The 129840-nt window shown below is 45.4% G+C and overlaps 1 protein-coding gene and 1 long non-coding RNA gene across 2 annotated transcripts in view; one reads left to right on the top strand and one right to left on the bottom strand.

Moving 5' to 3' along the window:
- Positions 1 to 25630: 25630 nt before the first annotated feature.
- On the bottom strand, positions 25631 to 70437 carry DAGLA (diacylglycerol lipase alpha). Its single transcript, XM_077819866.1, has 19 exons — positions 70343 to 70437; positions 69466 to 69677; positions 66428 to 66529; positions 65652 to 65790; positions 57703 to 57790; positions 52108 to 52242; positions 50049 to 50126; positions 48156 to 48280; positions 46413 to 46569; positions 45995 to 46078; positions 45748 to 45825; positions 40175 to 40255; positions 37061 to 37203; positions 35482 to 35550; positions 34242 to 34314; positions 31678 to 31874; positions 31132 to 31261; positions 29779 to 29960; positions 25631 to 26558 (listed from the first exon to the last, which is right to left on the bottom strand). The coding sequence occupies exons 1-19, from the start codon at positions 70435 to 70437 to the stop codon at positions 25631 to 25633; spliced, it is 3096 nt and encodes a 1031-aa protein (XP_077675992.1).
- A 51745-nt stretch (positions 70438 to 122182) lies between these two features.
- The window catches only part of LOC144266806 (uncharacterized), a 13111-nt gene continuing 5453 nt past the window's right edge, over positions 122183 to 129840 (top strand). The window contains exon 1 of the long non-coding RNA XR_013346499.1: positions 122183 to 122330. This is a non-coding gene — a long non-coding RNA (uncharacterized LOC144266806). The remainder of the gene's footprint in view (positions 122331 to 129840) is intronic.

Raw genomic sequence — 129840 nt, 5'->3', positions numbered from 1 at the left:
GCAATTCAGTTTCCCTCGTCACTGCGAATGCTAGGAAAGGAGCGACATAGATTGCCATGTAGGACCAGGAGACTAACAGGCAGGAAAGAGGGGAGAACATTTGGGAGAAAAAATGTTAGGTGATGGTTCTAGCTGGCTGCAATTCCAGTGTGGGGGTCAGCCAGGGCTTGGGAAATTACAGGAGCTCCCAGGAGCCCACTGACTCTCCTGTGAAGAACTGGGAGGCAGGAGACAATTTGCAGGAGGGTCTGTAGTCTTGGCTTCAGTTAACCAAGTGTGACAAAGCTACATCAGGAGATCAAGGTTATTGTGGGTCACTTTGCTAGTGACCGTCAAGCAGTGAAGAGACCCTGTAAACAGCCCCAGCCGGAAGGAGAACGAGCTCCTGTCGGTTGTGACAATCTGTCAGGGAGCAGTTTAAAACTGTCGGAAGATACTGAAGAGATTTTAGGGCAGGTTGGCAATAGTATTGATCTACCTTGGGTTTTATACCCTTCTGTTTGCAGACTGTGTAATTCTTTCAATGGGATTCGCCCCCACACTTTCCCAAATGCAAATGCCTCAGCGTAATTTGTTTTAAATGGAAAATAAAGAGCCTCCATCCTAGCCACGATGAGAAACCCTACAGCCCTGCATTGTGCACTGATCAGCCCGCACAAGAAACGCTACATCCTGGCGTTGTGCACTGCTCAGCCTCCACAAGAAACGCTACAGCCCGGCAGCGTGCACCGCTCAGCCCCATGAGAAATGTTACAATCAGAGGGTATACACTGCATAGCCCCCACAAGAAACGCTACAGCCCGGCAGCGTGCACCGCTCAGCCCCATGAGAAATGTTACAATCAGAGGGTATACACTGCATAGCCCCCACGAGAAATGCTACAGCCCGGCAGCGTGCACCGCTCAGCCCCATGAGAAATGTTACAATCAGAGGGTATACACTGCATAGCCCCCACGAGAAACGCTACAGCCCAGCAGCGTGCATCGCTCAGCCCCATGAGAAATGTTACAATCAGAGGGTATACACTGCATAGCCCCCACGAGAAACGCTACAGCCCAGCAGCGTGCATCGCTCAGCCCCATGAGAAATGTTACAATCAGAGGGTATACACTGCATAGCCCCCACGAGAAATGTTACAGCCCGGCAGCATGCATCGCTCAACCCCATGAGAAATGTTACAATCAGAGGGTATACACTGCATAGCCCCCACGAGAAACGCTACAGCCCAGCAGCGTGCATCGCTCAGCCCCATGAGAAATGTTACAATCAGAGGGTATACACTGCATAGCCCCCACGAGAAATGTTACAGCCCGGCAGCATGCATCGCTCAACCCCATGAGAAATGTTACAATCAGAGGGTATACACTGCGTAGCCCCCACGAGAAACGCTACAGCCCAGCAGCGTGCACCGCTCAACCCCATGAGAAATGTTACAATCAGAGGGTATACACTGCATAGCCCCCACGAGAAACGCTACAGCCCAGCAGTGCGCACTGCTCAGCCCCCACGAGAAACGCTACAGCCCGAGGGTGTGCACTGTACAGACCCCATGACAAACGCTACAGCCCGAGGGTGTGCACTGTGCAGCCCCCACGAGAAACGCTACAGCCCAGCAGTGTGCACTGCTCAGCCCCCCACGAGAAATGCTACAGCCCGAGGGTGTGCACTGCTCAGCCCCCCATGAGAAACGCTACAGTCCAAGGGTGTGCACTCTCAGCCCTCACGAGAAACATTACAGCCCAGCTCTGTGCACTGCTCAGCCCCCACAAGAACCTCTACATCCTGGCAGTATGCACGGCTCAGTCCCCACGAGAAATGCTACAGCCCGAGGGTGTGCACTGCTCAGCGCTCACGAGAAACATTACAGCCCAGCTCTGTGCACGGCTCAGTCCCTACGAGAAACGCTACAGCCCGACAGTGTGCACTGCTCAGCCCCCATGCACACATTTCCAATAACAGTGTGCAGAGCCCTGTACCCCTAACACAGTACACAGGCATGTGCCCCAGAGCAGTCGTGCGCTACCCTGCTGACTAGAAACAGAGAGGAGAGGAGATTTTAAGAATGAAGAAAGGCCCTTTGAGAGTATCCTGTTAACTACTTAAACTGTAACAGAGAGTAACTATTAACCATTGGCTAAGTGTCCTCCTACATAGTAACTTCTGAGCATACATTCAGCCTGTACCCTGGAGATGCAGGATAAACACATGCTGGTTTCTGGTGTCTGCTCTACAGAGTTGTTATAAGAACTACCAGGCCAGTGACTTAGAAATAATTTATGGAATAATTTGGTGACTTTGGGCAATAGTATCAACCTTGCCAGGTATTTGTACAGAGCTTATCGCCATGGTATCTGAGCACCTGCTAGGTTCTGTTTATCAGTGTATTATATGATCCTCATCACCACAGCATCAGGGGCACCTCACAGTCACTAATGGAGTTTGTCCTTAAGATAGGGAAGTATTATCCCCCAATTTACAGTTGGGGTACTGAGGCAAAGGATAGATGCAGTGACTTCCCAACTTCACCCAGAAAGTGGACCTAGTTTTAATTCCTCAGACTTAGTCCCAGTCGAGTGCCAACTTCAGTCTCACTCAGTTTTTTACCCACATTCACTCTTCTCTCCCCATTTCCTGAAACAGGCAAAACCCTCATTCCCTTGCTCACCTTCTTCTACTTGAGTGAATTCCAGCATTGCCCAGAGGCCTTCATCATGATCCCTGGCCTGAAGAGGAACTGCTGCTGCTCACTCTCTCTGGATCTGATTAAGGGTAAGAGATGTGTTGTGCACAGGATCCTGAAGAGGGTGAGGAATGAGCCCAGTTTTAGCCGCTGTGGAAAGGAGGGAGAAGAGTCACTTCCAGAACAAGCCAGGACTTGCCATTACATAGGGGTTATTGTGTAATTAACAAATGAGCTCTAGGAGAGATTTTTAACCTTGTGAAATTAAGCGGTGCTGCTTTAACCCACCACTGTAACCTAAAAAGTAAACCCTGTGAGGGTCTAAGACCTTAGGGTCACCCCAGCCGGTGCCTCTCTTTGCTTTTCTCCAGAGTCCCCTTCATGGTATGTTGTTTGCTCTTTTTTCTCCCTTCTGCTGCTTTCCTCCATCATTTTCTCTCTTGCAAGCTGTGTCTTCCTCCATCATCCTTCTCCCTCCCTCACACACACACTCCCTTCCTCATTTCCTCTAGGTCCTGCTGTCCGTAAACACTGCTCCCTCTATGTCAGGTACATTGATTCTGAGTGCAAGCCAGGAGGAGGGAGGGGGATTACTCACCCAAGGTGTGGGTGCTGCTCCCTTCAGCACTAAATCTCAAAGTCCAGAATTACAGCAAAAAAATAATTAAACACCCCCTCCAAATCCCAGGGAACGGCCAGGCCTTTCCGACAGAGCCAGAGCCTCAGAGCCCTCGGACCTGTTTCCTCTTGCTGTCTCATCACCAAACCAGGGCAGGGTCCTCATTCCCTGTAGAGTGGCTAAAGGGGATTCCTTCAGGTACAAGGCTGTTGATGTCACCTTCACCAAGGTGGGGCACACCAGCCTATAACAGCAGCCTATGGGTATGCCCATGTCTATTTCCAGCTGAAAGGGGTCAACGGGGCCAGAGGAGCTGGAGTCACTAAGCCAAGCTGTGGGGATGTAAATAGATACTATAGATCCCTGGAATCTCCTTTTACCTGCTGGTGAAGAAGGAGTGAGGGTCATTGTAACCCTGTCTGGGAACTGGGAGTGAGGGGCATTGCTACTGTGTCAGTACTGGTTATTGTGACCCCATGGCCACAGCTCATTACTTGTTATGGGATGGGTCCGTTGCGTTGCTGACACAGAACTGGAGAAAGAAAAGTGTTGTGCTTATAAATTAGCATGCCGAGTGTAGAGCAGAGTTCCCCCTTTTAATATCGCTACTTGGGTGTTTGGGGAATAGAGCTGTTGGGTTGACAGAAGCAAGACCAGGGGGGAAGGTGGGCCGGTACGGGCCGGTACGGTATGGGCCGCAGCAGCATTTTAACCTCATTGCCCCTTTTGCCCCCCCAGGGCTGCCGACGCGGGAAGAGGGGGGAGGGCAAAAGGGGCAGCTGCCCCGGGGCCAGTGATTTGGAGGTGGCCAGGAGCCCCGGCCCCTTTTAAATCGCCGCCGGAGCCCCGGGCGGTGCAGGCCAGGTAGCGCGGATGGGTTGGTTGGGGGAGGCTGACTCCCAGCCCTGCCCCTTCCGCCCGAGGCCGGGCCTCCGTACCGGCAAGAATTTAATCTTACTTTCACCCCTGAGCAAGACCATATGTCACTGGGCGTGGCTCCTTCCACCGTCTCCCCACAGAAAGGGCACATACTCCCAGCGGCTGTGCCTTCACCGTGTCTTGTTATTTCAAGGCCCCTCCACCATTTCTACAACAATCTCTGTGCAACAGTCTATTTACAACAGCACTTTTGGCCCTCTCCCCAGGACCCGAGGGGAACAGAGGTCCCTCCCGAGGTCCCTCCCGCACTTCCTTCCTTCCTATCAGCCTTGGGCTGATGGGGTAATGAGCTCCTTAGACTTGCCAGCCAGCCAGCCTGATTGTCTAATTACCACCCCATCAGCTTTCTCCAGGGGAACTAATTAACACTGGAGTGATCAGAGTGCAGACGCGCCTGTTTGCGTGCTGTACTCTGTCACACCACAGCTTGACATCGTTTGTGTGGCGCTTCCCGGCGGCACAATTAAGGTTGCTGCAGTTGATGAAATTGTTTGGATGGGTCCTGTGGATGTCCCTTGAGTTAATGTTACCATGGGATGTAGCGAGTGTGTGTGCCTATTTGTTTAACATTTTAGGCACATATGGATTTAGAGTCTGATCCAATGCCCATTGAAGTCACAGGAAAGACTCCCATTAACTTAAATGGGCTTTGGCTTAGACTGTAACTGTTTATTTCCTGGACTCTGAAGGTTTGCGTCAATGGCAAATGCACGGGATCCACCTTAGCTCTTTACTAATGATGGTCTTGTGGGAATTCTCTAGGGATGAAGTGGCTGAAAAAGCTGATACAAAACACAACAGCCTGACTGCTGAGCAGCACAGTCCCCATGAACAGAACACCCAGGTAATCTGCTCTTTGCACTGACTCCAGGAATATCTTTGCCCTGATATTCAAAACCTCTCACTAAGTGCTAGCTATCTAAGAGATTGCCTTGGCTTCTGCAGCCATGAGCCTCCCATGACCACTATAGTCCACTGGATCAATCAAACTGTTGATCAATAAAGGGGGCGGGACCAGGAGTGCAAAAGACAGAACTTTCCCAGGAGCTGGGCTGGAGTAGGGAACTCACTCCTGCAAGAGCGAAGAATGAGGAGTGAGAATGACCACTTCCAGAAGCAAATGCAAAAGGCCCTTCTTTGGGTACATCTGGATTAGGCTAAATGGTGTGTGTTTTTAAGAACATGGTGGTTAGCATGTTATAAAACTCTAGAGCAGATGAGGCCAGTTGTACTTCGGCACACACTAGCTGGTCAACTTGAAGACTTAGGCAAGTACAACTTGCCTCAGAATGTGTTAGTCAGAGCATCATAGGTATCATGTTCTAAAAACACCTTTTATCCCAATCAAGACAAATCCTTTGACTTATCCCTCAGTAGGGTCTTCACATATGAACAGGCATTTAGCACGCTTGTAAAAACTTAGACAACCTAGAGCAGTGATACTGAGAACTCAGTGGTGCAGGAGCCAAATTAGCAATCAACATTACCCAAAAGAGCCACATTAGTGTGAATTCATCATTTGATTTACTCTCTCTCTATATATGAAGCCAGGCCAATGACTGTTTACCAATAAGAAGAACTAGATGATCAGCAACAAGTGAAGGAATGGGATCTCCCCTGCAATAGCGGCTGCCATTTTGGAAGTCTTGCAAATTCATTCCTAACCGGCAGTGGCTAGATGTATTGGGGCCCATGGAGAATTACTCTAGTCTCAGAGCCTTATTGGGCAGTGGCTGCTTCTCTGTGCCCTTTCACTGGAAATGCCACTTCCTGGGTGGGGTCAGTTCTGTAGTAGATAGTAACAGCGCCAATGAATAATACTTGGCAATTGGCACTTTCCATCTTTCAACATTAATCTGCTCCAGCATCCTACCCTGAGCCCATGTTCAAAGACCCACACTCAATAAGTTATCTTACAGCCGCATGTGATCCGCAAATTGCTGCTCGTGCACCTCCATCCTGTAACCTCCACACACAAACAAGCCCCCCTTAGTGGGACACTTCTACACAGCCCCAGCACAGATGGACACACTCCCTTGTGCGACCTCCTTTTATTTCTTTTAAATCAATGGTGTAATTTTTGCCATCTCAGGGACAGGCATTCGTGGTTAATGAATAACCAACGGGAGATTTATCAGTGCAGTTCCCTTGCTGAGAAGAGATAACAGAATAAGCCCAGCTCTGCTTCCGTCTCAGCCAGCGAGTGGGCACGGGGGTCTCAGGGCGGGGAGCTCAGATTTAGCCAGTGATGTGTCCCTACACAGATGGACTTTCATTCCCAGCACTTGGGAGGTCCACATCAACCAGACCACCCCTATGGAAGGACCCTCTGCTTGGACAGACCTGACTGTGCCCGCCTGTCCTGTCCATACTAGCGTACATTCGCCAGTGTGCGGATTCAGGGGTGGATTACTGACAGGCTTGCTCGTGTGTGTGTGTTTTCAGCTGGCACGTGGACATGTGCCCTTCCATCATGGGCTGTGAATAAAGATGCTGATGACTTTATGGCTATAAACCAGGGGTCGGCAACCTTTCAGAAGTGGTGTGCCGAGTCTTCATTTATTCACTCTAATTTAAGGGTTTGTGTGCCAGCGATACATTTTAACGTTTTTAGAAGGTCTCTTTCTATAAGTCTTTAATATGTAACTAAACTATTGTTGTATGTAGAGTAAATAAAGGTTTTTAAAATGTTTAAAAAGCTTCCTTTAAAATTAAATTAAAATGCAGAGCCCCCAAACCGGTGACCAGGACCCGGGCAGTGTGAGTGCCACTGAAAATCAGCTCACATGCCGCCTTTGGCACATGTGCCATAGGTTGCCCACCCCTGCTATAAACCATGCAAAGTGCTGAGGGACACCGTCCCTGGCTTTGATTACCACTGGCGCTATAGGGGAACGTCGGTGGGGTCCACTGCAGTGGTTGCTAACGGAGTATGGGGACTGTCTGTGAATGGAGTACGGCTGTTCTCCTTTTGCACCCACACTCTGAATCTCCGACTTGAAGGAGCCCACTCCGAGAGGGATTAGGTGCCTCTGCCTGACTGCTCCAAAACCGTCTGCCCAAAGGGATGCGACTTGCACTGTGTTCTGAAGACAAATGCTGCTCATAGGAAGTGAGGATCCTGAGTTTTCTTTGCCCCCCTGGGGCGGGGGCGAAGGCTACTGAAGAGACGCTGTGGAGTTCCAGTTTGCCTGAAGCACTAGTCAGAGGCAGCCCAAGCAAGCAGGGTTTTGTTTAGGTGGCTGCACAACCTACATTATGAAATGGAAGGATTCTGCACAGCTGGCCGGGAACTCCCATAATAACCATGCTCGCTGACAAGGGGAAGAATTGCAGCAGTGTTTGAGGCCAAGGGATGCTATAACACAGAGATAAAAGCTATCAGGCAGCGCAGAGAGAGACCCACACACACACAGAAAGAAAGAAAGATGGGGGTGGGGAGGAAAAGAACTAAATCCAACTTTAATTTTATAAGGCTGCTTGCCCATCACCATGGAATCTGAGTGCCTGAGAGGGAGAGATCCATATAGCAGAAGGCATGCTGAGGGAGGCCGAGCAGAGACAGAGTCCTGAAGGGCAGAAATGATATGAAGACAAAGACAATGAGAGAGACCACGAAATCTGGCAAGATATCAGCATGCCCTAGTGTGAGAACTTATACAGTGACAGCAGACTGTACCATTAGGGCAGCTGTGAGCTCCTGTTTTCCAGTGATACTAACTTGGTGCTTAATTCATTATCCCACAAAAGGGAGAGGTTCCTCACGGGCATGAGACTGTGGAGATTTACAGACTGTTGCTCTCCGGTCTGGATCCTCTTGTCCAGCCCTTAGCACAAGTTCGTGCTGTGGACCGTCAGGGAGAGCTCTCAGCAGCTGAGGTGCTGTGACAGTGCCATGGGAGGGGAGCATCAGACTCCGAGGGAAAAGAATGGAAGTGCCTCGCTGGCACCAGCAGGGAATGCTCTCACGAGGCAGAGCTATGGATGGTTTATTTCCTCTCTCAGCCTCTTTCTCCATTGTGTGGAGATGGGCTGTTCCCATGGTGCAGGATGAAGGTATTCTCGGATGTACTTTACGTCACCTGTGTTGTAATCATTGCTAACTAGAATGTGCGAAAGCCAAGGAGGCCAACGACCTGGGAGTGAATGACACTGTCCCCTCTACTGCTCCAGCACTTCCTCCTGTCGGTTCCCACACTGTCATATACTCAAGACACCACATAGAAGGGTGGCTCTGACAACGCTGTAAGTTCAACAGAAGGAACCTCCTTAGAACAGCGCAGTTACAAAAAGCAGGCAACGTTCATAAGCTAAGGTTCCATAAGCTTCTACTCTGCCCTGGCCCCTGAATCCCTAACCCAACACCTCTGTCTCTGAGATGTCTTTACACCCACCTTCCCTTTCTTTCCAATAGGAGCCATGGATGCCTCCCCACATATGCCCTCCAGTACCAACAGAGTGAGACAATGTAGCTCTCATCTACCACCGCACCTATCAGTGTGATAGCAGAAACCCTCAATGCACTCACGTAAAAGCCAGTCCACTACCTCAGCCACCTAACCAACCAGATGCCCTCCACCAATTCACTCTCCCTCTACGAGCCAGCTGAAACATCTCCCTTCCAGCCCACCATACACAGACCAAAGTCCAGGCCCTCCCCTCCCCTCCTACCCTCTGTAGTCAAGAGACCATAAAATATGAATTATATCCCATACATGCAGTCCACAATGTCCTCCTCTTCAACCCTTCCGCTACAAGACACAAAGCCCAATCTGTCCCATGCAACCCCTATCTACTTACCTTATTCCACAGCCCAGTGACTTCCCCTCCACATAAAAACAATTAGCTACCTTAATAACTTTCAGTCCTCAGATACTGGCTGCAGTATCCACAGCACCCCATTCTACCCTGAAGACCTGATGAGCGACGGAGTTGGCTGCTCTACACTGAAGGATGCCATGCATAAAAGGGCTGCCCTGGCCATCATTGAAGTCAATGGGAGTCACTGACTTCAGTGGGAGCTGGGTCAGGCCAAAAATGCGTCGTTCATTGTTCCTTTCAAAAGTTAGAAAAGTGAGTGATGTTTCAGAATCATCCTAACCCCCGTTACATGGGTGGGGCAGCCCTGCAGGGTTTGTGCAACTTAACTCTGAATTTTAATTTTTTTAAAACTACAATATTCGAATGTGGTTCTGCTATTCCATACTGGAGTGATTCCCAAAGGCACACAGGGGGTTCAGCACCTAACTCCCATTGGAAGGTGAGGGGATTTGGGCACCAAACTCCCACTTATGCCTTTTGAAAGCCTCCCCTTAAGTGTGTAGGTAGAGAGAGGAAATGTGGGATGGTGTGATAGAAAGGGTTTACCCACACAAGTCTGGGATGGCTGCAGTATTCACAAGTAGCAAAGCCACACAAGAGAGAGGCAAATCATTCCAACCAGCCTCTTCTAAAACTTCCATTCCACAGTGGCAGATACCGTCTCTTTATGTACATATGGAACCAAAACCACACTGGAGGTATTCTGTGTATCTCCCCTATAAAGCAAGGTGCTGTAGTTGCCATCAGCCCAGCTGTGTATGGTTCAAAGGGAGCCATAAAAATAACTTAAAATAGTTTTAATACATCTAATCTCTTAATATACCTAAATGTAAGGTCTGACATGTTGGAGGCGTTCAGAGGAAGAAGCACGTGCTGCTCCTGTTTCTACTGCCCCAACCGAGATCAGGGCCCCGCTGGGCTATGTACGTATTAGCCCTTGCTCCTAAGAGCTCACAATCTAACTAGACAAGACAGTGGGGATACAGAGGCACAGAAGGTATGTCTACATTGCAAGTGGGAGTGTGAGTGCAGCATACGTGCACACTGAGCATGCTAAATCAAAATTAGCAGCAAAGACTTGAGCAGCGTGAACACAGACCAGGGTCCTGGTCAGGCAAGGCTGGCCCATGCCACCGTGGCTACACTGGTAGCTATATCAGGTATGTCACAGCTCCTGATTGTACTGTAGGCACTAGAAAGGAATGGGGTCAACCAAGGTCACCCAGTAGACAGAGGATTAGAACCCAGGCCTCCTGAGTCCCAGTCTCGCACTCGATGCGCTGGGGCCGCGCTGGGTACAGTTATGCAGCCCGCAGAAGCTAATCTTCCAGACCAGAGCGAGAGATTTGGGCTCGCAGGGCTCACACTAGCACTCCAGAAATAACCACGTAAACAGTGCTTTGAAGTCACAGCCTTGAAGTTACTGCACAGGCCACTCCCTAGGCATCAGAGACCAAGCTCCAGCCTGTGCGGTAACTTTCAGAGAGTTTTGAATATTTCTATTACTACTACTCTTTCATAAGCCTCCTGCTGTGCAGCTAGGCTGACTTAGCACCACAAGCCCAACTGAACAGATCTCTGAGGGAGGGGAGCATCATAACTAGTACAGTTTAGAAACCTCTGAAAACTTTGGATCTCTCTTCTATATAAAAAAGTCCTGTAACTGTATCTATATGAATACAGAATACAAGTGCCTGATACAGGAGCACTGGTCAGGGGCCTAATCAGGGAACCACCTCAGCAAGCCCCCAGAGAACTTTCCCACAGACTGAGTGAACAGTACTCTGCTCACTTGGCTGTTGGCTCAGAGCAGCGGGGAGCCGGAAACCTGGAGGGAGAGGTGATTCTGCAATAAGGAAGAGCAGTGGGTTGAGTGCAAGGGAGACAGCACCACCTGCTGCAGGAGAGAATGTTTACCCAACAGATATTACTCCACTGGTGTGGCACTGGGCATCTCTTCCAGTCTAAAAGCCACAGTGATCAAGGTAACGCTACATAACTCAGTTGGAGGCGTCATAAATCATTAATCTACCCTTCTCAAATAGATACTACACAAAATAGGGCCTAACCAATGGTTCTTTGAGCATCCCATTAGCACTTTTCTCCCCACCTGACATACTACCATTTATAATGGCTCTCGTCTACTTACAGGCCTGACAGCCAAGACCATCTGAATGACATTTTTAAGTAAGAGTTTGTAAAATACTGTCTCAAATGATTTAGTAAAAACTCCTAAGTACAATACAACTACACAGGTTATTACTAGGGTTGTTGATTAATTGCAGTTAACTCACGCGATTCACTCAAATTAATTGTGATTAAAAAAATGAATCACGATTAATCGCAGTTTTAATCGCAGTGTTAAACAATAGGATACCAATTGAAATTTATTAAATATTTTGGATGTTTTTCTAAATTTTCAAATATATTGATTTCAATTACAACACAGAATACAAAGTGTACAGTGCTCACTTTATATAATTATTTTTATTACAAATATTTGCACTGTAAAAATGACAAATAAAAGAAATAGTATTTTTCTGATCACCTCATACAAGTACTGTAGTGCAATCTCTTTATTGTGAATGTGTAATTTACAAATGTAGGGTTTTTATTGTTACATAACTGCACTCAGAAACAAAACAATGTAAAACTTTAGAGCTTACAAGTCCACTCAGTCCTACTTCTTGTTCAGCCAATCGCTAAGACAAACAAGTTTGTTTACATTTACTGGAGATAATGCTGCCCACTTCTTATTTACAATGTCACCAGAAAGTGAGAACAGGCATTCGCATGGGACATTTATACCCGACATTGCAAGGTATCTACATGCCAGATATGCTAAACATTCATATGCCCCTTCATGCTTCAGCCAACATTCCAGAGGACATGCTTCCATACTGATGACACTCGTTAAAAAAATAATGCGTTAATTAAATTTGTGACTGAACTCCTTGGGAAATAATTGTATATCTCCTGTTCTGTTTTACCCGCATTCTGCCATATGTTTTATGTTATAGTAGTCTCTGATGATGACTCAGCACATTGTTCATTTTTAAGAACATTTTTGCTGCAGATTTGACAAAATGCAGAGAAGGTACCAATGTGAGATTTCTAAAGCTAGCTACAGTACTCGACCCAAGGTTTAAGAATCTGAAGTGCCTTCCAAAATCTGAGAGGAATGAGGTGTGGAGCATGCTTTCAGAAGTCTTAAAAGAGCAACACTCTGATGCAGAAACTACAGAACCCGAACCACCAAAAAAAAAAAAAAATCAACCTTCCGCTGGTGGCATCTGACTCAGATGATAAAATAAACATGCGTCGGTCTGCACTGCTTTGGATCATTATCGAGCAGAACCCATCATCAGCATGGACGCATGTCCTCTGGAATGGTGGATGAAGCATGAAGGGACATATACATCTTTAGCAAATCTGGCATGTAAATATCTTGTGATGCCGGCTGCAACAGTGCCATACGAACACTTGGTCTCACTTTCAGGTGACATTGTGATCAAGAAGCGGGCAGCATTATCTCCTGCAAATGTAAACAAACTTGTTTGTCTCAGCAATTGGTTGAACAAGAAATAGGACTGAGTGGACTTATAAGCGCTAAAGTTTTACATTGTTCTATTTTTGAACGCAGTTATTTTTGTGCATAATTCTACATTTGTAAGTTCAACTTTCTTGATAAAGAGCTTGCACTACAGTACTTGTATTAGATTAACTGAAAAATACTATTTCTTTTGTTTTTACAGTGCAAATATTTGTAATAAAAATAAATATAAAGTGAGCACTGTACGCTTTGTATTCTGTGTTGTAAATGAAATCAATATATTTGAAAATGTAGAAAACATCCAAAAATATTTAGATAAATGGTATTCTGTTATTGTTTAACAGTACAATTAATCACAATTAATTTTTTTAATCGCTTGACAGCCTTAGTTATTACTTTGTCTGCCAGTTTTGGAATCTGATTAACAATTATCAAGTTCGTTTGGTGCAATTTGCCCTGTATTCACTTCACACCATCATCTCTTAGATAACCCCTACAGCTTTGCTCTCACTACCTCTTGTTTAGGAACAGAAATTCCTTTCCAGATGGTAACTGCCAGGATCATCCTTTAATTTTACTTTTTGAAGATCTGTCATCGCATTTGCTTCTCTAGTACCTGCACAGTACTCCATTTTTCAAAAATAATTCTCAGTGCTTCATTAGCTAGTTCCCTTAACGCTGTAAGATGTTTAACATCCAGAGTGCCTGCTTTGTATATATTCACATTTTTCCTCACCAGTAGCTATATTTACATGGTTATTTGTTCCTGTTTATGGATTAATATTAACTCCTTTTTTCTGTTAGACATTTTTATAAGTAGTTCAATAGCTTAGTCATTTTAGGAGTTATTAATTCCCCCAACAGCCCTGGGTCTCACCTGGGAATGACCATAATAAATATTCAGAGAACTATTCCACTTGATTTATTAATCATAGAATCATAGTGTTAAAAGGGACCACAAAGGTCATCTAGTCTAACCCTCACACAGGGAGTTAATGGGGCTATTTTCTTTCTAGCGCTCTTTCCCTCTGCCCATATATTTCTAACAGCTGATCATGCCCCTTTGTGCAGCATGATTTCATCCAGATTGCTCCCCATATTCTCCTTACCTGTGTATTCTTGTCTGGTTCCCTTGCTCCTTTTCCATTTCCAGGACAGGTTTACTATTATTATTCCTAAAAATAATGTGAGCAGCACTTTACATTCACAAACAGCTTTACAAGCATCGATTAAGATAAATCCTTTGTCTTGAAGAGCTTTTACTCTCAGATCTCTGTGAAGCCACACTGGTCACCACTTCTACCCTGCATGTTTCTTTTGCAGAAGGATTACGGCCTCTTTCTGATGCCATCTTTCCAGCATTCTTCCACACTGGTGGGTTTTCATACTTTTTTCCACTGCACACCTTTTCCCCAAAAGAGTTGTTTCTTTGAATCTACTGCCTTTGCTCATGTTAACCCCATTTTTCAGCATGTTGATTTCAGATAGCTGATAGTCACTAGCAGCAAACTGCCTTGTAACCCTCGTGTTCTTAGTCAACTCCTCCTTACTAGGAAGAAGACAATTAGGTTGCATTTTCGACTTTCTAGCTCATGAAGTTTCCTGTCGCTATCAGGATTCTCCTTTATGATCCATGTTGAGCTGCCCAGTGACACAGAGAGGCTGGTACGTTCAGGGAGAGATACAAGGCTTAGAGGTCACAGTGGGTGCAGGGGATTGGGAAGAGGAAAGGAAATACAGGACCACAAGTATCTCCACGGAGAAGAGGAGATACCAGCTCTAGAGCTGTATGGGGGAGAGATACAGAACCCAGGGATCTATAGAGGGGAGATACATGGCCCTGGAGATGACCTCAGCATCATCTGAATGCCTCTCCACAGAAAGCCCCAGGCAGCTTTAATGACAAAGTAGTATCTGGTTGTTCCCTGGGCCTTGGCAATAGAGATAGGGTTATTTTCTCCCAACTCTCTCATCCTTGCTCAGTCCTTTAAGACATCACATCAGTCAGACTACATGGCTCTACCATTCTCCAGGCCAAGCCTGGGGAGGCACATACACCAGCCATACTTCTACATCCATTTTATACACAACTCTATACAATATACAGAAACCTTTATATACATATATCTTTATATAATATGCTATATTAATTTGTATCTTTCTTTACAGCAATATTAGTTTAGATCTTTCATACATAGGTACAAAAAAGTCACGTGAGAATGGCACATGAAGAGAGCTTGAGTTTCCTTATAGCCTTCATGCTGGGGCAGTGTGGAGCAGGGATCCAGCAGGCAGCATTCCTGGGAAGGGCAGTGACCTCTTGAGTGAGTGTGAGAACATGGGCTCCTTTACTGCTTCCCCAGTGATTGCATATGAAGGCTCTCTAAGGCCCAGGAGAGGGAGTCGGAGCAGCTCAGGGCTGGATAGAAGGGGGTTGCCTTCTCCCCAGTGATACAAAGACTCTAAACAGGCGGGTGGGGTGAATGAGTTTGCTAGAAATTGCCCTGGTCCAATTTGCCCCAGCACAAGATGTGAAAAAGGGTGAAAGAAGCAGGCAGTGGGGCTTTCCTACACAGAGTGGCCTCGACTTCTGTTGAAGGGGGGGAATGGGGAATGGAAAAGGAGTGTGATTTCCTGTACACAAACCTTTCTCCATAGCAACCATCATTTGGTAAAGCCCCTCCCAAGTGCGAGGGCCCAAAGGCCCCATTAGAACAAAGCTGGGTGTTCTGTAACACTGAGTCCATGTAACTCGGCTCCATCCCAAGGGACATGCAACAGGGAAAGTGAGCAGACTAGGGCATAAAGAAATCTTCATCTGGGCTCCTCTATTCTTGCCATTTGCACATGAGCAGCAGCATACTTGGGAGGCCAGGCAGGCAGGCAGTTCTCCTTACAGGACTCTCCTGCAAAAGGCCAGACTAACTGAAAGAGTCTTAAAGGGCAGCAGCATCCCTTCTCCTTAAGGCCACCATTCTGACCACAGGGATGGGGATGTGACTCACCACCTATAAACCATTCACTGGATTTATCAACAGAGTCTGTCATTGGAGTGGAAGCTCGAGGCTCTTGCTTTGAAGTGACCTCTACACCTCTGACTGCAGCAGCTCGGCGAGGGAGCTTGGAGCAGAGGCCTCTGCATCGCAGATGAAGTCACTTCTCCACAAGACAGTGGCCGCCAGCGGGCGCCTCAGACATGCTGATATGGGCATTGAGACGTGATAGGGTACAAGGGAGTGATCCATCAATCACACCTCTGATGCAAGTGCTTTGTATGCACCATGCCCCCAAAGTGTGTATTAAGACAAGACAGACCACGTGGGCGACTGTCAATAAATCAGTCTGAATGTTGAGTAACATACATGCTATGTGGGAGTGGAAAACGCCCCTCCAGTACTGCCCATGTACCATGGAACATCAGAACTTCACTAGGACTATGACAAACAGCAGAGAAGTGGAGCTCCAATCAAAACTGATGGAGGTTTTTGCCTACATTGCATTGTATTTATTTTTGCAAAATCATTTAAACTAGTGTCAAAATAACCATTTCCCTCTCTCATGGACATAATGGCTGGACGGACCCCTCCTATGTAAGAGAAAAGCAAAACAAGGCATGGCCATGTTAGCAGGGGATTCAAACACAGGGATGAGAGGAGCAGAAATCCCACCCCACTAATGTCAGAGTCTGGCATTGGAAAATCACTGTTCTAGAGCCACAGTCTAAGTGCAGTCAGTTACACCATAAATACAATGCACAGTTTAAATATAGTAAGTTCCTTTCATCATGAAATCTTGCAGAACAGAGCCAGAGTTAAAAACGGGGGCAGTTTTTGCTTATTATGACTAAATCTTCTGACCACCAGCCAGGGGACAAATACAGAATTGCATGACTGGCTAGACATAGTGCATGTCATGGGTCACTTTCCCATAGTACAGCAGGAAACTGTCCTTGCCCAAGACGAGATACGAGACTAGATCGATCCAGAAGGGTGACTTATATACTTGTGTGGGTATGAGAAGGAGACCTGCTTCAGATCAGTCAGGCTTTGCCATTGGCACTTTAAGACAACCTGAGGGAGCAGGGGACAGTGAGGAAACATGGCATGGCCTAACCAAGATGGGAAAACAGAGACTGGCAGCCAGAGTGATGCTGGTCCAGTCCCCACCTGTCATCTCCCTTCCTTCCCCATTCCCAAGTAGGAGCACTGTCTCTGCAGGTGGGAAAAGGAAGCTAGTAGGCCAGGTGTCCTGTCCCAAACAGGATCCTTACATTGCAATAGAAAACAAAGGCACAACAAAGACATGAATCTAAGCACAGAAGCAATGAAAACATAAATGGAGACAACAAAGTGCTTGAAGGCAAGTTCGTACATTTCCTGATGTCTCCTGGGACCATTTCCTATGACAAAAGCCATATACATCTGGAAACTGGATTTGCTCTCTCCCTGGTTTTGTTTTGACTTTCCAGTGCATATGCCTTTAAAGAGCCAAAGTTTATGCCAACAGCATCCTCATCCCCTCTCCTTCTGCTCAGGGTACAGAGTGAGATGGCTCTGAGAGAAGCACAGGGCATGAATTTGGCAGGGAGATGCTGAAGCAGAAACCTACTATAGTGAAATGTGGGAACAGAAGCAGCAAGGCAGCATGCTGCCTCTGGTACACCCACCTCCTTGAGGGAGCTGAGAGCCCCACAACTAGCCTCTTGATGTGGGGACACCAGCACCCCACACTTCTGGGACTAGAGTTCTAGTCTAGGGGCTTCCTTTCTAGAGAACTCATCAAAATTCCAGTTACACAGAGATTTATACTCACAGAGATTTGGGTTTGAGTCTTTGCCCACCACATTAATATGGTTTCCTACCATCTTACTTGGCAGTGAAGCCCCTGACTCTTAGGAGTGGGGTGTAAAACACTGATCAAAGCAAACAGGAACTGCAGTCCCCATGGGATGATCCCTGCTGTATCACAACTTCCTGTCATGGGGGCAGAGGTGGTGCCAGGAGTGGCCTCTATCATAAGGGATTCTAGTAGTTAGGAAGGGAATATTACTAGCACATAGGAGATACACCCCAACAGGGGCTTGAGGCTGAAGGGAAAAGAATGCTGATCAATCCATTTCACAGATTCTTTATAAACTTTTCTGCAAGAGGAGGATGATCTAGTGACTTGAGCACAGGCTTCAGAGCCAGGAACTCCCACATTCTAATCCTATATCTGAGACCTGGTCTACACTATCGCAGTAAGTTGATCTAACTTACGCAACTTAGTTACGTCAACAACGTAACTGAAGTAAACATAGTTAGATCCACTTACCACGGTGGCTACCCTGCACTGTGTCGACGGAAGAGCATCTCCCATCAACTTCCCTTACGCTTCTCGGTTAGGTAGAGTACAAAAATTGACGGGAGAGCACTCTCCCATCAATTTAGCGTGTCTTTACCAGACCTGCTAAATTGACACTTGCTACATCGATTGCAGTGTATCTACTGGTAAGTGTAGACATACCCTAAGAGAGACTCACTATGTGACCGTGGGCAAGTAACCACCTCCCTTTCTCGCTTTTCCTGCCTGTAAAATGGGGATAATAGTTGCCTAACTCACAGCAGGACAGTGAGGCTTGCTCAGTCATAGCATGTGCAATGGAATGTAACCTTGTACAATTCAGGGACAACAGTGGAGATAACCCAGGGACAAGAGATGTGGCTCTGACATCCGTTAGTTTAGTTTCTCAGTTGACTGCAAATCTGGACATTAACAAGAGGCCATGAGATGCTCCAGCTCGGAAGAGAGTGGTGGTGGGAATATACAGAGACCTTAAATTCCACAGTAGTTACTGAAAAGGAAGAGCGGAGTTCCTGGTTGTGCCAGTCCTGCTGGAGGCTAGAGAGGGGAACAATCTCTCATATAGAAGACCAGAGGAGAGAACATTGGTGAAAAATGAGCAGTGGATTTCTAGATCATTCCTTCAGACAGCGTAAGAGGGGTTGTGTGCACTGCTTGTGAGGAATGAGTGTGTGTGTGTGTGTGTGTCTCATCTCTCAGTGACAATAAGGACTATTTGCTACTTGTACCAATGCTCTATCAGGCCTTCTCTGCTCCTGGCTGGAAGCGTCAGCACCCTGACACCACCCTGCCTGAAACAAACCCACTCAAGCTTGGGTACCACATGACTTAGTCCTCCATGAGCCTAGAAGATCTAGAAAGAGACACTAACCAATCAGGAAAGCACAGGCAAATTAAGAAAGTTTGCCTGCTTCATCCCAGGAGGGGTGGTGGGTGGAGCTGGGCCAGTAGAGGACTTCCTCAGTCCTAACCTAGAACCTGGGCTGGGTCAGGACCTTCATTTGCATGTTATGACCAAGCGGTTACTTTTTGTGTTCGTTTACAAGTTTAAAGGTGCGGAGAGCCAATTTTGACTTTAACTTTAATTAACTATGAAAGGACCAACACCGCGCTCACTGCACATAATGCCTTGCTCTAGGCAGGCTGCTACACTGTTAAATCTATTTATCCTGTTTCCTTGTTTAATAGTTCATGTAATGTATCATTTTGTACAGCGTCTACCACACTAGTCAGACGCATAATAATAGTATCCCTGTTCGTTCTATGTTGGGTTTTTCTTTTACACTGAGTCCTCAGACTTAATACATTACCCATTTAATCCATTACTCTTTTACTTCCCTCTGCTCTTATGATTACTAACTTTTGTTGCTAAGGAACAATAGAGAAGGAGCACGCACTTAGCTAACAGTCATTTACTCCCCAAATCACCCTAACCTGAAAGAAGAGGGATCAGAGGGATTGTCCCTTCACTCTGAAAAAATGCAGAGAAACTGAACACATGAGGGTTGGGGCAACATAACGAAACAATAACCCTCTTAGCAAAAACCCAGCTTCGGGTAGATTCAGATAGGCGATGTCAATGACAAACTGGGGGCAGTGCGGAGGGATATTCAGAAGAAGGAATCTGAGACTTAAACCGTACTACAGACCGAAAAAAAAGAAAACAATTAACTCTGCAAATTGGAGGAAGGCTGGAGGGACTTTGATAAAAGGCAGAACTAGCAGAGGTTTGCAATAGGTTAACTTAGGATGTCTTGCCAGCAAGTATTATAGGCATTTTATTTACTTAATCACCTTATCAAGAAAGTATTAAAATCTATGTGCTATCTACAGAACATACAAATCACACAGAGCTACTGTAACCAGAAAGAGTAGATTAAAAGCCACTGTCCTTGCCACAGAGTAAGAAAGTCTCTGCAGCCAGACTGTCTGTATGTTGTGTATATGGGGAAAAGGGATAAACTGGGGTTAGCCTTTTGGTTAAATGGAAGTGTGCTTGCTTTACTTAGCATAATGAAGACCAGGCTCTAGCAAAACACGAGCAGGGGGGGAGTTCCCAAGGCATCTATTGCAGAGAAAGCGCTGCTCATCACGATGGGAAATTAAACATTATACTAGGCTGCCCTCCTGCACAATGTGAAGTGAGACTTAGCTGGAGCAGGCGGCATTTAAAAGTACACAAGGTACTTGCCAGTGTGTGCATGTGCGTGTGCACAAGCAGAGGAATGGCAGATAGCCTAGCACTGAGCAGTCCAGGATATTCCAAGCAGCCACACTGAATTTATAATAGACCTGCTTGTTCTGCAAGTAAAACATGCAAAGGAAAATATGCACATTTTGCATAGGCTGGGTGATATTTGTTCTGCCTTGTTAGCGGGGTGCTCCCCAGATTCCATACGAGAACCAGTGCTATGTAATGTATGGAACAATGATCTGGAAAACGGGCAAGCAGTAAGGTTAGAACACTGGTAGATGACCAAAAAAATATGTAAATTAGCCAAGATTGGAGAAGACTAAAACCTTAAGGGATTTCAGAAGGGCCTAGCCAAGAAAGGCAAATGGGAAACACACCAGCAGCTGAAATTCAGTGTTGATTAATGAAGCTAATGGGCATTGTAAGGAATCATTTGAACGGCTCATATGCCTTACTGGTTCCAAAGTAACTGTCACAACTCAGGGAAAAAGACCTGGGCATCGGTGCGGACAGGTCAATGAAGACCTCTGCTCAATGCCCAGCTGTGGGCAGCAAAGCAGACAAAACGTTGGAATGCACGAAAAATGGGAGAGAGAAAGATACTGAAAATATTATATAATGCCATTCTATAAGTCAATGAGATACCCTCCCCAGGAATACTTTGTGCAGTTCTGGTCACCCTATCTAAAAAGAGAATAGGGCAAGAAATAGAGGAGGGTTCACAGATGGGAGACAGAAATGATCAGAGGCATGGAAAAATGTCCATATGAAGAGATGGGTAAGATTGGGACGGCATAGGTATAGAGATGAGACAAATCAGAAGGGGACATCAAAGATATATAAAATACTGAATGATATCAAGATGGTAGATAAGGTGTTCCAGTACGAAGGAACATTCAAAAAAATTGAAAGGGACCGGACCTTTGACTGGGTAACAAGCCTTGTGGATGGGGGGAAGCGGTACATGTGGTATACCTTGACTTTAATAAGTCTTTCGATACTGTCTTGCACGACCTCCTCATAAACAAACTAGGGAAATACAACCTAGATGTAGCTACTATAAGGTGGGTGCATACTGGTTGGAAAACCATTTCCAGAGAGTAGTTATCAGTAATTCAAGGGGGGTCCCACAGGGATCAGTTCTGGGTCCAGTTCTGTTTGAAAAAGCACAAGAGCAATATCCATCACCCAAGCACATACGCCCTTCATGGATCCTCACTACTTTCAGAGACAGGATTAGAGCCCATCTCTCTTTGACCTAGGAGGTATGGGAGTTAAACCAGTGCTGTTACAATGGTTTAAAGCCTCCCATGTTGTCCCTGAATGTTCCAAGGTTTCAGGGTTACAGTCCATCACAGTCTGCTATGGGCTTTGAAGATAAAACTTGCGATGCAAGCGCTGTCTCATTATTATTCAGCTAACCACGAAGTGCATAATTGGGGAGGTTTCTTTGTAGGACTCTTTGGCAAAGCTGCATTGGTGTATTAGGTTTCACTTTATACATTTTAATTTTTAAGGTGCAGAAAACCCAGTCTCTCAGCTCCAGCAATTTGGGTGCCTTCTGCTCTGACTGTTCACTGGAACGGCACTCCAGTACTAATCACTCACTGATTGGGATGAAAGGCAAGAGTGTGCCCCAAGAACTGACACAAACGATTAACAGCTTAGCTGCTCTCTAACGTGTCAGGTACATCCAGTACTGACCCAGTCACATTATGATGTCCCACTGACCTTTCAATGGACCATCCAAACATTAAAGGCACAAGGTGGCTGCACAGGAGCTGCAGGATAAGATCCGGCAGTCAAGCAGTGAAGGAACCTTAAGTGCTAGGTACAGTTGTCTCAGAAAACGTATCAGAATAGAGGAAAGACAGAGAAGGTGGAGTGCAGCATGGGATATGTATGGCGGATTAGTGACGGGCTCAGCGTTAAACACAAACACATCAGATGTGTTCTTTTGGGTGCAATGGGAGGCTGCGTTTTGCAAATGCTCTCTATAATGCATAAGACAATGGGGTGGAGTTATGCATCAGTCACTTCAAGGGGGAAATTTAACATGTGTTTGGGCAGTGCTGGTGCAGAGAGCATGGGTTTACTCTGTGATTTCCCAGGAGGGGACAATGAAAAATGACTACAAGAGGGGAGGCCATGAGATACTGTCGTTGGAAACTTTGCTAATTGGACCCTCTCACACCTCAACTCCCCTCTTCTTTGGTCAGTGGCAGCCCTGGGACACCAGAAGCTGCATATTTCCAACTTCTTGGCAGAAGCCCCATAGCCACAGAGCATGTAAACTGGGGAGCAAGAACACACCCTGCTGGCCGGATTCCTCTACCGCTGGTCAGGGAGAGAGCTTCTGAATTCCCTGTAATCCAATGGCTTTGAAAACGTAGACAGTGTTAAAACATACAACCGCAACAAAGGGGTGCCCAGGTCAGACGTGACATCTTAGTGCAGTAGTGTGACCCATTAGTTATAATCTGGTCACTTGTGAAATCACTTACATGCTAACAAAACCTTCACTAACAGGGAAGCTATCTGATCCCATAATTTCTGTGACTCTGACCCCCTAATCTCCCAAAATTGGGAACTGGCTTCACCCAGCCTCAGCAGATTCTCCGAGGCATCTCCTAATACAGTAGGTACGTACCTAACTACTAGGGGTTGGGATGATTCCTTCATTAATGTTTGTAAAGTGCTTTGAAAATATAAAGCGCTAGATAAGTGCGAAGTGTTATTATTACTACCCGACCTCAGCCTACTGGGCAAGGCAGGAACATGCGCCCTTTCCCCAAGGCTAGCAGATGGCTTGAGGCAGGGTGTCACCCTGTCCACACTGCAGCACCCTCAGCAGACTGCTGCAGGTGGTGAGCCTAGCCTGCTAGTCCTACTCCCTAAATTCTGCAAATTCCCCTTGTTATTCTAAACTGTACTGCTCATTGTAATGCCTTCCTGAAAATCACCTTTTAATTCCCTTACCATGCGTTCTTGCCCTGCACTTCCAATGGAGGATGGTATTCATAGATTCATAGATATTAAGGTCAGAAGGGACCATTATGATCATCTAGTCCAACCTCCTGCACAATGCAGGCCACAGAATCTCACCCACCCTCTCCTGCGAAAAACCTCTCACCTATGTCTGAGCTATTGAAGTCCTCAAATCGTGGTTTAAAGACTTCAAGGAGCAGAGAATCCTCCAGCAAGTATTAATACAGTTGTTCTTGTACAGGTGCCAGAACCATTCATGTTGTCAGCACAATGCTGGTCAACTGTTGCTGCAAAGCCAGCAAGGGGAACACACCACACACCTGCTCTTTTTGGTAGGGCCTATTTAAAAAAAAAAAAGAACGAACTTTGTTGCTCAGCAACTAATAGATTAAAAAAAAAGATATTTAGAATCTGAAGGACATTATTCCCTCTGATTGCCGGAGTTTTAAGAAAGGTCACATCTGGAATCTAAACTACTGGGACAGTTAAAAAGATATTGTTTTAGTATTTATAAATGGAAATGTCTGCACTCCCAGTGACTAAGCATTTCATGGTAGGGACTGGGGAATCTACCCTACATGATATTGTCATACTGGACACATAGGAGCCAATTCAACATTGCCATGCTGAGTGGGTGTAAAAATGTTCCTGTTCTTATTTGGTGCCATTTTACACTATTTTTTGTTTGGTGTTTGTACAGCACCTAGCACAAACAACCAACAACAAACATGTACCATGATGGTGAACTGGACCCATCAATTCCTGTTGTGTAATGGGGCTAACCTATCAGAAGCATGGAATTCTCACTGTCCTGGGAATTGCACAGCCAAGGGCTCCGGTATGATGGGGGCATTTTACAGCTGACTCAAACAGGAGATTCTTTTCCGGTGAAGGAGGGCAGAGCTGCAGAGACACGGATTGATTCTGCAGAGTTCTGATATGAAGTCTTTTTCCAGTTAGAGGACTCTTGTAGGTCACAGTATGTTTAACTGCCTAGGCAGTTAGTCTCCCTCCTGCTTCCATCATCGGAAAATCCCTTCCATTCATTCAGTAGAGCCAGCAGGCTACCCTGGGCACTGGCATTGAGAGCAACAGGACTGGTTGCTCAGTCACTATTTTTGTTGACAATATATTGGGGCTTTTTAACGAGTTGTCGTGCAGCAGGGTGAAGGGGATGAACCCCTGTGGGGAGGGAGGCATGCAGCTTCCCCTTGGGCTTGGATCAAAGGGCCTCCACTTTGAAACAAGGATTTGCAATAACAGCACCTCCTGCCCCCTCCACTCTTCCCTCAGCCCCCACACTGAGGGAACAGCAAGGAAGGGGAAACAGAACATTCTTCTTGCTCCAGGAAGGCTTTCCAATTTGTGTAATGAATACCTTCTGAAAAGCTTAGCAGCTCTGTAAACATACATGAGATTTCAACACTTGGTAAAGGTTCATCTTTTCCCTGAACTCCAAGGGCAGAGACCAGTGTTGGTCTGTGAGGAAGGTGGACTGACGACCAGGAACAGGCCCAAGGAGGCTCCCTGGCACCACAGGGACCTGGCAGATAATGCTTGGCACTGGCAAGCCTTTTAAATACCAAAAGCTAGTTTAAACCAATCCATCCATGCGGTATTGAGATGAAAATCCTGTCAGTCTGTGGTGGGAACATCACCAGTTCCGAGTGTTCCAGGGAGCTGTGAAGTGATGAAGGCGAGACCCAAGAGACCTTCCCCACCCCTCTGGTGGAGGACGGATGCAGCAGTGGCCTTCGGCTCTCTAGTATATGGATTTCCTTTCTTCTCAGAAGAAGCCTGGTAGTCAGTGAACTCAGAGGTAATCAGGGAAGCGAAAACACACAGTGCCAGCCTGATTCTCGCTGCGCCTGGTCAGGGAGAGGGTGGCTGCATTCCCTGGGAATACAGATCCAATGGCTTTAAAACGGGAGAGAGTGTCTTATAAAAACAAACACCATGAAAGGGTGATGAATTGGTGCTTGGGTCAGACGTGACGTGTTAGTGCAATTGGGCCCAAAGTCGCAATCTGCTCACTATTGACACCACTTAAATGACAACGGGAGGTGATACACCCTTACTTCTGATAATCCAGTCCTCTCACCTCAGGGAATTCACCCCCTGTCTCCAGCAGACTCCCTCGAGCAGGAAATCTGAGCCCTGTGCCTCAGCAGATGCCCTGAGGCAGGGAATCTGCCCTCTGATTTAATCCAGTAGGCTGAGGTAGGGAAACCAAACATTTAACTCCATTGATGAGACCCTCTTAGTGTAGCAGGCTTTGAGAGGCAGAACATCTTCTCCCAAACTTAAGCATATGACCCAGCATACGGAATCCATCCCCCTGACGTCACGATGCCACCAGCAAGGCACCCCAGAAGGAACATTCTCAGGCGTCTCCCCCACTTCCGAACTGCCCAATGACCAGCTCCTCCAAGTGTTATCCCAGTATTCAGCTCATGGGATTGGCTCTTGGAGCCTCACCCCTCCACTCCTGCACTAGAGGGCTGAGATCATGAGGTCCTCCTGCTTGGCAGGGCTGGTCACATGACCAGCTGGAGTGGAAGTCCGGATTTTGTCAGTGACCAGGCATTCCTGGCTGCTCATGCCCGTGGGAGTGATGTCCATAAGCTCTCCAGAGGAACTCAGAGGGAATGAGGGGGAGACTGAGATGCCAGAAGAGGGATCTGCTGAGCCAGCAAACAACCTAGGGGGCTTGGGGACTAGGTTGGGCTCATACTGTGCTCTCAGCAGGATCTCCTGATCACTGACTGACTTGGGCATCTCAGCAAAGTCACTGGAGCTGTCAGATACCATCATGCAGTAGAGGTCCTGGAAGGAGCTGGTTTTGCTGTCCAGGTTAAAGAGGCTGTCTATAAATTCAGCAAACTCCAGCACTTGTGGACTGGGCACATCAGTAAGCCGTCCATTCTGGAGGGTCAGTTCCTCCTCGGGGACGAAGGAAACGTGGTCCCCTTCACTACCAGCCCCTTCCTCACTGCCGCGCCGCTGGGGGGTAATGCCACCACTGTTGTGCAGGGCCTCCGGGGGCTGGGTCTCCTGGGAGTGTTTGGAGAGGCTGTCGGCAGCAAGCAGCTCTGTCCGTGAGCTGAGGGAGGGGTTCTCCTCGGGGATAATGGGGTCTATATAAAAGCAGTGTGTCTCATCCTTCTCCATGACGACGTGGAGGCTGGGTGAACCGCGGATGCTCCGGAATCCAGAGGAGCGCCTCGACTCAAAGCTGTAGATGGATTCATTGTCAGACAGACTCTCCATGGTAGCGAGAGGAGCACGACGGTCCTGCAGCTCCACAGACAAACGCTCTTTGGTATCCAGAAGCAGTAGCTCCACAGGGTCCTTCTGCACAGGAGAAAGGAGCTTGGTCTCGTAAAACCCCTCCAAACTGATTTCAGAATGGGACTTGCTCCTGCAAAGAGACAACAGAAACATGAGGCAGCTGCATGACTCTGAAACCTGACTGATACCAGCTCATTCCTGTGTAAATGAGGGAGTCCCAGACACCATCTCTCAGCACCAACATAGCTCTGCTTACTGAGTGCATGTCAGACATCACCTCTGGGCCCAGCACCGTCACATATACCTTGGCAATCAGCATCTCACTCTCCACCTCCTCCCAACACTGTCAGTTAAAGTTCTCGCCTGCCACAAATTTAACCCATCACCCTGTACCTAGTTCCCTGAGTAGCCTCTCACCTGGAAGGAAATGATGGAAAGTGAAGCAGCAGCAGGCTCCAATCCTGGACCGCCCTATCTCTGACCCTCCCTTTCACAGCACAAGGCTTGAGAAAGTAACCTCCTCTCCCCTTCACCCACCTCCAAAACAAGAATGGCCTCATATTATTCCACTCTAGAGTCTGCTCTGGCTAGAACATGGAAGTCTTGCTCCTCTGGGTAGTCAACAGCCTCTTCCTCCTCTCTGCTTGCTCCTATCTCCCTCTTTTTGGCTTCATTGTAGCCTTCACTAATCACAGAATCAAGGACTGGAAAGGACATTGAGAGGTCGTATCTAGTCCAGTCCCCTGCTCTCATGGCAGGACTGCTCCCTCCTCTGGCTGCTCTACTGTCATGGTTCTGCCCCTGCCTAGCCTCTCATTCTGTCTCTGGTGATGGCTCCTGCTCAGGGCCTAGAATCCCTCTGTTTCCAGTCTTCTCCTCCCTTCTCATCTCCTCTTTTTCTTTAACTTCAGATACTACTCAGTTTTATCCCGGGGTGCAGATTTCAAAACCCTTAATGACTCCATCATGTTCGGCCTCCCTATCTGTCTTAGCCAGATAAGTGCACGGCTTCCTCTCAGCTTCCTTTATCTGAAATCTCAGAAACAGAAGTCCTTTTCTGGGGTAGAAGTGGCCCCTTCAAGCACAGCTCCGTCTCTTCACCCCCATTTGCTCCAACTGTCTATAGTCTTCCTACTCCATCTATCATGTCTGCATACTGGCCTATCTCCAACGCAACCATGTCCATAAGTCACTCCCTCAACTTCATATTTTCTGCAGTCTTCATCCAAGTCCTCTCCTCCTCTCACCTTGACTACTTGCAACTCTCGTTCTGTGAACTCCCCAGTCCCAGCTCTGCCAACCCCAGCACGTGCATATGCCCCAACCCTCACACATGTAAAAAGGAGTGCAACCACACTTCTTCCCTTTCCCCTACACAACTCCACTGGCTCCCCATTCACTTCTGGTTCTGACTGAAAATTACCTTCCTTGTTTGTATAACTCTCCATGGTCTGGCTCCAGGCAGCCTCACAGTCACTGCCTACTCCCTTCCCAACTCTCTCTGCCCTGGCCTGCTCCCTGTCCCTCACTAATCTGGCCTCCCTCACTAGGACAGCCTTCTCTGCAGCTCCTGCCAGCCTTTCTGGGTTCATCTGCCTTACAGTCTCTCCATTTCACATCTCAGCTGGGAACATACCTTCCCCCCTTGCCCATGCTTCTGTACTTCTCTCTTCCTCTGCAATTTTCTGTAATAACGTTATTTACTCTGTAAAACATTTTGGGATACACTTTACATGAAGACCTATACAAAATGTAGCATTCTGCTCACCATGACCATCTCAGATCGTATCTATTACCATTGATACCATCTATTACTACCAACACCATCATATTTACAGGGTACTGGAAAATAGAAATCTACTCTGCAGGGATGCAAGCTTTGCCCCACCACCGAATCCCAGTCTTGTCCCAAGGGAAACCCCCCCTTTGTCCTGGAGTAAGAGGGAAAGTTTCAATGTCCTTTCACCATTGGGTTTCATTTTGCTGTATCAATAGACTTTTAGCATGATATGTTCTTCTTTTTCCTAGAGCACTTGAGCAACCACTGAATCTACACTTCAAGCATGGGCCAGTCACAATTTTCAAAGGGTGCTTGTGATGCTGGCAGTACAGGTGGCAGCTCATGCCAAGACCTTAGGTCTCAACTGAACACTGACAAATACAGAACTGGAAACCAATCTGGCTCATGTGTGTTGGTATCATTAACGTAGGTATTAGAGTATATAAGTGTGCTTAGTGTTTAGACTTTATGAAATGTTTGTAAACTGATGCATGCATTAATCTCACTGATAATACAGACTAACACGGCTGCTACTCTGAAAACTGATATAATCTGTATCCCATGTTATAAGTTAATATTTAAGTGCTTGCTCTATAACTGTAAAAGTATTTGCTCTGTAACTGCAAATTACCAGACAGGAGAGAGGAATTAATGAAAGTGAAATACTACTTTGCCATAGGAGATGTTAGCTCCTGCCCAACAAAAGAAGGTCCACCAACACCAGACAAACCATTGTGGAACATCAGAGGATGAAAGATTTTGTTCGTTGCTTCCGCCCATCCACCCCTGGCCCTGCTCAGGAAGAGAAGACAATTCCTCCCAACAGTTGAACATGCAACTCGAAGCAGAAGTGGGGAAGGAATAAAAGGCCCAAACAAGGAGAAACAGTATCTTTTATGCTGCTTGGACTCTGAGCGGCAAGGAAGACTAAGCATAAGCAAAAGATCCACAGTGCCTGGTCTGTGTTAGCCCTAAAGGACATAGAGAGCTTGCTTATTATAGAAGCTTTTATTACCTTTTGAAATTTAGCACTGTAACTCATTTGTGTGTGTATGTGTTTAGCTCCTTTAACCTTTGTAAATAACTCTCTTATTTCCTTTTCTTAGTTAATACATCTTTAGATAGTTTATTATAGGACTGGCTACAAGTGTTGTCTTTGGCATGAGATCTAAGATGCAACTGACCTGGGGTAAGTGACTGGTCCTTTGGGATTGGGAATAACCTGAATATTACTGGGATCTTTGGTGGGAGGAACCATCTATTGAAGGTAAGCTTACCTTGGTGCCAAAATAGATCTGAGTTCGCAAGGGGACTGTCTGTGACTCCATGTTAAGGCTGATGTAGTGCTTGGGGAGTTCACACTTGATAATAGCTTGCTGAAATTTAAGTACAGAACTCACAACCAATTTGGGGTTTGTGCCCTGCTCCTTAACAATCTATACAGGGGTTGGTCTCATGCTCTTGAGCCACTGCAGGACAGCTTCACAGTGATCAGGGATCCTGTGGGAGGCAACAACCCCTCCATAGGCCTTGGGTAAAGCTTTCAAGGAAATTAAAGGCACATCCTTACTTGACGCTGCTGTTCCTTCTGTCCACTGTTATGGCTCCAATCCCGATCTGTAATGAGGGTCCGCTGGGCAGGGGCTGATTCTGGAAGATCAATTCCGGGTTGAGATCCACTTCTGTTGGACTCACCATCACTTTGGCCGCAGAAAGCAAGGCAGTTTTGCCCTTGTTGTAATTCTCCAGGACCTAGTCAAAATAAGATCAGCTTTGCTCAGTGACCATTTCTGTTCTGACCTCTGAACTTCACCCAGACAAGCATACTTATCCCCTGATTTGCTTCTTATCAGCAGCCTTTGCAAGCCTAGAGGGATCTCAAAGGCAAGGATCATACCTAGGATCACACACACTGATATTATACAAATATTGACACTAAAGCCACACTGTCAGTATGTACCGCTGGAACCCAGCAAGGGGAAAGCAACTAGGGACCCTGCCTGTAGTAGCCCCACAATTAGCAGGGCCTAGGAGACCTGGGTAAAGCTACGTGCCACTGCCTCATGACTAGGACCTGTATTTGTACCATTCTACAGACCTTACCCATGTGTGCTAGTAGGCACTCAGATGAGCAGTCCCATTGACTTAAATAAGGGTTGTAAAATCAAGCCCAACGACTTGAGACACATCCTGCTGTGTGACATGCACATACCTAATATTGGAAAGATTCTGCAGAGGCTCCAGCATGTTGGCAGGTGCTGGACAACTCAGGGACCTCCAGGTTATTCGCTGCTGCCCCACTGGGGAAGTTGTGGCTTATTAGATTAACTTTGAATACAGAAGCAGTCCTTTGCCAGAGAGAAGCAGGGTGTGGGATGGGCAGGTTCTGAAGGAACCAAGGAGCAGACAAGACTAAGGAGACAGCTGTGGCTGGGGTTCACACTGTGCTGTTTTAGAAATGCAGCATGGTCAAGTGGACAGGGCACTTAATTGGGACTCAGAAGACCCAAGTTCTATTTCCAGCTCTGCAATGAATGAGCTATGTGATGCTGGGCCAGACTTGCCCACTCTGTGCCTCAGTTTCCCCTCCCGCTCTTTGACCATCTTGTCCATTTAGACTGTAAGTTCTCTAGAGCAGGGACTGGCTCTTACTATGTGTATGTACAATGCCTAGTACAATGGGCACCAATCTTGGCTGGAGCCTCTAAGCATTACTGGAATACACTACTATGTATAAGAATTAATAAAACCAGGTGCCAGCACATGACTTTTCGACTCTCCAACAAGTGCGTAGCTTTGGTTTGCAGCAGCCGAGTGGGGACTCCACCAGCTTACACCCTCGTTGAACCTCCCCATCTCCTGCCACTCCCAGGGTCTGGGACTCAGAAGCTATATTGCCGTGCTGAGTCTCCCCCTGCATTACCTTGTTGAGCCCCTCCATGACCACATAAGGGAGGTGTTCATGCAGCATTGCTGGGGAGATGATGACTTCATTAAACGCTTTATTGTCGCCCCAAATTGCAAAGTAAGTGGGATCCTCCTGTTCACAGCAACTGGAATAGAAGTCAGGGATCAAAAGAGAGGGAGAGGTGGAGACATGGGAGAGCATGTGAGTCAGAGAGGAGGAAGAAGGAAGAATGTGAGAAGGAGACAGTGGGGGTCAGAGACAGAGAACAGGAGAATGGGAGGGGGGAAGTAAAAGAGAAGAGACGCCGAGTTACATATACTGCTGCCACTGCTCCCAGGACCAACACTAACCAATCGTGATGCAAGATCTCCCCTCCTTCTATCTCCTCCCCAGGACAGACACAACCATCACAGGATGGTGCTAAATAACTCTCACTTACAGACAAAGCAAGCTGCCGTGGCTTTCCTGAAGGCTATCCTGTTGGGTCCCTTTCCAAAACTGAAGCGTGCCCCTGCACCCTGGGCTGGCTTGCAGCATGGCTGCAGCTCCAGCTGTACTTACCAGCACTGCTCGGCAGGGTGATTGTGCACCACATGGATGATGCGGCCAGGTGGATAGAGTGGCGTACTGGCAGACAGGGCAATGGTTAGGTCACTGGGGTGAGTCCAGAGACGGCTACTGGTCACTGAATTCCCTTCAGTCTCTTCCGGGAGCTCTGACTTGGGTATACACTTTGTGGCCCCCACAATAATTCGCCACTGTCCAAGAAGAGAAAAAGGAGGAGGAGGTGATGCAACGGATCGTGATGCCAAAATACAGAAAGGAACAGCGTGGCGATGAGAATAGGATAAAAAGCCAGGGGAGAAGGGGGCACACAGTGTCATATTCCTAGGGTCACTTCACATTAGACGGTTGCTGGGTTTGGTTAAACAGGATACATAACACCTTAAAAAGAAAAGGAGTACTTGTGGCACCTTAGAGACTAGCAAACTTATTTGAGCATAAGCTTTCGTGAGCTACAGCTCACTTCATCGGATGCATGCAGTGGAAAATAAAGTGGGGAGATTTTATATACACAGAGAACATGAAACAATGGGTGTTACCATACACACTGTAACAAGAGTGATCAGGTAAGGTGAGCTATTACCAGCAAGAGAGCGGGGGGGGGGGGGGAGGGTGGCAGGAGGGGGAAACTTTTGTAGTGATAATCAAGGTGGGCCATTTCCAGCAGTTGACAAGAAAGTGTGAGGAACAGTGGGGGGGGGGGGAAATAAACAAGGGGAAATAGTTTTACTTTGTGTAATGACACATCCACTCCCAGTCTTTATTCAAGCCTAAATTAATTGTATCCAGTTTGCAAATTAATTCCAATTCAGCAGTCTCTTGTTGGAGTCTGGTTTTGAAGTTTTTTTGTTGAAGAATTGCCACTTTTAGGTCTGTAATCTAGTGATCAAAGAGATTGAAGTGTTCTCCGACTGGTTTTTGAATGTTATAATTCTTGACGTCTGATTTGTGTCCATTTATTCTTTTATGTAGAGACTGTCCAGTTTGGCCAATGTACATGGCAGAGGGGCATTGCTGGCACATGATGGCATATATCACATCGGTAGATGCACAGGTGAATGAGCCTCTGATAGTGTGGCCGACGTGATTAGGCCCTCTGATGATGTCCCCTTTATTTTATTAAATCTCCCCACTGTATTTTCCACTGCATGCATCCGATGAAGTGAGCTGTAGCTCACGAAAGCTTATGCTCAAATAAATTTGTTAGTCTCTAAGGTGCCACAAGTCCTCCTTTTCTTTTTCCGGATACAGACTAACACGGCTGCTACTCTGAAACATAACACTTTAAAAGTGTCCCAAAACAACAAAATCGAGCTTGTGCCCTTATTTGCTTAATCAGAAAACAAAGGAAAGTTAAAAGGTCTCCCCACTCCCCAAGTTTTTTTTCCTGCTTGTTTTTACCTTAGAAATAGCTAAGTCTTGTCTTCCCTGTTTTTGCTGAAGGTTTCCTTAGAGGAGCCAGAGACATGGCGTGGAAGTGTTATCAGCCCTGCATTGGAGGGCCAGGTATGGTGAATCTTTTACAAAGAGATATTTTCTCATACCTATTTATTAGGCATTTGAGTTAAGTAGACATTAGCAACAAAAGAAAGAAAACAAAGTTCTAAAGAATCTGCATGAAAACCACTTCCCCTCTCAGTTAACCAGGTTTCAGTTTCCTGGTCCTTGTGAGATTATAATCCCAACAGTTTCACATACCCACAGAATACTGCAAGACAAGCAGCATAGACAAGAGCTGAATTTTCAATGTGAAAAACAAGCAGAGAACAAACACCACAAACCGACAAAAAAAAACCCTTTTCAAGCATGTCACGCTACACAACCACACAAAAAGACACAGAGTCCTTTGCCCCCATTTGCAGGTCACCTTTAAAATCCTTGATATTAAAACTGCTACCAGTGTTAATAAGGCTTCTGTTATCCCTTAGATCAGGGGTGCCCAACCTACAGCCCACCAGAGCATTTCCGACGGCCCACAGCCTGCTTCAACATAATATATATTAACAGCCAATTCATTATTGTTGTTTACCTCATTTTAGTTTACACAAGTGTGTAAATAGACAATACTGTACATAGAAACAACCTATCTAAATACATATGAAACAAGCTGAACTTAAAATATAACTCAGTACGGGTGACTTTAAATCTTATTAAAACAGGTTGAATCTGTTTGGCCCACATAAGGTTGTGCTTAGGTTTATGTGATAATAAGGTTGGACACCACTGCTTTAGAATGCTGGCATTTCTCAGTCTGCTGGAAATGAATCTTTACGACATAATATACATATAAATCCTCCATCTCCAAAGTGTTAACATAATCCACTTAACCCAAAACTGCACAACCAGACAGAGACCATGGAGTCATGGGTAGAAAACTCCACACCTGCTCCATTACTTAGTCCATTACTGGCTATTGCTCACTAAAGGCCAGGAAGAGCTAGAATTGGAGTGTGAGATCTTAAACAGGCTCAGCTCAGGACACCACCTATTTGTTCGGTCTGGTGTTTCCATGAGAACAATTGTCACGGCTTTTCATTCCAGGTGGATTTGAATCTTCTTACCTTTGGTTTGTTACTTCTCTGGAGAACATCAAGAAGCTGCCGGCGAAATCCCTCTAGCTGTGAGAGACCAATCCTGGAAGAGAGAGAGAGAAAGGGTGTTAGCTACAACTGCACAGGTGACTACCGAGAAGTAAGCATCACAACACAGGTACCAAGGAGAGGTGGGAATGACAGAACAGAAAAGTGAGATACCACAATACAAGAGATGCTACAAAGATTTGGGAGATGCCACGATACAGATGACCCAAGAAACATCACAGAGGTGTGAGATTACACAATATAGATAATGAGGTGTAAGAAGCCACAGATAAATTGATAAGATAGTGTATAGGTATGAGACATGACAATACAGATAACCAAGGAGATGGATACTGAGGTGTGAGATGGCATGAGACAGGTAGATAGTACCTGGTGTGACATCACAATATGAGGAACCAGGAAAATGGTTCAGAGATATAAGAGACTGCAAAACAGGTAAGCCAAGGAGATGGTACAGCAGTGTAAGACACCACTATACAGATCATCAGGGAGACAATGGACAGATGAGAGATGTCATCATACAGATTACCAATAATAATACTCAGTACTTCAGGGTGCTTTTCCTCCAGAGATCTTAAAGCACTTTACAGAAGTGGGTCAGTATCATAATCCCCATTTCAAAGATGGGGAGACACAGAGTGAAATGACATGACTTGTCCAATGTCACACCATGAATTGATGGTGGAGCTGGAAATAGAACCCGGGTCTCCTGGTCCAAAGCCCCAGCCATTAGGCCACACGTCTCCAAGGTGATGATAAAAAGGTGTGAGATGTCCAACTCTAGGTAACCAGGGAGAGGGTACACAGGTGTGAGATGACAGAGCACATGGACCCAGGGAGACAGTACACAGGTGTGGGATGACAATACAGATACCATCACGATGGCACAGATATATCAGATGTAACAATGAACATAATTGTGAAGTCAGGATATTCACCTTTTTACTCATACAGGCAACTGAGAGAGAGGGGAGGGATATGCCAATACACAGGTGTGTGATACACCAATAAAAGTGTCCAGGTAAAAGATACAGCAATACAGGTAACTAGGAAAAGAGGGACAAGTAAGAAGCACATGAGGACAGGTAAATGAGGAAACTGGAGATAGATATGATGTGGGGGGGTTCAGACAGGAAACGGGTGCCTTTGGTATAGAACAAGTGGACACTAAAGTGAGGAATTCAGAGATTTTTCAACTTGCCTGGGAACTAGATCTTTGCCAAGCACGACAGCAGTCACAAACTCTTTTGAGTACTCCATGGCATCCTCACTGGAAGAGAAATAGGATCCAAGAAGAACAAGTAGGATTTCACTAGCAAAGACCAGGACTCCGTGGCCAAATTGCTCTTGGCCTCTGAAGGGTCTGATTTCCAAGAGGCTGGATTTGGGGAATTGTGGTGTTGTGCAGGCCACAATTTCTGTTCCTCACGGCATCTGGGGTTTCCACCTTGCTCCACAGATGCAAGGCTTGAAATCCATTCCTTATGCCCCAGGTACTAATAGCCCTAGCATACATTTGGGAAAGGAAGTACTCAAATATTGTGCCTCAAATTGAATGTCCCAAAGTCTTCAGATGGCCAGGACACTTGAGAGAGGTAGGAAGGACAGAACATCCCATGCCCTTCTGAGACTGACATTACATGGTGCTCGTGGGATTAGGAACATCACTTTCTGCACCACACCACTCCCGCTGGCCCAAGGTAAGTGAGCCAAGGCTCCCAGATCGCTGTTCATTATTGAGATTTACATCTTCGTTGGCCTCTCTCTGAATCGTGGATAGATTCACAATAGCTAGAGGCCAACACTACTGACAGAAGTAAAATGACAGAGTCTACAGACAACACTGCAAACTGTGTTAGAGTGCAATGAAGATCAGAAATATGATAAGTGAGGGCACCCTCTAGAGCTATTGGATAGTCTGAGGTTTAACAGCACACTCTAGCCATGGTTGTGTCCACCACAGCCTAATGGATTTCTGCCAGGGGAAATCCAAATAGATAAGCTACAGAGTTCCCTCAGTGACCGTCCTGGGGAATAATTCCTTTGACAGTCACTGCAGAGGACTCTCTGTCCAACAGATACTGTGGCAACTCCTATCATGGTAACGGACCTGAAGGATAATGCCCAGAGTGATTACCCTAATGGGAACCCCCCCGGGTGCTACAGAGACCCAGGACTAACGTGATGGACGAGTCTCTGCAGCTGCCGTAAATACCTCCTGCAGTGACAGTCGTGACTGCTCAAGGGACCACACCCCTTTCTATGTTGGTCAAGACGGGTGATTTTTTTTTAAATTACTATATGAGTCACCTGCTGTAAATCTATCTGCAATGGACAGAGGAGCACAGCGCCCTGAATCACATAATATACAGTGAAGGATGTGGGAAGGGAAACATTGTCTGGGCTGCCAGCCTCTTGACTGTGACTTGTGCTTGCTACTGTAAACAGGGTGAAGCTACAGTATTATCCAGGGGACTCCTGTGCCATGTGACTTCACAGATTTAGTGAGTGTCTGGGGCAGCTGTCCACCTGGCATCATAATCAAGATCCAAAACCAAGACAGATAGAACCAGGCCTGTTGGACACAACCAACAGCAACATCAGCTTCTATAGTAGATCGCCCCCCATGGCTGTAAGTTCTTTAGGGCAGGGACTGTCTCTTGCTATTTTTCAGTACAGCACCAAGCATAATGGGGCCTTGGTGTGCTATCATAGTACAAATAATACACAATAATGATCAGCTGCAACCCCCCAGTCAGGTCTCATCTTCCAACACATACCTCAGCAGCCCTCCTGGGGGAGAATAGGCATAGCACTTCAGCGATGGGTACTGCGGACGCAGCAGGAAGGACAGAATGGCAGCTGTTCCTGCCCCTAGGGAATGGCCCACCACAATCAGCCCATAGTGTTTTGTTCCTCTGCCCTGCAAAACAAAGACCAGCTGAGATACTGGAAGAATTTGGGCACCTTCCTACAATGCTCCCATGGCTTAGCAAAAGCTGACTCTCCCATGCACTAGTGCTCCAGATCTTCTCTCCTTCCACCAATGGAAATTAATTATGGCCTGGTAGGATGACACCTTCTGGAGTGGTAGTGGAATTCAGATTCCATGCTGCCTTAGTCTAGGCTACACAATGGACAGTTCTAGCAAGCAAATCCCATCCCTGCCCCAGAAGGACCCTTCTTCTGAAGTGAAAGTGGAATTCCCTCAATCCTAGGAGTCACATCCATAACTTTGCAGGGCCCCAACTATGCCCCATCTGATGGATGGGAGTAGGACAGTTTTGTTACTACCTATGAATTTGTCTCCTCATAGCAGGGAATCCATCAGCCTGGAGATAGAATGTGGGTAACCACATCCACTACCATTCACAGAGGCAACTTGAATAATTTTCAAGACAAGGGGGACAAGTGCCAGAAACCTTTTCAGAGGGAAACCTTAGAGATATGTGTGGCAAGAATAACCACAGATGCATATCTAACAGACTGGGCTGCTCCCAATGGGTGGCACACTTGTCAGGGAAAATGGTCTACTCTGGAAAGGAGGATGAATATAAATTTGCTGGAATTGAGGGTGATCAGGAAGGCCATGAAATGTCTAGTTCCCCTCTTGACCTTGTCTAGGTTCAGAGTGACAATTATGTAAAAGTAGCTTACATAAATGGCCAGGAGGAATTTCAATCTCTCCTCCAAGAAGAGAGACACTACGCATTTTATACTGGTGAAAAAGTGGAAGCTGCTGGTTTTGGCCACCTAAATACAAAGCAAACACAACATTCAGGCCAACAGACTCTGTGCCCATGGAGAATGGAAAATGAATAGACAACCTCCATCAGTTCATCTTCAGAATGGAGAACTCCACAGATCAATTTGTTTGCCTTGTTGGACTTTTCTTGTTGCAGTCACTGGTAGAGGAAGGCATGGAAAAATTGATGTATTCTCAGTTCAGCAGTCTGATCCCCTAATGTGGGCATTTTTTCCTTTCCCACTCCTTGCTCATGTAGCCAGAGTACTCCTGAAAACACCAAGATCTGGCCCCACAGTCCTTAATTTTCCTAGCTCCTAGAAATGTCAGTTTGTTCCCTTGAATTTTATCTCCCACTAAAGGTCCAATCAGATGCCAAAAACTGAGAAATTCAAACTAGTGCTTGGAACTTGGATGGCTGCATCTTCTGGAGTTCAGATATTCTCAATACCTGGCAGACTTACTCTTGTAATAAAAAAAAATCCACTTCTGACCTTTACTATTGCATTGGGTGTATATTCAGAAGTTGAAGCTCTAGGCATGGCCTGAATCATAAAGCTTACCAATAAAAAGCTATGTTGGCTTTATTAAAGCTCTGAGTCTCAGTTCTCTGCATGACCAACAGCAGCACTAGGGGCTCCTAGGCTTTCTAGAGGAAAGGAAGGTCTACCATCACATCCTCAGTACTCCAAGTTTACCAAGTCAGGGATCAAACCTTTCCCTCCAGTTAAGATGGGAAATCAAATCTGGTACTAGGACACAAAATGGAACCATTAGAAACAATCTCTACAATACTGTTTTTGTTTTTCTTATCAGTTTAAAGTAGCATTCTTAAATGGCCAGCGCGTCTATTAGGAGAATAAGTGAAACAAATGCTTTGTCCATCAAGGAACCATTTCTTCAGCTTCTTTCTGGTAAAGTTGTCCTTCAGACAGCACTTGACTATTTCACAAAGTTGCTTCCCTGTAGCACGTTAATGGAGACATCTCCTTAACTTTTCCTGGGCCAGATCCTACCGAGCGACACCAAATTACACCTGCTGAAGATTGGACCCATCATATTTAAAACAATCTTACCAAAAGGAAATCAAATTAAATTGTCTTGATGTGAGATGGATGAGCAAGTATTATTTAGACAGGAACAAAAACAAGATTTGTGTGTACAATGTGCAGGAGAGAATTAAGGTATCAGAGCTTCTAACACCACTATATTCTTGCAAGTCTGGGCAGCAATTATTGAGATCTATGGGACAGCAGGAAAATTTCCCTCTCATGAGTAAGAACTCACTTAATAAGGCCAATTTCCACTTTCTACGGCGAAAGGAATAGAGCATCATATTAAGAAATCATCAGAGTAGTGACCCATGCATCCCTCCATAAGTTTACCACACATTACAAGGTGGAAATCTCATTGGGGTATTTGGCTATCGAGTCCTGCAGTCTGCCATCCTTCCTTGATCCCTCTTTTCCTTCTTCCTCTCCTTTTTCGTTTCTAGATTCCTTGCTACATCCCAATAGTCCGTCTTCAGACCAAGGCCTTCTTTGGGCACGAGAACAGGGAAATCTTCTCATGGCAAGGAACCTGACAGTCCAGAGAAGCCCTCCCTTAGCTAAGAGTTAATCAGTCTGTCAGTGTGGTATAATTTACATTCACTTTGGAGGGCAGCATTCTGGAGTTGTGGTCTGGTTTTCTTCATGGTACAGGAAGATCAGCTCATGCAAAAAAATATATCTGAGCTGTCCAGATGAATGCTAGTGGGCACTGCTCCCCAGTCGTCTTTCTCTAAACTAATGGATTCCATGGGCATGAAATTTTAGTCTTATTGATATGTTTCTCTGCTCAGTGTCACTATGGGATGACTTCCTGTTTTTAGCCTTGCCTTGAAAACTAGCTCTGGAGCTATGCAGTACTGGTGTGGAGAACCCTTCAAAACAGGGAGCATGGAGGAACAAGGACATTGGAGTAATGGGTAACAAGTTGGTGCTCTGATGGCTAGGATCAGCAGGAATCAGAAGAAAGCTTTGAGTGCCTGGGACCAATTCTACTACAGATGGTTCAGGGAAGTGTGGATGGAGGGACAATATCAGTGGCACAGGAGAATCCTATCTCTTAAACACTCTGCATGGGGCACAAGAGAGCAAGGACTCACCAAGTCACGTCCAAAGGCTTGAGAAAGCACCATCTCCTGCTCCAATTTCTTCTTGATGTACTCAGCAGACAACACCATTCCCTGAGGGCAGACACCAAGGAGCATAGACCAAAATGTGATCATTAGCATATCAGCACAGTCTCAACACACAGAGGCTAGCAAATTACTGCAAGGACCTAGTGAGCTTTCCAGCTAAGGCTCTGGACTGCACCCAAGGCGTGATGGGGGAAAGTACTGCCTCAGCCTTTCACTTCATTTGGAGAGGAATTAATTGGGGTATCAGCAAGTATGTGTCTAGTTAGCATGGTTGTGAACTGCTATACAGTAGCAGAAGTAATAAATATTTATATTATGGTAGCACCCAGAGGCTCCAGTCAGGACTAGGGCCCACTGTCATTCCAAAGTATGAAACCAACATGTCTTTGAAAGCTTTCTGACACTTGGAACATTAGGCCATCTATCTTTGGTATTTACGGTCACACAGGAAGTCTCTGGCAGAGCAGCGAATTGAACCCGGATCTCCTGAGTGCTAGCACCTTAACCATGTTCCTCTTAATTTCAATCTGTAAATAAAAAATGTTAACTATTCTAACAAGTTAACAGGAAAATAATGAGAACATCAAGGTTCTTGTTATGCTTACTAGCAACAGAGAGTGAGAAAACGGTCTAGAAGCCCAGATGGGAAGAGGAATGGGTCCACTGGTGAACGGATACTGAACACATCAGAGTGGATTTGTAGTTGTAAACTATTTGGGGGACTTTAGTTAGGTAGAATCTAGAAACTTCTGGAAGGTGGCTGGGGAACTGATAACACAGTTCTATAGAAAGCTGGCCAGCTCATCTTATTTGTCTGCCTTCAGTCTACACAGTGTTGAATTCAGCACATGGCTGTTTCTCATTCTATCCATAGTAAATATGGAGGCTGCTGATCCACACTGCAAGAGATGATTAGTGTTTAGTGATCAGCTAACACCAACGTATGAATGTGATGGGGTATACAAACCCCACACTGGGACGGAAGGGGTTAAAGGAGTTCCTGGGCCCAGCTATCCCTGCCACTCCAACCCAAGAGTATGGAGACACAGGTTAAAAAGGGAGCAACCCAGCTCAGAAGGGAGAGGCTGGGAAGGAGTGCAGACCTACCCAGAAAGTCAAAAGGAGCTGGAGAAGCCTCCTAGAGGAGACAAGACCATATGCAGAGCCCAGCCAGGGCCAGCAGGTTTTGGTTTCCTTCTTTTTTCTTATCTGAGACCAGAAGCAGTGGTAGGAAGTGACCCAGGGAAGGTAGCTCAGAGGGCCCCCTGCTGGATGCCAAACACTGCTAACCTTCCTAGGACCCTGGGAGCCCAGTGGATTGGGCAGGCCCAGACTCCCCTATCACTGCCCCCGCAACGAGCCGATACTTACCGCTAGGCCCCTCTGCCCCCAGAGGACCCTATTACAATGAATCACCTGACTCAATCTGCCTAAAGGTGAACAATATGATAGGAAACAAGGGCCTGGATGGCCTGAAATAACTAAAACAGCTCTAAAGTAAAAAGTGAACATTGTCAAGTGTTGTCCATTAAGATATAAGGGATCCATGCACATTGCAAAAATGTGCAGCAACTTGGGTTTCTTCAAATTCTTCAAGATCAAATGTACCACTGAACTGAATGAAATTGGTAATGAAAGGGAAGAGCAGAACACTTATGAGTTTGTAAACCTACAAATGAGACATCTGTGATGCTAATATCACCAAAAAGTTGCTATCAGGATCATTTAAGTCTCTGTTCCAGGCCTTCTGACAGTTCTTCAACTTCAACCTCATTCAAGAACAGTCCCTGTTCATCTTTAACTTCAATGGGAACGTCTGAAAATCAGGTCACTTATTTAGATAACTAACATGGATTTTAGGCTCCTATTTTTGAAAATCCTGACCTGAATCCATGATGATATGTTACTACTGGGTTGAATTAGTCAGCCTTATAGATATATTCTTGATACTGATAGTCTAATACACACAGTCATTTTACTATTATGGAACCATAGTCATAGCTTCATCATTATCGTTAGAGCTGCATTTAGTTTTCTTGTTAAACTGGGATATCATTCTGTAAATTATGAAGGAATAAAAAACGGGGCCTAATTTAAAAACTGGCACATCACTGGTAGGGGGCAGAAAGGAGAATTTGGGGAGTTACAAGAAAATACTTTGTACTGTTCTGTAGTTCTAAGGAGTTAAAAATGACTCCTTTTTGAAATCTGGGGAGTCTAATATTACTTTGGATCCCTCTAGCTCAAAACCCCTTCACATTTTCCACAGAGGTAAATCTTTCTGAAAATCCATATATAGGCTCTACTGGAAGAAGAGAAGTTGTTATTAATTGTTATTAGGAACTGTTGTATCTAGCTGTTATAGTTAAAAGAGCATGATATTTGTCATAGCCATAACTTTTAAGGCTTTTTGTTACAAGTCATGGTCCCTGTCTGTCACCCTGGCTAGCTTGCTACCAGGAAAGATTCCTCTGTTACCTTATTATTTTGTTTCTTCTTTAGCTATTTGGCTCTAGATATGTTCATTGCACTGGACCATGAAAGAATAACCTAAGTTTTAAGAAGACAAGATGGGTGACGTAATATCTTTTATTGGACCAACTTCTGTTGGTGAGAGAGACAAGCTTTCGAGCCACACAGAGCTCTTCTATGGTTCGAAAGCTTGTCTCTATCACCAGCAGAAGTTGGTCCAATAAAAGGTATACCTCACCATCTTGTCTAATATCCTGGGATCAATATGACTACAACTAGATTGAGTTTTAAGGGCATTTTGCTCAATATAATGTAACCCTATGACTTTTTTTAAAATTATTTTCCCCACAGACTTGTGATTTTACACTACTTTTGCAATGATAACCGGCCAACCTTGAATATAGATATAGTCAAGGCCCCAGCAATAGCACAGGTCATTCTTAACTAATGAAACTATGACAACAGATGTGACTCAACCACTCCCTTCCTATTGTAGTTGTAATGAATCGGTGGTGAGGTCAGTACAAACCTGTCAAGAGTTTCCAATTGTAGATCACATGATAAACTGTACATGAAACAGAACAATGAACTGGCTCAGCAAACGGAGGTGGGTTATTCCTGTTACTTGTGTATGTGTGAAAAAGTAATCAACACAAGAAAACAAAACAACTTATGGTAAGTCCCAATACTGCCATATACTTTTGTCAAAGATACATGTGAGTATGAGTGAAGCACTTCATTTATTTTCACATTAACTTCTGATTTTTATACAATATATTAAAAATGTATCAAGAGACATACAAAATATTATCTTATTTAGTCTTTCTTGGGAGCCAATAGCTTTTAATTATCTAGTAATTCATATTAATAACAGTCAGGACCGCCAACAGAAATTCTGGGCCCCAGGCCCAGGGCCTTCCCTGAGGGGGTGGGGCCCAGGGCGGAAGTGACAAATCCGTCACTTCCAGGACTGCCCTGCTGGCCAATCACACTGGCCTGCAGGACCCGGAGCGGTCTTGTGTGCCTAGGAGCCCTGCGGCCCATTCCCAGATGCCACCACTGCTACTGTGGCACGAGCTGGGAGCCCCTGGGCCCTTTTAAATCGCCCCCTCCACCTCCCATCAGCAGGCCTGATAACAGTATTTTAAAATACAGTTGTATATGTCTTTGCTATTTATTACTGGGGGTTATCTAAGATCTGAAAAATATAGTCAAAACTATTTTATAATTATAATTTGTTTTTATAAAATAAAAAACAAACTAAACTTCTTTTAGTTATATCTGAAGTTGTGAAGCCATTAATCAAAGAATAGCAAAGAAAATTTTAATACAAAGGCCAAACAAAAATACAAAAAGAAAAAAGCAAATGCTCTGATAAAATATGTAATAAAATCAGACATACTTATGCAAATATTCGAAAAAGATCAGTCAAGAGAAAATCTTTATCTCTAACATGGATTTTAGATTTGCACAATAGATAATAAGATACTTGTAACTTAGATTTTCAGTTTATTAATGTCATTTTCATTTGGATTTACATTTTATCTTTTTTATTTCATAAAAATTGTTTACAATTATTATTATACTACGTAATTTTGAACAAAATGCATTAGTTGAACAGCATGAGATGTTAGCGCTAGCTCCTTTTGATAAGCATAATATTTAGTAAATGAAACGAGCAGCACAGACTTTAAATTTCTGAATGCCAATTATATGATAAAAACATTACTTCATTTATTTCTGAATATTATTTTGTTATGCTGATTAATTTTTGTTACTTCGGAAGCTTAAAACACAGCATTCACATTTACAAGAGCAAGAATGCAACCTTGGTTTCAACAATATGGCCCCATTCTGAAAGCCTATCCATAGATATAATCCTTAATCAAACACAAGAGTCCCAGTGACACCATCTACAGTATGCATGTGAATAAGAACTACCTGCATGAGCAAGTCTTCACATTATCACAGAATATCAGGGTTAGAAGGGACCTCAGGAGATCATCTAGTCCAACCCCCTGCTCAAAGCAGGACCAATCCCCAATTTTTGCCCCAGATCATAGAATCATAGAATCATAGAATATCAGGGTTGGAAGGGACCCCTGAAGGTCATCTAGTCCAACCCCCTGCTCGAAGCAGGACCAATTCCCAGTTAAATCATCCCAGCCAGGGCTTTGTCAAGCCTGACCTTAAAAACTTCCAAGGAAGGAGATTCCACCACCTCCCTAGGCAACGCATTCCAGTGTTTCACCACCCTCTTAGTGAAAAAGTTTTTCCTAATATCCAATCTAAACCTCCCCCACTGCAACTTGAAGCCATTACTCCTCGTTCTGTCATCTGCTACCATTGAGAACAGATCCCAAATGGCCCCCTCAAGGATTGAACTCACAACTCTAGGTTTAGCAGGCCAATGCTCAAACCACTGAGCCTCCCTTCCGGATCAGGATATTAGACCTCTATCCAGCCAAGGACTTGAGCATGTGCTTAACGTTAAGCATGGAATTAGTCCCTTTGACTAAGATACTCATGTATTTAAAATTAAGCACATGCTTTAAATTTAGCGCTTTGCTGTACTGGGGTCAAAGGTGTTGTCTAGACTAACTAGATCGATTTAGTTACACCAGGCCAGATCTCTAATATAGACAAGCTGCATCAATTTTGTTACACCAGTGTAAGTTTTCTCAATAGAGATGAGGCTCTGGTGTGGGTCGGTGACCATCTGCCTTGCAACACTGAGACTGTTACACTCTGTCAGGGCTAAATTTATTTTTCTTTCGACTGAACTTATCAGAATTTGCTGTCAGTGATTTTGTTTTCCACCTTAACAGATTCCTTTTATTAAAGTCGTATTTTTATTAATTGTGTGTCTTTCTTTTCTTTGATTAATGGCACAGTGACCTTAGAAGGTTTTGGGGGTTTTAATAATGCCACTTGGCCATGATACAGCCAGTTTTTTAATCCAAGGCTCTCAAATAATTAATGAATCTTACAACATTTTGGGGGACAGGGGTTGGGATTACACTGTAAAATTAAGAAGGCCAAAATAAGCAGCATTTTCTGAGTACCTTGTGTCCCAGCCAGGTTCCATGGTGACCTTCAACTGGGAGGCGCTCTGCATCCCCTGTCAGGTCAGTCAGGGCATCCTGGAGGGAGAGAAACCAATACAGTTCAGAGACTGAGAGAAAGAAAGACAGCAAGAGTGTGAAATGAACTCTCTGCTTGTACCGAAGGAGATTCCCAAGGACCAAGCATAAGCTGGTGCATGCTGGTGAGGGTGAACGCCAGGGGACTCCCATCACAGAGCATCCATACCTTTGGAGACAGAGTTCCTCGGATGCTGATGACCACCTTCTTCTTCTCATGGTCCACAGCCACATAGAAAGGAGTTTCATAGACCTGGGTAAAATATATTACCCTGTTAAAACCTTCAGCCCCACCTAGCTGTGATTTCCCCCCCCTCACCCCCACCCCCGCCACACACACACACACTTTCCCTCCCAGCTAGAGGGAAGCAGACCATCTGCATGACAGATCTCCCCTCTGGACTGTTCAAGGTCAGCAGGAACGTAAAGACTTGTATACACATGGTGCGGTCAGTCCGGAGGGGGATCTCCAGTGTCGGGGGAATGGCTTAAGAGCCTTCCAACCATGCTAGAGAGCACATAGCTCTCATGGGGAAGTGGCTGGGGAACATGTCCGGAGTACAGCAGGTAACATAGAGTCTCCTTACCGCATCATGACAGGAGGTGTAGACAATGTCCACGGAAGTCATATTCTCATCTAGGAAGTGGCGACGGATAGCGATGGCGTTGCAGCCACAGCAGTTATCCTCCTCAATGGTGACACTAGGGGCATAGCGGGGCCGCGAGGGGCAGAGACAGCAACATCTGCAGAGAAAAAGAACTACTCTGAGGAAAAAGGAAAGGTGGGGAGAAGTGGGGCTTTGGGAAGAGGGGAGGGCAAGCAGGAGAGGCACTGAGCCGAGAAGGGAAAACAGAGGGAGATACTATGTGGGCTTGAGAGACTCTGCATGCGAGTCTCTGGCCATTGTTTTTTATGCACTGGTGTCATGAAGCTGTATCACAGCCAAGAAGGAACAGACATTTTTACCACCTAACTGTGACCTGAGTAGGTTTAGATGCCATGGCGGTAAAAATGCCCGTGCTCCCGGTGGAACTGCACCCATGCCAAAAAATGCTCAGTTTTTCCCAGAGTAGACACACCCTCTTTTTCAGTGTCACCATGTAAAATCATGAGGGGGTGCAATGTTGCTTGTGGACACCAGGAGGAGCAACAGTGCAACTAATGATCGAAGAATCAATGGTTTCAGAGTAACAGCCCTGTTAGTCTGTATCCGCAAAAAGAACAGGAGGACTTGTGGTACTTTAGAGACCAACCAATTTATTAGAGCATAAGCTTTCGTGGGCTTTCGTGCATCCAATGAAGTGGGCTGTAGCCCACGAAAGCTTATGCTCTAATAAATTGGTTAGTCTCTAAGGTGCCACAAGTACTCCTGTTCTTTTTGAAGAATCAATGTGACTGTGGGATCTTTGAACCCTGCACAACTTTGCATGCCTGGAGGGATGCTATACCTTTGTTACTGCAATCCCAAATGTCTTGTAACAGAAAAAGAGGCCATCCCTCATTCAGTTCTATGTCGGTAAAAAACAAAGCAGTTCTGGAGGCTAACCACCAAACCTAACCACCAAAAGGACTTGAAAAATGTGTTTCCCTACACCTCATGCACAAATGACTGAAAAGTGGACAGACTCTTATTAAAAAAGTTCCTAAAAATCAAAACAACTTCTGGATTGAGACCATGCCTGAAAAGCGTAGCTCCCCTCACCCCCCCAAAAAAAGAAAATAATGAGAAAGTTCCAAGCAACTGAAAATATAGAATGTTTAAAATGAAAGTGCTACCTCACTTTAACTGCAGTGCTGCTACCTGGAGGTGACCATGCTACTCCTGGAGTCAGAAATAAATGCCAGACAGCAAGGAGCACAGATCCTGGCCAAATCTCATTCACGCCAAATGTCAGCTCCTTGCATTTCTGTGCTTCCCAGAGCTGTGAGATGGCAATTCTGATTCAGTGAATATAGTCTTAATCAATTCCCCATTCTGGCTGTATGAAGCACATAGGTCTGGCAAGGTCTTTAGCATGTCAGAGAGGGCATACTGAGACACAGCCTGGATTATTTAATAGGGAGGACAGATGAGCAGTTGGGAGTAAGGGACTGAAAAGAAAGGACGGGAAGGGATAGGGAAAGTAACTGAGCAGACGAGAGGGAATGGAGCCTGAGAGGAGAAAGAAAAGAAAGAAGGAGAGGTGAGGAGAAGAGAAATGGATGGAAAGGGGAGATAGATAAAGAAAAGGAGAAAGAAGGGAAAAATGAGAAAAGGGAGAGAGGAGGCAAAATGGGGAGAGAGAGAGAGAAAGTGAAGGCAGATGGAGAGGCAGGGAAGGCCACTCACGAGCAGGATCTAGCCAGGCGACAGAGTCCACAGGTGGGCTTCCTCATCAGGTACATGGGCCAGCCATAGGCTGCCAGGGCAAACAGCATATAATAACAGACCTCTTTGTACCGCAGCATCTCTTGCTGAAAGAGATGAGAGATTAAGTGCCCTTCATATTCTCTTTGGTGGCGCTTGCCTCACCTAGCCTCCCTTATCCAGAGCTTTCCCCACCAAGAACTCCCTAACACGTGTTAGAGAAGTGCATCATTGTTTCCTCTTGGTGTCTGCACATTACATCAGGCCTCCCTATCCCCACCACCAGAGCAGCTACAGACCTTGGAGTATATCATCAGTTGCCTTGTGGAGAGCACATTGGTTATCCTGGGCCAGATCCTCCACTGGAGTAAATCAACCAAGCTACAGCAATTAACACCAGCTGAGGCTCTCACCCATAAATGTTTAATAACATTAAGAATTGTATCTAAAGATATTCCTGCAGTACATCAGCAAACTATCAGACTTTTGCAAGGGAAGCCATCCCACAGTGGTCTTAGCTCAATTACACTGAGGAGGTCCCAGTGCCAGTCCCAATCCGCACAAAACCCAGAGTGCCCTGCACTGCCCTAATTGAGGAGAGGAGATACTAGGTTACTACTTGTCAGTAACAGGATCTCTCTAACACAGGGGTTCTCAAACTTTATTGCACCGCAACCCCCTTCTGACAATAAAAATTATTACATGACCCCAGGAGCAGAACCGAAGCCTGAGCCTGCCCAAGCCCTACTGCCCCGGGTGGGGGGCCAAAACCACAGCCTCGCCACCTGGGTGGAGGGGCCTGTAACCTGAGCCCCACTATCCATGACCGAAGCCCTCAGGTTTTGGCTTCAGCCACGGGAGGTGGGGTTTGGGCTTTGACTTCAGCACCAGGCCCCAGCAAGTCTAAACCAGCCCTGTTGACGCCATTAAAACAGGGTCCCAACCCATTTTGGGGTCCCAACCCACAGTTTGAGTACTGTTGCTCCAACATATTGTTCCCATATAGCCACAGATGGTCATGGAGATGCACAGAGATGGAATTGTAAAGCCATTTTTCAAGTCTAGGGCCATGTGCCTCAAAGCACGTGTGGAACCGTGCTGACCTTGTCTATGAAAGGAGACACATAGGCAATTATCCACCTGTCTATAATGAGAGGCAGTCTGAAGACAAAGTGGAACACAGTGGAGCAGAATGGAATCACAGGTAGATTAATCACGGAATCACTTGGTCAGAAAAGAAGCGGATTGGGTCATCCACCTCAACTCTTTTGCAACAATCCAGGAAGATGGTCAAAGTGTGCCCTCTCAAGGGCTGCAATGGCAACATGCCAGGAAACCAAAAGCTAAACAGAATTTGCACAAAATGGGACAGATTTCAGCTGTCTTCACCTTCATTAAAGAAATACAACCTTCAGACACTATTGGTTCCAGCATGCAATGTTCCATCTTGGTGTAGGTGGCCTTCTGCTCTGATCGAGATAGAACCCTGATCTTTGCTGACAGCACTTCTGTATGAAAGTCGTCTATTAACACCCAGCCTGTGTCACGGACTCCTCATTTGTGGCCTTGGACAAGTCAATTAATTGCTCTTTCTCCTCCGTGTGGGATAATACCACCTACTTCATAGGGACATGGTGAGGATAATGTTTTAGAAAGCTTTGAAAGACCCAGGCAAGAGCTAAGCTTTATTGTTATCATCATCTAATAGGTCTTTTTCATCTTTAATTTCCTTGATTACGTGAGACAGACAGAAATAAATGAAAGAGCAAACACCATCTAAGAGACAAAGGGAAACAAGCTATGAGAAGACAGTCAGTTTGCTGTTTATTTTATGGCTCTGCACAGAGCAGGTGAGCTCATGGGCTGGTGACTTACCGAGTTTTTCAGATCCAGGTACTTGGTGTTCCTGGTCACTGGCATCCCAGACAGAAAGGCCAAGATGTCATTGTTTGCCTGTAAATCACACACACATATGGGTGAGTTCCCTCCATCCACAAAGAAACAATGGCTGTGCACAAGGGAAGGCAAGGTCCCATTGTTCTGTGCCAACACAACTCGCAGATAATGAGATCTTTTTTCCCTACCATCTGGTCAGTTTTCTGAGCTTATTTTTGTTCCAATTCCCACCCAGTCTGATCTCTAGTCCCCTGATTTTGAATCTCTCTTATCACTAGCATGACAGCCTTGGAAAATTGGGGTCCTGGACCACTTTGCTCCCATGGCATTTTTCTGCAGGGGTATCAATTAGCCAAGTTCACTTTCATTAACTCCCTGGGTACAGTAACTATCCCTAATATTCCTCCTGCCATTTTGGCTGGATACAGGAATCTTCTTTACACAGAAGTATAGAAGGGGGCATAATCTTGATGTACATGGTTAAATAATTATAATGTACTACCCGGGGGTGGGAAACTAAATCTGCATATATCACCCACCTACAAAAAGAAAGGGGTTATGAGGTTTAATTCTTTAATGGAATCATAGAAATGTAGGACTGGAAGAGACCTCAACAGGTCATCTAATCCAGCCCCTTGCACTGAGGCAGGACTAAGTATTATCTAGAGTAGACCATCCCTGACAGGTGTTTGTCCAACCTGTTCTTTAAAACGATGGAGATTCCACAAGATCCCTAGGTAATTAGTTCCAGGGCTTAACTATCCTGACAGTTAGGAAGTGTTTCCTAATGTCTAACCTAAATCTTCCTTGATGCAATTTAAGCCTGTCCATTACGTCTTGTCCTATCCTCAGTGGTTAAGGAGAACAATTTTATCACCCTCCTTTTTATAACAACCTTTTACATACTTGAAGATTGTTATTATCTCCCCCTCAGTCTTCTCATCTCCATACGAAACAAATCCAACGTTTTCAATCTTTCCTTGTAGGCCATGTTTTCTAGATCTTAAATCATTTTTGTTGCTCTCCTCTGGACTTTCTTCAATTTGTCCACAACTTTCTCAAAGTGTGTAACCCAGAACTGCGTAGCCCAGTACTCCAGTCGAGCCTTATCAGTGCTGAGTAGAGTGGAAAAATTACTTCTTGTGTCTTGCTTACAACACTCCTGCTAATACGTCCCAGAACAATGTTCACTTTTTTTTGCAACAGTATTACATTGTTGGCTCACATTTAATTTGTGATCCACTATAAACCCCAGATCCTTTTCTGCAGTACTTCTTCTTAGGCAGTCATTTTCCACTTTGTATTTGTGCAGTTGATTATTCCTTCTGAAGTGCAGTACTTTGCATTTGTCCTTATTGAATTTCATCCTATTTATTTCAGATCACTTCTCCAGTTCGTCAAGATCATTTTGAATTCTAATCCTATCCTCCAAAGTGCTTGCAACCCCTCCCAGCTTGGTATTGTCCACAAATTTTATTAGGGCATGTCTACACTACAGCCAAAGTCAATATAACTTACATCGCTCAGGGGTGTGAAAAATCCCCCTACAAGCAACGCAAGTTTCCCACAGACATAGCTTCCGCTTCTCACCGAGGTGGGGTAATTATGCTGACAGGAAAGCACCTCTCCCGTCGACATAGTAGTGCATCTTCACCAGATGTGCTACAGCGGTGCAGCTGCATCAGCAGAGCTGCGCTGATGTAGTGCTGTAGTGTAGATTTGCCCCAGGTTTACTTGCTATGCAATTATCCAAACAATTTATGAAGATATTGAATAGAACCAGAATCAGGACGGATCGCTGTATGGAAAGCACTTTGGGAGTCTCAGATCAAGGTGTTGCAGAAGAAGTAAGTATTTTATATTTAATTCACAACCCAATGACTGGTAACAGCCCATCATACAACTGAAATGAAGTGGGCAGAGCCTGAGGCAGGTAAAAGCAAAGGTAAAACAGGGGCCAAGTGGAAATGAGTGAGATACACGCAGTCACAGAACCCGCATTGGGACCGTGCAATCCAGACGCACTCCATGCACTCACCTCATCTAGCACTGCATTGCGCTTTGCCCTCTGCCTCTGACGCAGGAGGACCAGGCCCGCGATGATGTCAGATGGGACTATGTCAAGATCTCGGAAAAACTCAGCAAAAAGGTAGGCAATTTCAGAGTATGCATCCTGTGGAATCCAGGGAGAGGGGAGGGTTAAGGAAGAGGAGTTTGGGGGAAGGAGCAAGAGGGAAAGAGTGAGTGGGAATCAGTATGGCAGCGATGGCCTCATTCCCAGAGTGCCCTTTGAAAACATTCCCAAAAAGACCTCATGGGGAAAAGTCTCTGGTCTGATAATTATTAATATATATTATTTATATTTCGGTACCATCTAAAGGCCTCAGTTGAGATTAGAGCTACACTGTGCTGGTTGTATGTAGGGACTGTCTCTTAACATTAAATCAAAATAGACAAGACAGACAAAAGGGGAGAGAAAGGAAGTATTCTTAGCCCCATTTTACAGATGAGGAACTGCGGCACAAAGAGAGTATGCTGGGAACTGAACTTTGGTCCCAGTCCAGTGCCTTAACCTCAAGGTCAGCCTTCCTTTTTAATGCTGATTTAATTTGAACAATTCATGTTAGTAAGAAAATCCCCCATATTTCCTCTACTTGTTGACCCCATCATTCTCTAGCTCAGAGTCATAGGTTGATCACCTCTAGTAAACTGAAGCCAGACAGTCTCCCAAACCCTGCTGTCCCAGCCATACTGTGAAGAATGGGGGGAGATAGCGTATTATTTTTATAACAATTATCTGATTGCCATCATGTTTGTTACATGGTTTCAATGAGTTAAGTCAATCATGGGTGGTTTTGTACATCTGCAGGAAGATAAACCATGGCTATGGATAACCCCAGTCACCCCGACTTAAGGGGACAATACAGATGACAAACCCTTTAAGTCTAGCTCAGACTATGTTGAGGCTCACCACCTGCAGTGACACAGGGGAAAAATGGAACAAAGGACTCTGAAACTGTTAAAAGCTGAGCCCCTGACAGACAAAGGGGGAAGAGCACTGAAAGAAAGAGAAGACTGAGTAGGAGGAGCAACATGCAGGAGGATCCTCGAGTCGCTGAAGGACACTGCTCAAGACTCAAGTGACTCTGTGCAGGACTGAGGATCTTGCAAACAGGTGCTATTTTTGCTTAGATTGGTAACTCCCGTGTAACTGTATGAGAGAAAAGGGGGTATGGTTTAGAAGTTCCTTTGCAAAGTCTGTGCGTTCTATGCTTTAGTGGTCACATAGTCCCCAAAGAGTTAAACTGTTAACTCAGATACCTAGGAGGGTGGAGCTCTGGGGAGAGCATGCCTATGCTCTTGGGGAGACATGGGGGGCCAGCACTGGCCAAGGGCAGTTGGGCCGCAGGGCCCCATATCCCAAGGAGGAGTCTAAACAGGAGAGGCCAGATTAAGAGAAAGTATCTGGATGCTGCTCAGATCCAGCAGGCTTAAAAGCAATGGGATCCAGAGGTTTGGTCCAATATAGCAACCTGGTATCTAACCACAAAGGGGAGCTCAGCTAGCGCTGTAGCACATACCTAGCCATTACTTTGGCTCTTCCCCATCACTTAATCTTTCCTGGAGGTTTGTCACAGTCTTTACCCTGAACTGTCGGCCCACAACTTTCAAAGGGACCTTCACCCAGCATCTAAATTTACAACTGTGATTTTGTGTGCAATTGATCTGCATGTGTGAATGTGGTCATTAGACATGTAACTCCCTGACTGGAGAATGTGCTTGAAACCAGAGTCTGGTTTGGAGAACATGGTCTCCCTTCTCCTGTCCTACCCACTGCTTGGAAGCTCTTCTTTTCCAGAGGTAAATGCCTCCACCTCTGGCAAACTACGAAGGGCAGGCTTCTGGGGTGTGAGATTATTTCCCTCCATCTCTGGCACAGTCTGCGCTAGAGATCTCTATCATCAGTGACTGAACCAATGGGATTTCAAATACTAATGATGCACAATCTCTACACTAGCTATATTGATTTAAATGCAGTTTTAACCTGTACCAATCCTTGCATTGCACTGCAGCATTATAATCGCACTGCCTTCTGGAAACCTATCCCACAGTGCCCTGAACCAGTGGCATGCGGGAAATGCAAAAGGCCTTAAGGAGAAGAGGGGAAATTCCCATAAATCCGAGGGAACTGGTGAGATTTCCCAGACCTTTTGTCAAGATGGAGAGGCCAGCGTAAAAGTTGAGTTCTTATTCCTTGCTCAGCAAGAAAGTTTTGTGCTGGAGCTTTTCAAAAGTAGGTACAAGACCTCTGAGATGACTAGAGAGACAGTGTACATTGTTTGGGCAGGACCTGCAGTGCTCAAGACCAGCACTAATAGACTCATAGTTGTACAGGTCACTCCCCAATCCCACAATAACCATCTCTGTCCAAGTAGTTCAGGGTGATATCCACTTGGTGACACTCCACTTGTGTGTCTAGACAACAACCACAGGTTTCCACAGACTGAGGGGGACAAGTTTTCCTTGAGGCTTGGGCCAGGCAGCCATGACTACAAAACTTCAGAATGAGGACAAAGACTTTTCTTCCCTCTCTGTGGGGAACTGTCCCCAATCTTGCAACACTGGATCACAAAGATGGGAGCTCCTATCCCCATACAGACGAGACTAGTTTTTGCTAGAGCTGACAGAAGAACAGAACTTCCATCTCATAGAAAATTTTGATATTTTTACATTTGTTCTCACCCTGAATCAGGCCACTGAAACTTGTCACATAAAGAAAAGTACAAAAAAAAACCTGATTCAGAAATGTCAAAACAAAAAATGTTCACTTTCCTCAATCAGAATGTTTCATTTTGGGTTATTTAGATATTAAACTATGTCTACTTCAGCCACTACAGTGCCGCATGGGTGCTGTAGTTTGGGAGCCTCCTGCCCTATGGACTGGGCTCCCCGACTGCCGTACATCTCCAATGATGCGCCACAGTTTCCTCTCTGGCTAGCCCCTGTGATGTATCTGGGATGGGCAGGCACCCAAACTACAACTCCAGGGAGACTTCGCAGCAGCTCAGGTGGACACAACGGAAGAATGACTCAAATGAAAATGCTTAGATTCAGAGCAATCTGACCTGAAACAAAATATTTGTTTTTCCCAGCTGGATCTTCCATCCAGCAATTGACCTGTGGAAACTGGTTATGTTGGATAGTTACTGTCAGTTGGGCACCAATTTAGGGCTTGGAAGTTCCCAGGAAATGCTATGGCATTTGCAAGGCATTATACCCAGTACTGCAGGGGCATGTAATCAGGGTGGCCAATTGTGCCAGTCTATTGGGGGATTTCAAAAGTGACAAGTGCCTGATACTTTGGTGATTCTCATTAAGCCCCGTGCGGCTCGGTAACAACATCCCCAGGTTAGTTACACACTATCTAACAAAGCCTTCACTTTAATCTCTGATTTACAAATAGGACAAATAAGAGCATTCCGGTGGCCTTCTCCAGACCATCCACTATTTTACAGTGCTCTGAATCTTCTCAACCCATCTCCTCTCCAGGGTAAAGAACATAAACAGCCCCACATTTCTTTCAGTACCATTCTCTGCACCTGTCCTGTGTCTTTTTTTCTGAGATTAGGATACCAAAATTGCAAGCTGTAATTAGTGCAGATGTACTATTGATTTTGAATGCCCTCAGAGTTTTTCCATATCGTTCTCTATTCCCTTCTAATGCAGCCAAGAATCTTTTCTGATTTTTGGCCACCGCTGTACATTGACGTCTTTGCTGAACTGTCCTCAATAACTCCTAGATCTTTTCCTGAGAGGTTATAGCTAATTTAGAGCCCATCAGCGTGTACAAGTAATTTAAATTGTTCATTGCAATGTGTATTAGCTTGCCCTTATCTTTGATGACTTTCATCTGCCATCGGTAACAATTCCCTCATTCTGCCTGATCCTTCACAAGTTCCTCACAAATGCTCCATAGTTTTGACTAACCTAATTATTACTGTGTCCTCTGCAAAATTTGCCACCTTACTATTTACCTCTCCAGAAGGCCATTAATAAATACAGTGAACACCAGATCTAGTGCATGAATCTGCTCCCGCTGAAGTCAATACGAAAGCTTCTGCTGACTTCACTGGGAGCCAGGATTAAGCCATTAGGCCAGATCTGTGGGGGAACTATCTACAGCAGTGGTTTTCAACCTGTGGTCCACGGACTCCTGGGGCTCTGCAGACTATGCCTAAGCTTTCCAAAGGTGTCCACACCTCCAATCAACATTTTTTAGGGGTCCACAAATGAAAAAAGATTGAAAACCACTGATCTACATTATTAAACTTTCCACAGTGAGAATTGGTCACTGTCTCCTACCTCAGTTTGTAAGCCACGACAAGACTTCACAGGAACACTTAATTTGACACTGAGTCACTGTACTTAGCAGTAGTTTTAGGCACTCCATCTGCCCGTAAGAGACCTCCTGCCAATTCTGGTGGCTTTGCACTTTCCTATTTTTAAGATGTCTCTCTTTCTCTCCCTTGCTGCTCTTTGAAAGGATCTCACAAACAACAGGGAAAACTGAAGTAAGTATTAATGATGAAGAAACAGGGAAACATCAAAGTTCATGAAATGCAGAAAGTAAACACAATAAAAAACTTTTTTCTGCTCTAATCTTCATTTACAGGAATCTTAGGTGCTACATTTAACAACAGCAGGTAAAAAAGCTTCAGGCAGAAGTGTGATCTTAAAGCTGACAGCGTCCCTAGGAACTACTAAATTTCCACATACATAACCTTTTGTGAGGGAATTTCTTCGAAGGCTTTTTCAAAGTCTAAATGAACTATATCAAGTGTTTCCACCTTAACTACTACTCAGTTAACCCTTGCAAAGAATCCCAGCGCTCAGACATGATTTTCCCCTACTCAAGCTGTGTTGGGTTCTCCCTCTCATATTGTACTCATCTAGGTGCTACGTTATATCATGGAACTAAGGGATGGTTCACCCACACCCAGGGTAAGAGACTCTGAGCAACAACTGGACATCACCATAGTGACATTCAGATGGGACACAGCTGTATTAAATAATACTGTAAGAGGATGCCCCCTTTTATTAATCCTGGTCCCACGACTCTATAATTTCCAGGATCAGATGGGTAAAACGCTATCTACCTTTAAGAGACTATCACCCTGTCTGGGGACCTGCCTCTCTGGACCTGGTTATAGCAGTTATATATAGTCCTTCCTGTGCCATACAGGGATTGGGCTCAGTGATCCAGGTGATCACCTTCCAAACCGACCCTCTAGCTTCTCTTATCATTCGTACTCCTGACAATCAGCCAGTCTACTCTAGAAAACCTGTAACTCAAAGGAGGATGAGGGGACCACCATACTGCAAGACTTTGCACCCACCTATTCTGAGAGCTGTTCAGTTTATTGCTCCTAGAGGAAAATTTCCACTGTTCTCCTCTCCCACTGCACTTAGTGCCCCTAAATCCCAACCAGGTGAGAGTGCCCTCTGCTGAAACCAGTGAGACACTTCCTTTGTCAGTCCTGGGGATTCTCACAGTGCTATGCTCAGAAAAGCCCAGGACAAGGCTGGCTGGGCCTGGAATTTGCCCTCTGATGCAGAGCTGTTTGTTACTTACTGACTGGGAGTCCTTTGTCCGTGTGCAGCAAAGGAAAACTTTGAGCCGGCGAGTCCAGCTGCTGGCCTGTCCCTCCTCAAGGCGATGCCTGCATCAGGGAAACAAAGAATGCATATGGAAAAAGGAAAAGCAGTTGCATAGCAGAGGTGCAGGAGTGAAGACAACAGCAACAAGAACACAGAGAGACAAGCACTAGGACCTGGTGTACAAACCATGCAGACGATGTGCTGTCAAGGATAATATACATAGAGAGCCTAATTCTCATTTCCACTAAGGCCCCTATACACTGCTCTGGCAGCAGTACAAAGGGGACTTAGTGGATTTGAGAGTCTGGCCCATGCCGTATATAGACAAACATACACAGGGCAGGGGAGATTGTTTATGAGACAGCACTCCACGTATGACTGATTGACAGCTAGTAGAGTGTGTTGGGAGGGAGGGGGAGACATTTGTGAAAGTTCTGACTTGTCTGGCCAGTGCTGAGCCTCAGTGCTCACATACATAATGTCCTTTTCTGATTTGGATGGTTGTAACGAGGACATCAATGTTCCATGGTCTGCTAGAAGCAGAATGTCCAAGGATGTCTCATTCTTTGGAGCTTGGAGGGGTACCTAAAGGTAATTGTTTGCAGGTGAGGTGCCTTCCCTAGGATTTACTGCTATTCACAAGGAGAGAACTTTTACCTCTATGGGACAAACTGACTCCTTTCAAACTGGATTTTACAATACACCATAGTGAAGCTCAAGTCAAGCCCAGGTGCCACTGGCCTTGGGGAACTACATTTTGTGACCAGTTCCTTTCCTGTTTTTGACTGAGGCACATGCAAAGCAAAGAGGATTAGATCAAGCAAACTGAAATTCATCTCACTTTAAGGCTGGGGATGGTAGTGCCTTTGATTCTCTGCTGAAAGTCTTTTACTATAGGGATCATCCCTTGGTATCCCAATTGGATACTTGCTCTGTTGGTGCCAGCACAGATGAATTAAGGTTTAATGTGCTTCAGTGTGATTAAAAACAAGTCACCTCAACCCTGTTCTCCAGGCACAGGATCCTGATGGGAAAAGCTCATGAGTGCAGTGGGTTGCTTTTGGAAAAAGATTTTGGTAAGCAGGATGACTCCTATAAAAGCATGGGACCCAGTCAAGCAATTCAACATATAGTGCCAGAAAGGGGATATGTAAAGGTTTAAAAAGTAGCCCATAACTTGCAACTAAGATTCCAAAAGATGAACAAGAATATAGTTTTAAAATGGAGTTAGCACTGTACTGTAACTGAGCTAGAGAAAATCATAAGCTTCCTGAAATGCTAAGGAACCCGGGTGGCAGAATTTTTACTTCCTCTGTCAGTTTCAAGGACTTCACAACTGCTCTAACAGGGGGGAGCAGGGGGGCACAAACCAGCCTTTCTGGGCTGGAATTTCATGTGTTTAGTCTTAGCCCAAAGGTGAATTTGTCAGGTAAGTCTGAACATAATTAGTTGAACTATCTTTGACTTCTGTGAGCATGAAAATAGCCATATAACACAACAGAGAGTCTAATAACAACAGCTGAGTAGCACAAAAAGGAAGCCACCAAAAATGAACTGTCTTAAATGTGACAAATAAATCCAAAGGAAATCTGTCATCTTGACAGGCTCTGTTAAGGGTTAAGACAGCGAAAACACAGCTCAAGTTTTAAATGCATTTACAAAGGTCACATTGACTCTTACATGTTACAGGCACTTGCCACTGAGGACTAAAGGCTTGATCCTGCAAGGCGGAGAGTGTCCTTAACTCCCTTTAATCCCAATAGGAACTGACAATGCCTGGCACCTTGCAGGATTAGGGCCAAGACCAGAAGATGATTTAAAAATAAACCTTTTGGGGGCTATTGTTATAATAAATAGATAAATAATAATAATAATAAAAAATACATCATAGCATTTTTTCCATATAACATTATATCCCAGCAGATCTCTGGTTACATACACCAATCACCACTGAAATTCAGCCATCTCTGGGGTGGAAGGCTGTAAACATCAGGTACATAGCTGAGATGCAGCAGGGAGGGGGGAGTGTTGACCTGGGAATGTGGAAGGGGAGTTTCACTGGGAGACCTGAGAGCCTGTAACCTGAGCCAGGAGGGGGAGGGGGAGGTAACACCTCTGTCCCCGGAACCTGAACACAGGCTGCAGGAGAGAGCCTGCTAGCGGGGGTTTAGTTTCAGTTTGGTGCTGGGTGGTGGAACGCAGGGAACCCCAGGGCTGGGGTCTAAGCTCCCTGCTCCCCCAGAAGGACTTGACTGTGGGGTCCTGGTTGTACCCACAAGCTCTACTTGAGACTGTGTTCCTATTGTTCAATAAACCTTCTGTTTTACTGGCTGGCTGAGAGTCTCAGTGAATCCCAGGAAGAGGAGTGCAGGGCCCGGACTCCCCCACACTTCGTGACAACTGGTGGTAGCGGTGGGATCTACTGCACCCCGTGGACGGCGCTTCCTGCAGTAAGTGACTGGGGAGCAGTAAAACGAAGGGGGATTGACGGGGACCAGGAGTGCTGAAGATTCAGAGAGAGACGGTTTCAGGGGTTAACCCCTGGGGGTGTGTGACCAGAGAGAAGGACTTTTGCAGTAACAGGGTCCCCCGGGGGATTGCAGCGAGTGGTCCCAGGGGCGGAGGAGTCTGCAGCTCAACCCTGGCAAAGAGGTGGTGCCCTCAAGAAGGACTGGCACACTAGGGGTTTTTCCTGGAAACCTTGGAAAGCTGCTCAGGCCTGCGAGTGGCCAGCAGGGAGATGTACGCTAAATGCCGTAAGAGCGACCTGGTGGAGCTGTGCAGGCAGAGGGGGCTGCGCATTGGGAGGTCCACCAAGGAACAGCTGATTGCCCAGTTGGAGGAGAGGGATCGCTTGGATGACCCGATCCCTGTCCCTGAGGGAAGCCGCCCGGTGGATGCAACGTGGGCCCTGGGGCCTGACCGGGCTGGGAGGGGTCAGACTGCTGCCGAGGACATCCCGAGACCCTTCCTACCTATGCCTGGGTAAGGGGTTGGGAGAAGCCCATCGAATACCGAGGGCACCCTGACCCTGGCAGCCAGCAGGGGATCCTCCCAACGGAGCTCCCCATCCCTGGAGTGGATGCGCCTGGAATGGGAGAGGGAGATGAAAATGAGGCAGCTGGAGGGTCATGAAAAACAACGTCAGCAGGAGGAGAATGAGAGGGAACGTCAGGAGAAGGAGAAACAAAGACAGCATGAACTGGAGCTGGCCAGGCTGAGGAGCAGTGGGGCCCCGCTATGGTGAGTGAGGGGGGACCCAAGACTGCAAGGAGCTTTGATAAGTGCTTCCTGGCCCAGCGTAAGGAGGGGGAGGACATAGATAGCTTCCTGACGGCCTTTGAGAATGCCTGCGAGATGCACAGGGTTGACCCTGCCAACAGGCTCCAGTTTCTCACCCCCTTACTGGACCCCAAAGCCGTGGAGGTGTACAGCCGAATGAAAGGGCCGGAGGCAGGGGACTATGAACTGTTCAAACAGGCCCTGCTCCGTGAGTTTGGGCTGACCCCGAGATGTACTGGAAAAGGTTCCGGAGTCAGCGTAAAACGCCTGAGGTCACATACCTACAACTGGTCAACCGAATGCAGGGATATGCCCGCAAGTGGACAGCTGGGGCCCAAGCTAAAGAGGACCTGCTTGACCTAATCGTACTGGAGCAACTGTATGAACAGTGCCCTTCCGACCTGAGGCTATGGTTGGAGGACAAAAAGCTAGAGAACCCACAGCACGCAGGGCAGCTGGCCGACGAGTTTGTCAGGGGGTAGCAGGGAGGATGCATTGCCGATCCTGTGACCCCTGTCAGAGGGTGGGGAAGGCCCGGGACAAGGGGAAAGCGCCTTTGAAACTTTTGCCCATCATAGAGGAACCTTTCCAGAAGGTGGCCATGGACATAGTGGGACCTCTAAGCAAGACGACCCGGTCGGAGAAGAAATACATTCTGGTGGTGGTAGATTTTGCCACCCCGAGGCAGTGCCCTTAGCTTCCATTGAAGCAGACACCATGGCGGATGCGCTCCTGACCATTTTCAGCTGAGTGGGGTTGCCCAAGGAAGTCTTGACAGACCAAGGATCCAACTTCATGTCTGCCCTGCTCTGGTGCTTATGGGAGAAATGTGAGGTCTGGCACAACTGGGCCTCAGCTTATCACCCCCAGTCCAATGGGCTGGTGGAGAGGTTCAATGGGACGCTAAAAATGATGCTGAAAACCTTTATGAACCAGCACCTGCAGGATTGGGATAAGTATTTACCTCACCTGTTGTTCGTGTACAGGGAGGCACCCCAGGAGTCTACCGGATTTTCGCCTTTCGAACTGTTATATGGAAGGAGGGTGAGGGGCCCCCTGGACCTGATGAGAGACAAATGGGAGGGGAAGGCCACTCCCAATGGAGAGTCAGTGGTGGAGTATGTCCTGATCTTCCAAGAGAGACTTGCTGAACTCATGGGCCTGGCCAGGGAGAATCTGGCCAGAACCCAAAAGAAGCAGAAGATCTGGTATGACCGCACGGCGCGAACCCGCGCCTACGCCACCGGGGATCAGGTGATGGTTCTCATCCCCGTGAGAAAGAACAAACTACAGGGCGCCTGGGAAGGCCCTTTCAAGGTTGTCAAGCAGCGAAATGAGGTAAACTATGTGGTGGAGCTGTCGAACCGGGCACACCACCGCCGGGTGTACCATGTGAATATGATGAAGCCATATTATGCCAGGGGGAATGTGGTGTTGGCCGTGTGTGGACATTGGGAGCAGCAGGGAGATGACCCTTTAGTAGATCTATTCCCTGGGACCAGAGCTGGTTTCCCCCTGGAAACAATTACCCTCTCGGATCAGCTAACCCCTGCCCAGCAAGCTGAGATCAGGGGGCTGCTGCATCCGTACCGACAGCTATTTTTCAACCAGCCTGGACACACTAATCTGACTGTCCACTGGGTGCAGACAAGGTTGCACCTGCCGATAAGATGCTCCCCCTTCCGAGTCACAGGGAAAACTGCTCAGGACCTGGAAAGAGAGGTCCGGGACATGCTGGCTTTGGGGGTGATCCAGCTATCTGCCAGCCCTTGGGCCTCGCCGGTGGTGCTAGTCCCCAAAAAGGACGGGTCAGTCCGGTTCTGTGTGGACTATCGGAAGCTCAATGCCATCACTGTACCGGATACCTACCCCATGCCCAAACCTGATGAGCTCCTAGACAAGCTGGGAGGAGCTCAATACCTTACCACCATGGACCTTACAAAGGGCTACTGGCAAGTGCCGCTGGATGCAGATGCCCGGCTGAAATCAGACTTTATTACCCCTCTGGGGCTCTATGAGTTCCTGACCCTGCCTTTCGGCCTCAAGGGAATGCCAGCCACCTTCCAGTGCCTGGTGGATCAGCTACTGAGGGGGATGGAGAGTTTTGCCGTAGCGTACATTGATGATATCTGTGTCTTTAGCCAGACCTGGGAGGACCATGTGTCCCAGGTTAGACAAGTGCTGGACCGATTGTAAAAGCAGAGAAGTGCAAGGTGGGGATGGCTGAAGTATCTTACCTGGGCCATTGGGTGGGGAGCGGCCGCCTAAAGCCGGAACCAGCTAAGGTGGAGGTGATCAGAGACTGGCCTGCTCCCCACACCAAAAAGCAGGTCCAAGCCTTTACTGGGTTGGCAGGATACTATCGAAGGTTTGTGCCCCGCTTTAGCGCCATAGCCACCCCCATCACCAAGCTATGCAAGAAGGGGAAGCCAGACAAGGTGGTCTGGACCGAGCAGTGCCAGGAGGCTTTCCGGGCGCTGAAGGAGGCTCTCGTCAGCGGCCCAGTTCTAGCAAACCCAGACTTTGACAAGCCCTTTATGGTGTTCACCGACGTCTCAGACACGGGACTGGGGGCGGTGTTAATGCAGGAGGATGAAAAGGGGGAGAGACACCCCATCGTGTACTTGAGCAAGAAGTTGCTACCCCGGGAGCAACACTACACGGCCATTGAGAAGGAGTGCCTGGCCATGGTGTGGGCCCTCAAGAAACTAGAGCCATATCTCTTCGGGCGACACTTCACCGTGTTCACCGACTACTCTCCCCTGACCTGGCTGCACCAGATGAAAGAAGCCAACGCCAAACTCCTGAGGTGGAACCTGCTCCTGCAGGATTACGACATGGACATGGTCCACGTGAAGGGAAGTGCCAACATGATAGCGGATGCGCTGTCCTGGAGAGGGGGCACTGAACTTCCCCAGGTCAATGGTCAGAGTGACCCCGCTCAGTTCAGTCTCAAGGGGGAAGAGATGTGACGCAGCAGGGAGGGGAGAGTGTTGATCTGGGAATGTGGCAGGGGAGTTTCACTGGGAGACCTGAGAGCCTGTAACCTGAGCCAGGAGGGGGAGGGGGAGGTAACACCTCTGCCAGGGAATGTGAACAGAGGCTGCAGAAGGGAGCCTGCTAGCGGGGGTTTAGTTTCAGTTTGGTGCTGGGTGGTGGAACGCAGGGAACCCCAGGGCTGGGGTCTAAGCTCCCTGCTCCCCCAGAAGGACTTGACTGAGGGGTCCTGGTTGTACCCACAAGCTCTGCTTGAGACTGTGTTCCTATTGTTCAATAAACCTTCTGTTTTACTGGCTGGCTGAGAGTCTCAGTGAATCCCAGGAAGAGAGCTGCAGGGCCCGGACTCCCCCACACTCCATGACAATAGCACACTGCATAACAATATGGGGAGGAGAAATTTGGTCAAGGACACTGGGACAAAGCCATACCCTGACTGACGGTGCCCTGGGGCCTTTAATATCCACAGAACAGTGACTTTTGAGATCTCAGGCAAAAGAAACCTCTCAGACTGCAGAGTGCTCAGTTTCTCTCTCTTTCAGAAGGAGGAAGACCTGAATCAAACCTGCTGGGATTTGGCATGTGGTCTTAGAGCTGGATCCTGACCTACCCGGGACCGTCTTGATTTCAACGGAGCAAGTTTGAAGCATGCAAGATAGACTAACAGGGTACTGAAGAGCCCTGGATTTCTAGAACTGATGCAAGTGACATGTTGAATGGTAAGGAGGGATCTCCCCATTGAAAAAAATCCAAACTCCTTAAAGGGTAGATGAGTTTGCTGTATGGCTCTTTGATGGTTCAAGGGTCTTTCCCAAAACATGAACAGCATTTGAATGATCCCTTTTCAAGTCAAAGTTGGAGCAAACGTTTGGAGCACCACCCCTCACTGTATATTCTTGATCTGAAACACATGACTTGCAGGCTATTTTCAAATGGTCATACCTTTGCACATGCAAAAGGAAATGTCCTCAACTGGCAAAGCCACATTCCTCACCAAGGGCTATATACATGTCCACACTGCAGGTGAAAACAAAGCCAGTTTGTGCTGTCCAGCATTTTAAAAAAAATCCAAAAAAAAATCTTACTGGGTGAAAAAAAAACCTCTCCTCTATTTTGGGTTACTCACAAATGGCACAATGGGTTCTTAATTATAATGTCTAACTATCAACACAAAAGTAATTGCTTCTGGGCTGAGACAAAGCATACCAGAGGGGAATAATTAAAAAAAAGACAAACAATGAGCAAAGAAAGGAGCTTGGAATGAAGATGCTGTCTCAACCTTAACTAGAGCATCAGTGTTGCAGCAGTGTAGAAGGGCAAACAGCCAGGCAAAAGGATGACTGGTATAGGATATTATGCACTGCCGCACCAGGGCTCACTGGGGACAGCAAGACCCTGGGCTTACATTGGGATCCAATCAGACCGCTCACTGCAGACACATACACTGATGTACATGTGCTGCACAGCATACATATACCGGAGCATCTGGCCTGTGTTCTTTTGAAATGATGCTCAACAGAGAAATGCACTGATGCTTGTAGTGGAGAGCACCCTGAGGTAGGATGGGGAAGAGCCAAGAGTTGGACAGATCAATATGGGCTTCCGGACCTCCTCTTTCTGGAGAACTGTGCCCTGCTTCCTTACCGCAGGTTGTACGTCCTCAGGTTGCGCTGTCTCCTCTTTGTGGCTCGCAGTTTGACAAAGGTCCGTCCCGTCGGGTCAAAGACACACAGAACAGTGATGCAGACACTCAGAATGACGACCCAGTTGCAGACGACCATTCCTGTAGAGAGAGAAGAAGGGGAAAGTCGGGGGGTCTGTCCTGGAGCCACAGCAATGGCTCATCCACCCTAATCTCTTGTGTGCATACCAGTTCATCTTTCCATTTCTGCAAAGCGAGCAAAGAGATGGCATTAACCATCTCACTCTTGCAGAGAACTCCTTTGGGAGGGTCTCTGATCACAGCTGGGTTCTCCAGCCTCAGGATTCTTGCTTGGAGGTTACCCACACAGAGGGAGACACCTAAATATCTGTTCAATAGCTAGAAGGATTCCAGGACATATGTCAGGACCCCATTAAGACTAGCTGAGATCCTGAAAAGAAATCTGGGTAACTAGTTAAGTCTCTGCAGAACAAATTGTAAAGAACAGTGTCCTTCAGATTCACCCACCAGACCCAATGCTGGGAACTTGGATTCCTGTCCCTCTGGAGACAGCTCAAACATATGAATACAATGCCTGCTCTGTGCAGTAACATAGCCAGACAGCAAGCACTATATTCACAGTGACTGTATTTCAATCCATTCCCAGGGGTACCTCCCCATGTATGGAGTAACTCCCCAATAAGGAGCACCCCCTACGTGCACAGGAGCACATGAATGCACTAACTGAGCACTACATTCGGGACACCCGAATACATACCCAAGGTGACACTCTTGGCAGTGAGGTCATTGCAGGAGGAGTAGTACTGTGTTAACCAAACGATGCCCACAATAGCGTACACAAACTCGATCACCAGGATGGCTGAAACAATAGGAACACAGAGAGCAATAACAGCAAATTTCTAACAGTTAAGCATTGCTTCTCCCCAGAAAGGTGGGCATCCTCCTAGCCCCAGCTCTGTCAGTCCCACCAGTATCTCATATCAGCAGCCTCATGCCAAGAGAGAAATCCCAGTTCCTAATGCTAAATGAACTCTAACCAGTGGCTGGTTCATGCCCCACTAGAATAGGCACTGCTCTCCAGGAGGAGAGCAGCACAAGACAGATTTTGGCCACGGTGCTTTCCGAGTTCATCCTCAAGGAATAAGTACAGAGATCCACTAGCTCCTCAACGGCCCCTACCCCTATGTTACACCCTGACTGTACATACACACAGCTGCAATACCCGGCTTGATTCAGACACACAGTCATACCCCACCTTGTCTTTTCCCACACCCTCACTCCAATGCACAGAGACTCTCCTACATAGTGTACCACTTTGTAACCATGCATCTGCCTCCCCATGATACACGGCCTGCCTGATTTGGAAGGGAGAGGTTAATTCCCTTAGGCAAATTTAGGAGGGTTTGTATATGTGATTAATCCCACCTTGTACATTCTGGCAAATCTGGTGTGTGTGGAAGGGAATTTATCTATTTTAGGTACTTATATAGGCCCCGTTATCACAGTATCTGAGCACCGCACAATCTTCAGTGTATTTATCCTCACTACACCACTGTGGCATAGGGAAATGCTATTATCCCCATTTTACAGGTGGGGAACTGAGGCACAGAAGCTAACTGACATGCCCAAGCTCACACAGGAAGTCTGTGGTACAGCAGAGAACTGAAGCCAGGTCTTCCAAGTTCCAAGTTTGCATCCTAGCCACTGGACCATCTAGCAGACTCACAGCGTGCGAGAAGGGCAGAGGAAGTTAAGCCCCCAAGCCTGGCAGCCTCGGGACACAGATAATCCCTCCTGCATCTGGCAGGTTCAGAAAGGGGCATACAGGGCGGGGTTAATTTTCCATGGGCTCTAGCAAACCTAGGAGGATGTATGTGTAACGCGGGGTCTGTTCCCAACTAGCTTTGGCAGACTTGAGAGAGAATGTGGCATGCTCACCTCCCTTGGGCTCTACCAGATTTGGGGTAGGGATTATACCCCCTCAACTCTGCCAGCTCCAGGAGCAGGGGATGCTCTGGCAGACTCAAGGTCTGTTCTAGTCACATGCTGCCACTTCTTTAAGGCCAGAACCCTCTGTCTTCCTTGAGCACTTTGGGTACTACTTCCCTCACCAGTTGGTACATCTCAGCCACTGGAGTTGTTTCCCTCAACTGAGACACAGGCACCTGCCCAAGACATTGATCTGCTGTTTCTTCGATTAATTGCAGACCTGTCAGGCACTCACACTCCTGTCATCTCTAGGGCCATGGGCTTGCACCATCCTACTGAGCCTGGTTTAAATACACTTCCAGCAAACACTTTCTCATGCTGTTTAGCCAGCCAGTGGCATGTTTAAAAACTGTGCACTAGGCCTTGTGTTCACTGGCTCTTTCCCCCACAAATTCCTACCATTGCTACCATCACATCAGCTCCATCCATGGGAGCATTAGCATAGACAAGACTTCTGGGGGCAGAGACACAGGGGCCTTGACTACACTAGTGGTAACACCCACACAGCTAATACCAGAGGAACTGATGAAACTGTGGTAGCAACAGCGAGAAATTTTGGAAATTAAACACAGACAGGCCCAAGACTCAGTTTCAGTATAGTTCCCTAATACGGAATAAGTCCAGTGCATATATGGTATTAAAGGGCTTGGTGACTTCGCAGGGAGCTGGTGTGGGGGAAAGAGATCTCTCACTTGGTTTTTCCCTTTTTCTGCCCCTTCCACTCAACCTTGATTTAATACAGTCAGTCTCAAACTGCCAGGCTCCGCTCCTTTCCCTTGGGAGACTCCACAGTGTCTGGGAGAAATGGAGAGAGGAAGATTTGTTTGCTTTGCTCGTTAATGGTTTGCACTTAGCACTCAGCAAAGATGGAACTGCCTCCCATATGGAGAGAGCTTTCAAGAGAGGATGCTGGGCTTTTGATAAGTCCTAAGTGGAAAGAAGCCAGCAAAACAAGGACAGGCAACAGGCTGCCCTGCCCTCATGTTTAAAATGGGCACAACTCCTTGTCTACCCAAAAGATTTCTCCACCAGACTCCTTATAAAAATACTTCCCCCAGGGAAAAGATGTGGTGGCCTAAATACATTTCCATACCTTGTGGGATGAATGGAAGGATAGAGTGAGAAACCTTGTGTTGGGATATCCCAACACCTGCACGAGAGACCAGTGTCTGTTCCCCTTTCTGGTATGACTCTGAGGAGCTCAGGATGGGTGACAGGGGGAAAGGTCTTAGGAGGAAAAGAGGTCTGTATGCACATCTCAGGAGGAGGGGAGACATCCAGTAAATATAGTTATCTATATGGAGGTGGGTTATGTACGTGCACACTGCTAGATGGGTATGCGTATTGAGAGGTGGCCTTTAAGTAGGTGGGTGAAGGCTGGGTGACAGGCATGTGTTGTACTGAGGCATATACTTGTGTTATTGGAAACCTTGTTGCGAAAGAGGGGGCAAAGGTGTAAATGCGTCACAAAGTGAGTGTACAATTGTATTGCAGGAAGAAGGATGAATGTATTTGTTGTAGGGATGGGGTGTACACGGTGTCACAGTGAGGGGAGGATGAATGAAAGGTTTGCTGGGAGGGTGTTTTGGGTGGCGGGTGAAGGTATGTATGGGAGGACAGGGGGTTGTGTACCCATTCCAGAAGAGCTCCATAGCTATTCATGTGCATGTCACAGAAGAGTGGCTATCTAGGTGTCTCTTAGGGGCTGTGTATTTGTCAGGGTGTAGGGAGGAAAAGTCTTCTGAGAGTGACAGATGGCAGAGTGGAGGGTAAATGGTTAGAAGGCCCTATGCTGCTGCCTCTTACCCAGTCTGACATAGAGCACATACTGCATCGAGTCCCGGGGCTCTGTGTACAGGATGCTGCCACGCATGCTGAGCCAGATGATTGCCACCTCTGCGATCATGCAGCTGAGCAGGATGCCCAGGTAGCCTCTGCCATGGTCCACCAGGTTAAGGGAACAGGTCTCGTTGGGATTGTACGCCAGCCCGAAGAGCACCACGGAAAGGATCACAAACCTGCCATGCACAAGCCAACTATTTACCAGTGGCAACACCAAGCAAAGCAGCCCAGCATCTGGTAATATTCCCTCAGCTAGAGTCTCCTCACAGCCAGGTTTTTTATCCTTAGGACTAAAAGAAGGAACCCTAGATGGCCTGTACATTTCCTGCTAGTTCTCCCACTCACCTATAGATCATCTATATATTAATTTGGTCCTGAATTCTCTTTCCCAGCTGCTGGGAGACATGCTGCCCAGATCTCACCTTGGTATCCTGCATCTATTTGGCAGTTCTGAGATATCCCCTGGGACACACCAGAGGCACCACACTCAAATCTCTGTCTTGTGGGCCCCCCTAAAGAAGCACAACCCCAAATTTCAATAGACCACTCAGGATAAAGGGTGGGGATGTATCTGGAGTTACAGGCACCAGGCTTCTAACAGAGGCTTCCCCTGTGAAAGTGGGACAAGGGCTTTGAATAGCACTGATCCAAGGAAAGGGGAAAGCAAGAGGGACCAGAAGTTCAGAACAATTTGGTACCAGTCATAAGTGTCCAATACAACCTTCCTGCGCTATACAGGGGAACTGGAGAGAACTCCAGCCACTGGAGATGGGAGTAGCAAAAGGAAGTCATGAGTTGCTGCAGAGCAGCCTTCTCCTGAGCATCTGTGCTCTTCACTTACCAGGTGGTGTGAAGGAGGAAGAGGAAGATGGCTGGCAAAACGAGGTCATCGCTGCCCACAGACCAGCGACGGCGGAACACCACAATCCCTGGCATGGCTAGCGGGTCTGAGGAGGCTCAGCAGGCACGATGCTCATCTCCTGAAACAAGAAAGCAGGAATGAAGGATGCAGGTCCCCTCCAGTTCCTCAGTGCACCCCGTGCTGTCTTAAAATCCCCTCCATCCGCCACACACCAAGGAGAGGGTCCTGTCTGAGCATCCTTTCCATCCCACTCCCATGACAGCATCTTATTTCCTCCAGCCATCACCAGCAGACGAAGAGGGGTAGGCATACCAAACTCAAGGTGGGGAGGCGGGGAGAGAGAAAGGCAGTCAAAGATCGTGGGAAGCATTAGCTTAAACAGGTGTGTAGCTCACGCTGAATGTAATTAACCCTCACTCGAACACGATGAGTTGGAATCCTGTTACAGAGCTCTGTGTTTGTAAGTGATCCCTGCTGGGCACCTACGACAGGTTGTGCCAGCCTAAGCTCTGTACAGCTCGCTATTACCATGTTCTCCCACACATCTGCCACCAGGTGCTTCTCTCAAAAGCTTCCTCACAATACCTTCCTCTCAGCTGGCCAGGTGCTCCAAAGCATGCATTAACACTTGGCCCTCACACACCACCTGGAGAGCTGTACATTTCCTTCCCATCTCTTGGGGGTGTGCACCCTACAGCCTCCATGGTGTGCCAAAGCTAAGGAAGCAGCGTCCAAGGAGATCTCAATCTTAACTGCAGACTGTTTAGAAGCCCCGTTTGCTCTGCCCTCACTTTGCCTCCTGTATGCATTAAATCATTGGAGACCTAAGGGACAATTGCTTCTCTCCCTTTCTCTCTCTTTTATTTATTAGTTTTTCAACCTGATAATCCTTAATTAGCACTGGCAACAGCAGTCAGGGGTTATACAAAGCTCCCCTGCATATGCAGCTCTGCACCTCAATCCTGCCCTGCAACAATTGCCCCGCTATTCTAGTCCAAAGTTACCCCTTACACAGCTCTGCCAAAGACCCTCAATCCTGCCCTGCAGCACCCCCTGCTATTTCAGTCTGAAGATGCACCTCAATAGCGACCTGCAACAGCAGTTGTAAGACCTCTGCTTGGCTTTGTTAATGTATTTCTATCCGGACCTGCAGCATCTCAGGCTATTCCACTTCTGGCTTCCACCAGCAACCCACTGTGCTCTGCCAGTGTACATCCATGGTGATGTTACAGAATCCTTGGCAATTCCAGTCTTGCCTTCACCCTCAGCTTTGTCAAAGCACTTTAAGGCTGACCTGCAGCTTCCTATGCTATTACAGAGTCTGGGCCACCATCCAGCTCTGCCCATGCACCTCAACCTTAATCTGCAGTACCGCCTGCTATTCTAATCCTACTCCTTCACACCCAGACACTGGAGACAGTGCACCTCAATCCCAGATTACAGCAACTGTGCGAGTCCAGTGCTGTCTCTGTGAAGTACTGCCAAGCAGGATAACCCAGTCAAGCGTCCCAGAGGCAAAAATAAAAACATCTAATTTCTATTACTTGTGATATAATCAGGATTTGCATCAGGATTTCAGAGGGCACAAACTACTACACTAATCTGCCAGGTCCCATTCCTAACTCAAAACTGATCGTAACTCTCACATTAAATCTCAAAATCCAGTTCAAATACTCTGGATAAAATGACTTGATGAGTTATCACATTTAAATTAACTAGAATCTTCAAACCACAAAAACATTTGCAGCTTATGACAGGCCCCACGAGCTGCCCTAGCAGCACCACACAGCTATATTATTAGAACGCCTGATGTTACAGCAGGTCACATGATCTGGCATCTTGTACCTGTCAATTATGTTTCTGCTCTCTAATCTGCACACAAGAACTGCAGCTCATCCCAGAACTGGGCAGCATTTCTTGTCCCATGTCCACTGCCAATTGCTGTCACCCTGGTCCAGTTGGATTTGCTCTCCTACACATGCTGTCACGCAGCAGAAGTGACTACACACACACCTCTAACACTTTTCAGGAAATGCCACAATTAACATGCTGACACACTTCCAGCCTGTTACTCACTTCAGTAAAGGCAACACTGTATTCCATGCTCAGCAGAACAAAAAACAACATGAAAAAACTACACACCATTTGGATTCACACTCCCCTAGCACACACTTGTTAGCGCACTTCGTACATTTCAAACTGCTCACTCCACTGGCCATATGGCAATACTTTCTAGCCTTATCATGAATACCATGGTACTGGTACATGGTGGTACTTTCCACCTTTACCATGAATACTGCTACCCTAAATCAGTGCACACAGAGATACTTTTTACCTTGCTCTTACACACTGTTGCTCCTTGCCCATGAACACAGTGGTACCTCCCAGCCTTTCCCTCCCTGTAACTGCTCTTTATCCATGCAGACAATCCCAGCATTCCCTGGTTTACTAGTGTACCCCATCAATGTATATTCCACCATTTTTCTGCACCTAGCAGTACATGCAGTTGTACTTTGCAGACTTTCCTGCCTACTACCAGTTTAAGCAGTGATATCTTACAGAAAAAATGAGCCCTAGGGTAGATTCCTGATGAAAAGCAACAGGTAGGCTTGGAATGGGGTATCCAACCTTTCATTATTGAACATGATAAATACTGTGGGACTGATACTGCTAGTCCTCTCTTTTACGAAGACCCTACACATAACATGGAAACCAGAGGTAGACAGAGTGCAATTAATTTCTAATGATTGTCTGTGTGAAATCTAAACCAGGAAGCCAGGGGTCCTACCCCTTGTGTTAGAAACAGCAAAAGAGAGGAGTGAGAGAAGGCCTGTTACTATCATACCTGACTTACAGCAAGATAGAAATAGTGCTCTCAGGGGGAGGAGTCCTGGAATCTGGAACCCTGGGATGCAGCCAAAGAGTTATATTTGAGGAGGCCTGAAGACATGAACCTAGCAGGGGACTGGGGAAGGAGGAGAAGAGTCGGAGGACTGATTGCAAAAGAGCCTTGGAACCTTAAAACAGTGGGTTAGAGACTGCTCCGAGTGCAAGGAACCCCAGACTTTGCTCCCCAGGTTACAGCACGCAAAAGCACTTACGATACAAGGAAGCCCAGCAGCCTAAAACCAGGGTCAGAGATTGAGAGAGCACTGAGTGTGAGAAGCCCTGGGACCCTGAGCCCCGCCTAGGGGGAAAGCACATGCATGCACAAGTGCTCAGTGCGAGGAGCCCCAGGACCCTGACCCTTCAGGCCAGAGTTAGATCTATGGGAATCGGAAACGCTTACATGGCAAGTGGTCCAGCAGAAGCACATTCTTCTCTCCCGAGAGGGTGTTTCAGGGAAAGTTCACGTCCACGGAGACAGACATCACGAGTGAAGGAGGAAACCACGAACTCTTCATGCAGCCATTGAAAATCCCAGTCAGAAGAGGAAAGGACAGCTTGATGACTGTCTGCCAAGGAAGCCAGGCATCATCTTCAGAGCACTTCCCTCCCTCCAAGACGGAAACCTCATTTATTCAACTGGGGCTGCTTGGAGCGAATGAGCCGGGGTCGTGACTTCCCCCCCTTCGCACACACCCCTCCACACACTCTAGAAGGAAGTGACATCATCCCTGTTCTGAGGAGATTGTGTGTGAATTGTGGGAAGAAGGATTGAAAGCGAGAGCATGAGATGCTGTCAGAGTCATGGGGAGAGAAACACACAGAGAGATGGAGAGAGGAGGGAGCTCTCAGCCAGCAAGTGCAGCAGCACGGAAACCGCCTCCCCTCTGCCACAGGGAAACAGAAAAGATTCAGCTTGCTGCAGAGATCCTTTGGGAATGACCTGGAGCTTGGCTGCCTGCAGGAACCCCCCTTCCCCTGCAGTGGATGGCATCAGAGACAGTGCTGCTGGAGGAAAGCTCAGAAAGGCTGTGGGACACTACTCTATCCCCTGGCATTCGCTGAATGCAGAGGGGAGGCGGGGACAGGACATGAAAGGGGCAGCCAGGAGGGGCCACCCTCCTGGTCAGAGAAAGGAGGGACTGTTCAAAAGGAACAGCCTCTCCCAGGCCTTGTTAGCCCTTAATTCCCTGTGACATGCTCTCTAGGGTATGGCAGGACATGGGGGAGGGGTAGAGAAAGCTGTTGGGTGAAGGCTTAGAGAAAAGAGCAAGAGAGAGAGACATGCTACAGCGAGACAAGATTTCAGCTAAACCTAGATTTAGTTTAATCCAACATCCTCATGTGTCTGACATTAACCACAGAAGAAGGTATACAAGTAAATACATGAGCTGAACACAGCTGCAATCTAAGGAAATAGGTTCACACATATCCCATTAGACATTAGACACCACCTGCATCCACACAGCCCCTGACAAACCAACCCAAGAGATCACCCACTCCCCACTAGCCAAATCCACAGAGGAATGAGCTGTCACGCTCACAACGTCACATGCAGACACCCAAGGCACAACACCTATACCCACACAGTCTCTGACACAGCAGCCTATAGTAATCCCCCATCTGAAACTCCCCCCCGCCCCCCACCACCAATCCACACAGGCAATGGGCTTACTCTCACGTATACCACCTGTATAATCCTGAAACTGCCAACCTGCTATCAGCTCTCCACTCAACCCCGTGTCACAGAATCATAGAATATCAGGGTTGGAAGGGACCTCAGGAGGTCATCTAGTCCAACCCCCTGCTCAAAGCAGGACCAATCCCCAACTAATCTGCCCTCTCCTGGGAAACAGAAGCAGGAAGCCCTCAAGTGACCAAACTCTGGGTTCCCTGTGGCACTAACAGTTTCTTAAGGCTCAAACAGGCGTGCTGGAAAGAGAGAGTCTTGCTAGGGAACGTCCGTAGAGAGGCCCTGAGACTTAGTGAATCTGCAGTCCCGAGGCATTCGCCATCTCCATCCGTGCATGAGATAGCAGGCTGAGTGTGGCATAACACAGGCACTGAAAACCATCCCTTACCAACCTCATCCATGTGACACACTTGTAACCCCACCCCCACCCCCGCCGTCAACCCATCTCCCCAACTCCAGCTCCAGGAGGGGCTTGCAGCGTTTAACGGAAAACCCAAAAGAGAGAAAACAATTGCGTTCTGAAATCCTCAGCTAGGCCTTCATTCCTCTGCCTGTGACTACAGAAACTCCTTTCCTTGTGATCCTGGCTCCAGAGACTCTGGCATGTGTAAAATGCTGCTGCCATCTTCTCTCACACACTCACAGATGAATGAGCACATTCACCCCAAAATACTCCATCATCTCCCCACTCATTTCAAGGTTAGGTTCAAAACTGTCCTCAGTGTTCTTAAAACCATCCCAGGACATGCTTTAGGTGACTTCAAAACCTTCTCTCTGCCTCCACTTTTCATCTAGCCTTGACCTCTTCTCTATCCTGCCATGCAGTCTGACCACTGTAGCTGTAAGAACCTTCTCTGTGGCATCTTATATCTCTTCGCCTCTCAGATGGAATCCTATTGTCCCTTGCCTGTACACTTTTATTTCTCTCCCCTTTTGAAATTATTTAACTCTGTTAAATCGGTTAAGGTTGTTTGTGTATTTTATACAGATGCCACAAAAGTTGTATTGTACTGAAGAAAATAATTAAAAGTGTACCAGCAGTTGAAAGCAGCCAAACAAGTCTATCTCTGGTGCCCACAAGCCAATGAGGGGTTCCACCACTCTCGCTATACCCTGAGCGTTCACAGGATTAAAGCCCATTACCACACATCCCAACAAGCCACATCACCACTGGACAGGTTTCCAGCTCCACCAGAGTGTTCTCCTGGGACTTGCACTCCCCCGACCATGCAAGTGTGCCAGATATGGTACATGCCCCGTAACTCACGGGCTGTGTGACCACAAATGCCGCACACAGAACCCCTCCCTGTTCCTGCGAATACACCAGACTACACGCACGTACTTGTACTCGACTCCAGCGGAAATCGGCAATTAGAACTTGTACAAAACATGATCAGTCTTCAATCGGTTATTTTTAAAGCCCCTAAATGGAGCTCTTTCTGCTTCAGAGTCTGGATCCTCACAATCTGGGAACTGTTCTTCCACTGGGGGGGATGTGATTTCATCTTTAGGAAATGTCTTAAGGTTGGTGGGGAGGTGCTTTCTTGCCTATGGCTGCACACTTACAAAGAAACATCTCTTCCTGCTGAATCTCGTGTGAGGTTCACAGTGGGCACTCTGAAGGCATGCTAGTGTCCGTTGAACAGAACGGCTGCATTCCCAGATCACTCCCCTGCACAATTTGCCCATGACAAATGTAAGCATTAGTAGTACCTCCAAGCAGCATTGGTAAAACAGCAAGGGATGAACCCCAGAATAATGAGAAAGTAAATTCCCCTCTCATCCCAGAAGTAGAATGTGTCTCCAAGACAGGGCTGGGTCCCAACCTGGAAGCAGCATGGGAGAGAAGCTAAAGGCTGAATAAACAGGGAGACTGAATTTCCTTGATACTCTAGGAGGGCAGGGCTGTGTTTTACTGGTAGAAGACTATATATCTCTTGATGGAAGCCCACAGCAACCGCCGGAAGAACCTCTCTGCTTCCCATAAGAGGAGCTGGTGTGCGTGTTGGTGGAGCGTTTGGAGAATGAGCCCGTTACTGATGTAAACAGTTATTAGGAATAAAAAAAAATCCACCTCATTTTGTTTAGATCTAAAGCTCCCAAAGACATGGGTTCCTGAATATGGGGTAGGGAGTAATGGGTAAATTGATGGGGACTTTAATATTGGAATTTATCACAAGTTCCAACTTCACACCTGATTTTAAAGGTTCTCCCTTATACTTCTCCAGTTCCTTTATGCCGGGAGACACGAGAGGGAAAATGAAATGAAGCAAACAGAAGAGACACAAGACTAAGGGTGTGTCTACACTACAGCTGCTACAGCAGCACAGCTATGGCACTGCAGCTGTGCTGCTGTCGCGTAGTAGTGCAGACACTTCCTACACCAATGGAAAGGGTTTTTCTGTTGATGTAGGTAATCGTAGAATCATAGAATATCAGCGTTGGAAGGGACCTCAGGAGGTCATCTAGTCCAACCCCCTGCTCAAAGCACCTCAGCCAGGGCTTTGTCGTGGATGATTTAGTTGGTGTTGGTCCTGCTTTGAGCAGGGGATTGGACTAGATGACCTCCTGAGGTAATCCTCTCCAAGAGGCAGTAGCTAGGTGGACTGAAGAATTCTTCTGTTGACCTCGCTGCATCTACCCCAGAGGTTAGGTCAACCTAACTATACTCCTCAGGACATGACATTTTTCATAGCCCTGAGCGACGGAGCTAGGTCAATCTAAGTTCTGGTTGTAGACCAGGCCTCTGTTCCCCAGTTGAGAAGGGAAAGGGTCAAGAAGCCTCTTTAGGTCAAGACTCCTAGGGTTGGCGGATTTCAGACATATGTGGCCCAAGACAAAGCCATTACACCACAACCCAACCTAGTTTATTAATAACACTATAATAATGTGCTTATGTCTAGTGCAGCATCACTAACTAATGACACAGATACCCAAAGTAAATTCTGGAAATCAAATTGACCTGCAAGCCCCAAGGAACAAGCATTTATCTCCAGATCAAATACTGCTTAACTTATGAGATCTGGGAAGATCTCACTCCTGGAAGTGGAATGACGTAGGCCACAAAAACAAAAGATATGGTTAGGAGCTAGAAAAGACCAACTAGCTGGCCCAACATATTGCCCCATCTCCAGTTTATCTTATTCCTGCCTTCTGCTTTCTCACAAAGTCCTTTTCCCAGGCCTCATTGTGCTCAAGGTGTCTTCTGGGCACTTCCATTGTCCACACTTAAATCATCCCCTTGGTCCCTTAGTGCAAAGTAGCTCTCCCAAGTTCCCTATTTCCTCAAGTCGAGGTAATGTTTTCTACATAGCTGAATGCTCCAGCAGCTTTACTGACTTTATTGACCCCTTTTAGAATTTCAAAAGTCTCCATCAGTCTCCCCTAGAAGGCCCCCTTTCCCTCATGAGAATAAACTAGGGCAGTCAATTAATCGCAGTTAACTTGCGCAATTAACTCAAAAAATTAATCGTGATTAATTGCACTGTTAAACAATAGGATACCAATTGAAATTTATTAAATATTTTGGGATGTTCTTCTACATTTTCAAATATATAGATTTCAGTTACAACACAGAATACAAAGTGTATAGTGCTCACTTTATATTATTTTTATTACAAATATTTGCACTGTAAAAATGATAAACAAAAGAAATTGTATTTTTCAATTCACTTCATACAAGTACTGTCCTGCAATCTCTTTATCATGAAAGTGCAACTTACAAATGTAGATTTTTTTTGTTACATAGCTGCACTCAAAAACAAAACAATGTAAAACTTTAGACCCTACAAGTCCACTCAGTCCTACTTCTTGTTCAGCCAATCGCTAAAACAAACAAGTTTGTTTACATTTACAGGAGGTAATGCTGCCCGTTTCTTATTTACAATGTCAACTGAAAGTGAGAACAGGCGTTCACATGACACTGTTGTAGACTATGTTACAACTTATGGTGGTTTTGGTCCAAGGATCGGAGGGAGTTCTAAATGGAGACAATCAATTTCCTAGCTAACTACACTTTTGCTAATTGCAATATTGCTCTTCCCTCCCAGACCTTTACAATCAGCAGTGATGGAGGATCAACCAAATTAAAGAGAAGTTGGAATGATTTCTCTGTCTCTGAAGGCACCCTCTCTCTGGATACTGCCAAACTATCCCTGAGCAACAGGATTTGTCCCCAGGACTCCTATCCTTAGCAGAATGCACCACATGACTCCATGCAAGAGAACATTTTTTCAGTTGTGGCTATGAGAAAGCATTTTTGTCTAAATGGGAAAACAAATGAGTTGATTTCTCAGTCCCATACCCTCCCTTCTATGAGTCGACACACCTAGTGCAAGGATTTATCACAGAACCAGGAGGACATTTTTCAAGGAAGGGGGGCACACACACAACATATTAAAATATTGGCAGCACATCACTGGCGGTTTGTGACAAACTAGTCAGAATATGCCTGCTAGTGATCACCAGGAGTGAAGAAACTAATCAGGTTTCTAAGTCCTAGACTGGCTTCCCAGGTCCAGGAAAGAGGAAATTTTGTGAAATATGGAAACTGCTGGCAGTGGCCCAGTCCTGCTTCCACTTAAATATTGGGACTTTTGCCTTTAATTTGAATGGATCGGATTGATCTCAGAGTTTCATATTTACTAGAATAACTGAACACAAAACATCTCCATGTATTACTCACCAAGGAATGACTTTGACAAACCCAACAAATGCTGCTGCCTTGGATATGGTTAAGACTAACCATTGCATTTGGAAGATGATCAAAGTCTAGTGACACTAATTTGGTTAAAAACAACACACAGGTGTTGTGTCAATGCCAATACGTCTGCAACCACCCACATTTGGTGCTTACAAGACCAGAATCTGAGCAGATTATTCCAAGCTTGAGCTAAAAGACCATCCTAGTAATTGCAGAAATCTGTGTTTAAAATGACAGACATTACAGGAAGAAAAGGAGTACCTGTGGCACCTTAGAGACTAACAAATTTATTTGAGCATAAGCTTTCGTGAGCTACAGCTCACTTCATCGGATGCATCCAATGAAGTGAGCTGTAGCTCACGAAATCTTATGCTCAAATAAATTTGTTAGTTTCTAAGGTGCCACAAGTACTCCTTTTCTTTTTGAGAATACAGACTAACACGGCTGCTACTCTGAAACCAGACATTACAGGGTTTCGCTCAGGCTATGTCTACACGACCACTTATGCTGACAAAATTTATGTCACTCGGGGGTGTGAAAAAACACACCCCAGAGAGACATAATTTTTTCTGGCATAAGCGCTCGTGTGCACAGAGCTATCTTGGTGGAAGACCTTCTCCCACCGACATAGCTACCGCAAACCATTTAGGCGGTTTTATTATATTGACGGGAGAACTCTCTCCCATCGGCATAGAGCAGCTACACAAGTAATCTTCCAGCAGTGCCGCTGAAAGTTCGGTAACGTAGACATGGCCTAAAACTTCTCCACAGAGTTCTACAACCTGCCATGAGCCAACAGGCAGCTTTTAGGGATAGTAGTGCCTGATGATTCCATCACTGTGAGTAGGATAGGGAGAGAGTGTTGAGAGAAGAAATAAGATTGAGGGTGTGACACTTGTAAGAGTTTGCAGATGCAGCATGGACCTGATTTTCAGATATACCGACCGCACACAAACCCAAATGAAGTTAATGGGAGCTACAAGTGTTCACTACGTCCGAAAATCAGCCCGTGTGTGTATGCTACAACGGCATCAGCCCAAAGGTTGTTAATTTTATCATGACACATGCACTGGAGATGGTAGTTTGTGGTTTTGTTGTAATATCCACTGAATGCATCTGATGAAGTGAGCTGTAGCTCACGAAAGCTTATGCTCAAATAAATTTGTGAGTCTCTAAGGTACCACAAGTACTCCTTTTCTTTTTGCGAATACAGACTAACACAGCTGCTACTCTGAAACCTATCCTAAGAGTGTATTCAAAATATACTAATTCGTGCTTGTAAACGATACAACTCTCAACTTGTCTACAGTAAGAAAAACAAAGGGCTTAGTGATGTCTGCCAGGGCTGGCTACACTAGGAAATGATATTTATGAAAGAGAATATTTGAGTGCTAATTAGACTGCCTTACTTACTTTAAACAGGCTATTTTCTTACTACAGTACTGGCAAATCTGAAAGTCATCAGATCAATCATCTCTTAGAAAAACAAAACAAAAGAAGAGCACACTTTAAGGCAAAAAATTAAATATCAGAACACATAATTGGTATACCCCAGCTATGACTAATTCTACCTCTAGAGAAGGCTTTGCCACCAGTAGATATGGAACCATGCTACTATAGCCATGCTCAAAAACAGTTTTCAAAAACAGAGCATGACAACTTGTTCTCCACATAGTTGTGGCCTTGTTTCCCTGCTTAAATAACCATGCCAGTGGGATTTCCATCCTGTGCGTCATCATGGAATCATAGAAATGTAGGGCTAGAAGGGACCTCAGGAAGTCATCAAGTGCAGCCTCCTTTGCTGAGGCAGACCAAGTAAACCTAGATCACCTGACAGGTGTCACCAGGGGTCCCAGAGAGGAGGGTCCACAGGTGTGCAGACCCCTCTTATAGTAGGGATGCAGGAAAAGCAAATGAGGAAACAGTAGACCAGTGCCAAGCTCAGAAGAGCTCCTCCCTCACCAAACTCCCAACACTGAGGTTGCTGGTCAGCTATGGAAAGAGCCATTCAACAGCACAGAGAGGGAGCCCCAGACTCAGCCAGCAACGAGAACAGCTTCCCTCCTTACAGCTGCATGCCAAAAAAGGAGGAACTGCTGGTTCCCCCCACGTGCTTGGCCAAGTGTTGGAGAAAGAGAAAGCATCTCTGGGTTGAGAAGTGGCTGGTGGTTGTGTTTGTAAAGATAGTGTTGTGAGAGAGAAAGCCCTCCACAACATCACCACTGAGAGAGGGGATCTGAGGTAGGATGACTCAGAGGGGACATGTGGGAAGACAGAGAGAACCCTGGGAGGACAGCAAAGTATCAATTGGCTGTCACAGAACAGTCCTTCTCACTCCACCAGTTTCTTATGTAACTCTTAACCCAGTAGCCTCAGCCTTGCCTCTCCCAAAAAAGCCCCCCCACCCTGCAGCACCAGTACCTCCACCTTTTTGATCCACAACCCACAAAATGGTTGAAAACTCATCCTGTGACCTAAATCCTTTGCACTCCCAATGGACTGTGGGATAGGATGTGTCACTAGAAGATTTTTCAGTCATTCGGTTGGTCACAGGCCAAAAACATTGAGAACTTCTACCGGCTAATCCCTTAAGTAGTCTCTGACGCTGGTAAACCAAGTGCTGGCTCTGGCCAAGGCCGTAGGCATGAGTGAAGAACCGACAAAGTCATAGCTGGAAACCAAACCAGCTCACCTGTATGTTAGTTTTGCTTAAAATAGGTATTAGTCTTAGAAGAATGTTTCTAGACTCTATGAAATGCCTGTAAATTGCTGCATGCATTAATCTCACTTTTAATGTCTCTATTCCATGCCATAAAGAAATATGTAAGTTTTGCTTAATAAGTTTGAAAAGGTTTGCACTGAACTTGTGAACCAAGGCATGGGAATCATTCTCCCCTCCCCCATCCATTACGAATACCTTTCAAGATTCAATAGGCCATTAAGGAAAATCATGATACAAAGGATTGGTGAATGGCCCTATTACGCTTTGGAAATCCTATGTGCAAGGAAGCTGGTCTCATGGACTGGAAGACTAAATGTAAAAGATAAAACAGAGTTACAAGATAATTTTGCACCTCCTTGCTGTTTGAACTCTCACAGGATCAGAGACTCTAAAGTAAGGCAAAGATCTGTAGGGGTTACCCCTGAGTCTACCATGAAAACATTTTGAACTGATAGATTACTGCATCGTTGTCATCTTTAGGAACCATATACGATAACTAATGTGCATATGCCTGCTTGCTTTAACCTGTAAATAACTCTAATTTCTTTTTCCTAGATAGTAAACCTTTAGTTAGATTATTACAGGATTAGTTAGAGTGGTTGTCTTTGGTGTGAGATCTAAAGTACAGATTGATCTGGGGTAAGTGACAGGTCTCTCGGGACTGGGAGCAACCTGAATATTTTGTGGTTTTTGGTGTACGTGACCATTTATCACTAAGTCCAGCTTGCTTGGGTGGCAAGATAGACTGGAGAGCCTAAGGGAGAGTCTGTGACTCCAAGGTTGTAGTGTTACAGTGATCTGGGAGTTAACATTTGTTACTGGGTTGGGGAAATCTAATTACAGAACACACCACCCATTTGGGGTGTCTGCCCTGAGATTGGCACTAACGGTCGTGAATCGTTCCAGACAACCTGACATAGTCTATAGCAGAGTGGTCCTCAAACTTTTGTTGTGCCCCCCAGCCTTACCCTGTCCATGCCCTGCCAGAGCCAGGGCCAGGAGCAGGGACGCAGCTCAGGAAGGGAGGGGGAAGACGCAGACAGGGGTAAGGGGCCGAGGCTGGGGGTGGGGCTGGAGCTGGGCACGGGGCCAAGGCCAGGATAGAAGCAGAGCTGCAGCTGGGCTGTGGTGGGGGTCAGCAGCCAGGCCCCCAGCTGGGTGCGGCTCCACTCCTGGCCCCACTCCAGCATCACCCTTCGCCGGAACGCCGTCGGGCTGTGGTGGGGGCCAGCAGCTGGGCCTCTGGCCGAGTGCAGAGCCGCACTGAGGCTGGGAACGGGTACAGGTGCAGAGCTGGGACCGGGGCTGGAGCAGAGCTGGAGGCGGGGTGTGGCTCCCTCCCTCCCTTCCTTGGCTGTTGGCCCAGGCCCACAATGCCCCCCAGAACATTCCTCCACGCCCCCCCTAGGGAAACACACCCCACAGTTTGGGGACCATAACGTGATTTTTTTGTATCAAAGACAGATTCAAACTCTATTGCAACCCTTTTAGGCTGTAACTATGTTGGAAAGTGGCTTCAGATACTCTTATAACACTTATGGTGGATATGCTTTTATGCTCATTTACTTCAGCTGAGCACTGGGCTCAGAGGTTCAAAGATTTCCCCATAATCCTATTTCTGATCAGTATATGTTGGCCTAATAGTTCCATTTATAATTTAATGCCTGGGCCTTACATTGGTTCATTGGTCTCAAAGTTATTTTACGTTTGCACTGAATGTGTCATCTGCTGATCTCTCAAACCAGCTGAATCTTATGGAGACTGGTTGCTTTGTTTCACATTCTCTGCTTTGGAGAGGAGGAACGTGCATTTTAGACTCCTAGAAATTAGACACAGAAAAGACCTATTAAGGTCATCTAGTTTCTAGTCCATATACCCCAGAACCAATGCAAGACTGTCTCCTGTAGTTAGGCTTGGAAGGATTTCATTTTTACTGGTAAATGTCAGTAAACACCCATTTCACTGTACACACACAAACCAAAATTATTTGCATCTATAATAATCAAAATCTACAGATAGGCAATGTATGAAAAATGCTGTATGAGAACTTAGAGTTTGATTTAAGGATATTTACTTTGTATATTTGACATGTGATGTTAACAATCTGTGTTTTAATGATTATAAAGCTTTAACTTTTTGAATCTCAACATCTACTGTCTTTAAATAATTATTGTCTGACATTCCCACATAATATCCCCCCAACTGTGAACATTTAGATTGATTAAAAAATAAAAATGATTAAAACCCATAATTTTGCACAACTGTGAAAATTTAAGTTGATAAATAAAAAATGCTTAAAATAAACATCAATATTATCTGTCAAAATTAGAAGAAAAAAAAATACACATCTAATTCTGACAAACCTACCTATTCTATTTATTACTTCCTGAAAGCACCTAGATTACCTGGGATCTGAGTTTGGGATCTCTCTTTCTACGTTTGTTTTAAATGACAAACAATCAAGCTTGAACTACTTCCTTGGGATGCTCTTCCAGTCCACTCTCATCATTAAGAAATGTTTCCTAACACTCAATATAAATTGTCCTTTGCTCAATTTTAGCCCATTATTTTCCCACGGACAACCCTAAACACTTCCTCTCCCTCCTAATTTTTATGTAAGATACTTGAAGACAGTTACATACCCTTCCCTCACCACTGTCTTTTAGTCAAGCTAATACATACTTAGCTTTTAAAACCTTTCCTCATAAATCAATCCCTCCAGCTCCCTTAATCTTTTTCTGTTTGAAAGTGCTCTTGAAATTCTCTCGAATTATCTACTAAGGAGGAACCTAGGACAATTACATATTATTATAGAGACATCCTTCAGGATAGGAATAACTTCCATTGACCCCAGGTGCCATCTTACTATTATCAGTCTCTGAAAGAGGGGCTACCAGCTGACTTCTCTGTGGCATAATTCCTCTGCAAAATCCCAGTGTTTTTTGCTGCCATACTGCATTGCAAACACATATCTACATTAGCGGTTCACTGTCACCCCTAAGTCTCCCTCCGCATTCCTGCTCTCCAGTTTTCTCCCCTGCACTAGATTATTCTTAGAAGTATTAGCCTACATTTTTCTAGATGGAATCTCATTTTATTTCCTGCCCATATTTCTGGACTTTTTAGATGCCTCTTTATTATTTCTGTGCCCTCCCTGCTGTTTGCAATGCATTCCAATTTAGGACCATACATAGATTTCATTTATTCTTGTCTTCTTCATCATTAATAAAATGTAATACAGCATCAATATTTACAGCACTCCCCCCCTTTGAAGCTTCTCCCTAACTCTATATATTGCATCATTTCCCACCTGGATATAACTTTCCAGCTACTTTTCACTCCATGTAACTGGTCCCTTATCTAAACTAGCTGGAATTCAATTTTCCAGTAAGATTCTGTGAGACACCACACTGAATGATCTTCTTAAATCCAGAGGAACACTGCTTTTCAAGATAGGGCTTCTTTCAGCTCAGGACTAATCTAGGCCACATAACATCACCACAAGGTGTACAGTTTCACTTTTAACATTTTCCCTACTGCATTAAAGAAGCAGTGATCAAATGCCAAAGTAACAAGAGCTCTGTCTAGTGAAAGACGTGCATGACAATGAATAAGCATGAATGTTTGCATGTACAGGCTGGGGTGGATGTTTGGACCTGTACCTATGTTTCCATGAAGTGCCATAAGGACAGTATTGGCACAAGAACAATGGATATAAACTGTCCATGAACAAATTCAGGTAAGGAATTGGAGGAAGGTTTCTAACCATCAGAGTGAGGTTCTGGAACAGCCTCCCCATAGTTATGAACAATTTAATTAGTTTTAAGAGAGAGATGGACAAATTTATGAGCAGGATTGCATGACAGGATTGCTTGTGATGGTGGGGCAGGGCTCAGCAGCCTTAGGGGAACCCTTCTAGTTTGAGTCTTATGTTCCTAAAGAGCATGCTTCAGGGTTTCAGCTGGTTACCTGAAGGAGTCAAGAAGGGATTTTCCTCCCAATGTATTCTGGGGTTTGTTTGTTTTTTGGTCTCCTTCCTCAGAAGCATCAGGGATAGACATGGCTGGTGATGGCACACTGGACAGGGTGGGCCAGTGCTCTGAGGTGGCACTGAGTAGTCTCTCTGTCACAAGCTTAGCTAGTTGTTGCTCATATGCTCAGGATCTAACTGCCAACCATATATGGGGGCTGGGAAGGAATTTCCCTTCAGCTCAGATTGGCAGTGTGACCTTGGGGTTTTCTCACCTTCCTCTGCAGCATGAAATGAGGGCCACTTGCTGGGATTATCTGAGTATATAGATCTCACTTAATCAATTCACTAGCATTGCAGGGGCCTTGGTGCACCTCGCTCCCTCCTAGTCTCCACCTGTGGCACATAACAGTTTACTCTTCTGTGGGCTGTAATATTTTGGTCTAATTTTGGTTGTTGGGTTTAATGTGCGAGTGTTGGTTGGTATTGGCGACCTGTGGTACACAGGAGGTCAGACTAGATGATCTGGTGGCCCCTTCTGGCTTTAAACTCTCTGACCCTATCAATTTATGCATGTGCTCTTGTACTTTCCAAGTTATGCAAAAATGGATCTGAAAGCACAAGAACTGCCCAATTTTTGCAAAAGGCCTGACGCACAACACAGTTGCAGCCCCAACCTGATATTTTTTTTCCTTACTCAATAGTGTTATATTCAGAAGGGGAGATGCTATATCACCTGCCAAAGAAGAAGCTGCTAGTGTCTACTGTAGAAATACACATGTGCAGTGTGTGTATTTTGGACCTGTGCAGTGACCCTTTTCCGCTATCGCTCTGTCCTTTTTATTTGCTGCATTCAACAGGAACCTTTTCTGTTTTAAAGAGGAAGCAGATTCTAGAAGAAAATGAGCACAGAATGCCTCCTATCAGCAAACAGGTTGTTCCCACGCCTGAAAGCTAAAACAGACAGAATTATTTTAGCTTCTCGTTCGACAAACAAATGTTGCTGTCACATGTAAGCCCAAAGGGAACATTTAGGTTCTGATTGTGGCCCCTAGAAAACAGGGTTTTCTAGCTGAAACTTAAGAAGGGGTCTGCAGCAATACCTGTTCCCTATGAATTCTACCTCGGAATCTGGGTGCAGAAAGTCGCTCAAGACACAGCAGGGGACACAGTTAAAGAGTCCCAGAGGGTCAACTCTTCTCATTCCTGTGTGAAGAATGCTGTCTTTCCAAAGGAAGATGCCAGCTCCTGACTCCACTCATGGAAAGCTCACTAATTACAGTGAAAATCAGAAGGAAGAAAGAGAGGGAGGGAAGGAGACTCGCTCTCCAGCTCACACAAATGACAGCTTGAGCAAACTTTTCCTGCCTCGGCGGCTGCTGCTATAAATAACACTCTCCAGGGCTCAGCACTGCAGTACGACAACCCAGAATCCCAGTCACCTCACACAGACCCTCTAAAACCTGCACTCCCCTAGGCATAGGGCACCTCTCATACACACACCCAAGCACTAAAAACTGCATTCCACTCCACTGTAAACACACATCTCCGCTACACATAGTATACACACATGCATTGCCGAAAAGTGCTGGATGCTCCCTCCCTGCTGGCACTGAGCCCACTGTCTCCACAGCACACCCCACTCCCTGATGGCCAAGGAAACAAAAGACCAAATTGACACCCAAACTACTGCTAATGCTGGCAACACAACAGGTGCAGTTCCCCCTTGCTCTGTCAGTCTCCCTTTCCTACCCCACCCCTCAGTGGATTGTGCCTGTGCTGCTGAGGCTGAGGCTACTCCTGCACACTGCATCTGCACAGAAGCAGTCAAATCCTCCCAGTTGAACTCTGCACCACAGAGGCCACAGATGAAAAGGAGAAGCACGGGTACCAGCATCACCCTACGCTGATGCTGATGGGGGCGCAGAGACTAAATGCCTCCTTTTCTCCCAGGAGTTCCTATTGGTAGCCCTTCTCTAATGGCAGCAGCTGCAGCAGGGTAAGAGGCTATCATTCTCATCAGTCTCACTCTGCTCCCGGTACGTAGCTGGAGAACCACCTGCTATGGATGGGGGCAACAAAGACAGGACTCTTCTTGCATGTGAGATTTGAAGATGTCTGGGGTAGGGAAGATAAGGCAGGAAACAGATTCTCACCTACTTTAAGCCCAGGATTTCTGTGAACTTCTGTCATATTTAAACCACATCTACAGCCTCTGGCAACCCAGAGCTAAGAACCCTTCCCTTCACAAACAGACCCTCCATCACTACACTTCTGAATACCCAGCACACACCCCTCCTCCACAACGCCCACACAACTCACACAGTGCATTCTGAACACACACACACACAGCACATCATCTGCATACATATATCTTCTGCACAAAGCTATGTAACAGGCCTCTGACCTCTGCCTGGTCCTCTGATTACACAGAAAGTGCTTCTCACCACCTCCAACAACCCCTCTCCCTGATCCCCGAGAGGAGATGATGGCAGACAATGGGAAGCAGTTTCTAGACCATTTCTGATTTAATCAGATAACCCAATTTTAAAAGATCTATTTAAACTCTCTGAGCCTCTAATTTTCTAGTTATGAGCCCTGTGATCATCTCTGCTGTGCCTGATGGGATATTCTCCCAAACCTCTTTATCTCTTCTGTCACAGCCACACCCTCCCCTACCCCCACTGCCAATCCCTTTGCTTCCTCAGTAACTTTCCTTTTCCCTGGAGTCTTTATAATGAACGAGGGTTGGCAACTTTCTACTCGCACAAAACTAAATACTCTTGCCCTGCCCCCACCCTCCCTTTTTCAGAGGCCCTGACCCCCGCTCACTCCACCCCCTTCCGTCACTCGCTCTCCCCACTCTCACTCACTCCCTCATTTCCACCAAGCTGGGGCAGGAGGGGGATCAGGGCTGGGGCAGGGGCTTGAAGGGGGATGAGGGCTCCAGCTGGTGGTGCAGGCTCTGGGGTAGGGCTGGGGATAAGGGGTTTGGTGTGCAGGAGGATGCTCCTGGCTGGGACTGAGGGGTTTGGAGGGCAGGAGAGGGGATCAGGGTTGGGCCATGGGGTTGGGGCACATTACTTCTTTTCTTCTGCAACCCTCAGCTGCCATGGAACCTCCCAGGTCTAACATGCCATAATCCTCTAAAAGGAGCATTATATTAAAAGTTATTTTCTGCTGATTTAACTAATCAGGCTCCAGAAGAGAGACTTACACAAAGGAGCCTGTGTGGACCATGGTGGACTCCTTTACACAGTTCCGGGGTGTGTATGTTTCTCAATGAATTGTACAGTCCGGTATATAATCAAAGTATTGATGGAATGTCCCAGCTGATTGCCTTGATGGTTTATTAAGCCAAAACTATTTTCCTCCTTGCTGCCATCTCTCCCCCTCATTTACAGACTTTTCTCCAGCAGCTGCGGACATGAGAAAACAAGGAATCACTGAGCACTCAAGTGTAGTGTCAGGATGGCATGTCACTGCAGGAGTGGCATTGCTTCAGCGCAGTGTCAGAAGCCAGTCAGTAAAGAGAGGCAAGAGTGAGGGGATGGGAGGCAGAAGAGAACCTCTTGCATAACTCAAGGAGAGGGAGAGGGGAGCTGTAGCCCCAATTATGGAAATAAGAAAACTTAGCAATACAGCTCTCTAGTTTCAAACAGCTGTGCAGACTTTAACTATGGGAGGGAACAAAGACAGAGAGGATAAAATACTTGCCCAAAATCTTAGTGGGAGAACCGGGATCAGAAAACACAGTCACATTCTGACTTGCAATCCTGAGCTTATTTCCTTAGATTGCACCAATTCTCAATGGTCATTAACATTTCTAGACTGAGAGTACAAATTATAAAGTATCTATGACCAACAACAAGAGACCAACTTCCAGGTGAGGAAAAGCAGATTAAGAATTCCTGCTCCATAAACTAATGGTACATAGGAAACATGGGCTAGCACATAGCAGGATTCCACTACGCCCAATGTTACAGGCTGCAATGAGTCTATCGTAGGAAGTCTGAAAAAGCAGCATGAAACCATTCAGAACAAAAATCAGAACCAAGGTTACTAAAACAAAGAAGAGCATGTGAATGAGACAAAACCATTACTCTCAACAAAAGGAGCTGAGCTCACCAAAGATAAGTGGTGTGCGGGAAATGGGAACTTGGTATCTCCTCCAGCCACAACTCCTGCCTACCAGGCCTTTAGATTGTTTAGTTAGGAACTCCATCCAAAAGACATGTCTGTTTTGGGCCAGCGCACAGCAAGTGAAGAGGAAGCAAGATCTGCTGCCTTACCCAGGAGCAAATAGAGTGAGATGAAAAGAATTGCCAGACAATAACAGGTCAATGGCACAGCTCATCTGGTATCCTGTTCTAGATGTTTCAGATAAAAGGCATAAAATCTCTAAAATGAACCTAACTGTGCAGTTATCTATGCTTTTCTCACCAAAGGGTGGACTATTGCAATAATACTGAAACAGCACTATGTTAATGCGCTCTCGGGAACTTTTACTTCACACTAGCTGGATCTACATGGGCTAGTTAGTGCACAGCTTGTTGACGTGCTTTAGAAATCACTTCCTGTTTAGTGCACATTGCCAGCCATGTACACAATCTCTTTGGACTTTTTTTGCCTCCATAATATCATGTGACAGCAAGTTCCAATTATACGTTGCTTTTGAAAAAAACTTTATTTTTACCTGGTGCCAATTCACTCTCTTTCTTTCTATTCCTTGGCAGCAAAGAACAATAGTAAACAAGCCCAGAACATAGTGAAGTCTGCTACAGTATTCAGCTTTTTGAGCAAAGTATCTTGTCCAACACTTTGTGAGTCTGAGCTTCCTTAAAGGAGGATAAAACGAGTGCCCACATATTCCTCCCTTTCTCTATTGTATCCTTCTCTCAATCACAGTTCGGCTCATAGTGTGCAACGGAAGAGCAGGCATTAGCACGTAGGATCCTGCTTCGCTTGAGAAGATAGTCTTGTCAACAGTCCAGAAAGATCATCAGAAAGAGAGAGGAAACAAAAATGCTAGCACAATGAAGTTATCAATAATTCATCAACAGTCCACTGATCTCTCCTGGCATCACTGAAACTTGAAAGATGTTCCAGCTGTCAGGCAGGAGTACACCTGGGAGAAATGCCCACAGAAGATACAATAAGAACATCCTCACTTCCTTTCATTGGGTAGATCTTGAGCTCACAGGCACCAGCTTCCAATTTTCCCCAGGGGTGCTTAAACCCACACAGCGCCAGGCCCTGCCCCCATTCCACCCCTTCCTCCAAACCCCCATCGCGCCCTGCCTCTTTCTGCCCCCACTCCGTCCCCACCCCACATCTTCCCTGCCTCTTCCTGAGCATGCTCCTCTCCCTCCCGGCGCCTCCTGCACACCGCGGAACAGCTGATCCATAGCGGGCAGGAGCGCTGGGAGGGACGGGGAGGAGTTGATCTGCGGGAACACCGGCAGGCAGGAGGTGCTGCGGGGGAGGGAGGGGAGCTGGCTGCTGGGCGCATGCTAAACACCCACTAATTTTTTTTGGCGGCACCTGTGCTTGAGCTGCAATTCCAGCAGCCACTCCACTGCACTCCACCCCACCCCAGCAGGACAGTGAGGAGACAAGTAAGAGGGACTAAGCAAGATGCGAGAAATGGAAAGCCACTTCCGAGGGTGAACACATGTGCTGGCAGTGGTCCTAGTGGGGGTAATTCAAGCCTCTGAAACACTCCACAAATACTTACCTTCAGACCCAGACAGAGGAAAAGGAATTGGGATAGCCAGGCTTTCTTGAGTCAAGCAACTCAAAAGCAAACTATCACATAAAAGACCATATGGAAAGAAGCTAGAGAGTAAAGAGATACAGAGCTAGAACAGCCATCTTAACTCCCCTGCCTGCTGCAAGCAAGTTCCTTTAAGTCACAGGAATAACACTTGGCATTCCATTACCCAGTCAAGAGCAGGTGGCAAAGTGGAATGAACACTGCATTAGCCACCTGTAAAGAAAGCAAAGAGACTCTGATGTATTGAGATTATAATGAATCAAGGCCCACTTTTTAAAAATGTCCACTAAATTAGGTTGCCTCAGTTATTGGGTGCGCAATCTCAGACACCTTAAAAACCAGGTCTCATGAGTCTCAACAAAAACTGAGGCACATAAAATAAGTGAACATCTTTGAAAAAGTAGGCTGAAATCTCTCTCTCTCTCTCTCGCAAAGATTTTGCATTGCCTAGGTAACTGCCCTCATCAGTTCACAGAGGCTGCAAAGAAGGTGAGTACAGTGCCTGCCTGCAGACTAAGAAACCCCTGAATTGGGCCACTTTTGGCAGGTTTTCTTCACAACCATGTAGTGTAGGACTGTAGTTATTTAAATGAAAAGTGAAATTCTACAGAAAATGTGAAAGTTTAGGAAACAGGAAAACATTCCTACTGACTATCAATGAGTGAACTTTTTCAGTCCTGAGCTAACCATTACATATACCCCCTACTAACAACTCAAATTAGCTTACAGAGTAGCAGCCGTGTTAGTCTGTATTCGCAAAAAGAAAAGGAGTACTTGTGGCACCTTAGAGACTAACAAATTTATTTGAGCATGAGCTTTCGTGAGCTACAGCTCACTTCATTGGATGCATGCAGTGGAAAATAAAGTGGGGAGATTTTATATACACAGAGAACATGAAACAATGGGTTTTACCATACACACTGTAACAAGAGTGATCAGGTAAGGTGAGCTGTTACCAGCAAGAGAGCGGGGTGGAGGGCAGGAGGGGGAACCTTTTGTAGTGATAATCAACGTGGGTCATTTCCAGCAGTTGACAAGAACGTCTGAAGAACAGTGGGAGGTGGGAGGGGAATAAACAAGGGGAAATAGTTTTATTTTGTGTAATGACCCATCCACTCCCAGTCTCTATTCAAGCCTAAAATAATTGTATCCAGTTTGCAAATTAATTCCAATTCAGCAGTCTCTCGTTGGAGTCTGGTTTTGAAGTTTTTTTGTCGAAGAATTGCCACTTTTAAGTCTGTAATCGAGTGACCAGAGAGATTGAAGTCTTCTCAGACTGGTTTTTGAATGTTATAATTCTTGACATCTGATTTGTGTCCATTTATTCTTTTACATAGAGACTGTCCAGTTTGACCAATGTACATGGCAGAGGGGCATTGCTGGCACATGATGGCATATATCACATTGGTAGATGTGAAGGTGAATGAGCCTCTGATACTGTGGCTGATGTGATTAGGCCCTATGATGGTGTCCCCTGAATAGATATGTGGACACAGTTGGCAATGGGCTTTGTTGCAAGGATAGGTTCCTGGGTTAGTGGTTCTGTTCTGTCGTGTGTGGTTGCTGGGGAGTATTTGCTTCAGGTTGGGGGGCTGTCTGTAAGCAAGGACTGGCCTGTCTCCCAAGATCTGTGAGAGTGCTGGGTCCTCCTTCAGGATAGATTGTAGATCCTTGATGATGCGTTGGAGAGGTTTTAGTTGGGGGCTGAAGGTGATGGCTAGTGGTGTTCTGTTATTTTCTTTGTTGGACTTGTCCTGTAGTAGGTGACTTCTGGGTACTCTTCTGGCTCTGTCAATCTGTTTCTTCACTTCAGCAGCTGGGTATTGTAGTTGTAAGGATGCTTGATAGAGATCTTGTAGGTGTTTGTCTCTGTCTGAGGGGTTGGAGCAAATGCGGTTGTATCGTAGAGTTTGGCTGTAGACAATGGATCGTGTGGTGTGGTCTGGGTGAAAGCTGAAGGCATGTAGGTAGGAATAACAGTCAGTAGGTTTCCGGTATAGGGTGGTGTTTATGTGACCATCGCTTATTAGCATCATAGTGTCCAGGAAGTGGATCTCTTGTGTGGACTGGTCCAGGCTGAGGTTGATGGTGGGATGGAAATTGTTGAAATCATGGTGGAATTCCTCAAGGGCTTCTTTTCCATGGATCCAGATTATGAAGATGTCATCAATGTAGCGCAAGTAGAGTAGGGGCATTAGGGGACGAGAGCTGAGGAAGCGTTGTTCTAAGTCAGCCATAAAAATGTTGGCATACTGTGGAGCCATGCGGGTACCCATAGCAGTGCCGCTGATTTGAAGGTATACGTTGTCCTCAAATGTGAAATAGTTATGGGTGAGGACAAAGTCACAAAGTTCAGCCACCAGGTTTGCCGTGACATTATCGGGGATACTGTTCCTGACGGCTTGTAGTCCATCTTTGTGTGTAATGTCGGTGCAGAGGGCTTCTGCATCCATAGTGGCCAGGATGGTGTTTTCAGGAAGATCACCGATGGATTGTAGTTTCCTTAGGAAGTCAGTGGTGTCTCGAAGATAGCTGGGAGTGTAGGGCCTGAGGAGGGAGTCTACATAGCCAGACAATCCTGCTGTCAGGGTGCCAATGCCTGAGATGATGGGGCGTCCAGGATTTCCAGGTTTATGGATCTTGGGTAGCAGATAGAATATCCCAGGTCGGGGTTCCAGGGGTGTGTCTGTGCGGATTTGTTCTTGTGCTTTTTCAGGGAGTTTCTTGAGCATATTTTCTGGGGACAATGAGCTAGACCGACAGACCTTGATGTGGCAACAATCCCCCTTACAACAAAATGAGAAACAGGACCTCACAGCTGAGCATATTTAAAAGTACTAAGTGTACCACATTCAGGTTGCATCTACACTGGCAGAAATGGGACCTGTAATTCCCAATGGACAAAGCTGCACTGATTGTAGCTATAAATTCAGAAAGGGCTCAGACATTTTCACCACTGTATCATCTAAACTTACTTAAAACAGGATTAGACAACAAAGCATTATTTCCCTGTCTATGCTACAGCTTCCACTTGTTCTACCACCACCAGTGGCGAGTTACAGGTCCTAATTATTCCTCAGAGTGTAGAGCAAAGATACACACTTGAAGCCAGAACATGTGGCTTGTACATATGCTTGTGATATACAAGGTAAAACTTCATGGGGCACTGTAGCATTCTTTCTGCAATGGGTGCAAGAGAGATTAATCTCAAGAGAGATTAATTACACCTATATCGAAAAGGAATCAAGATCACAAGGTTACTTCAGTCTCAGGTCAAGGCCCTGTATAAGGCAACTCCAGGATTTTTCCTTGATCCCTTTGTAAATGCAGCTGTGAAACTCTGTCCAGGCCAGCAGTACCGCCCCATCTGAAGAGGTTTAAAAATCTATTAAAAGTACTCCCCCTAATCTCCCTTGCCATTTCCTTTACAATTCCAAGAAAGAGTTCAATCCAGTCCTGGGATTCCAATCCAAGCTCAATCACATAATTCAATCCCTTTGCCAGGGGATACAAACAAACCTCATATCACCGAACTCCTTATGAATAAGGAAAACTTTTGCTTACAACGAGTCACCTGATCGCCTCCATAAGAGGTCAGGCACACTAAGACTTCCAGTGTGCAAAGTCCAGAATGCTGAGGCCCTTCCAGGGGAGAGCAGCATTTACTGGGCATCTTTCTGAACAGTGTACTGTAAAACAGTGCAATGGGACCAGCAAATGGGAGCTCTTGACTGCATGTGTTCCCTGCTCCAGTGGGGGTGGAGGAAATGGATTCAAGAAAGCCCTTTGGAATCACTCTGGGCAAATCATTCTGGAAAGGTGAAATGAAGGTCAGCAGACAGAATCAAATGGGGGAAACGACACTAGGCCTATCCTTGGTGCAGAAGATATGATACGAGCTCTGCCAGAAGCTCAGCTGCTCCCTGGAATAAAGAGCGTTGTGTGTGTTCTAGTCCTGAGGACATGCGCTGTCTTCCGCCGCTCCCTCCACACAAAAGGAGCAATTGAACTATCGAGTCCATAAAACAGCAACAGGCTGGATTCCTAAACTTCACTGTCCACTGTGAGCTTAACTCTCTGTAGCACTCAAGAATAGCACAGAGTGCTTCACAACCTCGAGGAGAATGCATCAGGAACAAAGTCTCTTCCGTTTCCTCCCCCATCCCAGTCACAGGAAAATGCAGCCCCTTCATTCCCTCCCTGATCCATTCCTGGTTGGAAGAAAAATCCAGCTCTTCATCAGATTTCTATCCAGACCAAAAATTAACCCGTTCTCCCAGCATTCCTGACAAAGTCCCATCTGGATGAAAATTCAAGCCCCTGCACTTCTCATCAATTCCTTGGAAATGGCCAATGAAGAAAGAACTGTTTCCAGCCTCTGAACCCCTTCCCAACAGCAGGTGCAGGTGGAGCTAAGGAAACCACAACAGCCACGAACCTATGATTTCAGGTGATGCATGGAATATCACAAACAAGCTTTGGAGGGAACTTCCAGAACTCTGGAAGCAGCAGTTACATAGTCTGGGAAGGGTGACTGAGTCTCGGATATCATCAAATCTGCCTTCTTGTCCTTGCCTTGCCCCGCACAGCATCCCCAATCTTTCCTCTGCCACTTTGCATTTCCAAAAATTGGGAGAGTTTAAAAAAGCCTCCACTGTGAAATACAAACTCCACGAAAAACCTTCTGCAAATAGTCAGCAGTCAGGTGAAAGGCAGCTGAGCAAACACTGCCAAGTTCATCCTAAAACAAACACAGGAAAAAACAAACAGACATGGTAGCAGGACCTTGTGCTTCTTTAGGCTTAACACATAAGGGACTTCAGCATCATATCCTCTGGCTCTGTCCTGAAGACTTATGTTTTCAGATACAGAGGAGGATCAGTTTGGTACCCCTACTGCCAACATGGAAGCTTCAGCCCAGAAATCTTGGCTAACTGGAGGTGATCCAGAATGGGATTAGAGGAGGGAGGGTGAGGGGAACACAGTGTTTACTCACTCTATCCACCAGCAGATTTACTTCCTCAAATGTCAGTGCTAAGTGAAACACATTAGTGAAACTATGCCAGTTGAAAGGACTGAGAGTTCAAATTAAACACTTGGTACAGAGTCATTCTTAAGGAGTGTTCAGTCCTTATGGTTTACACCAAAGCCTGAAAAGCTGTGATTTCCCAGGCTAGTCAGCAAAAGGAGAGCTTTGGCACTGCACCAGCTAACTTACAGTCCAACAATATGCAAAGCAAGCCTATCTTAAGTCAACACTAACACTAAGACAGTTTTAGCTGCCTAAGTTAGGTAATTCAGAGTGAAACTCCTCCATTTGCCTTAGATCTGCCATCTTCTGCGTTTGTGTTCAAGAGGGTCTCTCTTCATGCCCACATGATACATGGCCAATAATACAAAGTGCTCAATATTTGCATTTACAACTATTGAAACAAGTGCCATTTCTTCCTATTCTACTAGGCTGAATTATTTTCCAAACCATACACTATGTTGCACAGTACTATGATCCCTCACTAAAGCCCCTGTTTCTCATGCACCCATACAAGAGGGCAATAGGGTTACTGCTTCTTGTCTTTTGTCCAACTAAAAGCTCAGCAATTACATTGTGTTTAAGTCGTCTTTATGCTTATAATTTAAATTACAGTAGAAATTCAGAGTTACAAACACTTCGGACATGGAGGTTGTTCGTAACTCTGAAAAGTTTGAAACCCTGAACAAAATGTTATGGTGGTTCTTTCAAAAGTTTACAAGTGAACACTGACTTAATACAACTTTGAAACTTTACTATGCAGAAGAAAAATGCTGCTTTTGACCATCTTAATTTAAATGAAACAAGCAGTTTCCTTACCTTGTCAAATCTTTTTTTAAACTTTCCCTTTTTTAGTAATTTACATTTAACACATTACTGTGCTGTATTTGCTTTTCTTTTTTTTCTTTTTTTTGGTGTGTCTCTGCTGCTGCCTGGCTGCATACTTCCAGTTCCAAATGCGGTGTGTGGTTGACCAGTTAGTTCGTAACTCTGGTGTTTGTAACTCTGAGGTTCTACTGTATAAGGAAAAAAGGTGTGGGAAGGGGAGAGAAGCAACTGAAACAGCAACTGGAGATTCTGAGAGGGGCAAAGTAGGAGCTGCAGTTTCCTGCACAGAAGATACCATCTTGCCTACTGCACAGGGATGTTGTGAGGATTAACAGAGTGATTTGTTCCTTTCTGCACAGTGCTTCGAAGACAGAACATGATGGATACTGACTGTTACATGGATTCCTCCTTTCTCTTTGAGTTCTCCCATCCATTTACTAGGCCCAATCTTGCTTAGCTCGAGGAGCTAATCAAATCATCACCGTCTATGGTAGAAGAGTCTAGCTAATTATTTTGACATCTAATTTGATATAAATAATAAAAATGGTCTAATAGAATTTAATTCAACTCTCCCCAAACAAGTCCACCTGCTCTAGACTAAGGCCAAGCACACAGATTTTCAGCTCAGAAGTTATTTTTTGAAAGTTATAAGACACTAAAATCAAAGGTTTAAAATGGAAGTGCCATCTCAGCCTTACCTATAGTCTCCTTACAGTTATGCAATAGTCTTGCAGTACAAAATAATGCTTAGTCCTCACCAGCATCTCATTCTGCCCATTGCATGAAGAAGGCCTGGCTCTGCTGCATCAAGAATTCAAGCCCCGCAACGAGTAATTTCCTCTTTGTGTTTTTGTTGCTGGCAGCCTCCTCTGCCAACCTACTTCTAACAAGCGTCTCGCTGTACTCAGCCTGCTGTAGTGCTTCACTACCCTACGGTATGCTGAGACATCTGTTAACCCTACCCTGCACTTGCAGTAACTCCTCCTCAATTCATCAGTCCAGGAAGAATATAGCTGCAGGTGAACAAAGTGGCAACAGGTGATGGGAAAGCCCTGGCATGGGAACAAAGCTCACCACAGCATGATAGGCTGCATTCCTTCTGCTGCTTACCACTCCCTGCACCTGCCCAAAGGCAATTATACTATTGTGTCAATACATCACAAAGTGAGTGCAGCATGTCTCAAAGGATAATGATCAGATATATGACATGCCTTAGAGCTCCAAACCAACACAAAAGCTAGACTGCTTCTAGCTAGCCCAAGAGTTCAGTGCCCAAGGAATCCATAACAACTTCTGCCAGCACATACAGATACAAACACACCCATATAAACAGCTGAGAAGAGAGACAGCATTAGCTTCCCCTGCTTCCTTGGTGTAACAGACGAAACAACCTCTTTAGTAAGACAACTCGTCTCAGATGGATATACAGATACAGTGCCCATGCACACCTTCACTTGACAAAAGTATATGGGCATACGTACATGCAGACATACACTGGAGACTTAATTGGCAACTTCCAGGCAAGAATACGAACATACCACTTCTACTAACATGCAAGCACAAATCCCCTTTTCACTAGGGTGACCAGATGTCCCGTTTTTGGGGACTTTTTCTTATAAAGACTCCTATTACCCCCCACCCGCGGTCCCATTTTTTCACATTTGCTATCTGGTCACCCTACTTTTCACACACCTGCTAATGCACCTTCACACTAGCATGCCAAGTACATAAGCACAGAGCTAGCTCACCTACCTCCATGCAAGCTACCATTCACATGCACCCACCCATACACATGCACATCTCCAAAGGCACACACCTACTGACATATACACGAACGCCTATATGCTAGCCCATGGGCACATCTCCCCAGGAAACATGTAGACTCTGCAGATATACTAATACACACTCTGATAAGGAAACACTTCACAGGCACACACACACACACACCACACTTATTTCTGCAGCAGCCCACATGATGTCTCCTCTCACCCTGGTAAATGCCTGCCTCATGCTCTACAATCCAAGAAAGAAAGAAAGAACAAAAGAAAGAAAGAAAAGACGTGAGGGGGCCTCAGACAGATCAATGTAAATGCCCTTCCCAACAGCAGCAGGTTGGAGCCCAACAAAATGAGGAGGAATGATTAACTAGCTGTACAGGCAGGAGCACCTTTCTGTAAAACCCAGTGCTTGCTCTTCCAGGCCTAGGACCTTTGGAGGCATCTGGGATGATGCTGCGCTTGTTTAATGGCCCTGTTTTTCCAGTTCAGTTAAATCAGGCTTAGGACCCAGAGGTCTTCACAAGGGTTCGGTTCTATAAAGGCCAGGAAAATCATGCCTCCCTTTTTCTTCATGTCTCTCAAGAAGCACAGAGCATGGGAATAGAATACAGAAAGTTATACTGATCCAGGAATATTACAAAGGCATGAAATACAGGGAGAGAGTTGCCTGGTGGAAAGAAGGGCTTTCATTACTATGTGATGTGCTCAATAATAAACTCTGCTTAGTATGGACCTTCCCCTGCTCCCATTTGGTGCCGCTGAAGTTCTGGTGAAATTCTACTTTATTGATTAATAAAGCCATTCTGTAAAGAGAATCTGCTAACTATGTGCAAACAATAAGACTTTTTAAACCACAGTAAAGCAGGTGTTTTAGTTGTTTCTAAAAAGTTTTGAAAATTAAAAGCACTATATAACTGCTAAGTATCTGACAGGTACAGAGTACATAATCACCATTTTCTTAATGTGCTCACCAATCATATTGGAGCACAGACACCAGCTTCTAATATTCCCCGGGGGTGCTCAACCCCTGCTCCGCCCAAGCCCCACCCCCTTTCCCTAAGCCCCCACTCCCACCCCAACTCTTCCTGTCCCCGCTCCACCCCCAGCCCTGCCCATATTCCATCTCTTCCCCCAAGGCCTCACCACCACCCCACCTCTTTCTGCCCCCTCCCCCAAGCACACCTTGTCCCCGCTCCTCCACCTCCCTCCTAACACCTCCTGCACACTGCTGAACAGCTGTTCCAAGACGTGCAGGATGCGCTGGGAGGGAGGGGGAGGAGTTGATCAGCCGGGGCTGCAGGTGGGTGGGAGTGGGGGAGAGGGAGGTGAGCTTGGCTGCAAGTGGGTGCTAAGCACCCGCTAATTTTTTGGAGCACCCCTGGAGTCAGCGCCTATGTATTGGAGATTTGGAAGAGACAGTAGCAAGACTGAAATCTTCGGTGAGTTTAAACACAAAAAGGAAGCTTACAAGAAGTGGAAACTGGGTCAGATGATTAGGGAGGAGTATAAAAATATTGCTCGAGCATGCAGGGGTGTAATCAGGAAGGTCAAGACACAATTGGAGTTGCAGCTAGCAAGGGATGTAAAGGGTAACAAGAAGGGTTTCTACAGATATGTGAGCAACAAAAAAAAGGTCAGGGAAAGTGTGGGACCCTTAATGAATGGGGGAGGCAACCTAGTGACAGATGATGTAGAAAAAGCTGAAGTATTCAATGCTCTCTTTACCTTGGTCTTCACAGACAAGGGCAGCTCCCAGACAGCTGTCCTGGGCAACACAGTATGAGGAGGAGGTGAGCAGCCCTCAATGGTGAAAGAACAGGTTAAGGACTATTTAGAAAAGCTGGACATGCACAAGTCCATATGTCCAGATCTAATGCATCCGAGAGTGCTGAGGGAATTGGCTGATGTGATTGCAGAGCCATTGGCCATTATTTTTGAAAACTTGTGGCAATCGGAGGAGGTCCTGGACAATTAGAAAAAGTCAAATATAGTGCCTATCTTTTAAAAAGGGAAGAAGGAGAACCCAGGGAACTACAGCCTCACCCCAGTCCCTGGAAAAAATCATGGAGCAGGTTCTCACGGAAACCATTTTGAAGCACTTGGAGGAGAAGAAGGTGATCAGGAACAGTTAACATGGATTCACCAAGGGCAAGCCTCACCAACCAGATTGCCTTCTATAATGAGATAACTGGCTCTATGGATATGGGGAAAGCAGTGGATGCGATATATCTTGACTTTAGCAAAGCTTTTGATACAGTCTCCCACAGTATTCTTGCCTGCAAGTTAAAGAAGTATGGGCTGGATGAATGGACTATAAGGTGGATAGAAAGCTGGCTAGATTGTTGGGCTCAACAGGTAGTGATCGACGGCTTGATATCTAGTTCGCAGCCGGTATCAAGTGGAGTGCCCCAGGGGTCGGTCCTCGGGCTGGTTTTCTTCAACATCTTATTAACGATCTGGACGACGGGATAGATTGCACCATCAGCAAGATGACACTAAGCTGTGGGGAGAGGTAGATATGCTAGAGGGTAGGGATAGGATCCAGAGTGACCTAGACAATTTGGAGGATTGGGCCAAAAGAAATCTGATGAGGTTCAACAAGGACAAGTGCAGAGTCCTGCACTTAGGACGGAAGAATCCCATGCACCGCTACAGGCTGGGGACCGCCTGGCTAAGCAGCAGTTCTGCAGAGAAGGACCTGGGGTTTACAGTGGATGAGAAGCTGGATATGAGTCAGCAGTATGCCCTTGTTGCCAAGAAGGCTAAAGGCATATTGGGCTGCATTGGTAGGAGCACTGCCAGCAGATCGAGGGAAGTGATTATTCCCCTCTATTCAGCACTGGTGAGGCCACATCTGGAGTACTGCGTCCAGTTTTGGGCCCCCCACTGCAGAAAGGATGTGGACAAATTGGAGAGAGTCCAGCGGAGGGCAGCGAAAATTATCAGAGGGTCTGGGGCACATGACTTACAAGGACAGGATGAGGGAACTTGGCTTGTTTAATCTGCAGAAGAGAAGAGTGAGGGGGGATTTGATAGCAGCCTTCAACTACCTGAAGGGGGGTTCCAAAAGGGATGGAAGTAGGCTATTCTCAGTGCTGGCAGATGACAGAACAAGGAGCAATGGTCTCAAGTTGCAGTGGGGGAGGTCTAGGCTGGATATTAGGAAACACTATTTCACGAGGAGGGTGGTGAAGCACTGGAATGGGTTACCTAGGGAGGTGGTGGAATCTCCATCCTTCGAGGTTTTTAAGGGCTAGCTTGACAAAGCCCTGGATGGGATGATTTAGTTGGTGTTAGTCCTGCTTTGAGCAGGGGGTTGGACTAGATGACCTCCTAAGGTCTCTTCCAACCCTAATCTTCTATGATTCTAAGACAGCAAAGAAGAGAGTAAGAAGATGTACCAAAGGTGAGGACAATAGAGGAGATGGCAGTCACAGGGTGTGCCAAGGAAAACCAATTGATTTGAGGAGCTATAATTATTATCAGTGTAATCTTTGAGTTGGTGGGAACCAGAGGAACATCTATAGTGAAATTATATCTTGCAAGAATTCCCAAGACTTGGAGAGAAGGTCCACGTTGCCTCTTCTTGAAAGAGCCTTAACCAGTGTCCACTGGGAGTCACTGAGAATATTTTCACTGACTTCAGTGAGCACTGGATCAGGCCCTTTGACAATGGATATTACATATTATGGGTTTTTCCCCCATTCAGCAAAAAAGATGGTGGTTTAGATTAATAGAGTCCAAGGCCAGAAGTGACCATTATGATAATCTAACCTGACATCCTGAATAACACAGGCCAGAGAACTTCCCCAAAATATTTCCTAGAGCAGATCTGTAAGAAAAACATCCAATCTTGTTTTAAAAATTGTCACTGATTAGAGAATCCACCACAACCTGTGATAAGTTGTTTCAGTAGTTTGTTAACAATTTGTTTTATTTAGTCTCAATTTGTTTAACTTCAACTTCCAGTGATTGGATCTTGTTATACTTTTCACTGCTAGACTGAAGGGCCCATTATCAAATACTTGTTCCCCTTGTAGGTCCTTACAGACTTGTTCCTCTTGTAGGTACTTACAGGCCAAATCACCCCTTAATCTTCTCTTTGTTAAAAAAAGTATATCGAGCTCTTTCAGTCAATCATTATAAGTCATGCTTTTTAATCCTTTATTCATTCTTGTGGCTTTTCTCTGAATTCTCTCCAATTTATCAACTTTCTTCTTGAATCATGGACACCAGAACTAGACACAGAATTCCAGCAACAGTCACACCAGTGTTAAATATAGAGGTAAAACAACCTCTCTACTCCTATTTGATATTCCCCTACTTATACATCGAAGGACTACATTAGGCCTTTTGGCCACATCACCACACTGGGAGCTCATGCTCAGCTGATTATCCACCTTCACATCATTTTCACAGTCATTGCTTCCCAGGACAGAGTCCACCATTATGCAAGTACGGCCTATATTCTTTGTTCCTAGATGTATACATTTCATTTAGCTATATTAAAAACATGTATTGTTTGCTTGAGCACAGCTTACCAAGCGCTCCAGATCACACTATACAAGTGACCTATCCTCTTCATTATCTACCACTCCCCCAATTTTTGTGTCATCTGCAAACTTCAGTGATGATTATATGTTTTCTTTCAGATAATTAAAATGCTAAATAACATAAAACCCCACTAGAAACACACCTACTCAATGATGATTAGCTGTATACAATTACACTTTGAGACCTATCAGTTAGCCAGTTTTAATGCATTTAATGTACGCCATGTTAATTTTATATCTTTCTAGTTTTTTAATGAAAATGTCATGTGGTACAAAATCAAATGCCTTACAGAAGTCTAGTACATCAACACTAGTATCCTTATCAATCAAACTTGTAATCTCACCAAAAAAAGTATCAAATTAGTTTGACTCTATTTTCCATAAACCCAGTTAATTGGCATTAATTATATTGCCCTCCTTTAATTCTTTATTACTCAAGTCGTGTATCAGCTGTTCTGTTATCTTGCCCAGGATTGATGTCAGACTGGTAGACCTATAATTACCCAAATCATCCCATTTACCCTTTTAAAATATTGGCTCAACATCAGCTTTCTTCCAATCTTCTAGAACTCCCCCCAGTGTTCTAAGACTTAATGAAAATCAACATTAATGGTCCAGCAAGCTCCTTAGCCAACTCTTCTTAACTTTTGGATGCAAGTTATCTGAACCTGCTGATTTAAAAATATCCAACTTTAGTAGCTGGTCTTTAACAACGTCCTGAGGTACCAGTGGAATGGAAAAAGCGTTATAATATAATATGACTATAGCATCAGGTTTTTTTCCCAAGATACAGAACAGAAATATTTATTGAACACTACTGCATTATTATTGATAATTCTACCATTTCCATCATCTAATAATGTACCGATCCAAATATTAGGATTTATTTTTTTGCTCCTAACATACTTTGAAAACTCTTTTTTATTGTCCTTAACTTTGCTGGCCCTAGATCTCTCCTTGTACCTGAAGTGGCTTCCTTTATCAATTTTCTACAATTCCTAGCTTCTAATTTATATTAATTACTGTCAACTTCTTCTTTCTTCCATTTACTTTATAGCTGCCTTCACTTCCTCTCTAAACCAGGTCAGATTTTTAAACTAATTTGACTTTCTTCCTTGATTGTCATTTTTTGGGCAGCTAGTAAAGTGCTCTAAAACAATTCCAAACTATCATTCACATTTTTCTGATTCAATTCTTCCTCCCAGCTGATCTAGCTCATATTTATTTTCAGCTTTGTGAAACTGGATCTCTTGAAGCCCCAAGTATATATTTCTCTGGTCTGGACTTTATTCTATTTGATATTATAAATGTGATCAAGTAATGAACACCTGTACCTAAATTACCATTAATTTTTAGTTCTGTTATCAGTTCCTCTTTATCTGTCAAGACAAGGTCTAATAAAGAATTCCCCTGTGCTGGGTGCAACATTTTTTGAATTAGGAAATTGTCATCTACAGTATTTAGAAATTCCAAGGATGTTTTAGCACTGGCAACATGAGACCTCCAGCATATGTCACTCAGACTGAAGTCCCCTAAGATCACACAGCTTTTTTTCCTACACATTATAGATAGATGCATAAGGAGCTGGTCATCTAGTTCCCTAATGTGATTTGGAGGTCTGTAGCAGGCCTGTGCTTTACCTGTTAGAGGACATTGCATTCCAGATAATTTTCTTCTCCGTTATCAGTGACTCGGAAACAGGTAATGCCACTTTTGACATTGAGTACCACGCCCCTTTCTCCTTTGCCCACTCAATCCTTCCTACATAGCTTATAACCAGGGACCCTAATTTTCTGTGATTAAAAAACCCCTAAATTCTCAAAAAAACCCAACATAAAAATCTGTGGTTTTCCGCAATTAAAATGAAACGCTGAACTTATTTTCCCTAGCCACAATATATACAGGTATCTGTACAACACAATGTTTTACTGATACAGTGCAATCCGTTTATCTGATCTAATTGGGACTGGGGCCAGATCGGATAACCAACAATTCTGACAATCTGGAGCACTTCAGATCCAGGTGGCGGGGCTTGGGCCGTCAGCCCTGTTTCAATTAATACAGAGAGCTGGATAATAGAGACTTGCATAAATGGGGTTCTGTTGTGTATGTTTTTATTTTTTCACAAAATGTAAAAAACTAAAGATTCTCTGTAAAAATGCAAATTCTGTGTTTTTCTACTTTTTCCCACAGCAAATGGACTTCTAGGATCCCTGGTTATAACCACTGATTTTAACATTCCAGTCATGGGAACCATCCCACCTGTTTCAGTCATACCAACTAGATCAAATTTATGGTCATAAATGAACAATTCCAGTTCCTCTTGTTTGTTTCCCAGGCTTCTGGAGTTGGTGTATAGACAATTCAATAATTCCATTTTCTTCATGTCCTTTGGTTTCTGGATTAATTTTGTTCTTAACATCCCGATTTTGTGCTGAGTGCTCATATCTTCCCTTTTTTTATCCTCCCCTTTTGTTATTAGTTTAGCACTCTCCCAACTACTCCAGCCAGCCTGTCCTGCTTCCACTGAGGTGGAGACCATTCAAACTTTACAGATCTTCCCTGTATCAACAGGATGCTTCCATCTAGTACAACAGCTGTCAGTAACAGATGTCCATGGTGACAGTGATATAACAAAACAGAACGTGTGAGGTTACCAGCATTTAAAAGGCCAAGTTTGACTGAAGGATGATGGAGTCCCTCAAGACCTACAAGATATGGGAACAGGTCATCCTAATGAAGATATTTTGGGGCGTGATAAGAGGCAATGTGATAGTGAGCTAGGCGAGTGGGTACATCTCCGGTAGGTCTAGGAGGCTGGGATGACTGGAGTCTAGCTGTTGTCCTTTGTTTACAGATTTTGTTTTGGGTTAGGCAAGGATAGGTGATAGAATGGTCCATTTTTCCAAAGCTGCTTAGTTTTCCATCACTACATTTAGTTCATAGAATCACAGGACTGGAAGGGAGCTCGAGAGGTCACCTAGTCCAGTCCCCTGCATTCATGGCAGGACTCATCATTCCATTTGGTTCTGTTTATCTTGGGGTTTTCCATAATGCCCATTACTATATCATCTAAGCGCTAGATTTTAGAGCTGGCGGGGAGATGTAACAGCGTTTATACAGTGAAAAGACCAATGAAATGCTAGCAAGTTCTAGTTTAAAAAGACAAATCCCGCCAGCTGGGAGGTGATGAATGAAGAAGGACACCTGAGTTATGGTTCAATGGAGGATTCAGTATCGAAGAAAAGGGTGAGGCTAGAGGCCTGTGAGATGGGAATCACGTAATAGTGTGTTCATATACTTTATCCCCTTGTGTGGATCCTAGAGGTTAGGGCTGAAAATTTCTATTCTTCAAGTGTGGTTTGTTCCACAGCAGATATTTAAATTTCATATTCTGAAGAGGAATGGGCGTGGATTTCAGTCACCTTTTTTCTCCTCCTTTCAGTTTCCACCCTTAAGAGCTCTCTCTGGTGGAGAGGCTCTTTTACTTTGGAGATCTCCCTCCCAAAAGACTCACACAGTCACTCTCCAGTAATCTCGAACACTCAGCGCATGCAGAGGAGATGAAACAAGCAGCCTCCCCTGAAGAACAGGCAAGTGAGGCTAAAGTTCCTTGACTTAGCACCTTCCTTAGTCTTCCTCTATGTGACCCATCTCCGCTATTGAGTTGGGAAAGGAAAGGAGAAAGAGCAGAGTCAGCCCCTCAAGCAGAGCTCCAACTGATCACTGGCTAAAGAACTAAGCAAGGAAATGGCCTAGCTTGACAAAGCAGGACTCTACTCTCTGGACTTTTCAAACCGCAGACAAGGCTTTAAAAATGAGTGACTCCACAAATGAATGCTGAACTTGAAGCCATCCATAAAGGGAAGTTAAGTAACAGAGCTAGGTTGGATTTTGATAAGAACGCTCCAGAGGGTCCCTTCTGATGGGCGTTGACAAGGCTCACAAGTGGATGTAGACTGAAAGACAAAAAAGGGCAAGGTTAGAAGAGCTTTTCTTAAAGTTAGCCATGGCTAGTATTGTGTGTTTTGCACTCCAGTAAGCCACCTGGCTTCACCGTCCATATGATCGGAGTTAGCACAGCTCATCTGCAGACTGGAAGACCCAGCACTCAGTTCTGCCAGATCTTCAGAGGACCTAGTGGAAAAATCATGAAGCCTTTTCAAACCTGATGAAGTTAAAATGCTTAAACAATACCGCTTTGTGTTGACTATGACTAACAACAATCTCTGTGGCGTAAACCGCAACAGCAAATACACCTGTACACAGCTGTGTTGACACAAGAAGCTGCAGCATCACTTCAACTCTACTCTTCATTCCACCAGATAGAGAAAAGTGTACCCTCCCCATCCTCTGGCAGGCGTGAAACAGTCCAGACCAGCCATACTGGCTTCTAAGATTCTCACTATGGATCAGCATTCCTAGTTTCATCCACAGTTATGTGGCCATTTTCATTATCCTTTTTATGTCTAGACTATTACTTATATGGTATTGCACCTCTTTGGTTCTCTCCTCCCCACCTCCTGGTTCAACTGTAAGCACTGTAGTTGCCCCAACTATTTGATTCAGAGTTTCACTTGTATTTCTGCCATCCGTAGCAGAAAATAAGAGTTGACTCAGGGAGCTCGTCCAGGATTTGAAGCTGGTACCTCTTGGATTCAAGCCGAGAATCATATCCCTAGACCAGCGACACAGTGTGGAGGAGCTGAAGAGAGAGGGTGTCAGTCATATGAACTGAGTAGTGAACCTCTTTATGTACAGTGGTGTCACATATTCACATGTTACCTAAAAGCTCAAAATAACCAGTCAGACTGGTTAGAAGTCTCCTCATACCTCACCATGACTTCACAAGAGGAAGGTATGCTCTCATTCAGTGAATTTCTATTTCAGTAAGTGCGTCCCTCATACCAGGACACACTCATGCAGCATGAGATGCAGTAACAAGCTATTCAACCATAGTAAAGAATCATTGTTTGGATCTTCCAAGCAGTTCTCCTTGTCTTACATGTCACAGGGCATTGAATTACATCAAATAAGCCACCCTCCAAGCCAGGGTGGGAGAGTGAACACTCATGAAAATAATCATCAGGTCTCACTCTTCCCTAAAGATGCTGATGCACTGACCTAGTGTGTGTTGAGGGGAGGATGTCTGACACAGATGCATATTAGAAGGACTGACTCTCCTGTTTCTGAAAGCATTCTCAACTTGTACACACACAAAGGCACAGTAAACTCTTAATGTTGCAGAGCCACCAAGGAAATGGAATTACATGCAACACTGGGATCCCACATCTAAAGGAAAGAGCTGACTGAAGCACCTACGCGACACAGACAAAAAGGTTTTGGAGAATTAATATAAAAAATCCACACTAGTGAAATAGTGAACTCTGAACTGCACAAACACATCAGGAAATGCTCAGTTCAGGTTCCCACAGTAACTTTAACAACAGCATTCTGCCTGTACGTGCTCCAAAAATGTCTTTCATTACCCAATTACAAAACATACCACACATGCAGTAACACAGATTTGTACATAAGACTGTAGAAACAGGAGCAGTTTAAATAAATGAACTGTAGAGAATTCACCTTAACAGTGCAGTACTGGAGCAGCAGAGAAACACAGGCCCTTCCATTATTATTGTTTGCTGAATAGTACACTTGGCTAGTATTATGTAATAGTGAAATGGAATAAGCAAGGGATTTGAGTGAAGATTATAACAATACTGACATTTTAAATTCTAGATCATATTTGGCTCCTCATAAACACTGCTCTCTTCCTGCTTCTGGAAGTCTGCAATTTTCAGTGAATCCACTTGCCAGAAGCCTTAAGGAAACAACAAAAAGCAGGCTGACTGCTGAATGAAGATCTCCAGCAGCACTAAGCCTTCTAGATATGGGAGCCAGCACCTGCAGTTCCACAGACATCCGTAGCCAATGTGAGGGAGCCAAGACCAGGCCTCCCTATCAGAGACTCACAGGAATTCTGATGGAGAGGCTGGGGAGAAGTATTCCCATCAGATCTCTCCAAGAGACCCACAGAGGTAGCTGCAGAGATGAGGGTGCAGGACGAAAAGCATTGTCTATAAAACAATAAACTGGGAACTCCTAATCACTGTCTCTCAGTTTCCAATCCCCTGCTGCAGATCTGCTGGTGAGGCTCTCTGCTCTCCCTGCTGACTTTTTGCTGCAGAGGGAGAAGGGAAACAAGGTTGAAGCTTGCTAACCTTCTCTGAATCTTGACAACTTTTACAAAGAAATTCGCCACGGGAGGAAGGAAGGGAGAACAGCCAAAACCCCTTTTTGCGGGGATGGAGATCTAAGCCACTGAAAAACAGAAAGGAAAGGGAAAAGGGAATGAAAAAAAAAAGAAAGCCAACTCAACCAGAACTCTACCTCCATACAACTACGCCTGTTCAGGAAATGAGAATATTAAGGGTTATGCTCACAACCTTAACTCCACCCCTGTGTGCTTTTGCATTATAAGTCTACATGATCATATATTGTTTCTCAAAATACAATACCATACCATTTCCCCCCCAAGAGTATTAGTTACACATACATCATCTTGACATTTTTAAAGTCTTTTGTACTGAGACTTGATTGTAATCATAGGGCTATAAGCGACTGCAAGGATCATCTAGTCCAGGGGTTCCCAAATTTGGTTCGCGGCTTGTTAAGGGTAAGCCCTTGGCAGGCCGCGAGACACTTTGTCTACCTGAGCGTCCACAGGTACAGCCGCTCTCAGCTCCCAGTGGTCGCGGTTCGCTGTTCCCAGCCAATGAGAGCTGCAGAAAGTGGTGGCCCAGCCCACACCACTTCCTGCAGCTCCCATTGGCCGGGAACAGCAAACCACGGCCATTGGGAGCTGCAAGTGGCCATACCTGCGGACACTCAGGTAAACAAAGAGCCTCGCTGCCTGCCAGGGGTTTATCCTGAACAAGCCGTGAACCAAGTTTGGGAACCCCTGATCTAGTCTAACCCCCTGCCAAAATGCAGGATTTGTTGTATCTAAACAATCCAAGACAGAAGGCTATACAGCCTGCAATGCAGTGACAGTGCAAATGGCATATTTTATTGACTTAGAGTTTTGGGGGGTTGTTTAGGGGAAGGATTGTTTGTTTTTTTTTAAAAGAATACCTAAAGATATACTCTTAAATGTGCTCAGTCTGATTATCAAAAGAGCCTTCTACACAGATCTAAGGTTGTATAAAAAGTTATGATATATTGTAATGGAGAAACAGCGTGAGCTCCCGAAATTACAGATTGTACAGTAATGACACAGGTGCACAAAGCTGATGTAGAGTTCAGTCTTCACCACAACGCTAAAATGCCCTCCTCCTCAGTGAGGGCTATTTCCCTACCTTTTAGTCACTTTCAGCATCCAGCCATTTTGAGGCTCTTCATATAAAGATGGCAAGCTTTTTTTTTTTTTTTTTGCTTTTTTGCTTTTTCTTGGTAATAAACAAAGTAATTTTTCACTTTATGGAAGGAAGGTTAGGGCACTAACTAGGAAATGGGAGACCTGGGTTCAAGTCCCTACTCTGTCATGGACTTCTTGTATGACCTTGGGCAAGTCACTTATCCTCTCTAAGCACGTCTACATAACAAACAGAAGCCCACAGCAGTGAATCTCAGAGCCTGGGCTCATGAGGCTTATGCTATGGCACTAAAAATAGCTATGTGACTTTCAGGCTCAGGCACTGAAGCCTTGGGATAGGGGATGGGCTTCAGAGCCTGAGCCAAATCAGCTAGGAGGACAAATTTAGTCAGAAAAATGTGAATGATAAGTGGGAATCACTTAAGAACACTCCAAAAGTCACAATCCCGCAATTGAGGAAGAAGATCATACCAGTTATAAAATCAACCTGATTTAGTGGGAAAGCGAAGGCAACAATAAAACAAATTTTATATTTATATATATATATATAATATAAAACAAATAGAAGAAACGGGAAGTTGATACTAATTAATATATATAAATCAGAAGTTAGGAACTGTAGAAAATTGATAAGGGATACAAGGAGAAGTCTATGGCCAGCACAGTTAAAGACAGTAAGAAGGAGTTTTTAAGGTATATTAGGAACTAAATGAATCTTGACACTGGTACTGGTCCATTGCTAGACGTAAATGGCAGAATTACCAATAATAATGCAGAAAAGGCAGAAGTGTTCAATAAACATTTCTGGTCTGTATCTTGGGGAAAACAGCTGATATAATCTTATCATATGGTGATGATAAAACTTCTTCCATTCCACTTGTATTTCTGGAGGATGTTAAACAGAAACTACTAAAGTCTGACATTTTTAAATCAACGGTTTTAAAAGAGCTGACTGAAGAGCTTGTTGGATCACTAATGTTGGTTTTAAATAAGTCTTGGAACACTGGGGAAGTTCCAGAAGAATGGAAGAAAGCTAATGTGTTGTGCCAATTTTTTAAAAAAATAAAAGATAAAACCTGTGAAATTATAGGCCTGTCAGCCTGGTATTGATCCCAGGCAAGATAACAGAGTGGCTGATACAGGATTCAATTAATAAAGAATTAAAGGAGGGTAATATAATTAATGCAAATCAACATGGGTTTATGGGAAATAGATCCAGTCAAACTAACTTGGTATTTTTTACTGATGATATTATGAGTTTGGTTGATAAAGATAATAGTTTTGACATAATATACTTAGACTTCTGTAAGGCATTTGACTTGGTACCACACAACATTTTGATTAAAACACTAAAATATAAAATTAACATGGTACACATTAAATACATTAAAAACTGATTAACTGAAAGATCTCCAATTGTAACTGAAAATGGGGAATGGTCACTGAGTGGGTGCATGCCCAAAGGGATCCCACAAGGATTAATTTTTTGGCCCTATGCTATGAAACATTTTGATCAAGGTCCTGGAAGAAAACATAAAATCACTGATGAAGTCTGCAGATAATATAAAAATTGGGAAGTGGTAAACAATGATGAGGGCAGGTCACTGATTCAGAGTGATAAATGTGTTAGTCTCTAAGGTGCAACAAGTCGTCCTTTCTTTTTGTGGATACAGACTAACACGGCTGCTACTCTGAAATCTGGATTCTTTGGTTAACTGGAAGCAAGAAACAATGTTCATTTTAATATGTAAACATTTTCATTTAGCCCATCTAGGAACAAAGAACATAGGCTATACTTGCACAATGGAGGACTCTTATCCTGGGAAGCAGTTACTCTGAAAAAGATCTGGGGATGAGGGTGGATAATCAGCTGAACATGAGCTTCCAGTGTAATCCTATAGCCAAAAGAGCTAATGCAATCTGGGAGTGTATAAACAGGGGACTCTCGAGTAGGAGTAGAAAGGTTATTTTACCTCTATATTTGGCACTGGTGCGACCACTGCTGGAATAATTTCTCCAGTGCTGGTGCTCACAATTCAAGAAGGATGCTGACTAAGATGGAGAGGGTTCAGCGAAGAGCCAAGAGAATGACTGAAGCATTAGAAAACACACCTTTTAGTGATAGACTCAAAGAGCTCAATCTATTTCATTTAACAAAGAGAAGGTTAAGGGGTAACCTGATTACAGTCTGTAAGTATTCACACAGGGAACAAATATGTGACAACGGGCATTTCAAGTTAGCAGACAAAGGTATAACACAATCAAATGGCTGGAAGTTGACACTAGACAAATTCACTCTGGAAATAAGGCATAAACTTTTAACAGTGAGAGTAATTAATCACTGGAACAGTTTACCAAGGGTCATGGTGGATTCTCCATCACTGACGGTTTTTAAATCTGTTTTTCTAACAGATATGCTCTAGGAATTATTTTGGGGACATTCTCTTGCCTGTGTTATATAGGAGGTTAGACTAGAAGATCACAATGGTCCCTTCTGGTCTTAAAATCTTGGCGGGGGGAGGGACGTCTGTGCCTCAGTCCCCGATCTGTAAAATGGGCCTAGACTTATGGTGGCTGGCAGTCTAGGTACCAAAGCCATGAAACTAACAGAAGTCAGCCCTATCCAACATTAGCATTGGAGACAGGAGATGATGATGTTGATGATGACTTTTTCACTTTCCACTTACTCAAAAACACAAGAACGATTTTTGCTCAAACTTTCCTAAACAGAACACAAAAAAGAAAAATCACCTTTGGACAAAGATCAAACTTGCTACATTTTAGCCCCAAAAACTAGTTTCAGAAAGATAAGAACAACTGCAAAGCTTACATTTGAAACCAAAGGCAGACTTAACTACAGTAGCTGTGACCGTTCCCACTATAATAAAGCCAGATGCCATATACCTGCATTCTGGCGGGAATAAATAAAAATGACAAAGCCTGATGTGGATAATGGTACAGAAAGGAGAAAAGAACCTAAGTATGTCAACTTCAAGTAAAAGAAGTTGCTGGTGAGGAATCCATTCCAGCGGGAATCTGTATCCAAAGCTATCCATACATAGAATTAAAAGGTAATCTACTTCTTCTGTTTCTGATAGTCCCGTTAGCTCAGAATCTGGGGCACAAAATGCACTTTCACAGACTCTTTTGCCCTCTCTGAGGTCTCCATCCAAGTACTGACAAGCCCCGTAGCTTTCAAAAGCTGATGAGAACAATTTCCACTTTTTCAAGGATCCCAGCTGCTGTCTCTTTAAACACAACTTCCCACAGCTCCCATACTTTATCCAACTCAGGATGCACTTATTCATCTGCTAGATCATTATCTGATTCAGTGAGGCCATTAGCTTTAACAATTTATAAACTGCTGCTCAGGTGGCAAGTTGAAAAGTTACATAGGGTGATTTATTAGAGAAAAAAACAAGGTGAAGTCAGACTCACCAAAGGCAAAGATTCTCACTCTAGAGTGGATATAAAATTTTGCTATACAAGAAGAAGAAATAGCTCTAGAAACCCTTACCCCAATGGGAAAGCAGAAGAGAATCACCTGCTGTTATACTGCAAGACAGACTGACAAATCATATCTGGACCCGTAAATGTTTGGAGCTTCACAGTCTATCATCTCTCTCTGCAGTTAAAGCAACTAATGTACTGTGCATGTTGAAGTCAACACTTTCAAGGAGGGAAGGTGGGCCAGGGTACTAACCTAGGATTTGGAAGACCTGGATTCAATTCCCTGCTGTCCAACAGACTTCCTGTTTAACCTTGGGAAAGTCACTTAGAGCATCTTTATGCCTCAGTTCCCATCTTTAAAAATGAAGATAATGCTTTGCTACCTCAAAGGGGTGTTGTGAGGACAAAACACATTTTAAAAGACTGTGAAGTGCACTGAGATCTACTTATGAAAAGCACTATATAAGAACCAGGTATATTATATAATAATTATTTCAAAGTTATCACTTTTGTTTTTCTTCAGGTATCCCACTTAATAGTTCTTGCTCAGAAGGCACAAGCACGTACCAAGATTGACGTTTTAAAGCAAAGCCTTTTTTGTTTGTTTGTTTTTACTGGACTCAATAATTTACAAAAAAGCACCTGAAAACTTTCTTTACAGCTTAAAAATAAAACATACAAAAAACCCAAACATTTCCCACCCTCCAAATCTAAAACGGCAGAACTTTTTTTGAGTCCCTTCCCAGAAAAATTCACTTCTGGACTGAGACTAAGCATGAAAAATTTCAGCTCAAATGATTGTTTTAAACTAAATGCAAGAAGCCACTGAATACAACAGAACCTCAGAGTTACGAACACAAGAGTTACAAACTTACCAGTCAACCACACACCTCATTTGGAACCGAAGTACACAATCAGGCCACAGCAGAGACCATAAAAAAAAAAGAAGAAAGAAAGAAAGGCAAATACAGTACAGTATTTTGTTAAAGGTAAACTACTGAAAAACAAAACAAATGGAAAGCAGCGTTTTTCTTCTACATAGTAGAGTTTCAAAGCTATATTAAGTCAGTGTTCAGTTGTAAACTTTTTAAAGAACCACCATAAGGTTTTGTTCAGAGTTACAAACAAGCTCCATCAGTTCCCGGGGTGTTCGTAACTCCGAGGTTCTACTGTACTGGCATTCAAGCCCTCTCAAGATTAACTCTATCATCAAAAATAAAAACACTCAATCTAAATCTCACAGGGATAATATGAAAATCTGTGGCTGTCTCATTCAGGTCCCCAGGGGAATCCCAGGCAGCTGTAGAGACAGGAGCACATACAGCAGAAAGCTATGGACCAAGAAATGTGCAAGTAAATTTGACTCATCAGAAAGGGCAGCTGGAGGTTCCAAGTTTATATCTTTAGCATTCAGTAAGGGATGCATATGACGTCAGTGGGTAATATGGAGACTACTGCAGCAGAACACCCCCTGTGGTACCTGGCACAACAATGAACGAAATATTAGTTCTCCCATCTAACCCCACAAGCAGACACACAAACAAATGAAATCCAAAAATCTTTATTGGCAAGAGAATTTATACAAGTATTGACAAAGTTTGAGAGGTAGTAACATCTACTAGACGCAGTACAATGCATTGAATATCTGCTTAGGACAAGCCTTCCGAAGTAGGGGTGGGTTTTGTTCTGGGGGGTTTTTCGGGGGGGGGGGGGGTTATTACCCTTGTCCACTTTCATCCATTTTTGATGCAGTTACAGATTGTTATATATCTTGGTCTGCCATGCTTCTCTTTTCTCCTAGTTATGCACATTTCTTTCACACTTTTTAAAGGAGTCTTATTTCTGATCATTTCAGGAAATATCTCTTCACAGTCCTTCATATCTTAGACGCTGGAGTGGAAAATATCTGTTTCAATCTCTCCTCTGCCTTACTGGTTGCACAATTGTTCCTTTCCGTAATTCCACTGTGCTTTGTGTCTCCCAGTTCCTCCTTCTAGCTTAGAGCAGAGAGTCTATATTTGGTAAGAGTCACTCTGAGTTTTGTGCATTTCAGTATGGTACGATCTGGTGCTAGGGTGAAACTTCTTTGTAGAGATATACAGCAGCCTAGTTTTTGTGACTTTTGATCTATTCTTTCCCAGTAGATAGCAGACAGTCTTCTCAGTGATAGGCCCAGGATCTTGAATGTAATTCCATTCTTGGTGAAGTTGTTTTATCCTTTTGCTTTTAGAGGTCAGCACTGGTGAGTCCTGTTAGTGATGCCATCTAGAAGTGGGGCATGTTTTGTCAAGTTTATGGTTCCTTCACACTTGATTGTGGTGAGCGTATACAGTACATCGGTTGTGATGGCATCAGAAGATGGGTTGTTGGGTTTTTCTGCATGCAGATCAGAAGAGGGCACATGTCCCGGTTCTGTTCTGCAGAGTCCTAGTTTGGGGCACATGAAGTATTTGCTCACAGAACAGCAGATGTAGGATGGGTTTGTTGGAGTTTCAGCCCATTTTGTGTAGTTTTCAGTCATAGTTGGGTTCCAGACTTTGCTCCTTTATGATAAGGTGTGTTGAAGAGCACTTAACAGTTTTAGGAGTAGTCTAACCAGGGGGCTGTAGTTGTCCAACGCAATTTTTATGGCATAGAAGACTGATACCCAGCCCCATTGACAACCTAGGTCAGGAAGATGACACCAATCCCCAAAAAATGACCCCACCTAACACACACACACACAAACAAACCTCCATATAAATGTAGACACCTCTTCACCACACACACAGCCCAGCAGAAACCAGTATCAGAAACAAAGAGATGAAATATTTGTTTTTACAGAAACCACATGCAGGAGTTGGTAACCACATCCTGCAATTTCGTTATCTCCCAGCCACTACTATTTCACTTATTCTGACCACACAAACAGTGACGTTTTCCCCTATCACCAAGCATGAGCTGTAACACCCTCCCTGACATACCAGAAAACAACCACCAGTGGCCTTCCTATTAAAGCCTCACACCTTTAGCTGGCTATATGTGGCTTTGTCCTAACAAGCATTTAACCTCCTTCCTACCTGGAAGGATGCTTATATTTTCCTTTTAAGTATTTCTATTTAATACAATGGCTTATAGCTCTCTAAAGTAAGGATTCTTAATCCTTTTCATTGGTCCTCCCCAGAGCCCCCACCTTCCCCAATCTAACTTCACCTTCAGCATGGAGGAGAGACCTATGGTGCCTATTGGAATCACTGTCCAGTGCTCCACCTTGATCTGACTCTAGATACAGGGCTGCACATTGGGAGCTATAATCTCTACAGGCACCATAGCCATGTATAGAGGTGGCAACTGCAAACCGCTCTAATAAGACACCTAAGTATGGTCCCCAGAATCCTTGGAAGGGCCCAGAATGGCTCTTGGTTGGGCAAAGTTTGGGCATCCCTAAACTATAGGATGTATGGGTCTTACCAGTGTGGTTCAGCCTGTGCTTTTACATGCAGACAGCACTCTTGATTTTCACTGTTGTGGATTTTAAGGACAGATCTCATGACCTGCCCAGACTAGAAAAACTTTGGCAGAATTCATACAAATACTTTTGGGATGAATAAATGTTTCCAAATACTGATCCTGGACCAGTGAAGAGAGGGGAGAAAAATTATCCCTGCATCAAATCATCCTAAATATAGCCTCAAAGTCTCCTATTCCAGCCCTAGAAAGTGGCACTGTTATCTAATGCTTCTAAGGAGTAGAGTTGATGCTACTTGCACTGATAGTCAAACACATCCTTCCACCACAGCATGGGCAGGGGTTACTTGCTAGGATCGTCTGGGTATAGCTCACTAACTCAATTTCCTACCATTGCAAGGGTCTTCGATAATGACGCACCTCAGTTCCTGCTGTTCTCTGCCTGTGGCATATAATAGTTTAGTCTCAAGGGCTGTAATACTTTGGTCTAATTCTGGTTATTGGGCTTGGTGATGTTGTGACATTCTCCAGGTACAATCTGGACTGCTCAGCAGTTGTGTTCCCTCAATTCTCTAACCTGGGGAGCCTTTTACACACAGGAGTGAGAGTAACCACTCCTGGCCTACTCACACACAGCTTCTAGCATGTAAATTACTCCCAGCCATACTGTATGAGTGCTGAGCCAGCCACCCATGAATTACGTTGCAGAATGACACCAGCAAATCCCAATCCCAGACATGTCCCAAAATGTGTGTCTTGTACTGCCCAGCTCTTTCCTTCTGGACAATACAAGCTCATAGTAAGTCCATCCTTTTATTAATAGAAAATGATATGCACAAATCCTGTTATCTCAAATGAAGTTTCCCAAACACTTCGATCCAAAGACACTGGTTTAAATCAAACAAGTTTATTAACTACAGAAAGATAGATTTTCAGCGATTACAAACAATGAGGCATAAAAGTCAGAATTGGTTACAAAGAAATAAAAGGTAGAACACAAACTAATACTTAACTTATCAAGCTAAGTGAATTCAAGGCAAAGATTTCTCTCAGCACTTGCTTTAGCAGTCTTACTGGCTGAAGTCCTTACAGACAGGATTCCCTCCCCACCTCAGTTCAAAGCTGTTTCTTTGTGCCTCGGGTGTCGTGGTTGCTGTAGATGTAGAGAAAGGAGGAATGTTTTGGGGCCTCTGTCCTCCTTTCTTATAGCTCCCTTTTTCTTTGAAAATCATCTCCAGCTGAGGTTCAGGCAACAGCCAGTCTATTTACATGGGACCCCAGCTGTTCCATTGCCAAGATGTAAACTTCTCATTTACACCCTTCTTCCTGCCAAACAATGGATACTTAATCAGGTGATAGTCCATTTGATTATGCTGACACCTGGTTGAAATACTAGCTAGTCTTATGTCTCTAGGGAACTGGCTAGAAGTTGTTTCTCAGACTTGGAACATGTCTTATACAGCAGAATTTACCAGGACCACAATGATCAGCAGATTATGAGTTTTCAAATGATACCTCACAAAGCATACTTTGTACAAAATATATCAAGGTCTTGTACAAAGGATGAACGTAAGGGTACAAACTGTCACAGATGTTTACTGACTGGTGATAAACAGGAGTTCAGATTAGATGATCTGGTGGTCCTTTCTGACCTTACACTCTCTATGAATAGGTCAGCTGACTTGGGCTCCTGGGGCTCAGGCTGTGGGGCTAAGAACAGCAGTGTAGATGTTCGTGCCCCAGCTGCAGCCTGGCCTCTGAGACCCTTCCTCCTCGCAGGGTGCAGGCTCCACCAGACCAAGCCCAAACATCTACACTGCAATTTTATAGCTCCGCAGCCTGAGACCGGGGAGCCCAAGTCAGCTGATTCAGTCCAGCTAAGGTCATGCTGTAGGTCTTTTATTGCAGTGCAGACATACACTCCGACTCTGACTGTAACCCTTCTTCCTCATATACAATATTCCACACCACACAAAGGACCAGTGGTTAGAGCCCTGAACTGGGACACCAGTGACTTGGGTTATAATCCTTACTCTGCCACTGATCTGCTGCGACCCCTTGCCCAAATCATTTAACCTCTCTTGGCCTCTGACTCTTTGTGTCTTTTGTCTATTTACACTGTATGCTCTTTGGGATAGGGGATGTCTTGTACTATAAATCTGTACAAGGCCAATCACAATGGAACCTGTAACAATCATAACAATACTACAGGGGCACATTGAGTTTGGACGTTGCCTTACATAAAAGAAAATTTTCAGAGTAACAGCCGTGTTAGTCTGTATTCGCAAAAAGAAAAGGAGTACTTGTGGCACCTTAGAGACTAACCAATTTATTTTAGCATGAGCTTTCTCATGCTAAAATAAATTGGTTAGTCTCTAAGGTGCCACAAGTACTCCTTTTCTTTTTGCATAAAAGAAAATATTTCCGGTAAATTAAAGGCGGAATTACAACGCTGAAAGACCCCCGAATCTCCTGAAACTAAGGGATTTCCACTCATCAAATAAGAGGAGAATTCTCTCCCTAAGCGTGGACTCAAAATTCACACACATACAAACTGCAGCCCCTGAACTCAAGACAGAAAACAGTAAGAAACAAACAAACCAGAATACACAAAGCAACAGGAACCAAAGAGGGGATACACAACCCTCGCTCCCACAAAGCAGCAGCAAGAGGTACCCCAAAGCAGATTCCACACATCAACTCTAGGGATCCGGCGAACTCCACTATAAACTGGGAAAATGAATATCTTCAGAGAGAGACCTCACCCTTAAAAGCCCCAACCACAGGAGGCGACTAAGCCCAATGCCCCTCTGTCAAGTCCCGCAACGGGGACCTCCCCTGACATGAAGCCACATGGAAAACACACCCACGAGGCGACAAAGACTTAGCTCCCTCCCAGCCCCACTTCCTGGCCCACCCCTTCCTCCGCTCCACGCCCGGGGGCCACCGCCTCATCCATCCCCCGCGACGGGAGGGGGCAGGGGGCACCTCCCGCCCCTCCCCTCCTCGCTCCCAGGCCGGGGGGGGGCGGTTCCTCCTCCCGGGGGGGGGGGCGCCCCCTAACCTCCCCTCCCCCGTCGGGAGACACCCCGCCCGCGGCGAGGGCCGAGCCGGGCACCTCCCGCTGCTTCCCGCCCCGCACCTCTCTGCCGCCGCCTCCGCCGCCGCCGCCAGCGGGCCAGGGCCAGGGCCGCGGCCGCCGCCTCCATCCCGGGTCTCCCCGGCCCCCCGATTCTGCCCCCAGCGCCTCTGCCCGCCGGGCCGCCCACTGCGTCAGCTCCGTAAGCCCCGAGTACGCACCCAGCGGTAACCATGGCGACGGCGGGCGCCTGCAGCGCCCCCTGGCGCCAGGCAGCGCGGCCTGGTTCTGAAAGCAGCGGTGGGGAGCGGGCGCTCGGGGGGGCAGCGGGGTGGGGGGTGATGGTTGGGGTTTGGGTGCCCAGATTCCTCTCTTAGCGGGTGTTCAGAGAGGGGCCCTGTGCCCTAGGCCAGGGGTCTGCTGGAGGTGTAGGAAGTGGGGTGTGACAGCTCAGCCCTGACCTTGCTTCCTCCCCCCCCCCCCCCCGCACGATGCGCAGGTCTACACTTAAATCGCTGCAGGGGCTGTGGCTCTGCGCCGCTGTAGCACTTCGGTGAAGACAGGAGAGCGTCTCCCGTCGGCGCAGTTAAGCCACCTCCGCCAGAGGACATCGCTACATTGATGGGAGAAGCCCTCCCATGGACGCAGCACTGTCCCCCCTGCGGGTGAAGTTGGTGTAAGTGCATCCCTCAGAGGGGTTGATTTTTCACACCCTTGTGTGACATAGTTACACCATTGTAAGTTTATAGCGTAGACCTGGCCTAAGACCACATCACCATCAGGGTTTTCCCATGAATAACAGATGAGGGGCAGCCACTGGTGGGTGAACCCCCATCAAGGAGTGCACATTCCCTACCAACGGGTCCCCTTGCATCTTCGGGAATTTCTTTATTCAAGAATAATCATTCTGTAACAATAATAGGATTTCTATAATGCTTTATGTTCTCAGAGTACTGCATAAAATTAATTAAATAATCCTCCCACGGTGATAATTGGGTACATATTATTCCCTATTTAGGGGGACTGGGAAGACAGCAAAGTGAATTTACTTAGCTAAGGCCATGCATTTAGCCAGTGCTCTAAGGTCAATCTCATTTTAGTTCCTGAAATGTTCGGACACATTTTCCCTCCAGCTTCCACTTTCCAGGCAGAAGCAGAAGTTCTAGATATCTCCAGCAAAAGCCTGTTTGCACCAGCTCTCCAGGCTGAACAGATTCAGATAAACATCCACACCAAACCCGGGTGTGATGCTTTTGCTCCAAAACTACATACTTGACCTAAAGAATCTCCTTTAAATTAACAGCACAGGGGCCTATGAAACACCGATAATTCCATTCTCCTACTTGAGCTGGGAGGATATGATAAATTAAATAACATATTTATTGAATATTGGTTTGCATTTTTACCAGCTCTATAGTTAGTGGAGTAATATAGTCCATCAATTCTACATTATTAATTGAGGTCCTGTTCGTGTTTATGCTAAAACTACTTTAGATTGCTCTGGTAGTGCACAGGTGACTTTCAGAGGGCATAAATTACATCTACACTCATTTTAAGGCCTCTTTACTCTGCTGAAGGACTATAAAGTGGCTTTGGTACAAATAAAAATCAGGCCCTGAATATATAATCATTTTACCCAGTGTGCAGCCTTACAAGGTCTTCCAGCAGTGCTAACCCTGTTACAAGCAGGGTGGCAAAGATTTGGCAGGCATAAACTCCCAGAAGCTCAAGAATGTAGGAACAAATGGAGGCAAACTTGTGATAAGTTTTTTTTAAAAAATCATTTTTATTAATAAAGTCTACAAGTAGCTGTTCTATTTAGAATTTTTAAAGTCAACCACTTTCATTTCAACACTGGCCCACAAAATGCTTAAGGGGGACAGATGCTACAAATCTGTAGATGTGACTTTACACGTGAGCCACCATCACACGTGAATAGCTCCATTGAAGTCACAAGCTTTACGCACAGAAGTAGTCTCCTTTGTCCCTGATTGTCCAAAACTATAATTGAACTCACTGGAACTACTGCATAGATGTGTTTGTAGGGTCTGGGCCACACAAAGTACAGCAAAAGGCATTCAATGTTACATGTAGTATAACAAACTAAGTTTTATTTCAGAACACTTAAGAAACTGACACAGCTGATAGATGATGAAAAGTGAATTTAGCTCTTTTGTGGCTCTCTTTGTGCCCTCCTCTTTCCCTGACACCTTTGAACCACCCTTAATCTTTTCTTTTACATACAGGTCATCAGCCTCCATTCTTTTGGTTAATTCACGTGAGAGCAGGTGGTGGTGTGGTTGGGGTAATAATTATAGGCCAGAGGCAAAGCAAAAAAAGTGAACTGCTTTAATAAAGGAGATTAATTCAACTGCATGAGCAGGAGAGAGGGAACGTTTTCTGAGTCCCAGAGAACCACTTCAGACCAGTTTAACTGAATCCCACCCCCATCATCTGCAGTAAGAATATTGATTTACAAGCTTCACCACCTTAGAACAAGTGGATAAGAGTTCAGGTCTGGACAGTTATCAGGGCAATAGAATGGTGGTGCATACCCATCAGTAAGTGGTGCAAGTCACAACTCCATCCCCATCATGGCATGTAACAAGGAAGGAAAATAACTAGGAGTTGCAAGTTAAAGCACCTTCCAATACACCCAAAAATTATCGAACATCCTCCTATTAGTTTTTCCTGCTACTCCATTCTCTTGCCCCCTCATCAGGTAAATGACACCAATTGCTGATATGTAATTTACACCACCATTTTAGCAATTTCTGAATATGGTCCCACTTGTCCAAAACCAGGTTCAGATAGGCCACTGGGGTCTTCAAGGTGTCCCAGCAGCACACAGCTGGAGTTAATCAGTGAAGAAACAAAACAAGTTCATATATTTCTTGGGCCAAATCCTGCTGGCCTTACTCACAGAAGCATGCTAATTGAAGTCAATGGTATTCTGGGGCTAGGAACAAGGATCCACATCATCCAGGAAATCTTAAAGAAAAGAAAATCAATCAATGATAAGTTTGAAAGGGTGGCGAAAAGGAACTGAAACATTTTAAAAACTCATGATTCATAACAGACTGTGCATTCGTAAGGTTTTGGTGTATTTCTTAGCCGGCATTGCCCAATCTACACCCTGTTATGACTAACTGCTATTATTGGTTGATCAGTGAGGGGAGAACATTCCCACCTAGCAATACCCCTTTTATCCTAGCACTCAAACTGCAGGTATCACTGAACATCACAATGAACAATAAAATAAAAATCAGAGAAAGTCCATTGAGAAAACCCTATCAGGAGTTTTCCTAGAGCAAAGAGGGCTGCTTGTCACACAAGCTCTAATGCTCACAATATCTGGGCCTGGTACAGTCTCATGATTTTGCTCTGTAGCAGCTCTTATGTTATGGTGTATGCCTCATCATAAAGCTTAGAGCTTTGCAGCCACATGTCATCACTCTACAAACTCTCGCAGCCAGATTCACCCTCGCACTGCACTAGTACTAATGTCAAGGGGGTGCCAGAGCTCCTAGAGATCTTGCAGCCCTGAACCACAAGAACAGCTAAACAGCTTCTCCCATCCTGGAATACCCTTAATAATATAGGTTCTTTGGGAAAACTGAAAACCAGCTCTGTACCTACCACAGAAGTCCTCTAGGCCATGGTAACTCCCCCACATGGGCCTTATGGCTGCTTTGAGATCTCTTTATGCCAGCACAGGTGGTGAAAAGCGTCTATAAGTCACCACCACCTGACTAGCCATCTAATTCACATGAGCCTTTACGTACTTCCCCATTTACTTTCACTAAGTTGGCACTAGATAGAGGATCTTTTTTGCTCCCTGTGAAAATATACTAGCGTCTGAGTAATAAGAGATCAGGAGAGCAAAACAGGTACCTATCAGCTGGAAGAGAAGGAGTTGCATCTATTAGCCACAAAATACCCCTCTTAAAGCTGCCACTGTTTGGCTTTCCCAATTTTAAAGGGCCAGCAGCAGAAAGGCATACTGGGGGGGGAAAGCCATACTAGTTCCTAATAATTCTTCCTATTCTAAGTCACTAAGGGATAGGGATATCATATATTCACCTTTTAACCAATTTTCTTCTATGAGGAAAAAAGCCCTAAATATTTCAAGCCCATCTTCTCTACCTCTATGTAATTGTGTTTGATTGGTCTCAGACTATTCAGTTTGGAGGTTTTACCAAGGTAGAGAAATGCTTCATAGACTTTTCCTCAAAAGGTAGAAATGTCAGACAAAATCAGAATCTCTGAAGTGCCGGAAGATAACAGTGCTAAGTCTGTGGCTTCAGTTTCTCTTTAGCTGGAGGAATCCCTTTAGCAGCCCTTGCGTCTAAAGCAAATTATGCTACCATGAGAAAACAAGGTGTCATTGCTCAACACATTCTTTTAGGCTGTTAAATGGTTCTTTCACGTTATGCTAGTGCATATGTGTGCATATCTGCGATTCCTCCTGGTACTAGGATAGCTAAATAACATTATTATGCTATTACCAATCATATAACCACCCCACCCCACCCCACCCCACCCCCATTTGCCTCCTATGCCTGCTCCTTAAGGTGCTGAATGTTGATACACATTAGGGTGCTGTGCCAGAATAATCCTCTTATTTTATAAAAAGCTTGTATTTTATAGGTAACAGGTAAAATATGCATGTAGTATACACAGATGGTGATACAAGTTTTAGGTGTGGCATTATACTACATAGATAAGAATAAAAGGATTCAGAAAAGTGTTATTGTTTGCAAGAATACACACAGGTACTTTAGTGCAGTATTGTTTTCTGTGAAAAGCAACACAGTTATTTGGTGCAGCATTGTGACACATGCTGTGTGATATCGGGAGTGGGATTGTGAGACACAGGTAGTTTCACAAGCAGTTGGATTTTTTTATGCAGGGAGGTATATAGTTATTTAGTGCAGCATTGTTAGGCCGAGGTGGGATGCAGGTGTTCCTCATTCAGCACATGAAAATGATTGACAATTTCCTAGCTATAGAACAGGGCTCTTTTAACTAGAGTGCTTGTCTTTGTTTCTGATGTGTTACAAGTAGCTCATTGGCTAAATGGAATAATCCTTTTAATGCATTAATGCCAAGGTAATGTTCAGATTTACTATCCAGCACCACCTGCTGGTAAGCCAGTATCAAATCTGATTTGGAGAATTTTATTTTCTTCTATGAATGTTGAAAAACAATTAGAACTGGGTTATTGACTTACTTCTAAACCAAGGAGTGCAATCTCCACACACATACCGTTTGTGTCAGGTCCAGACACACGGTCATGGTGGCTCATCACTGTGAACAACAGAGGAGATTGTCCCTGCATTTTTTCAGAGCCCTGAGTTGCTGATGCACTATAGTTTTTAGGGAGAGAGGCACTCAGCACCGATTGAAAATCAACAGAAGTTGGGTGTCTCATTCCCCATCTGTGCCTTTGAAGAGCTCCTTCTCAATGCATAAAGACACTAGTGTAACTTTATGGAATTTTTGATTGGCTGGTTCTGTCCCTGTTCCTTTCAATGCTTGTGCTTCTGTTCCTTCAGACAAACCTATCCCTGATATAAAACAGAGGCACATTTGAGCACAGTTCTCCTGAGTCAGCCCTCTGATTAAATCTTGATCAGTCTAAATTTAGCGGTTGAGATTCTGTACTGTGCCATCTGGAAGGTGCAGCCCACGGGGCTTCATGCCCTCAGGATTCTAAGCTGCTCCAGAGGCCTTAACTCCCCCAACATAAATTAGAACAGCCACAGGGGAGCGGCCTGTAGGCTGATCTGTAGTGCCAGGCAGCCCAGAATCTCTGTCATGGCATGCACTAAACAGACATGCCTCCTGCACAGAGATTTGCCAAGGGGGCAGTGTAGAGCTGCTTACATCAGCTCTACCCTGGGTCTGCACCACCAGAATTTTCCTCAGGCTTCTGTGCACAAGGACTAGGGTGGGGAACAGAGTCTATTCCAGAGTCTCACACCGTTTTTACCTTTATCCTTGGATGCAAACCAGTATTATATTTCAGAGTAGCAGCCGTGTTAGTCTGTAGCCGCAAAAAGAAAGGGAGTACTTGTGGCACCTTAGAGGCTAACAAATTTATTTGAGCATAAGCTTTCGTGAGCTACAGCTCACTAGTATTATATTTGCACCTGTGGCTGACACCATTCAGTGGCATTTCCCTGGGATTTCTAACTGCTATGCTGTGGGTTGTGTTTTCAGAGCTATACAGCTGGGTTGCAATTTAATTTTTTTTTAAATAATTTTACTCTTGAACACAAATATTCAGAACCAGACATTGTTACCCCAGGTTTTCTGCTCTGAACATCTGATCAGAGTGAAGCTCTACACACTCAGAAGGCATGTTCATTACATAAAAGTCCCATAGCTGCGGATTGTTGTCTCTATAGGTCCTTTTGCACATGACAAGTAGAAAGCAATGCAGCACCCTGCTGCTAGATACATTTATCTTGTTAACGTCTCTAGGGCACATTGTTTGGGAACAAAGTCTGGGTGATGGCTCTGGACGCTTCCCCCTTCTTGAGGATCATATTCGCATGCAATTATATATGTCCACACTGTAAACATGCCCAGTGCTGCAATTTCATAGCGTTTAGTATCAGAGGGGTAGCCGTGTTAGTCTGTATCCACAAAAACAACGAGGAGTCCAAATAAATCTGTTAGTCTTTGAGGTGCCACCGGACTCCTTGTAATTTCATAGCGGTAGCTTTACAGTGAATACCTGGTTCCAGGCACGAAATTGTTTCCCCAGCAATATTGCTGGCTGACTATTTGTGCTGCTTTGCATGAAGTACCCTGAACTGTATGAAAGAAATCTTTAAAGCTCCCAGCCTGGGAAGTGTACAGTGGTACACACCCATCCAATCTTTGCATGCCGTGTCCTCCATTTTCAAAGTTGTTCATGATTTCCAGACTTTTTTGCTGAAGACCAATTTTCCCCATAGGCTGCACATGGTAATTCAGGGCAATGCTTGCTACTAAGAATTCTGTACACACAAACGGATCTCTCAGCTGTTTTTCTAACTTTGTGCCAAACAAATGCAGAAGCCAAGCCTTTGCAGACTTACTATAAATTCAGGCAGCGTTTCCCCCCAAGTGCTAGCCAGCGTCATAGACGCTGTAACTTCTCAGCTATTTCTTGCAGGGGAATAACAGTCTCACTTTAATGAGAATGTTGAACACAGTTTTGCTGAGTTCTCTCAGTCCCACTAAGTCCTTTAGCAGAGCAAAGCATATTTTGTCTAACCCTCAGTGAAAGGTGATCTTTCTTGCTTAGAGGAAGTTTGATCTTGTGGCTAAGTGACTGGATTGGGCTTCAGGTGATCTGCATTCAAGCCCTGGTTCTGCAAAAGACTTCTTCTGTGACCTTGGGCAAATCCCTTAACCTCACTGTGCCTCACTTCCCCCTCTGAAAAATGGAGATACTGCTGCCTTCTTTCTGTCTGGTCTATTCAGAGTGTAAGTGCTCCAGGATAGGGACTGGGTGTTACAATGTGTATGTACAGCACCCAGCACTGTGAGCCCGCAATCTCATTTCGAACCCTTAAATGCTAATTGATACAAGTAATTAATTATAATTGACAGGAACGCTGCTCTTTTTCTCTACTCTTGCTCGGATACTATGGTGATCGGGGCCCTACAAGGACCCAGATAGTATAAGTAGTATGTTATCTGCTTCTAAAATCTCATGTAATTGTTTCTTATGAAAGCAGAACTGTTGCCAACTCTTGCCCTATTTGGTATATTTCTTGGTGCACATCTACACTGGAATAAAAGACCCGCGGCGTGGCCATGGCTGGCCTGGGTTCACGGGGCTCAGGCTGCTGGGGTAAAATTTGCTGTGTAGACATTTGGGCTCCTCGCAGGGTCCCAGAGCTCAGGCTCCATCCCAAGTCTTGAACCTCTACATAGCTGAAGGAACAAAATATGGACACTGTGTAGAATTAAGCACGTTGGTTTATTACGCACAGCGCTGGCAGAGTGTAATAAAGAAGAAACAGGGCCCCTTTCATTGAAGGGCTAAAATCTATATGCTGTTTTTGTTACAATCTGATACATAGACTGTGTCAGCTCTTTTTACAGGCCCCAAAATCCAGAGTTTGGTCAAGAAAACAGAGGCCTAGCAAATAGTGAACAATATTAGCTAAGAAGCAGAACAAACA

This window comes from Eretmochelys imbricata, chromosome 6 (genome assembly GCF_965152235.1).
Source record: "Eretmochelys imbricata isolate rEreImb1 chromosome 6, rEreImb1.hap1, whole genome shotgun sequence".
Taxonomy (NCBI): Eukaryota; Metazoa; Chordata; order Testudines; family Cheloniidae; genus Eretmochelys; species Eretmochelys imbricata.
Note: the sequence above shows the minus strand (reverse complement) of the source record. Positions and strands in the feature narration are given on the sequence as shown.

Excerpts from the sequence above, each read along its gene's own strand:
- DAGLA (XM_077819866.1), bottom strand. The coding sequence starts at position 70,437 with ATGCCAGGGATTGTGGTGTTCCGCCGTCGCTGGTCTGTGGGCAGCGAT. Across the intron at positions 52,243-57,702 it reads GGACAAAGGACTCCCAGTCA|GATGCATACTCTGAAATTGC; the intron begins GTAAGTAACAAA and ends TGGATTCCACAG. Across the intron at positions 35,551-37,060 it reads CCCCCAGGAGGGCTGCTGAG|TGAGGATGCCATGGAGTACT; the intron begins GTATGTGTTGGA and ends TTTCTCTTCCAG.